Consider the following 112931-nt stretch of genomic DNA (forward strand, 5'->3'; position numbering starts at 1 on the left):
GATGGGGGGGCGGCGGGAGGGGGGGGGACATCGCCCCCCCCTCCGCCCCTCCCCCCCTCCGCTCATTCCTCCCCCCGGGTTTCGGGGAGGGTGGACGGGCAAGTGAGCGGTGTCGGTTGTTGGACTTTCGAGAATGTGTGTGTATGTGTGTGTGTATAGGGAATCCCAACAAGACCTACATCTCTGCTTTATTGACCTGGTCAAGGCCTATGATACCATCAGTAGGCCCTGGGCTCTGGGTTATTCTTCGTGCTTTCGGAGTCCCCTGACCCTCTGCTCACGATCATTAAGGACCTTCATGATGGTGAGCGGGCCCGGGTAAAACTACGTGGCCGGGAGTCGGAGCCATTCCCTGTACACCTTGGGGTGCGACAGGGATGTCCTCTGGCTCCAACATTATTTGACATCTATTTCGACCGTGTAGTTCGTGAAGCCTTCAGTAGCTGTACCGGGGGAATTTCCATCTGGTACAGATACAATGGGAGGCTGATCGATGCCCGGGTGCGGACAAGGGATGGCTCCCCATTGGTCAACCACGTAATGTATGCTGATGATCTTGTAATTGCAGCTCACTCAGAGGAGGAGTTGGAGGCGCTGCTGCTGAAACTGGAGTGTGCCACTAAGAGGTGGGGCCTTATCATCAGCCCCACCAAAACGAATCACCTGCCTGGGTATTTTGTACCATCGGACACTCCACCGCCAGAGAGAGTGGAGAGTTTCCCATACCTGGGATCTGGTTTAAGAGCAGAGGTCTCACTCTGAATTAGTCGAGCGGCAATATCTTTTCATCGGTTGCGTAACGCTCTGTGGAAGCTACCTGGTCTGTTGCTCCGCACTAAGCTTCAGGTCTTCTCGGCCACGGTCATTCCCTCCCTTCTCTACGCTAGCGAAACGTGGACCCCCCTAATGGAACATCTTCGCCGGTTAGAAACATTTAGGCTGGCCTGCCTACGATCAATCCTGGGTTTAACCAGGCTGGATTGTGTGAGGAGCTCACAAATCCTTGAACGATCTGGGCAGGGTCCCATCGGTGAGCTCCTCCGGCAGGGAAGGCTGCGTTGGCTGGGCCATGTAGCCCGCATGCCCAGCCACCGCATGCAGAATTAGCTTTTGTTCGGCTGGATAGAAGGGGCTAAACGGGCGCGGCACGGACTAGAGAAGAGATGGAGTGATGTGGTACAGGAGGCACGGGGCTAGTGAAGAGATGGAGTGATGTGGTACAGGAGGCACGGGGCTAGTGAAGAGATGGAGTGATGTGGTACAGGAGGCACGGGGCTAGAGAAGAGATGGAGTGATGTGGTACAGGAGGCACGGGGCTAGATAAGAGATGGAGTGATGTGGTACAGGAGGCACGGGGCTAGATAAGAGATGGAGTGATGTGGTACAGGAGGACGTGGAGCTGAGTGGACTTGCCGATGACCGGTACCAGCGGTGTCAAGATCGGCCTCTGTGGAGGAGGCTCGTGAAAGACGCTACTGGGCAGTCGGAGGCAGTCGCCCTCCAACAACAACGGAGGGCGGAGGAGCGTCGCTCACAACAACGAGCAGAGCGCCGGGTGGCTAAAGCACAGCAGGTTGCCACAGTAGGGGGCACAGGTGGTGCATCAGCCAGTCATCTCAGTCATCTCAGTCAGTCGACCCGTTGCACCTGGGTCTGCCCCGTGACCTCCTGCCAGCAGGCGTTCAACAATTCACGTAGTCTCAAAGTGCACCTAGCCTGGCACAGACGCCGTGGTGATGTCACCGTCACTTAGTGGCGAATGGCGGGTATTGATATTGGTGATAGTGGTGCTGATGCTGATGGGTGATGATGCTGATGATTGATGGTGGTGATGATGATGATGGTGGTGGTAGCGGTGATGGTGCTGCTGGTGGTGGTGCTGGTGGTGATGTTGATGGTGGTGAGAGTGATGGTGGTCGTGGTGATGCTGGTGATGATAATGATGGTGATAATAATGATGATGACCGTGGTGATGGTGATGATGGTGACGTTACTGCAGAAACACAAACCGCGCATTCCTGCAATTCCCGCTCACCCAAAACCTGCTGCATTCCCCCAGCACCCATACAATTCGAAGTATTTCCCCGCCGGCAGTTTGGCCCCTGCGGAGTGTGGGTGCGATAAGTGACGAAGACGCAAATCTAAAACAACAGCAGCAGCAACAGTAGCAACAGCAGCAGCAACAGCAGCAACATCAGAGCTGTGGTAAAGCCATGGTAAGACCTATGGTCATGGTAAGAGCTATGGTCATGGTAAGAGCTATGGTCATGGTAAGAGCTATGGTAAGAGCTATGGTCATGGTAAGAGCTATGGTCATGGTTAAGAGCTATGGTAAGAGCTATGGTCATGGTAAGAGCTATGGTAAGAGCTATGGTCATGGTAAGAGCTATGGTCATGGTAAGAGCTATGGTAAGAGCTATGGTCATGGTAAGAGCTATGGTAAGAGCTATGGTCATGGTAAGAGCTATGGTCATGGTAAGAGCTATGGTCATGGTAAGAGCTATGGTAAGAGCTATGGTCATGGTAAGAGCTATGGTCATGGTAAGAGCTATGGTAAGAGCTATGGTCATGGTAAGAGCTATGGTCATGGTTAAGAGCTATGGTAAGAGCTATGGTCATGGTAAGAGCTATGGTAACAGCTATGGTCATGGTAAGAGCTATGGTAAGAGCTATGGTCATGGTAATAGCTATGGTCATGGTAAGAGCTATGGTAAGAGCTATGGTCATGGTAAGAGCTATCGTCATGGTAAGAGCTATGGTCATGGTAAGAGCTATAGTCATGGTAAAAGCTATGGTCATGGTAAGAGCTATGGTCATGGTAAGAGCTATGGTCATGGTAAGAGCTATGGTCATGGTAAGAGCTATGGTAAGAGCTATGGTCATGGTAAGAGCTATGGTAAGAGCTATGGTCATGGTAAGAGCGATGGTCATGGTAAGAGCTATGGTCATGGTAAGAGCTATGGTAACAGCCATGGTAAGAGCCATGGTAAGAGCTATGGTCATGGTAAGAGCTATGGCCATAGTTCAAGCTATGGTCATGGTTAAGAGCTATGGTAAGAGCTATGGTCATGGTAAGAGCTATGGTAAGAGCTATGGTCATGGTAAGAGCTATGGTAAGAGCTATGGTCATGGTAAGAGCTATGGTAAGAGCTATGGTCATGGTAAGAGCTATGGTCATGGTAAGAGCTATGGTAAGAGCTATGGTCATGGTAAGAGCTATGGTCATGGTAAGAGCTATGGTAAGAGCTATGGTCATGGTTAAGAGCTATGGTAAGAGCTATGGTCATGGTAAGAGCTATGGTAAGAGCTATGGTCATGGTAAGAGCTATGGTCATGGTTAAGAGCTATGGTAAGAGCTATGGTCATGGTAAGAGCCATGGTAAGAGCTATGGTCATGGTAAGAGCTACAGTGAGGGAAAAAAAGTATTTGATGCCCTGCTGATTTTGTACGTTTGCCCACTGACAAAGAAATGATCAGTCTTTAATTTTAATGGTAAGTTTATTTGAACAGTGAGAGACAGAATCACAACAAACAAATCCAGAAAAAAGAATGTCAAAAATGTTATAAATTGATTTGCATTTTTATGAGGGAAATAAGTTATTGACCCCCTCTCAATCAGAAAGATTTCTGGCTCCCAGGTGTCTTTTATACAGGTAACGAGCTGAGATTAGGAGCACACTCTTAAAGGGAGTGCTCCTAATCTCAGCTTGTTCCATGTATAAAAGACACCTGTCCACAGAAGCAATCAATCAATCAGATTCCAAACTCTCCACCATGGCCAAGACCAAAGAGCTCTCCAAGGATGTCATGGACAAGATTGTAGACCTACACAAGGCTGGAATTGGCTACAAGACCATTGCCAAGCAGCTTAGTGAGAAGATGACAACAGTTGGTGCGATCATTCGCAAATGGAAGAAACACAAAATAACTGTCAATATCCCTCAGCCTGGGGCTCCATGCAAGATCTCACCTCGTGGAGTTGCAATGATCATGAGAACGGGGAGGAATCAGCCCAGAACTACACGGGAGGATCTTGTCAATTGTCCCAAGGCAGCTGGGATCATAGTCACCAAGAAAACAATTGGTAACACACTACGCCGTGAAGGACTGAAATCCTGCAGCGCCCGCAAGGTCCCCCTGCTCAAGAAATCACGTATACATGCCCGTCTGAAGTTTGCCAATGAACATATGAATGATTCAGAGGACAATTTGGTGAAAGTGTTGTGGTCAGATGAGACCAAAATGGAGCTCTTTGGCATCAACTCAACTCGCCGTGTTTGGAGGAGGAGGAATGCTGCCTATGACCCCAAGAACACCATCCCCACCGTCAAACATGGAGGTGGAAACAAAACACACGGCCAAGGCAACAAAGGAGTGGCTCAAGAAGAAGCACATTAAGGTCCTGGAGTGGCCTAGCCAGTCCCCTGACCTTAATCCCATAGAAAATCTGTGGAGGGAGCTGAAGGTTCGAGTTGCCAAACGTCAGCCTCGAAACCTTAATGACTTGGAGAAGATCTGCAAAGAGGAGTGGGACAAAATCCCTCCTGAGATGTGTGCAAACCTGGTGGCCGACTACTAGAAACGTCTGACCTCTGTGATTGCCAACAAGGGTTTTGCCACCAAGTACTAAGTCATGTTTTACAGAGGGGTCGAATACTTATTTCCCTCCTTAAAATGCAAATCAATTTATAATATTTTTGACATGCGTTTTTCTGGATTTTTTTGTTGTTATTCTGTCTCTCACTATTCAAATAAACCTACCATTAAAATTATAGACTGATAATTTCTTTGTCAGTGGGCAAACGTACAAAATCAGCAGGGGATCAAATACTTTTTTCCCTCACTGTATGGCTATGGTAAGAGCTATGGTCATGGTAAGAGCTATGGTCATGGTAAGAGCTATGGCCATAGTAAAAGCTATGGTCATGGTTAAGAGCTATGGTAAGAGCTATGGTCATGGTAAGAGCTATGGTAAGAGCTATGGTCACGGTAAGAGCTATGGTCATGGTAAGAGCTATTGTCATGGTAATAGCCATGGTAAGAGCTATTGTCATGGTAAGAGCTATGGTAATAGCTATGGTCATGGTAAGAGCTATGGTAACATCCATGGTAAGAGCTATGGTCATGGTAATAACTATGGTAAGAGCTATGGTCATGGTAATAGCCATGGTAAGAGCTATGGTCATGGTAAGAGCTATGGTAAGAGCTATGGTCATGGTAATAGCCATGGTAAGAGCTATGGTCATGGTAAGAGCTATGGTAATAGCTATGGTCATGGTAATAGCCATGGTAAGAGCTATGGTCATGGTAAGAGCTATGGTAAGAGCTATGGTCATGGTAAGAGCCATGGTAAGAGTTATGGTCATGGTAAGAGCTATGGTAATAGCTATGGTCATGGTAATAGCCATGGTAAGAGCTATGGTCATGGTAAGAGCTATGGTAATAGCTATGGTCATGGTAATAGCCATGGTAAGAGCTATGGTCATGGTAAGAGCCATGGTAAGAGCTATGGTCATGGCAAGAGCTATGGTCATGGTAAGAGCTATGGTAAGAGCTATGACCATGGTAAGAGCTATGGTAAGAGCTATGGTCATGGTAAGAGCTATGGTCATGGTAATAGCTATGGTCACGGTAATAGCTATGGTCATGGTAATAGCCATGGTAAGAGCTATGGCCATGGTAAGAGCTATGGTCATGGTAAGAGCTATGGTAATAGCTATGGTCATGGTAATAGCCATGGTAAGAGCTATGGCCATGGTAAGAGCTATGGTCATGGTAAGAGCTATGGTCATGGTAAGAGCTATGGTCATGGTAAGAGCTATGGTAATAGCTATGGTCATGGTAATAGCCATGGTAAGAGCTATGGTCATGGTAAGAGCCATGGTAAGAGCTATGGTCATGGTAAGAGCTATGGTAATAGCTATGGTCATGGTAATAGCCATGGTAAGAGCTTTGGCCATGGTAAGATCTATGGTCATGGTAATAGCCATGGTAAGAGCTATGGTCATGCTAATAGCCATGGTATGAGCTATGGTCATGGTAATAGCCATGGTAAGAGCTTTGGCCATGGTAAGATCTATGGTCATGGTAATAGCCATGGTAAGAGCTATGGCCATGGTAATAGCTATGGTCATGGTAAGAGCTATGGTAATAGCTATGGTCATGGTAAGAGCTATGGTCATGCTAATAGCCATGGTAAGAGCTATGGTCATGGTAAGAGCTATGGTCATGGTAAAAGCTATGGTCATGGTAAGAGCTATGGTCATGGTAAGAGCTATGGTAAGAGCTATGGTCATGGTAATAGCCATGGTAAGAGCTATGGTCATGGTAAGAGCTATGGTCATGCTAATAGCTATGGTAAGAGCTATGGTCATGGTAATAGCCATGGCAAGAGCTATGGTCATGGTAATAGCCATGGTAAGAGCTATGGCCATGGTAATAGCCATGGTAAGAGCTATGGCCATGGTAAGAGCTATGGTTAGAGCTATGGCCATGGTAATAGCCATGGTAAGAGCTATGGTCATGGTAATAGCCATGGCAAGAGCTATGCTCATGGTAATAGCTATGGTAAGAGCTATGGTCATGGTAAGAGCTATGGCCATGGTAATAGCCATGGTAAGAGCCATGGTAAGAGCTATGGTAAGAGCTATGGTCATGGTAAGAGCTATGGCCATGGTAAGAGCCATGGTAAGAGCTATGGTAAGAGCTATGGTCATGGTAAGAGCTATGGTAAGAGCTATGGTCATGGTAATAGCCATGGTAAGAGCTATGGCCATGCTAATAGCCATGGTAAGAGCTATGGTCATGGTAAGAGTCAGCTGTCGGCGTAGAAGAGCGATGGCTGGAGGCAAGTTCACCCCTTAGCCCCCGGGGTGACCGTGGAACAGCGATGGCGTTCACGTCGAGATCCGCGCGCTGATACCTCTCGGCTCGAAGCCCCGAGGTTATGGGAAGGGAGTGGGTGGGTGGGTGGGGGGAGGTGGGGGGAGGTGGGGGGAGATGGGGGGGGAGTAAAATTTACCGAGACAGAGAAATGCACCCGGGGGGTGGGTGGGGGGTTGGGGTTAGGGCACGGGTTGACCTCACGGAGGTCACCGCCAGCATCAGCGATAACGTGCAAAGTGGCCACTGGCCGGGGGTCGGTGGGCGAGTGGGTGGATGAGTGGGTGGGTGAGTGAGTGGGTGGGTGAGTGGGTGGTGGGCGAGTGGGTGAGCGAGTGGGTGGGTGAGCGAGTTGATGGGTAGGCGAGTGGGTGGATGATTGGGTGGGTGGGTGAGTGGGTGAGCGAGTGGGTGGGTGAGCGAGTGGATGGGTGGGTGGGCAAGTGGGTGGATGAGTGGGTGAGCGAGTGGGTGGGTGGGCGAGTGGGTGGACGAGTGGGTGGGTGGGTGAGTGGGTGAGTGGGTGGATGAGTGGGTGGGTGAGTGGGTAGATGAGTGGGTGGGTGAGTGGGTGGATGAGTGGGTGGGTGAGCGAGTGGGTGGGCGGGTGAGTGGGTGGATGAGTGGGTGGGTGAGTGGGTGCATGAGTGGGTGGGTGAGTGGGTGGGTGAGCGAGTGGATGGGTGGGCGAGTGGGTGGATGAGTGGGTGGGTGGGTGAGCGAGTGGGTGGGTGAGCGAGTGGATGGGTGGGCAAGTGGGTGGATGAGTGGGTGAGCGAGTGGGTGGGTGAGCGAGTGAGTTAGTGAGCGGGTGGGTTGGTGAGCGAGTGGGTGGGTGAGCGAGTGGGTTGGTGAGCGAGTGGGTTGGTGAGCGAGTGGGTTAGTGAGTGGGTGGGTTGGTGAGCGAGTGGGTTAGTGAGCGAGTGGGTTGGTGAGCGGGTGGATTGGTGAGCGGGTGGGTTGGTGAGCGAGTGGGTTGGTGAGCGGGTGGGTTGGTGAGCGAGTGGGTGAGTGAGCGAGTGGGTTAGTGAGCGGGTGGGTTGGTGAGCGAGTGGGTGGGTGAGCGAGTGGGTTAGTGAGCGGGTGGGTTGGTGAGCGAGTGGGTTGGTGAGCGAGTGGGTGAGTGAGCGAGTGGGTTAGTGAGCGGGTGGGTTGGTGAGCGAGTGGGTGGGTGAGCGAGTGGGTTGGTGAGCGAGTGGGTTAGTGAGCGGGTGGGTTAGTGAGCGAGTGGGTTGGTGAGCGAGTGGGTTGGTGAGCGGGTGGGTTGGTGAGCGAGTGGGTTGGTGAGCGAGTGGGTTAGTGAGCGGGTGGGTTGGTGAGCGAGTGGGTTAGTGAGCGAGTGGGTTAGTGAGTGGGTGGGTTGGTGAGCGAGTGGGTTGGTGAGCGAGTGGGTTAGTGAGCGGGTGGGTTGGTGAGCGGGTGGGTTGGTGAGCGGGTGGGTTGGTGAGCGGGTGAGTTGGTGAGCGAGTGGGTTAGTGAGCGAGTGGGTGGGTTAGTGAGCGAATGGGTTAATGAGCGAGTGGGTGGGTGAGCGAGTCGGTGAGCGAGTGGGTTGGTGAGCGAGTGGGTGCGTGAGCGAGTGGGTTGGTGAGCGAGTGGGTTGGTGAGCGGGTGGGTTGGTGAGCGAGTGGGTTGGTGAGCGGGTGGGTTGGTGAGCGAGTGGGTTGGTGAGCGGGTGGGTTGGTGAGCGAGTGGGTTGGTGAGCGGGTGGGTTGGTGAGCGAGTGGGTTGGTGAGCGAGTGGGTTGGTGAGCGAGTGGGTTAGTGAGCGTGTGGGTTAGTCAGTGAGTGGGTTAGTGAGCGAGTGGGTTTTTGAGTGAGTGGGTTGGTGAGCAAGTGGGTTTGTGAGCGAGTGGGTTGGTGAGCGAGTGGGTTGGTGAGCGAGTGGGTGGGTGAGCGGGTGGGTTAGTGAGCGGGTGGGTTGGTGAGCGAGTGGGTTGGTGAGTGGGTGGGTTCGTGAGCGGGTGGGTTGGTGAGCAGGTGGGTTGGTGAGCGAGTGGGTTAGTGAGCGGGTGGGTTAGTGAGCGAGTCGGTGGGTGGATGAGTGGGTGGGTTAGTGAGCGAGTGGGTGGGTGAGCGGGTGGGTTAGTGAGCGGGTGGGTTAGTGAGCGAGTCGGTGGGTGGATGAGTGGGTGGGTTAGTGAGCGGGTGGGTTAGTGAGCGCTTGGGTTAGTGAGTGAGTAGGTTAGTGAGCGGGTGGGTTGGTGAGCGTGTGGGTTAGTGAGCGGGTGGGTTAGTGAGCGAGTGGGTTAGTGAGCGAGTGGGTGGGTGGATGAGTGGGTGGGTTAGTGAGCGCTTGGGTTAGTGAGCGAGTAGCTTAGTGAGCGGGTGGGTTGGTGAGCGTGTGGGTTAGTGAGCGGGTGGGTTAGTGAGCGAGTGGGTTAGTGAGCGATTGTGTGGGTGGATGAGTGGGTCGGTTAGTGAGCGGGTGGGTTAGTGAGCGAGTAGGTTAGTGAGCGGGTGGGTTAGTGAGCGGGTGGGTTAGTGAGCGAGTGAGTGGGTGGATGAGTGGGTGGGTGAGTGGGTCGGTCAGTGAGCGGCTGGGTTAGTGAGCGAGTGGGTTAGTGAGTGAGTGGGTGGGTGGATGAATGGGTGGGCTAGTGAGTGGGTGGATGGGCTAGTGAGTAGGAGGGTGAGCGAGTGGAAGGGTGAGTGGGTGGGTGGGCGAGTGAGTGCGTGGGCTAGTGAGTTGGTGGGTGGGTGAGTGAGTGGATGTGTGAGTGGGTGGGTGGATGAGTGGGTGGGTGGATGACTGGGTGGGTGGATGAGTGAGTGGGTTCGTGAGTGGGTAGGTGGGTGAGTGGGCGAGTTAGTGGGTGGATGAGTGAGTGGGTGAGTGGGTGGATGAGTGAGTGGGTGAGTGAGTGGATGAGTGAGTGGGTGAGTGAGTGGGTTAGTGAGTGGGTGGGTTAGTGAGTGAGTGGGTGGGTTAGTGAGTGGGTTAGTGAGCGAGTGGGTGGATGAGTTAGTGGGTGGATGAGTGGGTTAGTGATTGGGTGGGTGGGTTAGTGAGTGGATGTGTGTGTGTGGGTTAGTGAGCGAGTGGGTGGATGAGTTAGTGGGTGGATGAGTGAGTTAGTGAGTGAGTGGGTGGGTTAGTGAGTGGCTCTGTGTTTGTTGAACTTCTTTCGCACAGTACGTAGCCAACCGTTGCTAAGCGGAGGTGCGGGGGAGGGACAAACTCAACTCCACAACAATAAACAGTTCTAGAGCACGTGATCAATGTATGGTAGTGTACTGGTGTGTATAGTGTAGTCTAGCGTGATAGTGTAGCGTACTGGTGCGTAGTTCATAGCAGTGTTGTGTGTAGTGTGTGATGTAGTGTGTAGTGTATAGTGTGTGGTGTAGTGTATAGTGTATAAAGTAGTGTATAGTGTGTGGTGTAGTGTAGTGTATAGTGTATAAAGTAGTGTGTAGTGTATAGTGTGTGGTGTAGTGTGTGATGCAGTGTATAGTGTGTGGTGTAGTGTAGGATGTAGTGTATAGTGTGTGGGGTAGTGTAGGATGTAGTGTATAGTGTATAATGTAGTGTGTGATGTAGTGTATAGTGTGGTGTCGTGTTATGTGTAGTGTATAGTGTGTGATGTAGTGTATAGTGTGTGGTGTAGTGTGTAGTGTAGTGTATAATGTGTGGTGTAGTGTAGTGTATAATGTGTGGTGTAGTGTAGTGTATGATGTAGCGTATAGTGTGTGATGTAGTGTAGTGTGTGATGTAGTGTGTGATGTAGTGTGTGATGTAGTGTATAGTGTAGTGTGTGATGTAGTGTTGTGTGTAGTGTGTGATGTAGTGTGTGATGTAGTGTATAGTGTGTGGTGTAGTGTGTAGTGTAGTGTATAATGTGTGGTGTAGTGTAGTGTATGATGTAGCGTATAGTGTAGTGTATAGTGTGTGATGTAGTGTAATGTGTGATGTAATGTATAGTATAGTGTGTGATGTAGTGTAGTGTGTGATGTAGTGTATAGTGTAGTGTGTGATGTAGTGTGTAGTCTAGTATGTGTATAGTGTGTAGTGTATAGCGTGTGATGTAGTGTGTAGTGTATAGCGTGTGATGTAGTGTGTGGTGTATAGTGTGTGATGTAGTGTATAGTGTGTGATGTAATGTGTAGTGTAGTGTATAGCGTGTGATGTAGTGTGTAGTGTATAGTGTGTGATGTAGTGTGTGGTGTATAGTGTGTGATGTAGTGTATAGTGTATGGTGTAGTGTGTATAGTGTGTAGTGTATAGTGTGTGATGTAGTGTATAGTGTGTGATGTACTGTGTAGTGTAGTGTGTGATGTAGTGTGTAGTGTATAGTGTGTGATGTAGTGTATAGTGTGTGATGTAGTGTGTAGTGTATAGTGTGTGATGTAGTGTATAGTGCGTGATGTAGTGTGTAGTGTATAGCGTGTGATGTAGTGTGTAGTGTATAGCGTCTGATGTAGTGTGTGGTGTATAGTGTGTGATGTAGTGTATAGTGTGTGATGTAGTGTGTAGTGTATAGTGTGTGATGTAGTGTGTGGTGTATAGTGTGTGATGTAGTGTATAGTGTATGGTGTAGTGTGTATAGTGTGTAGTGTATAGTGTGTGATGTAGTGTATAGTGTGTGATGTACTGTGTAGTGTAGTGTGTGATGTAGTGTGTAGTGTATAGTGTGTGATGTAGTGTGTAGTGTATAGCATGTGATGTAGTGTGTGGTGTATAGTGTGTGATGTAGTGAATAGTGTATAGTGTGTGATGTAGTGTATAGTGTGTGATGTAGTGTGTAGTGTATAGTGTGTGATGTAGTGTATAGTGTGTGATGTAGTGTGTAGTGTATAGCGTGTGATGTAGTGTGTAGTGTATAGCGTCTGATGTAGTGTGTGGTGTATAGTGTGTGATGTAGTGTATAGTGTGTGATGTAGTGTGTAGTGTATAGTGTGTGATGTAGTGTGTGGTGTATAGTGTGTGATGTAGTGTATAGTGTATGGTGTAGTGTGTATAGTGTGTAGTGTATAGTGTGTGATGTAGTGTATAGTGTGTGATGTACTGTGTAGTGTAGTGTGTGATGTAGTGTGTAGTGTATAGTGTGTGATGTAGTGTGTAGTGTATAGCATGTGATGTAGTGTGTGGTGTATAGTGTGTGATGTAGTGAATAGTGTATAGTGTGTGATGTAGTGTATAGTGTATAGCATGTGATGTAGTGTGTAGTATATAGCGTCTGATGTAGTGTGTGGTGTATATTGTGTGATGTAGTGTATAGTGTAGTGTGTGTCGGGTTTAACGGCACATTCATATATTTACGTGGTCTAACCCACCACCACAGCCCACGTGTTGAACTTGTCGCACCGTACGTAGCCAGCCGTGTTAAATCATTACTTTAGAACTAAAAAAAACATCACTTCTAAAAAAGTAAATTAGTTTTAAATCTATAGACGATTCATTTTTCCACCCCCCGCCCCCCCATTCTAGATGATGATGATGTAAAAAAAGTCCCGCGTTGCTCCCCTATGGCTACCCAACAGCATAAAGGAAGAGCGTTCCAGACGGCCACAGCAGCAGCAGCAGCATCTGAAAGCTCCACGCCATGACGACGACGATGATGATGCGGGCGACCGGCGTCTTCGTAAAAGTGGGCTGGGTAGGCGGGTGGGTTAGTGAGTGGTTGAGCGAGTGATTGGGTGGTTGAGCTAGTGGGTAGGTGGGTGGGTTAGCGAGTGGTTGAGCGAGCGATTTTGTGGTTGAGCTAGTGGGTAGGCGGGTGGGTTAGTGAGTGGTTGAGCGAGTTGGGTAGGCGGGTGGGTTAGTGGGTGGTTGAGCGAGTGAACAATTTGGTGGTTGAGCGAGTGGGTAAGCGGGTGGGTTTTGGTTGAGCGAGTGATTGGGTAGTTGAGCGAGTGAACGATTTGGTGGTTGAGCGAGTTGGGTAGGCGGGTGGGTTAGCGAGTGGTTGAGCGAGCGATTGGGTGGTTGAGCGAGTGAACGATTTGGTGGTTGAGCGAGTGGGTAGGCGAGTGGGTTAGTGAGTGGTTGGGCGAGCGATTGGGTGAACGAGCGATTTGGTGGTTGAGCGAGTGGGTAAGCGGGTGGTTGAGCGAGTGATTGGGTAGTTGAGCGAGTGAACGATTTGGTGGTTGAGCGAGTGGGTAGGCGGGTGGATTAGCGAGTGGTTGAGCGAGTGAACGATTTGGTGGTTGAGCGAGCGGGTTGGTTGAGTGGGCGAGTGATTGAGCGAGTGAACGATTGGGTGGTTGAGCGAGTGGGCGAGTGATTGAGCAAGTGAACTATTTGGTGGTTGAGCGAGTGGGTAGGCGAGTAGGCGAGTGATTGAGCAAGTGAACTATTTGGTGGTTTAGCGAGTGGGCGAGTGGTTGAGCGAGCAAACGATTGGGTAGTTGAGTGAGTTGGTGAGTGGTTGAGCGAGCAAACGATTGGGTAGTTGAGTGAGTTGGTGAGTGGTTGAGCGGTTGAGCGAGCGATTGGGTGGTTGAGCGAGTGGGCGAGTGGTTGCGGTTGAGCAAGTGAACGATTTGGTGGTTGAGCGAGTGGGAGTAGTCGAGTGGATTCAATTGCTCACCCACTCGGTAACGTGTGTACACACACGTTGACACACACACACGTTGACACACACACACGTTCACACACACGTTCACACACACGTTCACACACACCTTCACACACACGTTCACACACACACACGTTCACACACACACACGTTCACACACACGTTCACACACACACACCTTCACACACACACACACACGTTCACACACACACACGCGCGCGTGAAAGGAACGCGACAGACAAACATTGTAAACTTGTAAAGGTGTAATTTATAGCCGGTCCATTAAACACCCGGCTACACCCAGATAAGGGACGAACCCAACACGGCCACCGCCACACCCACCGCCACGCCAACCTTGGCACGAACAGCAATACCAAGGCGGTCATCAACAAAACACCCACGGGCAATTGTTGCAAAAAGTCGTCGCCTTTACCACCTAGTCAGTTGGCAGTGCCACGGGGGTACGGGGCGCGTCCATAAATGACGTCACGCGATTTTTGACTATTTTTTTAACCCCACCCCCCTTATCCCCAACATCGTCACAAAAAGTCAGACCCCCCCCCACCCACCACCCTCAAATATGACGTCACAAAGTTCTGCCCCCCACCCCCCACAACAAATAAAAACACGCTTCAAAATGGCTTTAAACTATTGTCATTGTAAAGTTGCGCATATTAATGTGGCGCCCCGCTATGATGTTGTAGGAGAAAAACATTTATGGGAAAGTCTTTTTAATTAAGTAGAAACGCGTTGCCCGTATTTATTTATAAAGTTGCGCATTTGGATGTGACGTCACATTTCTCCACCCACGGGGTAGAAGGGAGCGAGATGGAACAGATGGAGATTAGTCCACTCACAGCTAGAAGGGAGCGAGATGGAACAGATGGAGATTAGTCCACGCACGTGGTAGAAGGGAGCGAGATGGAACAGATGGAGATTAGTCCACACACGGGGTAGAAGGGAGTGAGATGGAACAGATGGAGATTAGTCCACACACTGTGTAGAAGGGAGCGAGATGGAACAGATGGAGATTAGTCCACTCACAGCTAGAAGGGAGCGAGATGGAACAGATGGATATTAGTCCACACACGGGGTAGAAGGGAGCGAGATGGAACAGATAGAGATTAGTCCACACACAGGGTAGAAGGGAGCGAGATGGAACAGATGGAGATTAGTCCACCCACGTGGTAGAAGGGAGCGAGATGGAACAGATGGAGATTAGTCCACACACGGGGTAGAAGGTGGAGTGAGATGGAACAGATGGAGATTAGTCCACTCACAGCTAAAAGGGAGCGAGATGGAACAGATGGAGATTAGTCCACGCACGTGGTAGAAGGAAGCGAGATGGAACAGATGGAGATTAGTCCACACACGGGGTAGAAGGGAGCGAGATGGAACAGATGGAGATTAGTCCACCCACGGGGTAGAAGGGAGCGAGATGGAACAGATGGAGATTAGTCCACCCACGGGGTAGAAGGGAGTGAGATGGAACAGATGGAGATCAGTCCACCCACGTGGTAGAAGGGAGCGAGATGGAACAGATGGAGATTAGTCCACACACTGTGTAGAAGGGGAGTGAGATGGAACAGATGGAGATTAGTCCACTCACAGCTAAAAGGGAGCGAGATGGAACAGATGGAGATTAGTCCACTCACAGCTAGAAGGGGAGCGAGATGGAACAGATGGAGATTAGTCCACCCGCTGTGTAGAAGGCAGTGAGATGGAATAGATGGAGATTAGTCCACTCACGGGGTAGAAGGGAGCGAGATGGAACAGATGGAGATTAGTCCACTCACTGTGTAGAAGGCAGTGAGATGGAACAGATGGAGATTAGTCCACACACGGTGTAGAAGGGGAGCGAGATGGAACAGATGGAGATCAGTCCACACACTGTGTAGAAGGGAGCGAGATGGAACAGATGGAGATTAGTCCACACACTGTGTAGAAGGGAGCGAGATGGAACAGATGGAGATTAGTCCACTCACAGCCAGAAGGGAGCGAGATGGAACAGATGGAGATTAGTCCACACACGGGGTAGAAGGGAGCGAGATGGAACAGATGGAGATTAGTCCACACACGGGGTAGAAGGGGAGCGAGATGGAACAGATGGAGATTAGTCCACTCACCGTGTAGAAGGCAGTGAGATGTAACAGATGGAGATTAGTCCACACACGGTGTTAGCAGGGCAGTGAGATGGAACAGATGGAGATTAGTCCACTCACTGTGTAGAAAGGGAGTGAGATGGAACAGATGGAGATTAGTCCACACACTGTGTAGAAAGGGAGTGAGATGGAACAGATGGAGATTAGTCCACTCACTGTGTAGAAAGGGAGCGAGATGGAACAGATGGAGATTAGTCCACACACTGTGTAGAAAGGGAGTGAGATGGAACAGATGGAGATTAGTCCACTCACAGCTAGAAGGGAGCGAGATGTAACAGATGGAGATTAGTCCACACACTGTGAAGAAGGCAGTGAGATGTAACAGATGGAGATTAGTCCACACACGGTGTAGAAGGGGAGCGAGATGGAACAGATGGAGATTAGTCCACACACTGTGTAGAAAGGGAGTGAGATGGAACAGATGGAGATTAGTCCACACACGGGGTAGAAAGGGAGTGAGATGGAACAGATGGAGATTAGTCCACACATGGTGTAGAAGGGAGCGAGATGGAACAGATGGAGATTAGTCCACACACGGGGTAGAAAGGGAGCGAGATGTAACAGATGGAGATTAGTCCACTCACCGTGTAGAAGGCAGTGAGATGGAACAGATGGAGATTAGTCCACTCACAGCTAGAAGGGAGTGAGATGTAACAGATGGAGATTAGTCCACTCACCGTGTAGAAGGGAGTGAGATGGAACAGATGGAGATTAGTCCACTCACAGCTAGAAGGGAGTGAGATGTAACAGATGGAGATTAGTCCACACACGGTGTTAGCAGGGCAGTGAGATGGAACAGATGGAGATTAGTCCACACACGGTGTAGAAGGGGAGCGAGATGGAACAGATGGAGATTAGTCCACACACGGTGTTAGCAGGGCAGTGAGATGGAACAGATGGAGATTAGTCCACTCACTGTGTAGAAAGGGAGCGAGATGGAACAGATGGAGATTAGTCCACTCACTGTGTAGAAAGGGAGTGAGATGGAACAGATGGAGATTAGTCCACTTTGCTGCTGTGCCACTCACCGACGGGTGAGAGAGAGAGGGGGGAGGGTTCTGGCTGGGTCTGTCCCGTGACATCATCCTCCTCCTCGTGCACCTAGCCTGGCGCGAGCGCCGTGGACACATCACCTCCGCCCTGCGGCGAATGGCGGCCGCCGTGGTTGTTGTTGTTGTTGTTGTGGTTGTTGCGGCGTCAGTATTGGCCGGGCCGGCGGCGGCGGCGGCGTCGTCGTTCCGTGCCGCCCCCTCCGTCAGGCCCTCACCACGGCCTTGCCCACGTTGTCTCCGCGCAGGAGGCCCATGAAGGCGTCGGGCATGGCGGAGAAACCCTCGGTGACGGTCTCGCGGTACTGCAGCTTGCCCTGTCACAGGCGAGGGTACAGGCGAGGGTACAGGTGAGTGGGTGTACAGGTGAGTGTACAGGTGAGTGGGTGTACAGGCGAGTGTACAGGTGAGTGGGTGTACAGGTGAGTGGGTGTACAGGTGAGTGGGGGCACAGGTGAGGGTACAGGTGAGTGTACAGGTGAGTGGGTGTACAGGTGAGTGGGTGTACAGGTGAGTGGGTGTACAGGTGAGTGTACAGGCGAGTGTACAGGTGAGTGGGTGTACAGGTGAGGGTACAGGTGAGTGGGTGTACAGGTGAGTGGGTGTACAGGTGAGGGTACAGGTGAGTGGGTGTACAGGTGAGTGGGGGCACAGGTGAGTGGGGGCACAGGTGAGTGGGTGTACAGGTGAGCAAGTGTACAGGTGAGTGTACAGGCGAGTGTACAGGTGAGTGGGTGTACAGGTGAGTGGGTGTACAGGCGAGGGTACAGGTGAGTGGGTGTACAGGCGAGGGTACAGGTGAGTGGGTGTACAGGCGAGTGTACAGGTGAGTGGGTGTACAGGTGAGTGGGTATACAGGCGAGGGTACAGGTGAGTGGGTGTACAGGTGAGCAAGTGTACAGGTGTGTGTACAGGCGAGTGTACATGTGAGTGGGTGTACAGGTGAGCAAGTGAGTGTACAGGTGAGGAAGTGTACAGGTGAGCAAGCGAGTGTACAGGTGAGCAAGCGTACAGGTGAGTGGGGGCACAGGTGAGTGTGTTTACAGGTGAGTGTACAGGCGAGTGTACAGGTGAGTGGGTGTACAGGTGAGTGGGGGCACAGGTGAACAAGTGTGTGTACAGGTGAGCGAGTGAGTGTACAGGTGAGCAAGTGTGAGTACAGGTGAGTGGGTGTACAGGTGAGTGTGTGTACAGGTGAACAAGTGTGTGTACAGGTGAGTGGGTGTACAGGTGAGTGTGTGTACAGGTGAACAAATGTGTGTACAGGTAAGTGTGTGTACAGGTAAGTGTGTGTACAGGTGAGTGGGTGTATAGGTGAGCAAGCGAGTGTACAGGTGAGTGGGTGTACAGGTGAGCAAGTGAGTGTACAGGTGAGTGGGTGTACAGGTGAGCAAGTGTGTGTACAGGTGAGCAAGTGTGTGTACAGGTGAGTGGGGGCACAGGTGAGCAAGTGTGTACAGGTGAGCAAGTGTACAGGTGAGCGTGTGTACAGGTGAGCAAGCGAGTGTACAGGTGAGTGTGTGTACAGGTGAGCAAGCGAGTGTACAGGTGAGTGTACAGGTGAGTAAGCGAGTGTGTGTACAGGTGAGTGTACAGGCGAGTAAGCGAGTGAGTGGAGGCACAGGTGAGCGAGTGCGTGTACAGGCGAGCGAGCGGGTGTACAGGCGAGCGAGCGGGTGTACAGGCGAGTGGGGGCACAGGTGAGCAAGTGTGTGTACAGGTGAGCGAGTGTGTGTACAGGCGAGCGAGCGAGCGTGTGTACAGGCGAGTAAATGTGCGTACAGGTGAGCGTGTGTACAGGTGAGCAAGAGAGTGTACAGGCGAGTGTCTCAATCTATTAGATATCCGTGTAGATCCCTGGGCCTCCGTGCTAGTCTACTGCTCTCTCTGCACGCTGCCCGGAGAGAGAGAGAAAAATGGGATACTTTTTTTTCTGTGGACAGTATCAGAGCGTGGGAAATATAATAAATAGGGGTTTTACCACCTTACTGGCAGTCAAAAAAAGGAGTTGGGTTAGGAGTTCCAAACCTTTTTCTAGGAACCAAGTTACTGCGTTGAACATGCAACAAAGATCCCCCGTGTAGCCTCAACAGACTGTAGGGGCAAGTGCTGTTAGCGAGCAGGACCTGTGAAGGCCGGAACGGTACACGAGAGGGTGGGTGGCCAGCACCACGCCCGACCGCCTTTGTCTCCCCAGCGGCGATGTTTACACACCGCACCAGGTACTCATTTGAGGCTGCGTCGACCATGAAAACGCACACACACACACACGCGGCTCTGCTGATTTACGGCATTTGTATCACCAGTTTCAGTCGACCAGTATGATGATATATTGTTGCCTATGTATGCATTGTCAATAATGTAATTAGCTTAAAGCTTTCGTGACTGCAGCGATTCATATTCTTGGTTATTTCGGTAAAGTCACCACGTAGAAGGGAGACAATAAAATATATATAAAACAATAAAATTCTCACGACGTTTCGACTGCAGCACAAGCAGCAATCATCATCAGGTGTGAAAACCAACGGCAAGAAACATTTTAAAGGAGCGGCGGTTTGTATTTATTTATTTTTAAACGGTGTTTATATTTATTTATTAAAACGTCAGCGCCACGGAGAGCGATTTGACAATTTGTTTAGATGGACGAGTCCATCTATGTTCGGAAAAGAGGAGGGGGGGAGACGAAAAATAATAAAATTCTCACGACGTTTCGACTGCAACACAAGCAGCCATTTGAAAGAAGTGGTGGTTTGTATTTATTTTGTATTTATTTCTTTATTTTTAAAAACGGTGTTTGTATTTTTCTCTTCTTTGGTTCTTTCGGTAAAGTCACGTAGAATGAGAATAAAATAATAAATTGATAAAATAAAATAACACAATAATATTCTCACGACGTTTTTAACGTTAGCACCACGGACAGCGATTTGACAGTTTGTTTAGATGGACGAGTCCATCTATGTTCGGACAGCATATATTAATTTCTCGTCTCCCCCCTTCCTCTTTTCCGAACGTAGATGGACTCGTCCATCTAAACAAACTGTCAAATCGCTCTCCGTGGTGCTGACGTTTTAAAAAATAAATAAATACAAACCGCCGTTTTAAAAATAAATAAATACAAACCGCCGTTTTAAAAATAAATAAATACAAACCGCCACTTCTTTCAAATGTTTCTTGCCGTTGGTTTTTCACACCTGATGATGGCTGCTTGTGCTGCAGTCGAAACGTCGTGAGAATTTTATTATTTTTCGTCTCCCCCCTCCTCTTTTCCGAACATAGATGGACTCGTCCATCTAAACAAAATGTCAAATCGCTCTCCGTGGTGCTGACGTTTAAAAAATAAAATAAATGCAAACCGCCGTTTTAAAAATAAATAAATACAAACCGCCACTTCTTTCAAATGTTTCTTGCCGTTGGTTTTTCACACCTGATGATGGCTGCTTGTGCTGCAGTCGAAACGTCGTGAGAATTTTATTATTTTTCGTCTCCCCCCCTCCTCTTTTCCGAACATAGATGGACTCGTCCATCTAAACAAACTGTCAAATCGCTCTCCGTGGTGCTGACGTTTTAAAAAATAAATAAATACAAACCGCCACTTCTTTCAAATGTTTCTTCCCGTTGGTTTTTCACACCTGATGATGGCTGCTTGTGTTGCAGTCGAAACGTCGTGAGAATTTTGTTTTATTATTACTTTATTGTTTCCCTTCTACGTGGTGGTGACTTTACCGAGAGAACCAAGAATAATAATTTTATTGTTTTATATTTATTTTATTGTTTCCCTTCTACGTGGTGGTGACTTTACCGAGAGAACCAAGAATAATAATTTTATTGTTTTATATTTATTTTATTGTTTCCCTTCTACGTGGTGGTGACTTTACCGAGAGAACCGAGAATACGAATCACTGCAGTCACGAGAAAGCTTTAAGTCAAATAGAATGGACTCGTCCATCTAAACAAACTGTCAAATCGCTCTCCGTGGTGCTGACGTTTTAAAAAATAAATAAATATAAAACACCGTTTTAAAAATAAACAAATACAAACCGCCACTTCTTTCAAATGTTTCTTGCCGTTGGGTTTCACACCTGATGATGGCTGCTTGTGCTGCAGTCGAAACGTCGTGAGAATTTTATTATTTTTCGTCTCCCCCCCTCCTCTTTTCCGAACGTAGATGGACTCGTCCATCTAAACAAACTGTCAAATCGCTCTCCGTGGTGCTGACGTTTAAAAAATAAATAAATACATACAAACACCGTTTTAAAAATAAATAAATACAAACCGCCACTTCTTTCAAATGTTTCTTGCCGTTGGTTTTTCACACCTGATGATGGCTGCTTGTGCTGCAGTCGAAACGTCGTGAGAATCCTATTGTGTCTACGTACATTTTCATTATTTTATCATTTTCCCTTCAACGTGGCGACTTTACCGAAAAGAACCAAGAGAATTTCATGTCATCGGTGTCATCCGAATCGTCTGGCGGGAAACCCCCTTGGGTTCCCGCCCAACAAAAAAAAAATCACGTCAATAATAATAATAATTATAATCATATATTTTTATATTTTTCAGTCCGCCCCACCACGTGATCCACCGACGGCGACGCGCCGCCCGCACCAGACCTGGCACCGGCACCGCCGCCCTCCGGGTCAGCCGTCGGTCCTCGGCCTCTTTGCCTAGGCGAGCCCCCCGCGAGCCCCCCGCGAGCCCCCCGCGAGCCCCCCGCGAGCCCCCCGCCGCAGCGAATTTAACGCGCCCGTGTAATAAACTTCGTACGAAACTTGAGTGTCACCCGAGTAGCTCTCGACGAGGTTTTTTTTTTTAAAATCGACCGAGGCTGGTTATTGTTGCCGGCAAGGCGACGGGGTTTGTGTCGCTACGCCTGTTGTTCCCACACCGGGGCAGCGATGGGGGGCGGACTTAGTGTGTGTGTGTGTTTGTATTTCACATCGGTTTATTGTACGATGGCTGGGGTAGTTGCAGCCCTTTAGCGTCCATATACTAAATGCCTCTGGCCACGGAAGTAGCTGTGTTAAAGTCAAAGTTTACATATCAACAGAGGCATTTAGTATATGGATGCTAAAGGACTGCAACTGCCCAACCATCATACAATAAAGCGATGTGAAAAACCTAAGTATAAACTACATCAATATAATAAATGTACTCAATATATTCTTCAATAAGTTGAGCTATTAACATAAAGTAACTGGGTATACACTACACTACATAATGAATACCATATAGCAAACTAATAAAAAACTAAAATATAAACGACATCAATGTTATCAATGAACTCTATATACTCTCCAATCAGCTGAGCGCTTCAATGAACGCTGCTAAGATTCGCAGCGTCTTTAAGGCTTGGTGGGAGAGGCAAAGTGCCTTGACAAAGGAGTTCACATATCAAACAGGAGAATTTAACATTGAAGTAGCTGTGTTAAAGCGTTGGATCACCAGCAGGGTGCTAAAGTCAGAAATTAGCATGTAACTGGGAGATTAGCATGATGTTAATTCGAGGGATTAGCATGTGACTGGTCACGGAAATAGCTGTGTTAAAGTCAAAGTTTACATATCAACAGAGGCATTTAGTATATGGACGCTAAAGGACTGCAACTACCCGAATATCATACAATAAACCGATGTGAAACTTATATTGATGTATAAACTACATCAATATAATAAATGTACTCAATAAATTCTTCAATAAGTTGAGCTATTAACATAAAGTAACTGGGTATACACTACACTATATAATGAATACCATATAGTAAACTAATAAAAAACTAAAATATAAACGACATGAATGTTATCAATGAACTCTATATACTCTCCAATCAGCTGAGCGCTTCAATGAACGCTGCTAAGATTCGCAGCGTCTTTAAGGCTAGGTGGGAGAGGCAAAGTGCCTTGACAAAGGAGTTCACATATCAAACAGGAGAATTTAGCATTGAAGTAGCTGTGTTAAAGTGTTGGATCACCAGCAGGGTGCTAAAGTCAGAAATTAGCATGTAACTGGGAGATTAGCATGATGTTAATGTGAGGGATTAGCATGTGACTGGTCACGGAAGTAGCTGTGTTAAAGTCAAAGTTTACATATCAACAGAGGCATTTAGTATATGGACGCTAAAGGACTGCAACTACCCGAATATCATACAATAAACCGATATGAAACTTATATTGATGTATAAACTACATCAATATAATAAATGTACTCAATAAATTCTTCAATAAGTTGAGCTATTAACATAAAGTAACTGGGTATACACTACACTATATAATGAATACCATATAGTAAACTAATAAAAAACTAAAATATAAACGACATGAATGTTATCAATGAACTCTATATACTCTCCAATCAGCTGAGCGCTTCAATGAACGCTGCTAAGATTCGCAGCATCTTTAAGGCTAGGTGGGAGAGGCAAAGTGCCTTGACAAAGGAGTTCACATATCAAACAGGAGAATTTAGCATTGAAGTAGCTGTGTTAAAGTGTTGGATCACCAGCAGGGTGCTAAAGTCAGAAATTAGCATGTAACTTGGAGATTAGCATGATGTTAATTAGAGGGATTAGCATGTGACTGGTCACGGAAATAACTATGTTAAAGTCAAAGTTCACATATCAAGATTATATTTTAACCCTTTCTTGTCCAAATCAATTCGGTGTTAGGCCAATCAGCCTTAAAGACAATGCATCGTCACATATTGTCAGAGCATGTTTCGTTTGCATGTTCACAAGTGCCGCACGCGGGGGAAATTCATTCAATGGCAAAAGTTTTGTATCCGTTTGATGCGTCAACGTCTTAACACAAATTCCTGCCGTTTTATTGCTAGAAAAGGGCTGAAATATATTCTTATGTTTTCGTGCCCCGATGGAGTTTGTATTATTTCTCACGTGTGCACCACCACCACCATCCACCACCACCATCCACCACCACCACTGCGTACGAGGCTTGATCCAGGGTTCGTAGACCAAGAAGCTTCAGGGCGGAATACGGAAGCCATTTTAACTTCTGTTGCACTCTGGCGCCATCTGTGGGTCAGTGTCGAGTCCGTGGGGCAGTGTCGAGTCTGACTCTGTGGGTCAGTGTAGAGTCCGTGGGTCAGTGCCAAGTCCGTGGGGCAGTGTCGAGTCCGTGGGGCAGTGTCGAGTCTGACTCTGTGGGTCAGTGTCCAGTCTGACTCTGTGGGTCAGTGTCAAGTCTGACTCTGTGGGTCAGTGTAGAGTCCGTGGGTCAGTGCCAAGTCCGTGGGGCAGTGTCGAGTCCGTGGGGAAGTGTCAAGTCTGACTCTGTGGGGCAGTGTCAAGTCCGTGGGCAGTGTCGAGTCTGTGGGTCAGTGTCAAGTCTGACTCTGTGGGTCAGTGTCAAGTCCGTGGGTCAGTGTCGATTCTGACTCTGTGGGTCAGTGTCAAGTCTGACTCTGTGGGTCAGTGTCAAGTCCGTGGGTCAGTGTCGATTCTGACTCTGTGGGTCAGTGTCGAGTCCATTGGGCTTGCCCCAGCAGTCTGTTCAAGGCTACACCGGGCACCTTTGTCTTTGTTAACTACCTCGCCTGGTCGTGGGTTCAATCCCAGACCCTGACGATGCCTGCTGCTGTACATCTGTAGTCTGCGTCTCTGTCTCTCACCATCATCATCATCATCACGGTGGCTGGGAGATGTTAACTACCTCGCCCGGTATGCAGGAGGCCGTGGGTCCAATCCCAGACCCTGACGATGCCTGCTGCTGTATATTTGGAGCCTGCGTCTCTGTCTCTCACCATCATCATCATCACGGTGGCTGGGAGATGTTAACCACCTCGCCCGATATGCAGAAGGCCGTGGGTTCGATCCAGACCCTGACGATGCCTGCTGCTGCTGTATATTTGGAGTCTGCGTCTCTGTCTCTCATCATCATCATCACGGTGGCTGGGAGATGTTAACTACCTCGCCCGGTATGCAGGAGGCCGTGGGTTCAATCCCAGACCCTGACGCATGCTGCTGCTGCTGTATATTTGGAGTCTGCGTCTCTCTCTCCGTGGTAGTCACCTCGTGGATCATTTTTCTTTCGTTTCGTGTGGATCACTGGCAGGGTGGGGGTGGGGGGGTGGGGGGGTGGGGGTGGGGGTCTCTCACCTCCTTCACCCAGGCGGCGAGCGCCGCGATGCCCTCGTCACGCCGGTGCTGCCACCTCGTCACCATGAAGCCCTCCACCTTCAGCTCCTTGAAGATGAGCGTCAGCTGCGGGAAGGTCACTGGGGCCGAAAAGGGCGACACAGAAGGCCGGGCCTCCACCGTGTGATCGCAGTCGCCCCTTGCCCCGGGGGGCACGGGGGGCACGCGGGGGGGGGGGTGTCGCCTTCGCAAAATGGGCGCGCGTGTAAGTGGTGACGTCACCGCCACTTAGTGGCGAATGGCGGTGGTCGTTGTTGTCATTGTCGTTGTTGTTGTCGTTGTTGTTGTTGCTGCAAGTGTACGAGCGGCAGCGTAGCGGTTAGCGCTACGAACCCGGCGACCGGAGTTCGATTCCCACCTCGTGCCCACCGGTGGCGACTATCCGCACCGGTCCTGGGCCTCCTCTAGGTCGACTCGGCCTCGAGGCGGGTACCTGGCGCGGTGTGTGTGTGTGTAGTAATCAATCGCCGCTGGGGAGACAAAGGCGACCGGGCGCGGTGCTTGCTGGCCACCCACCACCCTTCGTGTACCACAGCGCCGGCCTTCACGGGTGCTGCTCGCTAACAGCGCTTGCCCCAACAGCCTGCTGAGGCTACACGGGGAGACGCTCACAACAACGAGCGGAGCGCCGGGTGGCTAAAGCACAGCGGGTTGGCGCAGTAGGGGGGGCGCACAGCTGGTGCATCGGCCACTCGTCTCAGTCAGTCGACCCGTGGCACCTGCTGGGTCTGCCCCGTGACCTCCTGCCAGCGGGCGTTCGACGCTCAAACGCGACAGCCTCAACAGCGCACCTAGCCTGGCACAAGCGTCGTGGTGACGTCGCCGGCACTTAAGAGGCGAATCGCGCGACGTTGTTGTTGGTGTTGTTGTTGTGTGTACGTACACTCGTTAGCGAGTGGGTGAATGAGTGGTTTTAGAACTTGAATCCACCCGCCTACCCCACCCTCGCTCAACCACCCCCAATCGTTCGCTCAAATTACTCAAGGGGTGGGGGTTGGTGGTGTGTGGCAAGCGCCACGCCCACCTGCCCGACCGCCTTTGTCTCCCCCTTACAAAAAGGGGACAGAGATTCCCCCGTATAGCCTTAGAAGGAATTGGTCGGGGCAAGTGCCGGCAAAACTGTGGCACACGAGGTGGTGAGGGTGGCGAGGCCGACACCACGCCAGCCCGACCGCCTTTGTCTCCCCTAGGTGGCGATGTTTACTACACACCACCGCTACACCGGGGACTCATTGGAGGCCGAGTCGACCGATTGGTCCACACGAGGGACCGCCCCGCGCCCGGTCACAGCGGTACCGATTTCCGATTGGTCCACACGAGGGACCGCCCCGCGCCCGGCCACAGCGGTACCGTTTTCCGATTGGTCCACACGAGTGACCGCCCCGCGCCCGGTCACAGCGGTACCGATTTCCGATTGGTCCACGCGAGGGACCGCCCCGCGCCCGGTCACAGCGGTACCGATTTCCGATTGGTCCACGCGAGGGACCGCCCCGCGCCCGGCCACAGCGGTACCCTATTCCGATTGGTCCACGCGAGGGACCGTCCCCGAAACCCGGTGGAACCGACAGGTTGGCGCCGATTTCCGATTGGCCGGGGGCGGCCGTGCACTCACGCTTCTGCGACGTGACGTCGTTGTACATGGAGATCCCTCCGCAGACGGAGACGCGGCCTCTGTGCTTCATGTGGGGCAGCGCCGCGCAGAGGAAATCCCCTCCAACCTTGGACCACAACAGCAGCAGCAGCAGCAGCAGCCACAGCAGCAGCAGCAGCAGCAGCCACAACAACAGTTCGTCAGCAACAGTCGTCAGCAAAACACAGCCTCGGCCACGACCTTGACGACGGACGGCCTTCAAAATAACAAAAAGATGACGACGAAAAAACGATAAATAATAACGACAACGCCGCGGCTGGAGACGGCGTCAGCATCAACAGCGGAGATGTAGGGAGACACGGGGGGGGGGAGATGAACGGGGGGAGATGCACAGAGACACGGGGGGAGATGTAGAGAGACACGGTGGGGAGATGTACGGAGACACGGGGGGAGATGAACGGAGACACGGGGGGAGATGTAGGGAGACACGGGGGGGAGATGTACGGAGACACGGGGGGGAGATGTACGGAGACACGGGGGGGGATGCACGGAGACACGGGGGGGAGATGTAGGGAGACACGGGGGGGAGATGTACGGAGACACGGGGGGGAGATGTAGGGAGACACGGGGGGAGACGCACGGAGACACGGGGGGGAGATGTACGGAGACACGGGGGGAGATGTACGGAGACACGGGGGGGAGACACCAGGAGACACGGGGGGAGATGTACAGAGACACGGGGGGAGATGTAGGGAGACACGGGGGGGGGAGATGCACGGAGACACGGGGGGAGATGTAGAGAGACACGGGGGGAGATGTACGGAGACACGGGGGGAGATGAACGGAGACATGGGGGGAGATGCACTGTGGGAGATGTGGAGACACGGAGAGTCACTGTGGGAGATGTGGAGACACGGAGAGTCACTGTGGGAGATGTGGAGACACGGAGAGTCACTGTGGGAGATGTGGAGACACGGAGAGTCACTGTGGGAGACACGCAGAGAGAGACACACACACAGAGACACACACAGAGAGACACACACACAGAGAGAGACACACACAGAGAGAGAGACACACACAGAGAGACACAGAGAGAGAGAGAGACACACACAGAGAGAGAGACACACAGAGAGAGACAGACACACACAGAGAGAGAGAGACACACAGAGAGAGACACACACACAGAGAGAGACACACACACAGAGAGACACAAAGATAAAAGATCCCCCATATAGCCTTAACAGACTGTAGGGGCAAGTGCTGTTAGCGAGCACCTATGAAGGCCGGAACGGTACACGAAGGGGTGGGTGGCGAACACCACGCCCGACCGCCTTTGTCTCCCTAGTGACAATGTTTACACACCGCACCAGGTACTCATTTGAGGCTGAGTCGACCTAGGGGAGGCCCGGAACCGGTTCAGATAATCGTCACTGGTGTTGGCCGTGAGCGGGAATCGAACCTGGGTCGCCAGGTTCATAGCGCAGCGCGCTAACCGCTACACTATCGCTCCCCACAAAGAGAGACACACACACACAGAGACAACAACAACCGCCATTCGCCACTAAGTGGCGGTGACGTCACCACGATGCTTGTGCCAGGCTATGTGCACCCTGAGGCCACGTGAAGTGTCGAACGCCCGCTGGCAGGAGGTCACGGGGCAGACCCAGGTGCCACGGGTCGGCTGACTGAGATGACTGGCTGATGCACCACCTGTGCCCCCTACTGTGCCAACCTGCTGTGCTTTAGCCACCCGGCGCTCCGCTCGTTGTTCTGAGCGTCGCTCCTCCGCCCTCCGTTGTTGTTGGAGGGCGACTACCTCCAACTGCCCAGTAGCATCCTTCACGAGCCTCCTCCACAGAGGCCGATGTTGACACCGCTGGTACCAGTCATCGGCAAGTTCACTAAGCTCCACGTCCTCCTGTACCACATCACTCCATCTCTTCTCTAGCCCGTGCCGTGCCCGCTTAGCCCCCTCAATCCGGCCGAACAAAAGCTGTTTCGGCATGGGGTGGCTGGGCATGCGGGCTACATGACCCAGCCATCGCAGCCTTGCCCACCGGAGGAGCTCACCGATGGGACCTTGCCCGAATCTTTCAAGGATTTGTGAGCTCCTCACACAATCCAGTCTGGTTAAACCCAGGATGGATCGTAGGCAGGCCAGCCTAAATGTTTCTAACCGGCGAAGATGTTCCATTAGGGGGGTCCACGTTTCGCAAGCGTAGACAAGGGAGGGAATGACCGTGGCCGAGAAGACCTGAAGCTTAGTGCGGAGCGACAGACCAGGTAGCTTCCACACAGCGTTACGCAACCGATGAAAAGATATTGCCGCTCGACTGATTCGGAGTGAGACCTCTGCTGTTAAACTGGAGCCGGTCATAAGCACACTGCCCAGGTATGGGAAACTCTCCATTCTCTCCACAACTGCCCCATCACCGATTGGGAGTTGTGGGGGTGGAGTGTCCGATGGTACAGGCAGGTGCTTAGTTTTGGTGGGGCTGATGGTAAGGCCCCACATCTTAGTGGCACGCTCCAGTCTCAGCAGCAGCGTCTCCAACTCCTCCTCTGACTGAGCAGCTATTACCAAATCATCAGCATACATAACGTGGTTGAGCAATAGGGAGCCATCCCTTGACCGCACCCGGGCATCGATCAGCCTCCCATTATATCTGTACCATATGGAGATTCCCCCAAGTACAGCTATTGAAGGCTTCACGAACTACGTGGTCAAAATAGATGTTAAATAATGTGGGAGCCAGAGGACATCCCTGTCGCACCCCAAGGTGTACAGGGAATGGCTCTGACTCCCGGCCACGTAGTTTACCCGGGCCCGCTCACCATCATGAAGGTCCTTAATGATCGTGAGCAGTGGGTCAGGTACTCCAAAAGCACGAAGAACGACCCAGAGCCCAGGCCTACTGATGGTATCATAGGCCTTGACCAGGTCAATAAAGCAGAGATGTAGGTCTTGTTGGAATTCCCTACACCTCTGCTGTAGCAGACGGGCAGAAAATATGGCATCTGTGCAGGACCGCCCTTTCCTGAAACCACATTGGGGCTCCGCAAGCCTCTCCTCAGCGTGCCTGGCAAGGCGATGCTGAATAATCCTTGCCAGGACCTTTCCCGGCACACTGAGGAGTGAGATGCCCCTGTAGTTGTTACAGTCTGTGCGGTCCCCCTTCTTAAAAAGGGGGACCACCAGGGCATCCTTCCAATCCTGCGGAACCCGTCCAGTGGTCCAGACTGTTGTTATGATGTCATATAGGGCAGTCTGTGCACAAACGCCACCCTCCCTCAGCATTTTGCTTGGGAGATCATCTCTGCCCGCTGCCTTTCCTGGTCTCAGACTCCGGATCGCCTTCAGTACTTCCTCAACAGATGGCACCTCAGCCAGCCACTCAGAGGGGGTGACTTCTTCCAATATTTGAGGCACCGCAGCCTCAGCAGGGTCATCCTCACTTTGTGCCACGATGTTTTCCTGGCTGAGGGATTTTCCCTCCCCCAGGACCTCACAGAAATCCTCAGCAAATCTGCAAACCTGTTCCTCGGGGTCGGAGATTGGATCACCGTTTTTTCCCCTAATGATGGTAATAGGTGTGGCGCTGCAGGTTACTTTTTTGATGAAGTTAAATAGAGATTTGAGATCACGGGCCACTAAGGCAGACTCCATCTCCTCAGCAACCCGCGACCACCACCCATCCTTGCAGCGCCTCACGGCTCTCCGAACCTCCGAGCGAAGGCTGCGGTAAGCCTCCTCATTCTCTGACGTGGGATTCTGTAGCCGATGACAGTGGGCCTGTCGCTTTTACTCAACCATCCTGAACACCTCCTCTGTCAGCCAGGGTCTCTGGGAAGGTCTGGACCGCGTACCTAAAGCAGCCATTGCAGCTGCATGAGTCACAGTCCTAAACCTCGCCCATTTATCCTCGACATCAGGAAGAGTCGGGGACGATGCCAATCCCAGCCACAAGCGATGATTAAATTCTCGCTTGCAACTTTCATCAGATAACTGAGACCAGGCCACTTTAGGTCGGAATGGGGTCCTGGGTGTACACCTACCACCGGAGTGGAAGAATGGCAGGCGCATCTTACAGATGACTAGTCGATGGTCAGAGGGCAGATCAGCTCCACGGTAGGTCCTGGTGTCAAGGACATGGGCTCGCATCCGCTGGTCCGTCACTATGTAGTCCAGCAGATGTTCTTGCTTGGACCCGGCATGCATCCATGATGTTGTGTGGATGCGCCGATGCTGGAACAGCGTGTTGGTAATTACAAGCCCATGGGCTGCACAAAAATCTAGCAGCCTCCTACCGTTGTTATTGAGCTGATCTGGCCCATGCCCTACAATCACTCCAGACCAGGTGCCAGTATCATGACCAACTCGGGCATTGAAGTCACCCAACATGATGACTCTATTCCGAGGGGCCACTTTAGCCAGCACCTGTGACAGGAGGTCATAGAAGGCATCTGACTCATCGGCTTTGCCTGCATCCCTCCACGGATGTTCATCTTCGGTGGGGGCATAAGTAACCACGACCACCATTCCTCGCCTCCGGTTGATGGGAAGGCGAGCCCAAAGTAGCCTGGGGCTTACAGCTTCCCACACCTCACCGCCACGCTCCCAAGCCCCCTTCATTCTTTTGTTCAAAAGAAGAGCCACACCCTGTTGTTTGGCAGTCTGCTGCCCCGAGTAGAGGACTGTCCACCCCTCATGGTGGCAGGAGCCAGAGCCGGTCCACCGGACCTCCTGAATGCTGCATAGATCCAGGCGGTACCGGTCCAGCTCCCGACAGAGGAGTGGCAGCCTCTCCTCCGCAGTGAGCGTTCGAACATTCCACGTGGCCATCCGTAGTGGCTTTTCGTTGTTTCTGGAGTAGCCCCGTGGGTAGGTATTCAATCTCCTGGCTCCGCCAATTGTGGTTTGGCCAGGAGACGTCATAGACGCCTGGCCCCCCGGGGCCTCCGGCACAAGCTTATTAGTTACATATTTCAGTTTAACTCGTGGTTTCGTGGTAATTAATTGAAGGTGGAGGGGTTACCAGCCCCTCGCACCCGTCCAGAGCCCCCATTTAGCCCCTGTGGTGGACACATACGCCATGAGGGGAGGAGCCAATCAAAATTGGATCTCCCCCCACAGCACTGTCCACGACAGAGTTGCCCGTCCGGCACCGCGAGGAGGTAGGGGGTTGTTTTGCCGGAGACACACACGCAGAGAGACACACACACACACACACAGAGACACACACACACAGAGACACACACACACACACAGAGACACACACACAGAGAGACACACACACACAGAGACACACACACACAGACACACACACACAGAGACACATACAGAGACACACACACACAGAGACACACACACACACAGACACACACACACAGACACACACACACAGAGACACACACACACAGAGAGACACACACAGAGACACACACACACACAGAGACACAGACACACAGAGACACAGACACACACACAGAGAGACACACACACAGAGACACACACACACAGAGAGACACACACACACACACAGAGACACAGAGACACACACACACACAGAGACACACATAGACACACACACACAGAGACACACACACACACAGAGACACACACACACACACCTGCACACACACACACACACACAGAGACACACACACACACACATAGACACACACACACACACACAGGTCACCCTCCCCGGTCACCCTCCCCACTCACGTTGTCGAAGAAGCAGTCGTACCCGCCGGGGGCGGCCTGAGCGAGGGCCGCGTCGAGCGACGAGACGGAGCGGTAGTTGAGCGCCGAGTCAAAGCCCAGCTCCTTGAGGAGCTCCACCTTGGGGTCGGAGCCCGCAAAGCCGACCACTCGGCAGCCCTGACGCGGGGGGGGGGGGGACACGTGGGGGGGGGGGGAGGAGACACGGGGGGGGGGGGGGGACACGTGGGGGGGGGGGAGGAGACACGGGGGGCGGGGGGGTTGATGTGTGGACGCAGAGGGAGATGTTAGAGGGACACGGACACGGGGAGACACATGGAGGAGGGAGACGTGGGGGGGTGAGAGACGTGTGGGTGAGAGACGTGGGGGTGAGAGACGTGGGGGGGTGAGAGACGTGTGGGTGAGACGTGGGGGGGTGAGAGACGTGGGGGGGGTGAGAGACGTGTGGGTGAGACGTGGGGGGGTGAGAGACGTGTGGGTGAGACGTGGGGGGTGAGAGACGTGGGGGGGTGAGACGTGGGGGGGTGAGAGACGTGGGGCGGTGTGAGACGTGGGGGGTGAGAGACGTGGGGGGGTGAGACGTGTGGGGGTGAGAGACGTGGGGGGTGAGAGACGTGGGGGGGGTGAGAGACGTGTGGGGGTGAGAGACGTGGGGGGGTGAGGGATGTGGGGGGTGTGAGAGACGTGTGGGTGTGTGAGAGACGTGGGGTGTGTGACAGAGACGTGTGGGTGTGTGAGAGAGACGTGAGGGTGTGTGAGCGACGTGAGGGTGTGGTGAGAGACGTGTGGGTGTGTGTGAGAGACGTGTGGGTGTGTGTGAGCGAGACGTGTGGGTGTGTGGTGACCAACGCGCGCGTGGTGGTGGTGGTGGTGGTGACAGACGAGCGGGATAGTTCGCAGGCTCACCTTGATCTTGCCAATCTGCCCCACCAGCATCCCCACGGCCCCTGCCGCCGCGTTCACAAGTAGCGTCTCGCCACGTGCCGGACCGCAGATCTCGAGCAGGCCGAAGTAGGCAGTCAGCCTGCGAGGGGCCACCAACATCAACAAGACGAAGATCAACTCCATCCATCCATCCACCCACACCCCAAGTCTGTTTAACGCACGCGTAAGCAAGCTTTCGCGACGTAACAAAAGGAACCTCGGGCTTCGATCGCGTTATTTGTGAACGCGCCAGTAGCCCCTCCACCATTGTCTTCTTTGGTTCTTTCGGTAAAGTCACCGCCACCACCACCACCACCACCACGTAGAATGAGAATGAAATAATAAATTGATAAGATAAAATAAAACACGATAATATTCTCGCGACGTTTCGGCCACAACACAAGCGGCCTTCATCAGGTGAAAGGAACGGACCTGTCGGGACGACAGAGCTTCAATGAACGTTTTCTTTGGTTCTTTCGGTAAAGTCACCACCACGTAGAACGAGAATAAAATAATAAATTGATAAAATAAAATAAAACACGATAATATTCTCGCGACGTTTCGGCCACAACACAAGCGGCCTTCATCAGGTGAAGGGGACGAGACTGTCTGGTAGGACAGCGCTGGAGTGAGAATATTATTGTGTTATTTTATTTTATCAATTTATTATTTTATTCTCATTCTACGTGGTGGTGGTGGTGACTTTACCGAAAGAACCAAAGAAGATGAATCCTTGCAGTCACGAAAGCTTTAAGACGACGGAATTGGTTCGCTCTTCGACGCAGCCTTGCGCTTTTTGGTGGTGCAGGTGGCCCGTCGTGTAGCCTCTTTACACGACCAAAAAAACTTCACTCGAAGCTTTCGCCAACGCGGGAATTCGGATTCTTTCAAGGGGCGTTTCGGGCAAAGTCACGTCACCCCCCACCTCCCCACCTCCCCACCATTCACGCGACTTTAGCGAGGAATCGGTGACAGGCAGTTGGGGGACAGCACCACCACCACCACCACGCCTAGCCGCCTTTGTCTCTCCAGTGGCGATGTTCACTACAACGTAAGCTTCCGTTTGGAACCTCTTGACCAGGGCTATTAATGCAGCGGCGTCTGCACATGGCGTTTGGAGAGCTTACGAATGCCTCTCCCGCGCTACTGCCGGAAAGTGTGAAAGGCTCTTCGTTCGGCAAGCGAGTGAGCTGGCGAGCCAACTAGTGAGTGAGTGAGCTAGTGAGTGAGTGAACCAACTAGTGAGTGAGTGAGCTAGTAAGTGAGTGAGTGAGCTAGTGAGTGAGTGAGCCAACTAGTGAGTGAGCCAGTGAGCAAACCAACTAGCGAGTGAGTGAGCTAGTGAGTGAGCCAACTAGTGAGCAAGTGAGCCAACTAGTGAGTGAGCTAGTGAGCTAGTGAGCGAACCAACTAGTGAGCGAACCAACTCGTGAGTGAGCCAGTGAGTGAGCTAGTGAGTGAGTGAGCTAGTGAGTGAGTGAGCTAGTGAGTGAGTGAGCTAGTGAGTAAGTGAGCTAGTGAGCGAACCAACTCGTGAGCGAGTGAGCCTGCAAACGACTGAGCGAGCGAGCGAGCTAGCGATCAAGCGAACTAGTGAGTCAGTGAGCAACCGAACGAGTCAGTGAGCGAGCGAGTGACAGAACGAGTCAGTGAGCGACCGAACGAGTCAGTGAGTGACCGAACGAGTCAGTGAGCGACCGAACGAGTCAGTGAGCGACAGAACGAGTCAGTGAGCGACCGAACGAGTCAGTGAGCGAGCGAGCGACCGACCGAACGAGTCAGTGAGCGACCGAACGAGTCAGTGAGCGACCGAACGAGTCAGTGAGCGAGCGAACGAGTTAGTGAGCGACCGAACGAGTCAGTGAGCGACCGAACGAGTCAGTGAGCGAGCGAGCGACCGACAGAACGAGTCAGTGAGTGACCGAACGAGTCAGTGAGCGAGCGAGCGAGCGACCGACCGAACGAGTCAGTGAGCGACCGAACGAGTCAGTGAGCAACCGAACGAGTCAGCGAGCGACCGAACGAGTCAGTGAGTGACCGAACGAGTCAGCGAGCGAGCGAGCGACCGACCGAACGAGTCAGCGAGCGAGCGACCGAACGACTGAGCGAGCGAGCGAGCGAGCGGGCGGGCGTTTGACGCCGGTTACCCGGGCATGCCGAGCACCCCGAGGGCGAGTGAGCGAGGCAGCTCGGTGGGCCACGTGGACGGGAGGGCCTGCAGGCTGTCCCCCGTGGAGATGGAGTGGCTCCGCCAGCCCGCGTGGCTCACCACGAATGAGCCGACGTGGAACTCCGCCACCTTGCTCTCTACCACCCTGCACCACGTGGTGGGGTGGGGGGCAGAGGTCAGCCAGGCAGCCTCTCTATGTAGTGGTATAGTAGTGTATAGTGTAGTGTATAGTGTAGTGTATAGTGTATAGTGTAGATTTAGAGTGTAGTGTATAGTGTAGATTTAGAGTGTAGTCTATAGTGTAGATTTATAGTGTATAGTATAGATTTAGAGTGTAGTGTATAGTGTAGATTTAGAGTGTAGTGTATAGAGTAGATTTAGAGTGTAGTGTATAATGTAGATTTAGAGTGTAGTGTATAGTGTAGTGTATAGTGTAGATTTAGAGTGTAGTGTATAGTGTAGATTTAGAGTGTAGTGTATAGTGTAGATTTAGAGTGTAGTGTATAGTGTATAGTGTAGATTTAGAGTGTAGTATATAGTGTAGATTTAGAGTGTAGTGTATAGTGTAGATTTAGAGTGTAGTCTATAGTGTATAGTGTAGATTTAGAGTGTAGTGTATAGTGTAGATTTAGTGTAGTGTATAGTGTAGATTTAGAGTGTAGTGTATAGTGTAGTGTATAGTGTATAGTGTAGATTTAGAGTGTAGAGTATAGTGTAGTGTATAGTGTAGATTTAGAGTGTAGTGTATAGTGTAGATTTAGAGTGTAGTGTATAGTGTAGATTTAGAGTGTAGTGTATAGTGTAGATTTAGAGTGTAGTCTATAGTGTAGATTTAGAGTGTAGTGTATAGTGTAGTGTATAGTGTAGTGTATAGTGTAGTGTATAGTGTAGTGTATAGTGTAGATTTAGAGTGTAGTGTATAGTGTAGATGTAGAGTGTAGTGTATAGTGTAGATTTATAGTGTAGTGTGTAGTGTATAGTGTAGATTTAGAGTGTAGTGTATAGTGTAGATTTATAGTGTAGTGTATAGTGTAGATTTAGAGTGTAGTGTATAGTGTAGATTTAGAGTGTAGTGTATAGTGTAGATTTAGAGTGTAGTGTATAGTGTAGATGTAGAGTGTAGTGTATAGTGTAGATTTATAGTGTAGTGTATAGTGTAGATTTAGAGTGTAGTGTATAGTGTAGATTTAGAGTGTAGTGTATAGTGTAGATTTAGAGTGTAGAGTATAGTGTAGATTTAGAGTGTAGTCTATAGTGTAGTGTATAGTGTAGTGTATAGTGTAGATTTAGAGTGTAGTGTATAGTGTAGATTTAGAGTGTAGTGTATAGTGTATAGTGTAGATTTAGAGTGTAGTCTATAGTGTAGATTTATAGTGTATAGTGTAGATTTAGAGTGTAGTGTATAGTGTAGATTTAGTGTGTAGTGTATAGTGTAGATTTAGAGTGTAGTGTATAGTGTAGATTTAGAGTGTAGTGTATAGTGTAGATTTAGAGTGTAGTCTAGTGTATAGTGTAGATTTAGAGTGTAGTGTATAGTGTAGATTTAGAGTGTAGTGTATAGTGTAGATTTAGAGTGTAGTGTATAGTGTATAGTGTAGATTTATAGTGTAGTCTAGTGTATAGTGTAGTGTATAGTGTAGTCTAGTGTATAGTGTAGATTTAGAGTGTAGTCTATAGTGTAGATTTAGAGTGTAGAGTATAGTGTAGATTTAGAGTGTAGTGTATAGTGTAGATTTATAGTGTAGTCTATAGTGTAGATTTAGAGTGTAGTCTATAGTGTAGATTTATAGTGCAAACGTTGAGATTTATAGGGGGGGGCACGGGGTGACCCAATAAGGTCGGAATTCGACCGCAATAAGGTAGGCATTGATAAGGCGCTGACAGATATGTGAGTGTGGTGTATAGGGGCGGTGTACAATGCGAACGTTGAGATTTATCAAAAGGGGCGAGGGGGGAGCCCCAACAAGGGTCCGAATTGGCCTGGAAAGGCAGTGACTTCGTAAGGGGTCGGCGGGTAAAGTGACGTTGTTGTTGTTGTCGATGTTGTTGACGATGTTGTTGTTGTTGTTGATGAGAGCGCTGGTACGGTACTTGGCGACTTGCGAGCCGATCATCACGTCCCCCTCCTTCATATTCATCACGCTGTAGGGTCTGCACAAAAAAGGACACAGAGGTCCCTCCGTGTAGGCTTGACAGCGGACCCTCGCTAGCGAATGGCCCTCGCCGATGGAGGGGCGGTCGCAACGTGAATCGTGGGCTTCAGTAGAAACGTACGTAGCCAACCGTGCAGCAAAATTATAAAAAAAATTTTTTTTAAAAAAAATCGGAGGTGCGTTGTTGAGTCACGATAAAGGTTTTTTTTTTTTTCGGGGGAATGGGGGGCGCGCGGGGGGGGGGGGTTTAAATCGCGTTATTTACGAATGTGTTGCGACCCTCCAATCACCCGACACGGCCAAATCAGTAGCAGCAGCAGCAGCAGCAGCAGCAGCAAAAGAGTTCACTACTTTAACCCACCGGTGTGCTGAACAGCGGATCCGCAACATTTACAATTTGACTGCCGGTGACGTTTCGCTGGCAAACGGCATCTAGCAGCTTCGGGGCGAATTTCCCCACGAGAGCGAAAGTCATCCACCTGCTTGCGGTCTTAAAAGGGTGCAGCACGGGATGTCATCGTTGTTGGGACACCATCAGGGTTCGAGATCAGAGGCGGGGGGATGGGGTGGGTTGGGTTGGGTCAAGGTGTATGCAATTATGCAATAGCTTCAAATCAAGATTTAATTATGTAAGAGTTCAGTAATCCGCCACTTGGCATGCGACTCACCTGCAAGTCATTGCAATGTACGTTTGTGTACTGCTTAATAATCCGCTTCCAGGCTGCACCGAGTCCGTAGCTATCGAAGCGACTGCAATCATTTGAATTCCTCTCAATTTCAAATCGATTCTCTAAACTAATCTTGGCCGGTGATAATTCGTTCTGCGTAACACTTCAACGGTATCAACATCAATTGAATGCCCCTTGTTGGCAAGCATGTTCTGCCACTGCTGACAGCTGCGTTTGGGATAATTCAATGTTCCTTTGGTGTTCTTTTAGTCTTACGCTTATGCGACGTCCCATCCGCCCAGTATAAAAACCACTTGCTGCATAAGCAATTGATCCGATATGCACCTTCTGTGTGACAAGTCTGTGGGTATCTTCCACGACGAGTCTGTGGGTCTCTGTGTGGTGAGTCTGTGGGTCTCTGTGTGACGAGTCTGTGGGTCTCTGTGTGACGAGTCTGTGGGTCTCTGTGTGGTGAGTCTGTGGGTCTCTGTGTGGCGAGTCTGTGGGTCTCTGTGTGGTGAGTCTGTGGGTCTCTGTGTGACGAGTCTGTGGGCCTCTGTGTGACGAGTCTGTGGGCCTCTGTGTGACGAGTCTGTGGGTCTCTGTGTGGTGAGTCTGTGGGTCTCTCTGTGACGAGTCTGTGGGTCTCTATGTGATGAGTCTGTGGGTCTCTGTGTGATGAGTCTGTGGGTCTCTGTGTGACGAGTCTGTGGGTCTCTGTGTGGCGAGTCTGTGGGTCTCTGTGTAATGAGTCTGTGGGTCTCTGCATGATGAGTCTGTGGGTCTCTGTGTGGTGAGTCTGTGGGTCTCTATGTGATGAGTCTGTGGGTCTCTGTGTGACAAGTTTGTGGGTCTGTCTGTGACGAGTCTGTGGGTCTCTATGTGATGAGTCTGTGGGTCTCTGTGTGATGAGTCTGTGGGTCTCTGCGTGATGAGTCTGTGGGTCTCTGTGTGACGAGTTTGTGGGTCTGTCTGTGACGAGTCTGTGGGTTTCTATGTGATGAGTCTGTGGGTCTCTGTGTGATGAGTCTGTGGGTCTCTGCGTGATGAGTCTGTGGGTCTCTGTGTGATGAGTTTGTGGGTGTCTGTGTGATGAGTCTGTGGGTCTCTATGTGGTGAGTCTGTGGGTCTGTGTGTGATGAGTCTGTGGGTATCTGTGTGATGAGTCTGTGGGTCTCTGTGTGATGAGTCTGTGGGTCTGTCTGACGAGTCTGTGGGTTTCTATGTGATGAGTCTGTGGGTCTCTGTGTGATGAGTCTGTGGGTCTCTGCGTGATGAGTCTGTGGGTCTCTGTGTGATGAGTTTGTGGGTGTCTGTGTGATGAGTCTGTGGGTCTCTATGTGGTGAGTCTGTGGGTCTCTGTGTGATGAGTCTGTGGGTATCTGTGTGATGAGTCTGTGGGTCTCTGTGTGATGAGTCTGTGGGTCTCTATGTGATGAGTCTGTGGGTCTCTGTGTGACGAGTCTATGGGTCTCTGTGTGATGAGTCTGTGTGTCTCTATGTGATGAGTTTGTGGGTCTCTGTGTGGTGAGTCTGTGGGTCTCTGTGTGGTGAGTCTGTGGGTCTCTGTGTGGTGAGTCTGTGGGTCTCTGTGTGGTGAGTCTGTGGGTCTCTGTGTGGCGAGTCGGTGGGTCTCTGTGTGACGAGTCTGTGTGTCTCTGTGTGACGAGTCTGTGTGTCTCTGTGTGATGAGTCTGTGGGTCTCTGTGTGATGAGTCTGTGGGTCTCTGTGTGATGAGTCTGTGGGTCTCTGTGTGGTGAGTCTGTGTGTCTCTATGTGGTGAGTCTGTGGGTCTCTATGTGATGAGTCTGTGGGTCTCTGTGATGAGTCTGTGGGTCTCTATGTGGTGAGTCTGTGGGTCTCTACGAGTCTGTGGGTCTCTATGTGATGAGTCTGTGGGTCTCTGTGTGACGAGTCTGTGGGTCTCTGTGTGGCGAGTCTGTGGGTCTCTGTGTAATGAGTCTGTGGGTCTCTGCGTGATGAGTCTGTGGGTCTCTGTGTGGTGAGTCTGTGGGTCTCTATGTGATGAGTCTGTGGGTCTCTGTGTGACAAGTTTGTGGGTCTGTCTGTGACGAGTCTGTGGGTCTCTATGTGATGAGTCTGTGGGTCTCTGTGTGATGAGTCTGTGGGTCTCTGCGTGATGAGTCTGTGGGTCTCTGTGTGACGAGTTTGTGGGTCTGTCTGTGACGAGTCTGTGGGTTTCTATGTGATGAGTCTGTGGGTCTCTGTGTGATGAGTCTGTGGGTCTCTGCGTGATGAGTCTGTGGGTCTCTGTGTGGTGAGTCTGTGGGTCTCTATGTGATGAGTCTGTGGGTCTCTGTGTGACAAGTTTGTGGGTCTGTCTGTGACGAGTCTGTGGGTCTCTATGTGATGAGTCTGTGGGTCTCTGTGTGATGAGTCTGTGGGTCTCTGCGTGATGAGTCTGTGGGTCTCTGTGTGATGAGTCTGTGGGTCTGTCTGTGACGAGTCTGTGGGTTTCTATGTGATGAGTCTGTGGGTCTCTGTGTGATGAGTCTGTGGGTCTCTGCGTGATGAGTCTGTGGGTCTCTGTGTGATGAGTTTGTGGGTGTCTGTGTGATGAGTCTGTGGGTCTCTATGTGGTGAGTCTGTGGGTCTCTGTGTGATGAGTCTGTGGGTATCTGTGTGATGAGTCTGTGGGTCTCTGTGTGATGAGTCTGTGGGTCTCTATGTGATGAGTCTGTGGGTCTCTGTGTGACGAGTCTATGGGTCTCTGTGTGATGAGTCTGTGTGTCTCTATGTGATGAGTTTGTGGGTCTCTGTGTGGTGAGTCTGTGGGTCTCTGTGTGGTGAGTCTGTGGGTCTCTGTGTGGTGAGTCTGTGGGTCTCTGTGTGGTGAGTCTGTGGGTCTCTGTGTGGCGAGTCGGTGGGTCTCTGTGTGACGAGTCTGTGTGTCTCTGTGTGACGAGTCTGTGTGTCTCTGTGTGATGAGTCTGTGGGTCTCTGTGTGATGAGTCTGTGGGTCTCTGTGTGATGAGTCTGTGGGTCTCTGTGTGGTGAGTCTGTGTGTCTCTATGTGGTGAGTCTGTGGGTCTCTATGTGATGAGTCTGTGGGTCTCTGTGATGAGTCTGTGGGTCTCTATGTGGTGAGTCTGTGGGTCTCTACGAGTCTGTGGGTCTCTATGTGATGAGTCTGTGGGTCTCTGTGTGACGAGTCTGTGGGTCTCTGTGTGGCGAGTCTGTGGGTCTCTGTGTAATGAGTCTGTGGGTCTCTGCGTGATGAGTCTGTGGGTCTCTGTGTGGTGAGTCTGTGGGTCTCTATGTGATGAGTCTGTGGGTCTCTGTGTGACAAGTTTGTGGGTCTGTCTGTGACGAGTCTGTGGGTCTCTATGTGATGAGTCTGTGGGTCTCTGTGTGATGAGTCTGTGGGTCTCTGCGTGATGAGTCTGTGGGTCTCTGTGTGACGAGTTTGTGGGTCTGTCTGTGACGAGTCTGTGGGTTTCTATGTGATGAGTCTGTGGGTCTCTGTGTGATGAGTCTGTGGGTCTCTGCGTGATGAGTCTGTGGGTCTCTGTGTGATGAGTTTGTGGGTGTCTGTGTGATGAGTCTGTGGGTCTCTATGTGGTGAGTCTGTGGGTCTCTGTGTGATGAGTCTGTGGGTATCTGTGTGATGAGTCTGTGGGTCTCTGTGTGATGAGTCTGTGGGTCTCTATGTGATGAGTCTGTGGGTCTCTGTGTGACGAGTCTATGGGTCTCTGTGTGATGAGTCTGTGTGTCTCTATGTGATGAGTTTGTGGGTCTCTGTGTGGTGAGTCTGTGGGTCTCTGTGTGGTGAGTCTGTGGGTCTCTGTGTGGTGAGTCTGTGGGTCTCTGTGTGGCGAGTCTGTGGGTCTCTGTGTGACGAGTCTGTGTGTCTCTGTGTGACGAGTCTGTGTGTCTCTGTGTGATGAGTCTGTGGGTCTCTGTGTGATGAGTCTGTGGGTCTCTGTGTGATGAGTCTGTGGGTCTCTGTGTGGTGAGTCTGTGTGTCTCTATGTGGTGAGTCTGTGGGTCTCTATGTGATGAGTCTGTGGGTCTCTGTGATGAGTCTGTGGGTCTCTATGTGGTGAGTCTGTGGGTCTCTACGAGTCTGTGGGTCTCTATGTGATGAGTCTGTGGGTCTCTATGTGATGAGTCTGTGGGTCTCTGTGTGGTGAGTCTGTGGGTCTCTCTGTGGATCTCTGCGTGATGAGTCTGTGGGTCTCTGTGTGATGAGTCTGTGGGTCTCTGTGTCTGGCGAGTCTGTGGGTCTCTGTGTGGCGAGTCTGTGGGTCTCTGTGTGGCGAGTCTGTGGGTCTCTGTGTCTGGCGAGTCTGTTGAGGCCTCAAAGTGCACACAGTCTGGCACAAGCACCGTCGTTGGTGCGTCTGCGGGTCTCGAGATCGCTAAACAAGTCAACAGCAATTCACAGCACTTTCTCAATCCACTGCTGGATGGTCCAACCTGTGTGGTAGGGCAGCTGAAATCGCTCAGACTTCTGAACCGCGCAACTTCAGCCACACGCAGGAGTGAGGGGGTGGTGGTGGTGGGGGTGAAGACACTAACCTCATGTACGGATCCACGCTTAGAAACTCCGCCTCCAGCAGCAATTCTGCGGAACACCAAGACAAAGGAAAAACGCGGCCAATTCAGAGTATTTTTCGATTTAAAGCTTTCGTGACCGCAACGATTCATCTTCTTTGGTTCTCTCGGCAAAGTCACCACCGCGTAGGATGAGAACAAAATAATAAAATGGAACACGATAAAATTCTCACGACGTTTCGGCCACAACGCAAGCGGCCTTCTTCAGCGGAGAAAGGAACAAACCTCTTGTCGGGACGACAGAGCTTCGATGAACGCCGCCAAGATTCGCAACGTCTCTCTCTCGACCAGCTCAAAAGACGCTGCGAATCTTGGCGGCGTTCATTGAAGCTCTGTCGTCCCGACAGGAGGTTTTGTGCCTTTCCCCCTTGAAGAAGGCCGCTTGTGTCTTGGCCGAAACGTCGTGCGAATGTTATCGTTTTACCTTATTGTTTTATTCTCATTCTACGTGGTGGTGACTTTGCCGAGAGAACCAGAGAAGGTATTTTAGTATTTATTCATTTATTGAGGCCATGCAAGTCGAATGCTGCACTTTGCCGTTCGCTGGCAGAGCCAGGGGGTGGAACAGATGGAGATTAGTCCACACACGGGGTAGAAGGGAGCGAGATGGAACAGATGGAGATTAGTCCACACACTGTGTAGAAGGGAGCGAGATGGAACAGATGGAGATTAGTCAACACACGTGGTAGAAGGGAGCGAGATGGAACAGATGGAGATTAGTCCACACACGGGGTAGAAGGGAATGAGATGGAACAGATGGAGATTAGTCAACTCACAGCTAGAAGGGAGCGAGATGGAACAGATGGAGATTAGTCAACACATGGGGTAGAAGGGAGCGAGATGGAACAGATGGAGATTAGTCCACACACGGGGTAGAAGGGAGCGAGATGGAACAGATGGAGATTAGTCCACACACGGGGTAGAAGGGAGCGAGATGGAACAGATGGAGATTAGTCCACTCACAGCTAGAAGGGAGCGAGATGGAACAGATGGAGATTAGTCCACCCACAGGTTGAAGGGAGCGAGATGGAACAGATGGAGATTAGTCCACCCACAGGTTGAAGGGAGCGAGATGGAACAGATGGAGATTAGTCCACCCACGGGGTAGAAGGGAGTGAGATAGAACAGATGGAAATTAGTCCACACACGGCTAGAAGGGAGTGAGATGGAACAGATGGAGATTAGTCCACACACGGCTAGAAGGGAGTGAGATGGAACAGATGGAGATTAGTCCACTCACGGCTAGAAGGGAGCGAGATGGAACAGATGGAGATTAGTCCACTCGCGGGGTAGAAGGGAGCGAGATGGAACAGATGGAGATTAGTCCACACACGGGGTAGAAGGGAGCGAGATGGAACAGATGGAGATTAGTCCACACACTGTGTAGAAGGGAGTGAGATGGAACAGATGGAGATTAGTCCACACACGGGGTAGAAGGGAGTGAGATGGAACAGATGGAGATTAGTCCACCCACGGGGTAGAAGGGAGCGAGATGGAACAGATGGAGATTAGTCCACCCACGGGGTAAGAAGGGAGCGAGATGAAACAGATGGAGATTAGTCCACACACGGGGTAGAAGGGAGCGAGATGGAACAGATGGAGATTAGTCCACCCACAGGTAGAAGGGAGCGAGATGGAACAGATGGAGATTAGTCCACCCACAGGTAGAAGGGAGCGAGATGGAACAGATGGAGATTAGTCCACCCACAGCTAGAAGGGAGCGAGATAGAACAGATGGAGATTAGTCCACTCATGGCTAGAAGGGAGCGAGATGGAACAGATGGAGATTAGTCCACACACGGCTAGAAGGGAGTGAGATGGAACAGATGGAGATTAGTCCACACACGGCTAGAAGGGAGTGAGATGGAACAGATGGAGATTAGTCCACACACAGGGTAGAAGAGAGCGAGATGGAACAGATGGAGATTAGTCCACACACGGGGTAGAAGGGAGTGAGATGGAACAGATGGAGATTAGTCCACCCACAGGTAGAAGGGAGCGAGATGGAACAGATGGAGATTAGTCCACCCACAGCTAGAAGGGAGCGAGATAGAACAGATGGAGATTAGTCCACCCACGGGGTAGAAGGGAGTGAGATGGAACAGATGGAGATTAGGCCACCCACGGGGTAGAAGGGAGTGAGATGGAACAGATGGAGATTAGGCCACCCACGGGGTAGAAGGGAGTGAGATGGAACAGATGGAGATTAGTCCACCCACAGGTAGAAGGGAGCGAGATGGAACAGATGGAGATTAGTCCACCCACGGGGTGGAAGGGAGTGAGATGGAACAGATGGAGATTAGTTCACGCACAGCTAGAAGGGAGCGAGATGGAACAGATGGAAATTAGTCCACACACGGCTAGAAGGGAGTGAGATGGAACAGATGGAGATTAGTCCACACACGGGGTGGAAGGGAGCGAGATGGAACAGATGGAAATTAGTCCACACACGGCTAGAAGGGAGTGAGATGGAACAGATGGAGATTAGTCCACACACGGCTAGAAGGGAGTGAGATGGAACAGATGGAGATTAGTCCACACACGGCTATAAGGGAGTGAGATGGAACAGATGGAGATTAGTCCATACACGGCTAGAAGGGAGTGAGATGGAACAGATGGAGATTAGTCCACACACGGCTATAAGGGAGTGAGATGGAACAGATGGAGATTAGTCCACCCACGCGGTAGAAGGGAGCGAGATGGAACAGATGGAGATTAGTCCACACACTGTGTAGAAGGGAGCGAGATGGAACAGATGGAGATTAGTCCACTCACAGCTAGAAGGGAGCGAGAGAGAACAGATGGAGATTAGTCCACACACAGGGTAGAAGGGAGCGAGATGGAACAGATAGAGATTAGTCCACACACAGGGTAGAAGGCAGCGAGATGGAACAGATGGAGATTAGTCCACCCACGGGGTAGAAGGGAGTGAGATGGAACAGATGGAGATTAGTCCACCCACAGGTAGAAGGGAGCGAGATGGAACAGATGGAGATTAGTCCACCCACGGGGTAGAAGGGAGTGAGATGGAACAGATGGAGATTAGTCCACCCACAGGTAGAAGGGAGCGAGATGGAACAGATGGAGATTAGTCCACCCACAGGTAGAAGGGAGCGAGATGGAACAGATGGAGATTAGTTCACACACAGCTAGAAGGGAGCGAGATGGAACAGATGGAAATTAGTCCACACGCGGCTAGAAGGGAGTGAGATGGAACAGATGGAGATTAGTCCACACACGGCTAGAAGGGAGTGAGATGGAACAGATGGAGATTAGTCCACTCATGGCTAGAAGGGAGCGAGATGGAACAGATGGAGATTAGTCCACACACGGCTAGAAGGGAGTCAGATGGAACAGATGGAGATTAGTCCACACACGGCTAGAAGGGAGTGAGCTAGAACAGATGGAGATTAGTCCACCCACAGCTAGAAGGGAGCGAGATAGAACAGATGGATATTAGTCCACCCACAGGTAGAAGGGAGCGAGATGGAACAGATGGAGATTAGTCCACACACGGTGTAGAAGGGAGTGAGATGGAACAGATGGAGATTAGTCCACCCACAGCTAGAAGGGAGCGAGATGGAACAGATGGAAATTAGTCCACACACGGCTAGAAGGGAGTGAGATGGAACAGATGGAGATTAGTCCACACACGGGGTGGAAGGGAGTGAGATGGAACAGATGGAGATTAGTCCACGCACGGCTAGAAGGGAGTGAGCTGGAACAGATGGAGATTAGTCCACACACGGCTAGAAGGGAGTGAGCTGGAACAGATGGAGGTTAGTCCACCCACGGCTAGAAGGGAGCGAGATGGAACAGATGGAGGTTAGTCCACGCACGGCTAGAAGGCAGCGAGATGGAACAGATGGAGATTAGTCCACGCTCTGCTGCTGTACCACCTTCTAGCGCCGGGGGTACGGCTCCCACCCACGGAGTAGAAGGGAGACTCGGCACCGATCCGGCAAGATCAGGGGGTCAATGTCACCTTTGACGAAGGGGCATGGAGTTTGCACATCAGAGAGAGAGAGAGAGCGTGATAGATAGAGATCTAGAGATACAGGGTCGTCTCCGACTTACGATGTAGATGCGTTCCGACGACCCCCATCCTTAGTCGAAAATATCGTAAGACGAAAATGGCCTAGCCCTACCCAGGAGTCTTAGAGAATGGTGATAATTTAGCAAAACAGAGCCATTCACGGCACCGTACTGTATGTATTAATCAATTACAATACTGTATTGCAGAGTCAAATTTAAAGTAAAAAAAACAAGGTAAATTCTTAGCCTACCTATACGAACTGCAATTTCATAGAAAGCTTTTTCAGGAAACAATCCTATATCCGCTATATATATAAAAAAAAAACTTTTAACATGCATTGAACGTACGAATCGTACCGTGGCAACCCTAAAATCAAATCGCTAAAGCTACGCATCACACGGGCGTTGAACGTATCTTAACGTATCACAGTTCTGCTGTTGCTCGCCAAGATTCTGTCCGTCGTCTGCATAACTTGAACGATGTGTAGGTTGTCGATGGCCACGTTAAAACTTAGCTGTCGGAAGGGGAGGATGGCGATGACAAAGTTACGGCAATCTTACATCGTGGTACGCTGATGCGTTTGCCTGCCGCCGCGAAATTAAAAAAAATGCTTAACAATTTTGTCGCATCGCTATCGCCATCGTACCAACGAAATATCGTAAGTCGGGGACTACCTGTGTATATACATATTTAGAGAAAGAGACAGAGAGGATTTTTGGCAAGAGAGAGAGAAAGATATACATTTGGGGAGAGAGAGAGAGAGATTTGAACCCCACCTCCATCCTTGATGGCGGGGAGTTCCTCCTCCTCCAGCAGGAAGTCGCTGGACTTTGGGAACCCCACAAAGTGACTCTTCAGTTTCCACACCTTGGCCAGAACCATCTTGGACGGGGCAGCTTGTGGGCAGAGCGTGGGGAGCGAAAACCGGAGGCACTCCGCCTCTCTCTGGTATGGAGATAACGATGATCACGGAATCAGAAAGGGTTTCATCCGACATTAAAGTTCACAGGGACACGGAACTTACTTTGGCAGGATGGCACACGCATTGAACATATTATAAAATCTAAAATCTTAAATAAGTGGTAAACAAGTCTTACTATTTTGATTTAAAGCTTTCGTGACTGCAGTAATTCATATTCTTAGTTTTTTCGGTAAAGTCACGTTGAAGAGAAACAACAAAATAATAAAATTGTTTTTTTTATATATTTTATTATTTTGTTGTTTCTCTTCAACGTGACTTTACCGAAAAAAACTAAGAATAAGTCTTACTATAATAAAGGGTTCAAAGTCTAACCAACACCAAAGGGGCTAAAGTACATGAAACTGAACAAACATCGAACACATAAAATAGCTATAAAATACAATATTAAAATAAATAAATAAAAATACACACACACAGAGGGCCAGAGAGAGAGAGAGACAGAGTGAGAGAGACTTTGACTCTTAAACCACTTTTACTGCCGCCAGCAGCAACAACACTCCAAGGCAATTTCGAAACGGACCAAAGTCTCCAGCCACACAAAAACGCAATAATTAAAAAAATGCACGCCACACGCAACACCACACGAACAATGGTCACGTGGTGGTGGTGGTGGTAGTTGTTGTCGCGCTCGCCATGCCGACGACCGAGCACGCGAGGAGGTGAAAAGGACGGTGCCGTTCACGTCGGTATGGAGAGCGTTCGAAGAAGACACGTGCTGCTAGTTCACCGGCGTGCGAGTGACGTGTGAGTGACGCGTGAGTGACGTGTGAGTGACGCGTGAGCGACGTGTGAGTGACGCGTGAGCGACGCGCGTGAGTGACGTGTGAGTGACGTGTGAGTGGTACGTGAGTGACGTGTGAATGACGTGTGAGTGACGTGCGAGTGGTACGCGTGAGTGGTACGTGAGTGACGTGTGAGTGACGTGCGAGTGGTACGTGAGTGACGTGTGAGTGACGTGTGAGTGACGCGCGTGAGTGACGCGCGTGAGCGACGCGTGAGTGACGTGTGAGTGACGTGTGAGTGGTACGCGTGAGTGACGTGTGAGTGGTACGCGTGAGTGGTACGCGTGAGTGGTACGCGTGAGTGACGTGTGAGTGACACACGTGAGTGGTACGCGTGAGTGGTACGCGAGCGACACGCGTGAGTGACACGCGTGAGTGGTACGCGAGCGACACGCGTGAGTGGTACGTGAGTGACGTGTGAGTGACACACGTGAGTGGTACGCGTGAGTGGTACGCGTGAGTGACACGCGTGAGTGGTACGCGTGAGTGACACACGTGAGTGGTACGTGAGTGGTACGTGAGTGGTACGCGTGAGTGGTACGCGTGAGTGGTACGTGAGTGACGTGTGAGTGACGTGTGAGTGACACGCGTGAGTGACACGCATGAGTGGTACGCGAGCGACACGCGTGAGTGGTACACGTGAGTGGTACGCGTGAGTGGTACACGTGAGTGGTACGCGTGAGTGGTACACGTGAGTGGTACATGTGAGTGGTACGCGTGAGTGGTACGTGAGTGACACGCGTGAGTGACACGCGTGAGTGGTACGCGTGAGTGGTACGCGTGAGTGGTACGTGAGTGACACGCGTGAGTGACACGCGTGAGTGACACGCGTGAGTGACACGCGTGAGTGGTACACGTGAGTGGTACGCGTGAGTGGTACACGTGAGTGGTACGTGAGTGGTACACGTGAGTGGTACGCGTGAGTGGTACACGTGAGTGGTACACGTGAGTAGTACGTGTGAGTGGTACGCGTGAGTGACACGCGTGAGTGGTACGCGTGAGTGACACGCGTGAGTGGTACGTGAGTGGTACGTGAGTGACGCGTGAGTGACGTGTGAGTGGTACACGTGAGTGGTACGTGAGTGATGTGTGAGTGGTACGCGTGAGTGGTACGTGAGTGGTACGTGAGTGACGCGTGAGTGACGTGTGAGTGGTACGCGTGAGTGGTACACGTGAGTGGTACGCGTGAGTGGTACGCGTGAGTGACACGCGTGAGTGGTACACGTGAGTGGTACGCGTGAGTGGTACGTGAGTGGTACACGTGAGTGACGTGTGAGTGGTACGTGAGTGACGTGTGAGTGACGTGCGAGTGGTACGCGTGAGTGGTACGTGAGTGACGTGTGAGTGACGTGTGAGTGGTACGTGAGTGACGTGTGAGTGACGTGCGAGTGGTACGCGTGAGTGGTACGTGAGTGACGTGTGAGTGACGTGTGAGTGGTACGTGAGTGACGTGTGAGTGACGTGTGAGTGACGTGTGAGTGGTACGTGAGTGACGTGTGAGTGACGTGTGAGTGGTACGTGAGTGACGTGTGAGTGACGTGTGAGTGACGCGCGTGAGTGACGCGTGAGTGACGTGTGAGTGGTACGCGTGAGTGACGTGTGAGTGGTACGCGTGAGTGACGCGTGAGTGACGTGTGAGTGGTACGTGAGTGACGTGCGAGTGACGTGTGAGTGACACGCGTGAGTGGTACGCGTGAGTGGTACGTGAGTGACACGCGTGAGTGGTACACGTGAGTGGTACACGTGAGTGGTACACGTGAGTGGTACACGTGAGTGACGTGTGAGTGGTACGTGAGTGGTACACGTGAGTGGTACGTGAGTGACACGCGTGAGTGGTACGCGTGAGTGACGTGTGAGTGGTACGCGTGAGTGACACACGTGAGTGGTACGCGTGAGTGGTACGTGAGTGACGTGCGAGTGACGTGTGAGTGACACGCGTGAGTGGTACGCGTGAGTGGTACGTGAGTGACACGCGTGAGTGGTACACGTGAGTGGTACACGTGAGTGGTACACGTGAGTGGTACACGTGAGTGACGTGTGAGTGGTACACGTGAGTGGTACGTGAGTGACGCGCGAGCGGGACGCGGCGAGCTCCAGCCGGGGCCGCGCCTTGAGCAGGCCCCTGAACGCCGGCAGCACCGCGGAGCGGGCCGTCGGCGCCGCCTCGCAGCGTCTTTGTTCCTCGTCCTGTACACCGGCCCACCCTGGCTCAGGCACCGGCGGAGTCGGCGACTTCGTGGCGCTCGTTGGCCAGGCGAGGCACCGCCCCACACGCACGAAGCTGCCATTGTAGAAGGGCGCCCTCCCCCCCCCGCCCCCCCCCCCCCGCCCCCCCAGTTCCCCGAAGACGGTCCCCAACAGTCGGAACGTTGGGGTTCAGCCGCTGGGGGCGCAAGTGCCCCCCCAGATCCTCCCCGGCACCGCAGAAAGTGCACAAGTCTGGAACCCCCCGAGCGAGATTACCGGCCGAGCCACAGGGCGGCTGATGGCAACGTCCGGCGTGCCAATCTCCACCGAAGGTCACCGCAGCATTCGGCTATGGGGGTGGGGGGTGGGGGGGGGGGGGGTGGGGGGTGGGGGGAGGCTGCCACAATGCGGGGAGAGAAATGATCTCTCAATTTTTTGTGCCCGGTAGGTCGGCCAGGTCCCGGGTCGTGCAGCGCCTTGGACGCAGCCACAGGAGATGCACAACTCCGGAAGGGAGGAAGGAGGAGAGAAGGGGGGGGGGAGGAGGGGGGGTGGTGGTGGTGGTGGTGCCACCATCCCCCGGCATCGCCAGCTGCTTCGGACGTCCCCGCAGGCAGATTCTCCCCGGCGAGCGCGGAGCGGAGTCCCCCAAGCGGTGCCGGCGATCTCAGCTTGCGGTCTTCCACTTGCTCCGGTGGGGGGCCCGCACGAGGCGGAAGACCGCCCCGCCCCACAGCAGCCCTGCCGAGGTGTGGCGTAGGGCCGGGGGGGGGGGTCCTCTCTCCTCCGATCCCCTGAAGAGGCCGTTGCAGAACAGGGGGCTCTCGTTCAGGAAAATGCGCGAGGTCGTAGCGCGCACTCGAAGCTCCGCCACGCGTCCAAGAGGCTCCGGTGATAACCCGGCAGCCTCGTGCAGTCGATCAGGCTCAGGTCCAACAGGAAGAACTCATTTCCTTACACCCCCCCCCCCCCTACGACGTCTGCGTAGGTCAAGATCCTGACGACCGCGTTCTCAGGTCCCGGGGCCTCGAGGCCGGACAGATTTTCGTCCGAGGTGGCGTAGCAGTGGCTCAATGGGCAGGGTGCAACAGCAGTTCCAAGAGGGGCCGCACAGCTGACCGACTCCCACTCCCCCCCCCCCACCCCCCGTCACGGGGAAAGGGGCGCCGGGCCGCTGGTTTGTCTTCACGAGGCCGGACGTGCCCCCCCCTCTCCCCCCCCCCCGCCGTGTACAGGAGCCTAACGTGCGAGATGAAGGCCCTGGCCGAAGCCGAGCGACGTTAGGAGCTTGTCCACGGCGCTCGTGGCTCGCCCTGTCGAAGGCCTTCTACCGATGCAAGAAGAGGAGGCCCCGAGTCCACGTCGCGAGATTAATGCCTCCGAACGAACCGATGTTGTCGTAGATGCACCGGGCCGGGGATGCAAATACGACTGTTCCGGCAGGACCAGCTGACCCAGCGCCGTCTTGAGGAGGTTTGTCATAAACCCCGGAGAAGATTTTGCAGTCGGCGCACAAAGAGGGAGACGCGGGTCGCCAATTCTCGATGAGGCGCACATTCCCATCTTCTTGAGGAGTAGGGAGACCGTCGCTCTGCTGCAGTTCTGTGGGAGTTCACCCCTTCCGCAGGCCTCTCCGTCAACAATTCCAAGTAGGCCTGTTGGCGTCTTCTGGTCCAACACCAGTGGAGACTAAGGGCTCTAAGAAAAGCCGTCACGGGTGTGGACCAATCAAATTCAAGGACAGTGCCAATATCATTATCAGAGTTGTCTCTTTTTTGCTTGCATTTTGACTACACGTGTTGTGGCTTTTGCAAACATGATCCCTTGTATGAAAGGTGTCAGTTTTTTGCGTCAGGCAAAAAAGGGTAAAAACCTATTACTGCTACCAATCCCAGTAGGCTCGGGCCGAGCTCGTCCCAAAAGACCGCGTGAAACCCGGCCGGTAGGCCGGCAAATCCCTAGGGCTTGACAGGCTGCGGGCCCCTTTCACAGCGGCGTGGAGCTCCTGCTGCTGAAGGGTGACGGGGGCTGCCCGGACGATCCTGTCCAGTAGCTCCTGGACAGACTCCCTCGCCCTCTTGCATTGTTGGTCTACGTGGAGGTGTTGCAAGGTCGGTCTACGTGGAGGTGTTCCAAGGTCGGTCCACGTGGAGGTGTTGCAAGGTCGGTCTACGTGGAGGTGTTGCACGGTCGGTCTACGTGGAGGTGTTGCAAGGTTGGTCTACGTGGAGGTGTTGCAAGGTCGGTCTACGTGGAGGTGTTGCAAGGTCGGTCTACGTGGAGGTGTTGCACGGTCGGTCTACGTGGAGGTGTTGCAAGGTCGGTCTACGTGGAGGTGTTGCACGGTCGGTCTACGTGGAGGTGTTGCAAGGTCGGTCTACGTGGAGGTGTTGCAAGGTTGGTCTATGTGGAGGTGTTGCAAGGTCGGTCTACGTGGAGGTGTTGCAAGGTCACTCTTGTCACACGAAGGACTTTGACCGGGGTTCGTAGCAAAGCGCAGCTCGGCCCTAACCACTGAGCCACCGTGCGTGCGTGTGTGTGCGTGTACGTACGCGGTGTGTGGGGAGCGGTAAGATTAGTGGTTAGCGCCATGAACCTGGCGACCCGGGTTCGACTCCCACTCAGGGCCACCACCAGTGATGATTATCTGAACCGGTCCTGGGTCTCCCCTGGGTCGACTCGGCCCGCAATGAGTTACCTGGTGTAGTGAACATCGCCACTAGGGAGACAAAGGCGGCCGGGCGTGGTGGTGCTGGCCACCCACCCCCTCGTGTGCCATAGCGCCGGCCTTCATTAGGTGCTGCTGCTACTCGCTACTAACAGCACTTGCCCCTACAGCCCTGCTAAAGGCTACACGGGGGAGCTTTGTCTGTGTATAGGTGCTGCTGCTACTCGCTACTAACAGCACTTGCCCCTACAGCCCTGTCAGAGGCTACACGGGGGATCTTTGTCTGTGTATAAGTGCTGCTGCTACTCGCTACTAACAGCACTTGCCCCTACAGCCCTGCTAGAGGCTACACGGGGGATCTATGTCTGTGTATAGGTGCTGCTGCTACTCGCTACTAACAGCACTTGCCCCTACAGCCCTGTTAGAGGCTACACGGGGGATCTTTGTCTGTGTATAGGTGCTGCTGCTGCTACTCGCTACTAACAGCACTTGCCCCTACAGCCCTGCTAGAGGCTACACGGGGGAGCTTTGTCTGTGTGTAGGTGCTGCTGCTACTCGCTACTAACAGCCCTTGCCCCTACAGTCTCTTGAGGCTACACGGGGGATCTTTGTCTGTGTATAGGTGCTGCTGCTACTCGCTACTAACAGCACTTGCCCCTACAGCCCTGCTAGAGGCTACACGGGGGAGCTTTGTCTGTGTGTAGGTGCTGCTGTTATTCGCTACTAACAGCCTTTGCCCCTACAGTCTGTTGAGGCTACACGGGGGATCTTTGTCTGTGTGAGCGAAGTCCACTGTTTGAGTTAATCCAGATCTTCCCATTGCACAACGCACATACATAACAAAGACAAAGATCTCCCGTGTAGCCTCAAGAGACTGTAGGGGCAAGGGCTGTTAGTAGCGAGTAGCAGCAGCACCTATACACAGACAAAGATCCCCCGTGTAGCCTCTAGCAGGGCTGTAGGGGCAAGTGCTGTTAGTAGCGAGTAGCAGCAGCACCTATACACAGACAAAGATCCCCCGTGTAGCCTCTAACAGGGCTGTAGGGGCAAGTGCTGTTAGTAGCGAGTAGCAGCAGCACCTACACACAGACAAAGATCCCCCGTGTAGCCTCTAGCAGGGCTGTAGGGGCAAGTGCTGTTAGTAGCGAGTAGCAGCAGCACCTATACACAGACAAAGATCCCCCGTGTAGCCTCTAACAGGGCGGTAGGGGCAAGTGCTGTTAGTAGCGAGTAGCAGCAGCAGCGCCTATACACAGACAAAGATCCCCCAGGTAGCCTCTAACAGGGCTGTAGGGGCAAGTGCTGTTAGTAGCGAGTAGCAGCAGCACCTAATGAAGGCCGGCGCTGTGGCACACGAGGGGGTGGGTGGCCAGCACCACCACGCCCGGCCGCCTTTGTCTCCCCTGCCCAGAGCTCAGGGCTGTCGGAGTTCGCAGCATAGCGCGAACCACTCCACCACCGCTCCGCTCACCTCACCCTCACCTCACCTCACCCTCACCTCACCCGCTCACCTCACCTCACCTCACCCGCTCGCTCACCTCACCTCGCCCGCTCACCTCACCTCACCCGCTCGCTCACCTCACCTCAGCTCACCTCACCCGCTCGCTCACCTCACCCTCACCTCGCCCGCTCACCTCACCCTCACCTCGCCCGCTCACCTCACCCTCACCTCGCCCGCTCACCTCACCTCACCTCACCCGCCCGTTCACCTCACCTCGCCCGCTCACCTCACCTCACCCCGCCCGCTCACCTCACCTCACCCCGCTCGCTCACCTCACCTCACCCGCTCGCTCACCTCACCCGCCCGCTCACCTCACCTCACCCGCTCGCTCACCTCACCTCACCCGCTCGCTCACCTCACCTCAGCTCACCTCACCTCACCCCGCCCGCTCACCTCACCTCACCCGCTCGCTCACCTCACCTCGCCCGCTCACCTCACCTCACCTCGCCCGCTCACCTCACCTCACCCGCCCACTCACCTCACCTCACCTCACCCGCTCACCTCACCTCGCCCGCTCACCTCACCTCACCCGCCCGCTCACCTCACCTCACCCGCTCACCTCACCTCACCCGCCCGCTCACCTCACCTCACCCGCCCGCTCACCTCACCTCACCCGCTCACCTCACCTCACCCGCTCACCTCACCTCACCTCACCCGCCCGCTCACCTCACCTCACCCGCTCGCTCACCTCACCCGCTCGCTCACCTCACCTCGCCCGCTCACCTCACCTCACCTCACCCGCCCGCTCACCTCACCTCACCCGCCCGCTCACCTCACCTCACCCGCTCACCTCACCCGCCCGCTCACCTCACCTCACCCGCTCACCTCACCCGCTCACCTCACCTCGCCCGCTCACCTCACCTCACCCGCTCGCTCACCTCACCCGCTCGCTCACCTCACCCGCTCACCTCACCTCACCTCACCCGCTCACCTCACCTCACCTCACCCGCTCACCTCACCCGCTCGCTAACCTCACCCGCTCGCTCACCTCACCCGCTCACCTCACCTCACCTCACCCGCTCACCTCACCTCACCCGCCCGCTAACCTCACCTCGCCCGCTCACACGCCCAGCTCACACATCACCCACTCACCGCCACACACACGCGCTAGCACAAAGACAAAGATCCCCCGGATAGCCTTAATGGACTGTTGGGGAAAGTGCACGCACAATCTCTCACACACACTCACACACAACAACAACCGCCGTTCGCCACTAAGTGGCGGTGACGTCACCACGACGCTTGTGCCAGGCTATGTGCACCTTGAGGCCACGTGAAGTGTCAAACGCCCGCTGGCAGGAGGTCACGGGGCAGACCCAGCAGGTGCCACGGGTCGACTGACTGAGATGACTGGCTGATGCACCACCTGTGCCCACTACTGTGCCAACCTGCTGCTCTTTAGCCACCCGGCGCTACGCTCGTTGTTGTGAGCGTCGCTCCTCCGCCCTCCGTTGTAGTTGGAGGGCGACTACCTCCAACTGCCCAGGAGCATCCTTCACGAGCCTCCTCCACAGAGGCCGATCTTGACACCGCTGGTACCGGTCATCGGCAAGTCCACTCAGCTCCACGTCCTCCTGTACCACATCACTCCATCTCTTCTCTAGCCACGTGCCTCCTGTACCACATCACTCCATCTCTTCTCTAGCCACGTGCCTCCTGTACCACGTCACTCCATCTCTTCTCTAGCCCATGCCTCCTGTACCACATCACTCCATCTCTTCACTAGCCCCGTGCCTCCCGTACCATATCACTCCATCTCTTGACTAGCCCCGTGCCTCCTGTACCACGTCACTCCATCTCTTCTCTAGCCCCGTGCCTCCTGTACCACATCACTCCATCTCTTCTCTAGCCCCGTGCCGCGCCCGTTTAGCCCTCTCGATCCGGCCGAACAAAAGCTGTTTCGGCATGCGGTGGCTGGGCATGCGGGCTACATGACCCAGCCAACGCAGCCTTGCCTGCCGGAGGAGCTCACCGATGGGACCTTGCCCAGATCTTTCAAGGATTTGTGAGCTCCTCACACAATCCAGCCTGCTGGTTAAACCCAGGATGGATCGTAGGCAGGTCAGCCTAAATGTTTCTAATCGGCGAAGATGCTCCATTAGGGGGGTCACACACACGCACAATCTCTCACACACACACACGCGCAATCTCCCACACACACAATCTCAATCTCACACACACACAATCTCTCACACACACACAATCTCTCACACACACACAATCTCTCACACACACACAATCTCACACACACAATCTCACACACACAATCTCACACAATCTCACACACACACACAATATCTCACACACAAACACACACAATCTCACACACAGGCACACAATCTCACACACAAAATCTCACAATCTCACACACAATCTCACGCACAATCTCACACGCACAATATCTCACGCACAATATCTCACACGCAATCTCCCACAATCTCGCACACACACACACACACAATCTCACACACAACTTCACGCACAACCTCACGCACAACCTCACGCACAACCTCACACACAATCTCACTCGCACACAATCACGCACACAATCTCACGCACACACACACAATCTCACGCACAAAATCTCACACACACAAACACACAATCTCACACGCGCACACTCACGCGCACAATCTCAGACACAATCTCAGACACAATCTCAGACACAATCTCAGACAATCTCAGACAATCTCAGACTACGACTCACCAGCTTAGCTCAACAGCGACTGGAATTCGTCCTACACCAGCCCTTCGCCACGTCTTTTATAGCGACAGCGGGCCCCGGACCGTGCATAGAGAGAGGTGGGCGGGAGAGGCCCCGGACCGTGCATAGAGTGGTGGGAGGATGCTCCGGACCGTGCATAGAGAGAGGAGGGGGGGAAGCCCCGGACCGTGCATAGAGAGGTGGGAGGAGGCCCCGGACCGTGCATAGAGAGAGGTGTGTGAGGGGAGGCCCCGGACCGTGCATAGAGAGAGGTTGGGGGGGGCCGGACCGTGCATAGAGAGGGTGGGGGGGAGGCCCCGGACCGTGCATAGAGAGAGGTGGTGGGGAGGCCCCGGACCGTGCATAGAGAGGTGGGGGGAGGCCCCGGACCGTGCATAGAGAGAGGTGTGTGAGGGGAGGCCCCCGACCATGCATAGAGAGAGGTTGGGGGGGAGGCCCCGGACCGTGCATAGAGAGAGGTGGAGGGGGGAGGCCCCGGACCGTGCATAGAGAGAGGTGGGGAAGAGGCCCCGGACCGTGCATAGAGAGAGGTGGTGGGGGGCCCAGACTGTGCATAGAAAGCGGTGGCGGGGGAGAAGATGCCCCGGACCGTGCATAGAGAGAGGTGGTGGGGGGGGAAGGCCCCGGACCGTGCATAGAGAGAGGTGGGGGGAGGCCCCGGACCGTGCATAGAGAGGTGGGGGGGAGGCCCCGGACCGTGCATAGAGAGAGGTGGGTGGGGGGCCTGGACCGTGCATAGAGAGAGGTGAGTGACCACGTGGTAAGGTTCACAGAGCCAGACTAAGACTCCCACAGGGTTCAGTGTTAATCACTGAGACTCACAGAGCCAGACTCAGGCTCCCACAGGGTTCAGTGTTAATCACTGAGACTCACAGAGCCAGACTAAGGCTCCCACAGGGTTCAGTGTTAATCACTGAGACTCACAGAGCCAGACTAAGACTCCCACAGGGTTCAGTGTTAATCACTGAGACTCACAGAGCCAGACTAAGGCTCCCACAGGGTTCAGTGTTAATCACTGAGACTCACAGAGCCAGACTAAGGCTCCCACAGGGTTCAGTGTTAATCACTGAGACTCACAGAGCCAGACTAAGGCTCCCACAGGGTTCAGTGTTAATCACTGAGACTCACAGAGCCAGAATGAGGCTCCCACAGGGTTCAGTGTTAATCACTGAGACTCACAGAGCCAGACTAAGGCTCCCACAGGGTTCAGTGTTAATCACTGAGACTCACAGAGCCAGACTAAGGCTCCCACAGGGTTCAGTGTTAATCACTGAGACTCACAGAGCCAGACTAAGGCTCCCACAGGGTTCAGTGTTAATCACTGAGACTCATAGAGCCAGACTGAGGCTCCCACAGGGTTCAGTGTTAATCACTGAGACTCACAGAGCCAGACTGAGGCTCCCACAGGGTTCAGTGTTAATTACTGAGACTCACAGAGCCAGACTAAGGCTCCCACAGGGTTCAGTGTTAATCACTGAGACTCACAGAGCCAGACTGAGGCTCCCACAGGGTTCAGTGTTAATCAATGCGACTCACAGAGCCAGACTCAGGCTCCCACAGGGTTCAGTGTTAATCACTGTGACTCACAGAGCCAGACTAAGGCTCCCACAGGGTTCAGTGTTAATCACTGAGACTCACAGAGCCAGACTAAGGCTCCCACAGGGTTCAGTGTTAATCACTGAGACTCACAGAGCCAGACTAAGGCTCCCACAGGGTTTAGTGTTAATCACTGAGACTCACAGAGCCAGACTAAGGCTCCCACAGGGTTCAGTGTTAATCACTGAGTCTGTGGGTCTCTATGTATGGGTCTCTATGTATCTATATGGGTCTCTACGTATCTCTATGGGACTGTATGTCTCACTGGGCCTCTATGTATGAGTCTCTATGTATCTATGTGGGTCTGTATGTATCTCTATGGGTCTGTATGTATGGGTCTCTATGTATCTCTATGAGTCTGTATGTATCTCTATCTCTATGGGTCTCTATGTATCTCTATGGGTCTGTATGTATCTCTATGGGTCTGTATGTATTGGTCTCTATGTATCTCTATGGGTCTGTATGTATGGGTCTCTATGTATCTCTATGGGTCTGTATGTATCTCTATGGGTCTCTATGTATCTCACTGGGTCTGTATGTATCTCTATGGATCGGTATGTATGGGTCTCTATGTATCTCTATGGGTCTGTATGTATATCTATCTCTATGGGTCTCTATGTATCTCTATGGGTCTGTATGTATCTCTATGGGTCTGTATGTTTGGGTCTCTATGTATCTCTATGGGTCTCTATGTATGTCTATGGGTCTCTATGTATCTCTATGGGTCTCTATGTATCTCTATGGGCCTCTATGTATCTCTATGGGTCTCTATGTATCTCTATGGGTCTCTATGTATCTCTATGGGTCTCTATGTATCTCTATGGGTCTCTGTGTATCTCTATTGGTCTCTATGTATCTCTATGTATATCTATGGATCTCTATGTATCTCTATGGGTCTGTATGTATAAACGATGGCTCTCTCTTCTTCTCCTGGGCGTTCTGTTGAAAACAAAGAGCTTTACGGCACATCGGATTCCCTCCTGTGCCAAATATAAATATTCCGATATTTTGAGTGTGGGGGGAAAATTCGGATGGATGCGTCACGTGTCGATTCCTTCCTATGGGCAGACACCGAAAGAATCGATGGTTCGATTTCGCAACATTTTTTTTCATACTCTGAGGAATCGATTCGTGCGAGCGGGTGCCATGAGGAGCGCGAAACGCCGTCACGTGGGGGTCGGGGGAGCGGAGGGGGCGGAGGGGGCTGAGGAGGGGGCGGGGCCTCGTCTCGTGCTGGGAGTGGACGTGGGCACGAGTTCCGTGAAGGCGACCGTGCTGGATCCGAGCCGTACCCGAGCCGAGCCGCTCGCGAGCCGCGCTCGCCCGACCCGCGCCGACGTCGCGAGCCGCGAGGCGCCCGGTCACGTGGGTCCACCCCTCCCCCGCTTCCACCCCCCCCGCCCCGACCGGAAGCCCTCCCCCCTACTACCGGAAGCCCCTCCCCCAGCCTACACTGCTCATAGACTAACACTGCCCATAGACTAACACTCACGTAGACTAACACTCACGTAGACTAACACTCACATAGACTAACACTGTCCATAGACTAACACTCACATAGACTAACACTCACATAGACTAACACTCACATAGACTAACAGTCACGTAGACTAACACTGCCCATAGACTAACACTGCACATAGACTAACACTGCCCATAGACTAACACTGCCCATAGACTAACACTGCCCATAGACTAACACTCACATAGACTAACACTGCACATAGACTAACACTGCCCATAGACTAACACTGCCCATAGACTAACACTGCCCATAGACTAACACTCACATAGACTAACACTTACATAGACTAACACTGCCCATAGACTAACACTGCCCATAGACTAACACTCACATAGACTAACACTACCCATAGACTAACACTCACGTAGACTAACACTACACATAGACTAACACTCACGTAGACTAACACTCACGTAGACTAACACTCACATAGACTAACACTCACATAGACTAACACTCACGTAGACTAACACTCACATAGACTAACATTGCACATAGACTAACACTCACGTAGACTAACACTCACATAGACTAACATTGCACATAGACTAACACTGCCCATACACTAACACTCACGTAGACTAGCACTCACGTAGACTAACATTGCACATAGACTAACACTCACATAGACTAACACTGCCCATAGACTAACACTGCCCGTAGACTCAACACTGCCCATAGACTAACACTCACATAGACTAACACTGCACCATAGACTCAACACTGCCCATAGACTTACACTGCACCATAGACTCAACACTGCCCATAGACTAACACTCACATAGACTAACACTGCACCATAGACTCAACACTGCCCATAGACTTACACTGCACCATAGACTCAACACTGCCCATACACTCAACACTGCACCATCAACTAACACTGCCCATAGACTAACACTGCACATAGACTAACACTGCACATAGACTCACATTGCCCATCAACTAACACTGCACATAGACTAACACTGCACCATAGACTAACACTGCACCATAGACTAACACATAGACTCACACTGCACATCAACTAACACTGCCCATAGACTAACACATAGACTCAACACTACCCATAGACTATCACTACCCATAGACTAACACATAGACTCAACACTATCCATAGACTATCACTACCCATAGACTAACACTGCACGATCAACTAACACTGCCCATAGACTAACACATAGACTAACACTGCACCATAGACTAACACTGCACCATAGACTAACACATAGACTAACACATAGTCTAACACTGCACGTAGACTAACACATAGACTAACAAATAGACTAACACATAGTCTAACACTGCACGTAGACTAACACATAGACTAACACTTAGACTAACACTGCACCATAGACTAACACATACACTAACACATAGACTAACACATAGACTAACACTTACACTAACACTGCACCATAGACTAACACATAGACTAACACATAGTCTAACACTGCACGTAGACTAACACATAGACTAACACATAGACTAACACTGCACGTAGACTAACACATAGACTAACACTTAGACTAACACTGCATGTAGACTAACACATAGACTAACACTTAGACTAACACTGCACCATAGACTAACACATAGACTAACACATAGACTAACACATAGACTAACACTGCACGTAGACTAACACATAGACTAACACTTAGTCTAACACTGCACCATAGACTAACACATAGACTAACACATAGTCTAACACTGCATGTAGACTTACACATAGACTAACACATAGACTAACACTGCACGTAGACTAACACATAGACTAACACTTAGACTAACACTGCACCATAGACTAACACATAGACTAACACATAGACTAACACTGCACGTAGACTAACACATAGACTAACACTTAGACTAACACTGCACGTAGACTAACACATAGACTAACACTTAGACTAACACTGCACCATAGACTAACACATAGACTAACACATAGACTAACACATAGTCTAACACTGCACGTAGACTAACACATAGAGTAACACTTAGACTAACACTGCACCATAGACTAACACATAGACTAACACATAGACTAACACATAGACTAACACATAGTCTAACACTGCACGTAGACTAACACATAGTCTAACACTGCACGTAGACTAACACATAGACTAACACTGCCCATAGACTAACACATAGACTAACACATAGACTAACACATAGACTAACACTGCCCATACACTAACACATAGACTAACACTGCTCGTAGACTAACACATAGACTAACACTTAGTCTAACACTGCACCATAGACTAACACATAGACTAACACATAGACTAACACTGCCCATACACTAACACATAGTCTAACACTGCACGTAGACTAACACATAGACTAACACTTAGACTAACACTGCACCATAGACTAACACATAGACTAACACATAGACTAACACTGCACAGACTAATACATAGACTAACACTTAGACTAACACTGCACCATAGACTAACACATAGACTAACACATAGACTAACACTGCCCATACACTAACACATAGTCTAACACTGCACCATAGACTAACACATAGACTAACACTGCACCATAGACTAACACATAGACTAACACATAGACTAACACATAGACTAACACATAGACTAACACATAGTCTAACACTGCACCATAGACTAACACATAGACTAACACATAGACTAACACTGCACGTAGACTAACACATAGACTAACACTGCACCACAGACTAACACATAGACTAACACTGCACCATAGACTAACACATAGACTAACACATAGACTAACACATAGACTAACACATAGTCTAACACTGCACCATAGACTAACACATAGACTAACACATAGACTAACACATAGTCTAACACTGCACGTAGTCTAACACTGTGGCTGAGTGATCTCCTCCTCCTCCTCCTCCGTGCGTCTTTGCTGCGCAGGGCCGTGAGCAAGATGTGGGCCTCATCATGGCGGCGCTGGAGCAGTGCCTGCTGGAGCTGCCGGCGGGGCTGATCAGTCGCGTCGGCCTTGTCGGTGTCTCGGGCCAGATGCACGGCGTGGTACTCTGGCGGTCCGGCCAAGGTTCGCGCCCGCAACGTCGCCGCCGCGGGGGGCCGGGGGCGGGTGGGGCTGCTCCTGCGGCCCTGTTTTTTTTTTTGCTAGTCCGCGGGGGGGTCCCAGATGGGTCAGGTGTGACGTCGTTCCACACGGCTGCGTCTCGCCGGGGACTCGCTGGGACTTGGCTGGGTATCTCTGTGGGTCTCTGTGGGTCCTCTGTGTGTCTCTGTGGGTCCTCTGTGTGTCTCGCTGGGTCTCTGTGTATCTCTGTGGGTCTCTGTGTGTCTCTGTGGGTCCTCTGTGTGTCTCGCTGGGTCTCTGGGTATCTCTGTGTGTCTCTGTGGGTCTCTGTGGGTCCTCTGTGTGTCTCGCTGGGTCTCTGGGTATCTCTGTGGGTCTCTGTGCGTCTCTGTGGGTCTCTGTGGGTCCTCTGTGTGTCTCTATGGGTCTCTGTGTATCTCTGTGGGTCTCTGTGGGTCCTCTGTGTGTCTCTGTGGGTCTCTGTGGGTCCTCTGTGTGTCTCGCTGGGTCTCTGTGTATCTCTGTGGGTCTCTGTTTGTCTCTGTGTGTCTCTGTGGGTCCTCTGTGTGTCTCTATGGGTCTCTGTGTGTCTCTGTGGGTGTCTCTGTGGGTATCTCTGTGTGTCTCTGTGGGTCCTCTGTGTGTCTCGCTGGGTCTCTGTGTATCTCTGTGTGTCTCTGTGGGTCCTCTGTGTGTCTCTGTGGGTCCTCTGTGTGTCTCGCTGGGTCTCTGTGTATCTCTGTGGGTCTCTGTGGGTCCTCTGTGTGTCTCTGTGGGTCTCTGTGGGTCCTCTGTGTGTCTCGCTGGGTCTCTGTGTATCTCTGTGGGTCTCTGTTTGTCTCTGTGTGTCTCTGTGGGTCCTCTGTGTGTCTCTATGGGTCTCTGTGTGTCTCTGTGGGTGTCTCTGTGGGTATCTCTGTGTGTCTCTGTGGGTCCTCTGTGTGTCTCTGTGGGTCCTCTGTGTGTCTCGCTGGGTCTCTGGGTGTCTCTGTGGGTCTCTGTGGGTCCTCTGTGTGTCTCTGTGGGTCCTCTGTGTGTCTCGCTGGGTCTCTGTGTATCTCTGTGGGTCTCTGTGGGTCCTCTGTGTGTCTCTGTGTGTCTCTGTGGGTCCTCTGTGTGTCTCGCTGGGTCTCTGTCGGTCCTCTGTGTGTCTCTGTGTGTCTCTGTGGGTCCTCTGTGTGTCTCGCTGGGTCTCTGTGTATCTCTGTGGGTCTCTATATCTCTGTGGGTCTCTGTGGGTCTCTGTGTGTCTCTGTGGGTTCTCTGTGTGTCTCGCTGGGTCTCTGTGTATCTCTGTGGGTCTCTGTGCGTCTCTGTGGGTCTCTGTGGGTCTCTGTGTGTCTCTATGGGTCTCTGTGTATCTCTGTGGGTCTCTGTGGGTCCTCTGTGTGTCTCTGTGGGTCTCTGTGGGTCCTCTGTGTGTCTCGCTGGGTCTCTGTGTATCTCTGTGGGTCTCTGTTTGTCTCTGTGTGTCTCTGTGTGTCCTCTGTGTGTCTCGCTGTGTCTCTGTGTATCTCTGTGGGTCTCTGTTTGTCTCTGTGTGTCTCTGTGTATCTCTGTGGGTCTCTATGGGTCTCTGTGTGTTTCTGTGGGTCCCTGTGTGTCTCTGTGGGTCTCTGTGTGTCTCTGTGGGTCCTCTGTGTGTCTCGCTGGGTCTCTGGGTATCTCTGTGGGTCTCTGTGGGTCCTCTGTGGGTCTCTGTGGGTCTCTGTGTGTCTCTATGCGTCTCTGTGTGTCTCTGTGGGTGTCTCTGTGTGTCTCTGTGGGTCTCTGTGGGTCTCTGTGTGTCTCTGTGTATCTCTGTGGGTCTCTGTGGGTCCTCTGTGTGTCTCGCTGGGTCTCTGTGTATCTCTGTGGGTCTCTGTGCGTCTCTGTGGGTCTCTGTGTGTCTCTGTAGGTCTCTGTGTGTCTCTGTGTGTCTCTGTGGGTCTCTGTGTGTCTCTGTGTGTCTCTGTGTATCTCTGTGTGTCTCTGTGTATCTCTGTGGGTCTCTGTGTGTCTCTGTGTATCTCTGTGGGTCTCTGTGGGTCCTCTGTGTGTCTCTGTGGGTCTCTGTGGGTCCTCTGTGTGTCTCGCTGGGTCTCTGTGTATCTCTGTGGGTCTCTATTTGTCTCTGTGTGTCTCTGTGTGTCCTCTGTGTGTCTCTCTGGGTCTCTGTGTATCTCTGTGGGTCTCTGTTTGTCTCTGTGTGTCTCTGTGTATCTCTGTGGGTCTCTATGGGTCTCTGTGTGTTTCTGTGGGTCCCTGTGTGTCTCTGTGGGTCTCTGTGTGTCTCTGTGGGTCTCTGTGTGTCTCTGTGTATCTCTGTGTGTCTCTGTGGGTCTCTGTGGGTCTCTGTGGGTCCTCTGTGTGTCTCTGTGGGTCCTCTGTGTGTCTCTGTGGGTCTCTGTGGGTCTCTGTGTATCTCTGTGGGTCTCTGTGTCTCCGTGGGTCTCAATGTGTCTCTGTTGGTCCTCTGTGTGTCTCGCTGGGTTTCTGTGTGTCTCTATGGGTCTCTGTGTGTCTCTGTGGGTCCTCTGTGTGTCTCTGTGGGTCTCTGTGTGTCTCTGTGGGTCTCTGTGTGTCTCTGTGGGTCTCTGTGTATCTCTGTGGGTCTCTGTGTATCTCTGTGGCTCTGAACGTATCTCAATCGATGACTAAGTTGAGCTTGCGCTTGGCGTTTTAACTCAGGTTGGCGCTACCGTCCCTCCAAGCGAGAAGCCGCCGACGCCGACGCCGACGGCGGCTGTGCCGACGCCGCCGCCGGCTGTGCCGACGCCGCCGCCGCCGCCGCCGCCGACGCCGACGGCGGGCAGGGCGGAGCGGGCAGCTGGTTCGACGTGTCTGAGTGCTCGCGGCTCGTCACGTGGGAGGACGCCCGCTGCACCCCCGACTTCCTCTCCGCGCTGCCGGCGCCCCGACCGGGAGCCTGCGCCGTCGCCTCCGGCTACGGCTGCGCCACTCTCGTGTGGCTCGCCCGGCACGCGTGAGAGGGAGTCTCTCTCGCCCCCCACTCCCCACTTGTCGGGACTCCCCTGACTCACCCCTGTCGCTCGTTACCCGGCTCGAAAACCCGTGTCAGGCTGACTGACCTGTGCCGTCCGCCTCTTCGCCATATCCCGGAAGCGTTTGTCTGTTTGCGAACGTCCGAAGCCACGCGTGGAACGTTTGAACACTGGCCGCGGACGTGGGGGGGGGGAGGCTTGCCGCTCCTTTGTCGGGAGCTGAGTGCATTGCCGCCGGGGAACCCTGCGGAAGGCAGGCGGCCCGGTGGACTGGTTCGGGCTCCAGTCACCATGAGGGGTGGGTCAGGCCTCACCGCCGGGCGTTAAAAGCGCCAAACAACAACGAGGTGGCATTGCGTCTGGACCAAACAGTGAGTGCGCTGTGGGATTTTTGTCGGTGAGGCGTGGGAAGATGCGAGCCCCAGACTGTTGTGGGCTCGCCTCCCCGTTCACGGAAGGCGAAGAAGAGTGGTGGTGGTGGTGGCGGCGGTGGAGGCGGCTCACCGCTCCCACAAAAAAAAGTGAAGATAATTGGAGGGATGCATTTCAAGGCCGATGAGTCGGATGCCCTCTGTGACCTCCTGTCTCAGGTGCTGGCTAAGGTGGTCCCTCTGGAATCGGGTCATCCTATTTGGGTGACTTTAATGCCCGAGTGGGTCATGATGCTGGCACCTGGGCTGGCGTGATTGGAAGGCATGGGCCAGGTCAGCTCAACAACAACAACGGCAGGAGGCTGCTAGACTTCTGCGAAGTCCCATTGGGCTTGCAATTTGCCAATTGGGCTGTCCCGGCATCGGCGCATCCACACAACATCGTGGATGCTGGATTACGTAGTGACGGGACAGCAGATACGGGCCTGTGTACTTCACACCGGCTCGTACATTGGAGCTGAAATGCCCACGGACCATCGGCTTGTCATCCGTAAGATGCGCCTGCCATTCTTCCACTGTGATGGCAGGCATCCACCTAGGTCCCCATTCAAGCGTCCAGTGGCCTGGTCTTGGCCAGCTTGTGTAGGCTGCAAGCGGGAATATTATCGCTTGCAGCTGGGGGTTGGCATCGTCCCCCCTCCCTCCACCAATTCTCATTCGAAGGGGAAATGGGCGAGGTTCAAGACTGGGCCATGTGGCTGCTGTGGCTACGATGGGCATGCAGTCGAGACCTCCCCAAAGACCCTGGCCGATGGAGGAGCTGGCCCAGCTGGCTAAGAGAAAGCGACAGGCCCACGCCAACCATCTACAACATCTCACGTCGGAGAATGCGGAGGCTCAGCGGAGCCTTCGCTCGGAGGTTCGGAGCGCCCTGTGGCACTGGAAGGATGAGTGGTGGTCACAGGTTGCTGAGGAGATGGAAAATTCCGTTGTAGCTCACGAACCATTCTCTAATTCCATCAAAAAGATAACGTGCAGGGCCACACCTATTATCATACTGAAGGGAAAGTTGATGATCCGATCTCCAGCCCCCAGGAAAAGGTCTGCAGATTTTCTGAGCATTTCTGTGAGGTCTTGGTGGAGGATAAACACACACTGACACACACACACTGACACACACTGACACGCAACAACAACCGCCATTCACCACTAAGTGGCGGTGACGTCACCACGATGCTTGTGCCAGGCCATGTGCACCCTGAGGCCACGTGAAGTGTCGAACGCCCGGTGGCAGGAGGTCACAGGGCAGACCCAGGTGCCACGGGTCGACTGACTGAGATGACTGGCTGATGCACCACCTGTGCCCCCTACGGTGCCAACCTGCTGTGCTTTAGCCACCCGGCGCTCCGCTCGTTGTTTTGAGCGTCGCTCCTCCGACCTCCGTTGTTGTTGGAGGGCGACTACCTCCAACTGCCCAGTAGCGTCCTTCACGAGCCTCCTCCACAGAGGCCGATCTTGACACCGCTTGTACCAGTCATCGGCAAGTCCACTCAGCTCCACGTCCTCCTGTACCACATCACTCCATCTCTTCTCTAGTCCGTGCCGCGCCCGTTTAGCCCCCTCAATCCGGTCAAACAAAAGCTGTTTCGGCATGCGGTGGCTGGGCATGTGGGCTACATGACCGAGCCATCGCAGCCTTGCCCTCCGGAGGAGCTCACTGATGGGACCTTGCCCAGATCTTTCAAGGATTTGTGAGCTCCTCACACAATCCAGTCTGGTTAAACCCAGGATGGATCGTAGGCAGGCCAGCCTAAATGTTTCTAACCGGCAAAGATGTTCCATTAGGGGGGTCCATGTTTCGCAAGCGTAAAGAAGGGAGGGAATGACCATGGCCGAGAAGACCTGAAGCTTAGTGCAGAGCGACAGACCAGGTAGCTTCCACACAGCGTTACGTAACCGATGAAAAGATATTGCCGCTCGACTGATTCGGAGTGAAACCTCTGCTGTTAAACTGGAGCCGGTCTAACTGACACAAAGACAAATATCCCCCATATAGCCTGTAACAGACTGTAGGGGCAAGTGCTGTTAGCGAGCACCTATGAAGGCCGGAACGGTACACGAGGGGGTGGGTGGCCAGCACCACGCCCGGCCGCCTTTGTCTCCCCGGTGGCGATGTTTACACACCGCACCAGGTACTCATTTGAGGCTGAGTCGACTTAGGGGAGGCCCGGGACCAGTTCAGATAATCGTCACTGGTGTTGGCCGTGAGCGGGAATCGAACCCGGGTCGCCAGGTTCATAGCGTAGCGCGCTAACCGCTACACTATCGCTCCCCACAAACACACACTGACAAACACACTGACACACACACTAACACACACACACACACTGACACAAAGATAAAGACAAATATCCCCTGTATAGCCTTACCAGACTGTTGGGGCGAGTGCTGTTGGCGACACCTATTAAGGCCGGCACGGCACACGAGGTGGTGGGTGGTCAGCACCACGCCGGGCCGCCTTTGTCTCCCCGGTGGCGATGTTTACAAATCGCACCAGGTACTCATTTGAGGCTGAGTCGACCTAGGGGAGGCCCGGGACCGGTTCAGATTTATCGTCGCCGGTGTTGGCCGTGAGCGGGCATCCAACCCGGGTCGTGGTCAGGTTCGTGGCGCGGCGTGGCGCTAACCGTTGCACCGCCGCTCCCCACCCGTCAACGCAACGACCGCCACTAAGTGACGGTGACGTCGCCACGGCGCCAGGCGAGGTGCACCTTGAGGCTATCGCGTGGGGCGCCGAAGGCTCGCCGCCGGCAGGCGGTCACGGGGCAGGACCCAGCCGGGTGCCGTGGGGTCGACTGACCGAGACGACTTCCGGCTCACGCACCGACTGTTCCCCCGCCATCGTGCCAAATTGCGTCGCGAAAAACGCGCCTGGGCCAGGAGTCGAACCCCGGCTGTCGTGACCCCGCAGGCCCGGCGCGCTGCGGGACTACGACTGTGCGGGGACCGTGCAGGACCTGCTGGTGTCCGCGCTCTGCGACCTCCCGAGTCCCGTCATGACCGCTCACAACGCCGCCAGCTGGGGATACTTTGACGCGCAGGCTGGCGCCTGGGACATGGAGGGGTGAGGGCACTGCGCCACGGACTGCACCATTGAGTCAGCACCTCGCGTAGACTCAGCACTGCACCATAGACTCCACCCCACCAGAGACTAAACACTGCCCAAAGACTCAACACTGCACCATAGACTCCACTCCACCATAGACTCAACACTGCACCATAGATTCAGCACTGCACCATAGACTCAGCACTTCACCATTGAGTCAACACCTCCCATAGACTCAACACTGCCCATAGACTCAACACTGCACCATAGACTCAACACTGCACCACGGACTCAACACTGCACCATAGACTCAGCACTGCACCATAGACTCAGCACTGCCCATAGAGTCAACACTGCACCATAGACTCAACACTGCCCATAGACTCAACACTGCACCATAGACTCAACACTGCACCATAGACTCAACACTGCACCATTGACTCAGCACTGCACCGTAGACTCAACACTGCACCATTGAGTCAACACTGCCCATAGACTCAACACTGCACCATTGACTCAGCACTTCACCATAGACTCAACACTGCACCATTGAGTCAACACTGCACCATAGACTCAACACTGCACCATAGACTCAACACTGCACCATAGACTCAACACTGCACCATTGACTCAACACTGCACCATAGACTCAACACTGCACCATAGACTCAACACTGCACCGTAGACTCAACACTGCACCGTAGACTCAGCACTGCACCATAGACTCAGCACTTCACCATTGAGTCAACACCTCCCATAGACTCAACACTGCACCGTAGACTCAACACTGCACCATAGACTCAACACTGCACCACGGACTCAACACTGCACCATAGACTCAGCACTGCACCATAGACTCAACACTGCACCATAGACTCAGCACTGCACCATAGACTCAGCACTGCACCATAGACTCAACACTGCACCATAGACTCAGCACTGCACCATAGACTCAGCACTGCACCATAGACTCAGCACTTCACCATTGAGTCAACACCTCCCATAGACTCAACACTACCCATAGACTCAACACTGCACCACGGACTCAACACTGCCCATAGACTCAGCACTGCACCATAGACTCAGCACTGCACCATAGACTCAGCACTTCACCATTGAGTCAACACCTCCCATAGACTCAACACTGCACCGTAGACTCAACACTGCACCATTGACTCAGCACTTCACCATAGACTCAACACTGCACCATTGAGTCAACACTGCACCATCGACTCAACACTGCACCATAGACTCAACACTGCACCATAGACTCAACACTGTACCATTGACTCAGCACTTCACCATAGACTAAACACTGCACCATAGACTCAACACTGCACCACAGACTCAACACTGCACCATAGACTCAGCACTGCACCATAGACTCAGCACTGCACCATACACTCAGCACTGCACCATAGACTCAACACTGCACCATAGACTCAACACTGCACCATAGACTCAACACTGCACCATTGAGTCAACACTGCCCATAGACTCAACACTGCACCATTGACTCAGCACTTCACCATAGACTCAACACTGCACCACGGACTCAACACTTCACCGTAGACTCAGCACTGCACCGTAGACTCAACACTGCACCATAGACTCAACACTGCACCATAGACTCAACACTGCACCATAGACTCAACACTGCCCATAGAGTCAACACTGCACCATAGACTCAACACTGCACCGTAGACTCAGCACTGCACCGTAGACTCAACACTGCACCATAGCCTCAACACTGCACCATAGACTCAACACTGCACCATAGACTCAACACTGCACCATTGAGTCAACACTACCCATAGACTCAGCACTTCACCGTAGACTCAACCCTTCACCATAGACTCAACACTGCACCATAGACTCAACACTGCACCATAGACTCAACACTGCATCATAGACTCAACAATGCACCATAGACTAAACACTGCACCATAGACTCAACACTGCAACATAGACTCAGCACTGCACCATAGACTCAACACTGCACCATTGACTCAGCACTGCACCATAAACTCAACACTGCACCATAGACTCAACACTGCACCATAGACTCAGCACTGCACCATAGACTCAGCACTTCACCATAGACTCAACACTGCACCATAGACTCAACACTACGCCATTGAGTCAACACTGCCCATAGACTTAACACTTCACCATAGACTCAACATTGCCCATAGACTCAACATTGCACCATAGACTCAACACTACCCATAGACTCAACACTGCACCATAGACTCAACACTGCACCATAGACTCAGCACTGCACCATAGACTTAACACTACGCTATTGAGTCAACACTGTCCATAGACTCAACACTGCACCATAGACTCAGCACTGCACCATAGACTCAACACTGCACCATTGAGTCAAGACTGCCCATAGACTCAGCACTGCACCATAGACTCAATACTGCCCACAGACTCAACACTGCACCATAGACTCAACACTGCACCATAGACTCAACACTGCACCGTAGACTCAGCACTGCACCGTAGACTCAACACTGCACCATAGACTCAACACTGCACCATAGACTCAACACTGCACCATAGACTCAACACTGCCCATAGACTCAACACTGTACCATAGACTCAACACTGCACCATGGACTCAACACTGCACCATAGATTCAACACTGCACCATAGACTCAACACTGCACCATAGACTCAGCACTGCACCATAGACTCAACACTGCACCGTAGACTTAACTCTGCACCATAGACTCAACACTGCACCGTAGACTCAACACTGCACCGTAGACTCAACACTGCACCATAGACTCAACACTACCCATAGACTCAACACTGCACCATAGACTCAACGCTGCACCATAGACTCAACACTACCCATACACTCAACACTGCCACCCATAGACTCAGCACTACCCATAGACTCAACATTGCCACTCATAGACTCAACACTTCACCATAGACTCAACACTACCCATAGACTCAACACTTCACCATAGACTCAACACAACACCACAGACTCAACACTACCCATAGACTCAACACTGCACCATAGAATCAACACTGCACCATAGACTCTACACTGCACCATAGACTCAACACTGCACCATAGACTCAACACTGCACCATAGACTCAATACTGCACCATAGACTCAACACTACCCATAGACTCAATACTGCACCATAGACTCAACACTGCACCATAGACTCAACACTGCACCATAGACTCATCACTGCACCATAGACTCAACACTGCACCATAGACTCAACACAACACCATAGACTCAACACTACCCATAGACTGAACACTACCCACAGACTCAACACTGTACCATAGACTCAACACTACCCACAGACTCAACACTACCCACAGACTCAACAGTGCACCATAGACTCAACACTACACCACAGACTCAACACTACCCACAGACTCAACACTACCCACAGACTCAGCACTGCACCATAACCTCAACACTACCCATAGACTCAACACTTCACCATAGACTCAACACTGCCCATAGACTCAACACTGCACCATAGACTCAACACTACCCACAGACTCAACACAACACCACAGTCTCAACACTGCACCACAGACTCAACACTGCCACCCATAGACTCAGCCCTACCCATAGACTCAACACCAACCCACAGACTCAACACTGCCCACAGACTCAACACTGTACCATAGACTCAACACTACACCATAGACTCAACACTACCCACAGACTCAATACTGCACCATAATCTCAACACTACCCATAGACTCAACACTGCACCATAGACTCAACACTGCACCATAGACTCAACACTGCACCATAGACTAAACACTGCACCATAGACTCAACACTGTACCATAGACTCAACACTGTACCATAATCTCAACACTACCCATAGACTCAACACAACACCACAGTCTCAACACTGCACCATAGACTCAACACTGCACCATAACCTCAACACTGCACCATAGACTGAACACTGCACCATTGAGTCAACACTACCCATAGACTCAACACTGTACCATAGACTCAACAATACCCACAGACTCAACACTACCCACAGACTCAACACTGCACCATAACCTCAACACTACCCACAGACTCAACACAACACCACAGTCTCAACACTACCACCACAGTCTCAACACCAACCCACAGTCTCAACACTACCACCACAGTCTCAACACTACCACCACAGTCTCAACACTACCACCACAGTCTCAACACCAACACCACAGACTCAACACTACCACCACAGTCTCAACACTACCACCACAGTCTCAACACCAACACCACAGACTCAACACTACCACCACAGTCTCAACACTACCACCACAGTCTCAACACCAACCCACAGACTCAACACTACCACCACAGTCTCAACACTACCACCACAGTCTCAACACTACCACCACAGTCTCAACACTACCCATAGACTCAACACCAACCCACAGACTCAACACTACCCACAGTCTCAACACTACCACCACAGTCTCAACACAACACTACCACAGTCTCAACACTACCACCACAGTCTCAACACTACCACCACAGTCACAACACTACCACCACAGTCTCAACACTACCCACAGTCTCAACACTACCACCACAGTCTGAACACAACACCACAGACTCAACACTACCACCATAGTCTCAACACTACCACCACAGTCTCAACACAACACCACAGACTCAACACAACACCACAGACTCAACACTACCACCACAGTCTCAACACCAACCCACAGTCTCAACACTACCACCACAGTCTCAACACCAACACCACAGTCTCAACACTACCACCATAGTCTCAACACTACCACCACAGTCTCAACACAACACCACAGACTCAACACAACACCACAGACTCAACACTACCACCACAGTCTCAACACTACCACCAGAGTCTCAACACTACCACCACAGTCTCAACACAACACCCACAGACTCAACACTACCACCACAGTCTCAACACCAACACCACAGTTTCAACACTACCACCACAGTCTCAACACTGCACTACAGTCTCAACACTACCACCACAGTCTCAACACTACCACCACAGTCTTAACACAACACCACAGACTCAACACTACCACCACAGTCTCAACACTACCACCACAGTCTCAACACTACCACCACAGTCTCAACACTACCACCACAGACTCAACACCAACCCACAGACTCAACACTACCACCACAGACTCAACACTACCACCACAGTCTCAACACTACCACCACAGTCTCAACACAACACCACAGTCTCAACACTACCACCACAGTCTCAACACTACCACCACAGACTCAACACTACCACCACAGTCTCAACACTACCACCACAGTCTGAACACAACACCACAGACTCAACACAACACCACAGTCTCAACACTACCACCACAGTCTCAACACTACCACCACAGTCTCAACACTACCACCACAGTCTCAACACCAACCCACAGTCTCAACACAACACCACAGACTCAACACTACCACCACAGACTCAACACAACACCACAGACTCAACACTACCACCACAGTCTCAACACCAACACCACAGACTCAACACTACCACCACAGTCTCAACACAACACCACAGTCTCAACACCAACCCACAGTCTCAACACAACACCACAGTCTCAACACAACACCCACAGTCTCAACACAACACCACAGTCTCAACACAACACAACAGACTCAACACTACACCACAGTCTCAACACCAACACCACAGACTCAACACTACCACCACAGTCTCAACACTACCACCACAGTCTCAACACTACCACCACAGTCTCAACACTACACCATAGACTCAACACTACACCATAGACTCAACACTACCCATAGACTCAACACTACCCATAGACTCAACACTAACCATGGACTCAACACTGTACCATAGACTCAACACTACACCATAGACTCAACACTACCACCACAGTCTCAACACCAACACCACAGACTCAACACTACCACCACAGTTTCAACACTACCACCACAGTCTCAACACCAACACCACAGACTCAACACTACCACCACAGTCTCAACACCAACACCACAGTCTCAACACTACCACCACAGTCTCAACACAACACCACAGACTCAACACTACCCACAGACTGAACACTGTACCATAGACTCAACACTACACCATAGACTCAACACTACCCACAGGCTCAATACTGCACCATAACCTCAACACTACCACCACAGTCTCAACACAACACCACAGTCTCAACACAACACCACAGACTCAACACCAACCCACAGTCTCAACATTACCACCACAGTCTCAACACAACACCACAGTCTCAACACAACACCCACAGACTCAACACTACCACCACAGTCTCAACACAACACCACAGTCTCAACACTACCACCACAGTCTCAACACTACCACCACAGTCTCAACACTACCACCACAGTTTCAACACTACCACCACAGTCTCAACACTACACCACAGTCTCAACACTACCACCACAGTCTCAACACAACACCAACACCACAGTCTCAACACAACACCACAGTCTCAACACAACACCACAGACTCAACACCAACCCACAGTCTCAACACAACACCACAGTCTCAACACTACCACCACAGTCTCAACACAACACCACAGTCTCAACACTACCACCACAGTCTCAACACAACACCCACAGACTCAACACCAACACCACAGTCTCAACACTACCACCACAGTCTCAACACCAACCCACAGTCTCAACACAACACCACAGACTGAACACTGTACCATAGACTCAACACTACACCATAGACTCAACACTACCCACAGACTCAATACTGCACCATAATCTCAACACTACCACCACAGTCTCAACACTACCACCACAGTCTCAACACTACCACCACAGTCTCAACACAACACCACAGACTCAACACCAACCCACAGTCTCAACACTACCACCACAGTCTCAACACTACCACCACAGTCTCAACACAACACCCACAGACTCAACACCAACCCACAGTCTCAACACAACACCACAGTCTCAACACCAACACCACAGACTCAACACTACCACCACAGTCTCAACACTACCACCACAGTCTCAACACAACACCACAGTCTCAACACAACACTACCCACAGACTCAACACACTACCACCACAGACTCAACACTACCACCACAGTCTCAACACCAACCCACAGACTCAACACTACCCACAGACTGAACACTGTACCATAGACTCAACACTACACCATAGACTCAACACTACCCACAGGCTCAATACTGCACCATAACCTCAACACTACCACCACAGTCTCAACACTACCACCACAGTCTCAACACAACACCACAGACTCAACACCAACCCACAGTCTCAACATTACCACCACAGTCTCAACACAACACCACAGACTCAACACTACCCACAGTCTCAACACAAACCCACAGTCTCAACACTACCACCACAGTCTCAACACTACCCACAGACTGAACACTGTACCATAGACTCAACACAACACCACAGACTGAACACTGTACCATAGACTCAACACTACCCACAGGCTCAATACTGCACCATAACCTCAACACTACCACCACAGTCTCAACACTACCACCCACAGACTCAACACTACCACCCACAGTCTCAACACCAACCCACAGTCTCAACACAACACCACCCACAGTCTCAACACCAACCCACACTTCTGCTGCCCCACTCCGCACCGCGCCAGCCTGCGGCTAGCCCGCTTCCCCTCCCGGCCGCCGCTGCCTTCGCTCGTGCCTGTGGGCAGCGTGGCCGGCCGTACGTGCTCCGACCTCTGCGGCCTGCCCCGGGGTACCGAGGTCGGCGCGGCGCTGGGAGACCTGCAGGCTGCCGTCTACGGCTGCCTGGAGAGGCACACGGATGCCGGTAAGGGGGTCCGGGACTTGTTGGGGTGGGTAGGGTAGGGTGGGTAGGGTAGGGTGGAGGGGTCAGTGAGGGTTGTCACCCATAGAGACACATTGAAACCCATAGAGATACATAGAGACCCATAGAGACACATAGAGACCCATAGAGATACTTGGAGAGTTGTCACCCATAGAGACACATTGAAACCCATAGAGATACATAGAGACGCATAGAGACACATAGAGACCCATAGAGATACTTAGAGACGCATAGAGATACATAGAGACCCATAGACATACATAGATACCCATAGAGATACATAGAGATACACAGGGACCCATAGAGATACATAGAGACCCATAGAGATACATAGAGACCCATAGAGATACATTGAGACCCATAGAGACACATTGAGACCCATAGAGATACATAGAGACCCATAGAGATACATTGAGACCCATAGAGACACATTGAGACCCATAGAGATACATAGAGATCCATAGAGATACACAGAGACCCATAGAGACACATAGAGACCCATTAGAGATACACAGAGACCCATAGAGATACAAAGAGATACATAGAGACCCATAGAGATGCACAAAGACCCATAGAGCTACATAGAGACCCACAGAGATACATAGAGATGCATAGAGACCCATAGAGATACATAGAGACCCATAGAGATACATAGAGACCCATAGAGACACATTGAGACCCATAGAGATACATAGAGACCCATAGAGATGCAGAGACCCATAGAGATACACAGAGACCCATAGAGATACATAGAGACCCATAGAGATGCATAGAGACCCATATAGACACATAGAGATACACAGAGACCCATAGAGGTACACAGAGACCCATAGAGATACATAGAGACACAGAGATACATAGAGACCCATAGAGATACATAGATATACATAGAGACCCACATAGATACAGAGATACCCACAGAGATACATAGATACCCAGCGAGATACACAGAGACCCATAGAGATGCATGGAGACCCATTGAGATGCATAGAGACCCATAGAGATACATAGAGACCCATAGAGATGCATAGAGACCCATAGAGATACACAGAGTCCTATAGAGATACATAGAGACCCATAGAGATGCTTAGAGACCCATATAGACACATAGAGATACACAGAGACCCATAGAGGTACACAGAGACCCATAGAGATACATAGAGACCCATAGAGATACATAGAGATGCACAGAGATATATAGATACCCATTGAGATACGTAGAGGTACACAGAGACCCATAGAGATACATAGAGACCCATAGAGATACATAGAGACCCATAGAGATTCATAGAAATACATAGAGACCCACATAGATACAGAGATACCCACAGAGATACATAGATACCCAGCGAGATATACAGAGACCCATAGAGATGCATGGAGACCCATTGAGATACATAGAGACCCATAGAGATGCATAGAGATCCATAGAGATACATAGAGACCCATAGAGATGCATAGAGACCCATAGAGATACACAGATACCTATAGAGATACATAGAGACCCATAGAGATGCATAGAGACCCATATAGACACATAGAGATACACAGAGACCCATAGAGGTACAAAGAGACCCATAGAGATACATAGAGACCCATAGAGATACATAGAGATGCACAGAGATACATAGAGACCCATTGAGATACGTAGAGGTACACAGAGACCCATAGAGATACATAGAGACCCATAGAGATACATAGAGACCCATAGAGATTCATAGATATACATAGAGACCCACATAGATACATAGAGACCCAGCGAGATACACAGATACCCATAGAGATACATAGATATACATAGAGACCCACGTAGATACAGAGATACCCACAGAGATACATAGATACCCAGCGAGATACACAGAGACCCATAGAGATGCATGGAGACCCATAGATGAACACGACATTTGTTTGTATTGTTAGCAGGTGTAAGCCTCTACTGAGCTATGTGCTAGCTCCCATCCAGACGCGACACTGGGATATCACCAGTGGCAGCAGCTCAGCCTGAACGGCTTATCGGGTGGAACATTGATATCAGCAGCCAAGCACTCAAACCGTGTGACGTCGACTCCAAATGTGGAGGGATGAAACCCGAGGAACCGGGGAAAAATCGACGTCACCACAGGGAGAGAGACGCAGACTCCAAATCTACAGCAGCAGCAGCAGGCATCGTCAGGGTCGGGATCGAACTCCACGACCTCCTGCATACCAGGCGAGGTAGTCAACATCTCCTAGCCACCGTGATGATGATGATGAGAGAGAGAGAGAGACACAGACCTCCTGTACACCAGGCGAGGTAGTCAACATCTCCTAGACCACCGTGATGATGATGATGATGAGAGAGATACACAGACCTCCTGTACACCAGGCGAGGTAGTCAACATCTCCTAGACCACCGTGATGATGATGATGATGAGAGAGATACACAGACCTCCTGTACACCAGGCGATGTAGTCAACATCTCCTAGACCACCGTGGTGATGATGATGATGATGAGAGAGACACAGACCTCCTGTAGACCAGGCGAGGTAGTCAACATCTCCTAGACACCGTGTTGATGATGATGATGATGAGAGAGAGACGCAGACTCCAAATCTACAGCAGCAGCAGCAGGCATCGTCAGGGTCGGGATCGAACCCACGACCTCCTGCACACCAGGCGAGGTAGTCAACATCTCCTAGACACCGTGTTGATGATGATGATGAGAGAGAGAGAGACGCAGACTCCAAATCCACAGCGGCGGCAGCAGCAGGCGTCGTCAGGGTCGGGATCGAACCCACGACCTCCTGCACACCAGGCGAGGTAGTCACCATCTCCTAGACACCGTGTTGATGATGAGGAGAGAGACAGACCTCCTGTAGACCAGGCGAGGTAGTCAACATCTCCTAGACACCGTGTTGATGATGAGGAGAGAGAGAGACGCAGACTCCAAATCTACAGCAGCAGCAGCAGGCTTCGTCAGGGTTGCGATCGAACCCACGACCTCCTATAGACCAGGCGAGGTAGTCAACATCTTTTAGACACCACGATGATGATGATGAGAGAGAGAGACACAGACTCCAAATGTACAGCCGCAGCAGGCGTTTTCAGGGTCGGGATCGAGCCCACGACCTCCAGTATACCAGGCGAGGTAGTCAACATCTCCTAGACCACCGTGATGATGATGATGATGAGAGAGAGAGAGAGAGACACAGACCTCCTGTACACCAGGCGAGGTAGTCAACATCTCCTAGCCACCATGATGATGATGAGAGAGAGAGAGAGACACAGACTCCAAATCTACAGCAGTAGCAGCAGGCATCGTCAGGGTCGGGATCGAACCCACGACCTCCTGTATACCAGGCGAGGTAGTCAACATCTCCTAGACCACCGTGATGATGATGAGAGAGAGAGAGACACAGACTCCAAATCTACAGCAGCAGCAACAGCAGGCGTCATCAGGGTCGGGATCGAACCCACGACCTCCTGCATACCACAATAGGTTTTGCCCTTTCTGGCCATGATAAAACGGTTGGTGTTAAGATGTTAAAACACCAAACTTCTCATCACCTTAACACAGCTTGTTTCATGGTTGGCCAGAAAGGGAGAAACCTCTCCTTACATCTTGATACCGCCATAGTGACTCAATCGGAGAGGCACTGAGAGCTGGAGGCACTCGGCACGCGCCCACGTGACTTTACCCAATAGAACCAAAGAGTATGGATCCTAGCAGTCACGAAAGCTTCAAATCTAGAATGCGCCAGCGGGTTGAAACTTCCACAGAATCCGCCTGTAGTCCACTGTGGTTCCCAGTCAGGACAGCTGACACTCCAAACGACAGCCCCCCAGGGGAGGAGGAGGATGGGGGGGCGGACGGTGGTCCCCTCTTATGCTGCCACGCCCCCCTTCCTAGAACCTACCCGCGGGTTTCCCGGCGTTGCCCCCCTTTCCGTGACCTCACGACCTCCTCTTGATGCCAAGAGCCGGGACGGTCGCGTCTACGCGCAGCTTCCCGGCGGCTGGTTCCAACGGTCCGGAACGCCGTCCTCCTCCCCCCCGTGACATTCGCACAAGCGTCTCCGCGATCTTACTTTGGCTCTCTCGGTAAGGCCCCCACGCAGAACGAGAAATAGAAATAACGGAATCGATGAAATAAGGCGAGGCAATTCTCGCGACGTTTTTGGCCACAGCGCGGGTGGCCCTTCGTCAGGTGAAGGGGGCGAGACTGTCTGGGGCGGACGGCGCTGGAGCGAAATTAAAATGATAATTTGTCGTTTTATGCTCCATTCTACGTGGTTGGCGACTTCACCGAAAGAACCAAAGAAGATGAATCCTTGCAGTCACGAAGGCTTTCAATCGCAGCGTCTCCGCAGTCCGCGAATTTTGCGCGCGTTGTGAGTTTCATCGTTGTTATTGTAACGATCGTATTCTTGGTCCTTTCTGTAAAGTCACAATAAAATAATTAAAATGTTTTAAAAGCGTTAACCCCTTCTGTATATATATCTGTGTATCTCTACGTATCTCCAAGGGTCTCTGTGTATCTGTGTGTTTGTATGTATCTCTATGGGTCTCTGTGTATCTCTATGTATCTCTATGGGTCTCTATGCATCTATATGTATCTCTATGGATCTCTATGCATCTCTATGGGTCTCTGTGTATCTCTATGTATCTCTATGGGTCTCTGTGCATCTCTATGTATATCTATGGGTCTCTATGCATCTCTGTGGGTTTTTATGTATCTCTATGGGTCTCTATGTATCTCTACGTGTCTGTATGGGTCTCTATGCATCTCTGTGGGTTTGTATGTATCTCTATGGGTCTCTGTGTATCTCTACGTGTCTGTATGGGTCTCTATGCATCTCTGTGGGTTTGTATGTATCTCTATGGGTCTCTATGTATATCTACGTGTCTATATGGGTCTCTATGTTTATCTGTGGGTTGGTATGTATCTCTATGGGTCTCTGTGCATCTCTATGTGTCTATATGGGTCTCTATGCATCTCTGTGGGTTTGTATGTATCTCTATGGGTCTCTATGTATCTCTACGTGTCTATATGGGTCTCTATGTTTATCTGTGGGTTTGTATGTATCTCTATGGGTCTCTGTGTATCTCTACGTGTCTATATGGGTCTCTATGCATCTCTGTGGGTTTGTATGTATCTCCATGGGTCTCTATGTATCTCTGTGCATCTCTATGTATCTATATGGGTCTCTGTGCTTCTCTGTGGGTTTGTACATATCTCTATGGGTCTCTGTGTATCTCTATGTACCTCTATGGGTCTCTGTGTATCTCTATGTATCTCTATGGGTCTCTATGCATCTCTATGTATCTCTATGGGTCTCTGTGTATCTCTATGTATCTCTATGGGTCTCTGTGCATCTCTATGTATATCTATGGGTCTCTATGCATCTCTGTGGGTTTTTATGTATCTCTATGGGTCTCTATGTATATCTATGTGTCTATATGGGTCTCTATGTATATCTGTGGGTTTGTATGTATCTCTATGGGTCTCTATGTATCTCTGTGGGTCTCTATGTATCTCTATGGGTCTCTGTGTATCTCCGTGGGTTTTATTATTTCATTGTTTCCCTTCTACGTGGTGGTGACTTTACCGAAAGAACCGAGAATACGAATCCCTGCAGTCACGAACGCTTTAAATCAACAATTACAATTATCTTTAGATCCCCCCCTCTGGTGCATCGACTGGCCCGCTGCCGTCAGGGCTGCTGTAAGCTGCAGGTCCCCTTCCACTCGTCAGCAGCCAGCGTCGTGCTGCTACGTAGCCAATTCTACGTCACTGCAGTGGCAAGGGAGGTCCCATAATTGTAGCTGCTCAGCCCTCCGAGCTCTCAGTGTCCTGATAGTGGCGTTGTCCGTGTGCCGTTCGGCTTTTCGGCGCTGTCCTCTTTGTCCAACGCCGTTTGTCACCGGGCTCTAAAGAAAAGCCGTCCTCTGGTTCCGGACCGATCCGTTTCAAAGACAATGCACCGTCATATACCCCAGCCAGAGCCACGTGTTTTTTTTCTGTTTGTTTGCATGTTCACCACAAGCATACGTGGCGAACGCAGAGACACGATTCCTTGCAAGCGGTTTCAGTTTGGTGTTTTAGCATCTCAACACGGCTGTTTTATTATGGCAAGAAAAAGGGTGAAACCTTTCCTTGCGCAAAGGCAAAGATCCCCGGGTGCAGCCTTTTGAAAGGAATTTAAATGAGTACACTTTAAATCCTTTAACGAGGATCCATTTGGGGGGTGGGGGGCAAGTCTGGTGCCAGCGGCCGCGGTGATTCCAGCTCCAATAGCGAATATTGAAGCTGTTGCAGTTAACAAGCTCGTAGTTGGATCTTGGGAAAGGGGGGTATTGCGGTCCGCCGCGAGGTGCGTCACTGCCTGTCCCGGAACCCCCCGCCAACTCTCGGTGCTCCCCGGATGCTCTTGGTTGAGTGTCCTGCGGGGTTCCCGACCGTTTACTCTGAGAAATTTGGAGCGTTCAAAGCAGGCCGCCCGCCTGAATAGCGCAGCGGGGAATGAATGGAATAGGATTGAAAGCTTTCGTGACTGCAAGGATTCATCTTCTTTGGTTCTTTCGGTAAAGTCACCACCACCACCACCACGTAGAATGAGAATAAAATAATAAAATAACACGATAAAATTCTCACGACGTTTCAGGCCACAACGCAAGCGGCCTTCTTCAGGTGAAAGGTACAGACCTGTGAAAGGTACAGACCTGTAACCTTTCACCTGATTGAAGCTCTGTCGTCCCGACAGGTCTGTACCTTTCACCTGAAGACGGCCGCTTGCGTTGTGGCCCGAAACGTCGTGAGAATTTTATCGTGTTATTTTATTGTTTTATTCTCATTCTACGTGGTGGTGACTTTACCGAAAGAACCAAAGAAAATGGAATAGGACCTCGGTTCTATTTAGTTGGCTTTCGGAACAGAGGCCATGATTGAAGAGCGACTTGCCGGGGGCGTTCGTATTGTGCCGTTAGAGGCGTGTGATGGTGTGGGGAGCAGTGACGCGGTGGTTACCTGTACTGCATTTGGCCACGAACCTGGCGACCCGAGTTCGATACCCGCTCGCGTCCCGCCACTAGCGCCGGCTTTGGCAAGTGCCGAAGGCCGGCGCTCTGGCACGCGGGTGAGTTGACCCAGGGGAGGCCCAAGACCGCATGCGCTGTTCCATCACCATGTAGTCCAGCAGATGTTCTTGCTTGGACCCGGCGTGCATCCACGGTGTTGTGTGGATGCGCCGATGCCGGAACAGCGCAATAAGTCTAGCAGCCTCCCACCGTTGTTACTGAGATGATCTGGCCCATGCCCTCCAGTCACTCCTGACCAAGGTGCCAGCATCATGACCAACTCGGGCATTGAAGTCACCCAACAAGATGACTCTATCCCGAGGGGCCACTTTAGCTATCACCTGGGACAGGAGGTCATAGAAGGCATCTGACTCATCGGCCTTGCCTGTGTAACGTCAACTTGACACACTTCTCTTGAGGTGGCACTTTAATGAAGATACGTTGACACTTGACACCAGGCGGAGACCCCCACTGAAACAGCCCCGAGTCTCCCGCGCATCTCCCACTTATATATCAACACGAGGCCACGCCCCCCCTTCTCGATCATTCTCGCTGACTCTGGACGCTCGCTCCACCGGCAGACTCCACCGACCGACCTCTGCCCCGTCACCAGACCACGCTCCCTTCTCGAACATTCCCGTAGCCACCAGTCCCTTCGCACTCACAGCTGACTCCCCTGTCATTACCTCCTGTGGCCACCAGTCCCTTTGCATTCACAACTGACTCCCCTGTCATTACCTCCCGTGGCCACCAGTCCCTTCACTCTCACAACTGACTCCCCTGTTATTACGTCCCATAGCCACCAGTCCCTTCGCACTCATAACTGACTCCCCTGTCATTATTCCCCGTGGCCACCAGTCCCTTCGCACTCACAGCTGACTTCCGTATCATTACCTCCCGTAGCCACCAGTCCCTTCACACTCACAACTGACTCCCCTGTCATTACGTCCCATAGCCACCAGTCCCTTCGCACTCATAACTGACTCCCCTGTCATTACCTCCCGTAGCCACCAGTCCCTTCGCACTCACAACTGACTCCCCTGTCATTACCTCCCGTGGCCACCAGTCCCTTCGCACTCACAACTCACTCCCCTGTCATTACGTCCCGTGACCACTAGTGCATTCGTACTGTAAGCTGACCTCCCTGTCATTACATCCCGTGACCACCAGTCCCTTCACACTCACAGCTGACTCCCCTGTCATTACCTCCCGTGGCCACGAGTCCACTCACACCGCATGCAGGCTCTATTGTATCCCTCCACGGATGTTAATCTTCGGTGGAGGCATAAGCAACCACGACCACCACTCCTCGCCTCTTGTTGATGGGGAGGCGAGCCCACAGCAGCCTGGGGCTTACAGCTTCCCACACCTCACCGCCACGCTCCCACGCCCCCTTAATTATTCCGTTCAGAAGCAATTCCACTCGCTGTTGTTTGGAATTTTCCTGCCCCGAGTAGAGGACTGTCCACTCCTCATGGTGGCAGGAGCCAGAGCCGGTCCACCTGACCTCCCGAATACCCCAGAGATCCACGCGGTACCGGTCCAGCTCCCGACAGAGGAATTGCAGCCTCCCCTCCGCAGAGACATTCTGCGTGGTCTCTCTCACACACACACACACACACGCACCAAGACAAAGGTCCACCGTGTAGCCTTAACTGACTATCGGGGCAAGCGCTGTTAGCAAGCACCTGTGAAGTGGTGATGTTTACTACACACCGCACCAGGTACTCGAGGCTCAGTCGACCCAGGGGAGGCCCAGGACCGGTGCAGATAATCGTCACCGGCGTTGCACGTGGGCAGGAATCGCCACCGGGCCGCCAGGCTCATAGAGCAGTGTGCTAATCGCTGCACCACCGCTCCCCACACAACAACAACAACCGCCATTCGCCACTAAGTGGCGGTGACGTCACCACGGTGCTTGTGCCAGGATAGGTGCACGTTAAGGCCACGTGAAGTGTCGAACGCCCGCTCGCAGGTCACGCGACAGATGCTAGCTGGTGCCGTGGGTTGACCGCTGTGCCAGGCTAGGTGCAGGGGGAGGTCACATGACAGACCCAGCTGGTGCCGTGGGTTGATCGCTGTGCCAGGCTAGGTGCAGGAGGAGGTGATCACGGGACAGACCCAGCAGGTGGCATGGGTTGACTGCTGTGCCAGGCTAGGTGCAGGGGGAGGAGGTCACGGGACAGACCCAGCAGGTGCTGTGGGTTGATTGCTGTGCCAGGCTAGGTGCACTTGGAGGTCACGGGACAGACCCAGCAGGTGCCGTGGGTTGACTGCTGTGCCAGGCTAGGTGCAGGGGGAGGAGGTCACGGGACAGACCCAGCAGGTGCCATGGGTTGACTGCTGTGCCAGGCTAGGTGCATGAGAAGGTCACGGGGACAGACCCAGCAGGTGCCACGGGTTGACTGCTGTGCCAGGCTAGGTGCAGGGGGAGGAGGTCACGGGGACAGACCCAGCAGGTGCCAATCGACCGACTGAGGTGACTACTGGCCGATGCACCACCTGCGCCCCCCCCCCCCATACTGTGCCAGGCTAGGTGCACGCTAAGGCCCCCGCGCGGAGTGACTCGTGCTCCCTCTCTCACACTCGCAGTCCTCAACATCGGCACGTCGGCGCAGCTGGCCTACGTCCTCCCGCCCGGCCTCCATCCTCCTCCTCCTCCTCATCCTCCTCCTCCTCCTCCTCGTCCTCCTCCTCCATCGTCGTCGTCATCGCTGACCGCCGACCGCCCACCTCCACACGCGGCTCCGGACGACTCCAACGCGGGCGGTTCCCCTTGGCCGTGCGGCGGCGGCGGTGGTGGTGGTGGTGGTGGCGGTGGCGGTGGCAGTGGTGGTGGCGGTGGTGGCAGTGGTGGCGGTGGTGTTGGTGATGGCGTGGTGAGGGACGTGCTCCCGTACGTTGGCGACCGGCGTCTGTGCGTCGCAGCGTCCCTCAATGGCGGCAACGTCCTCGCCATGTTCGTCGACACGCTGAGGTCGTGGGTCGCCGACCTCGGTACGCGACGCGCAAGCCAGGAGGACAACGCTGGCTACCGCCACCACTGACAACCACCACCACTGACAACCACCACCACTACTGACAACCACCACCACCGCTGACAACCACCACCACTGACAACCACCACCACTGACAACCACCACCACCACTACTGACAACCACCACCACCACTACTACTGACCACCACCACTGACCACCACTACTGACAACCACCACCACCACCACTGACAACCACCACCACTACTGACCACCACCACCACCACCACTACTAACAGTGACCCATAGACTAACACTGACCCATAGACTAACACTGGACCCATAGACTAACACTGGACCTATAGACCCACACTGAACCCATAGACTAACACTGACCCATAGACTAACACTGGACCCATAGACCCACACTGAACCCATAGACTAACACTGACCCATAGACTAACACTGGACCCATAGACCCACACTGAACCCATAGACTAACACTGAACCCATAGACCAACACTGGACCCATAGACTAACACTGGACCCATAGACTAACAATGGACCCATAGACCCACACTGAACCCATAGACTAACACTGACCCATAGACTAACACTGACCCATAGACTAACACTGAACCTAGATTTGAAGCTTTCGTGACTGCAAGGATCCATACTCTTTGGTTCTATTCGGTAAAGTCACGTAGGTAAAAAATAAAACAACAAAAATCACGACGTTTCGGCCACAACACAAGCTGCCTTCATCAGGTGAAGGGACCAGGCTGTCTCGAGGACAGCGCTGGAGTGAAACACAGCCAAGCTCAGACCGTGACCTTTAAGCTGTGTGAGAGTAATTAAGGTGCCTTGACAAAGGAATTAGCATAAAAAATTGCATTTTAATAGGCGGACTTAGCATGATGAAAGGTAGGGAGGGGGTTGACCTGTGCAGGCTGGCGAGGGGACACGGCAGCGTCCACATGCTGGTGGTGTGAAAAGGGGATTTTAAGAAGCTGCAAAAGTTTGGGGTACCACTACTTGAAAAAATATACTGTACCATTGACAAACTAGGTTAATGTTTGGTTCGATTTAGAACATCTTTCCAATGGTTGCTTAATTTGAAACCATCTTCTCGGTTGAAATTGTGTTTGTGTTTGTAGATCTGAATTGCCTCGTGAACAAATCTCTGATAAAAACCCGTGGGTTTGCAAAGTACCTTGGTATCGGAGAAAATTATATCGTGATCACCCACAGCGTTGTAACAGTGATCAGCTACGGCAGAAGAATTCGTTCTGCCGTGTTTCAAATCTGATTTGTGCTCGCGAATTCGGTCAGAGACATGTCGCTTCGTCTCCCCGATATAGCAATCACCGCAGGTACAACTCAATTTGTAAACCCCGGGGTACTGTAAGTCAGGAATGACATCCTTCACGGATGGGATCAGATCACGAATTTTGCGTGCAGTATTGAACCGGACCTGGATCTTGTGTTTGTTTAGAATTTTGGAAATCTTTTTAGTAACACCTGCTATATATGAGGGTACTTCCATGGGTTCCCCCTTGTCACCAGTGATAGCCAATGTTTTCATGGAGAAATTTGAATCGGACGCCATCCAGACTTCCACCCTCAGACCTTCCCTGTGGAAGAGATATGTGGATGACACTTTCGTCATTTGGCCACATGGCCTCTCAGCTCTGAACCTTTTCCTACACCACATCAATTCCAGACATCCCGCCATCAAATTCACCATGGAAGTGGAGAAATATGGCAGGCTACCATTCTTGGATGTTCTGTTTAAGAGGAGACCTGATGGCTCGTTGGGGCATTCTGTCTACAGGAAACCCACCCACACCGATTCCTACTTGAAGCCTGATTCCCACCACCACCCAGCTCAGAAGAATTCTCTCATCAAAACGGTATACCATAGGGCTCATTGCATTTCGGACCAACACCACCTGACCAGTGAATTAAAACATGTACACCTGGCCCTCAAAAGGAATGGATACTCTGACCGTACCATCCGCCAAGCTGTTTCTCCCTCCATACAGAAACAACCACTTGATACTCCGGTCAAAACCATCACACTACCATATATAGCAGGCGTTACTAAAAAGATTTCCAAAATTCTAAACAAACACAAGATCCAGGTCCGGTTCAATACAGTACACAAAATTTGTGATCTGATCCCATCCGTGAAGGATGTCATTCCTGATTTACAGTACCCCGGGGTTTACAAATTGAGTTGTACCTGCGGTGATTGCTATATCGGGGAGACGAAGCGACATGTCTCTGACCGAATTTGCGAGCAAAAATCAGATTTGAAACACGGCAGAACGAATTCTTCTGCCGTAGCTGATCACTGTTACAACGCTGTGGGTGATCACGATATAATTTTCTCCGATACCAAGGTTCTTTGCAAACCCACGGGTTTTTATCAGAGATTTGTTCACGAGGCAATTCAGATCTACAAACACAGACGCAATTTCAACCGAGAAGATGGTTTCAAATTAAGCAACCATTGGAAAGATGTTCTAAATCGAACCAAACATTAAACTAGTTTGTCAATGGTACAGTATCTTTTTTCAAGTAATGGTACCCCAAATTTTCGCAGATTCTTAAAATCCCCTTTTCACACCACCAGCATGTGGACGCTGCCGTGCCCCCTCGCCAGCCTACACAGGTCAACTCCTCCCCACCTTTCATCATGCTAAGTCCGACCATAAAAATGCAATTTTTTTATGCTAATTCCTTTGTCAAGGCACCTTAATTACTCTCACACAGCTTAAAGGTCGCGGTCTGAGCTTGGCTGTGTTCACTCCAGCGCTGTCCTCGAGACAGTCTGGTCCCTTCACCTGATGAAGGCCGCTTGTGTTGTGGCCGAAACATCGTGATTTTTGTTGTTTTATTTTTTACCTACGTGGTGACTTTACCGAATAGAACCAAAGAGTAACACTGAACCCATAGACCAACACTGGACCCATAGACTAACACTGGACCCATAGACTAACACTGGCCCATAGACTACCACTGGACCCATAGACCAACACTGGACCCATAGACTAACACTGACCCATAGACTAACACTGGACCCATAGACTAACACTGGACCCATAGACTAACACTGACCCATAGACTAACACTGACCCATAGACTAACACTGACCCATAGACTAACACTGGACCCATAGACCAACACTGACCTATAGACCAACACTGAACCCATAGACTAACACTGGACCCATAGACTAACACTGGACCCATAGACCCACACTGAACCCATAGGCTAGCACTGACCCATAGACTAACACTGACCCATAGACTAACACTGACCCATAGACTAACACTGACCCATAGACTAACACTGGACCCATAGACCAACACTGGACCCATAGACTAACACTGACCCATAGACTAACACTGACCCATAGACTCACACTGGACCCATAGACCAACACTGGACCCATAGACTAACACTGACCCACAGACTAACACTGACCCATAGACTAACACTGACCCATAGACTAACACTGGCCCATAGACTAACACTGACCCATAGACTAACACTGGACCCATAGACTCACACTGGACCCATAGACCAACACTGACCCACAGACTAACACTGACCCACAGACTAACACTGGACCCATAGACTCACACTGACCCATAGACTAACACTGACCCATAGACTAACACTGAACCCATAGACTAACACTGACCCACAGACTAACACTGGACCCATAGACTCACACTGGACCCATAGACTAACACTGACCCATAGACCAACACTGGACCCATAGACTCACACTGGACCCATAGACTAACACTGAACCCATAGACTAACACTGGACCCATAGACTCACACTGGACCCATAGACTAACACTGAACCCATAGACCAACACTGGACCCATAGACTAACACTGGACCCATAGACTCACACTGGACCCATAGACCAACACTGGACCCATAGACTAACACTGACCCATAGACTAACACTGGACCCATAGACTAACACTGACCCATAGACCAACACTGGACCCATAGACTAACACTGACCCATAGACTAACACTGACCCATAGACTAACACTGGACCCATAGACTAACACTGGACCCATAGACTAACACTGACCCATAGACCAACACTGAACCCATAGACTAACACTGGACCCATAGACCAACACTGGACCCATAGACTAACACTGACCCATAGACTAACACTGACCCATAGACCAACACTGAACCCATAGACTAACACTGGACCCATAGACCAACACTGACCCATAGACTAACACTGGACCCATAGACCAACACTGGACCCATAGACTAACACTGAACCATAGACTAACACTGACCCATAGACCAACACTGGACCCATAGACCAACACTGACCCACAGACCAACACTGGACCCATAGACTAACACTGAACCCATAGACCAACACTGGACCCATAGACTAACACTGGACCCATAGACTAACACTGGACCCATAGACTAACACTGACCCATAGACTAACACTGACCCATAGACCAACACTGGACCCATAGACTAACACTGACCCATAGACTAACACTGACCCATAGACTAACACTGACCCATAGACTAACACTGACCCATAGACCAACACTGACCCACAGACCAACACTGGACCCATAGACCAACACTGGACCCATAGACTAACACTGGACCCATAGACTCACACTGGACCCATAGACTCACACTGGACCCATAGACTCACACTGGACCCATAGACTCACACTGGACCCATAGACTCACACTGGACCCATAGACCAACACTGGACCCATAGACTAACACTGGACCCATAGACCAACACTGGACCCATAGACTAACACTGACCCACAGACCAACACTGGACCCATAGACTAACACTGGACCCATAGACTAACACTGGACCCATAGACTAACACTGACCCATAGACTAACACTGGACCCACAGACTAACACTGGACCCATAGACTAACACTGACCCATAGACCAACACTGGACCCATAGACTAACACTGACCCATAGACCAACACTGGACCCATAGACTAACACTGACCCATAGACTAACACTGGACCCATAGACTAACACTGACCCATAGACTAACACTGGACCCATAGACCAACACTGGACCCATAGACTAACACTGACCCATAGACTAACACTGACCCATAGACCAACACTGGACCCATAGACTAACACTGACCCATAGACTAACACTGGACCCATAGACTAACACTGGACCCATAGACTCACACTGGACCCATAGACTAACACTGACCCATAGACCAACACTGACCCACAGACTAACACTGGACCCATAGACTCACACTGGACCCATAGACCAACACTGACCCACAGACTAACACTGACCCATAGACTAACACTGGACCCATAGACTAACACTGACCCATAGACTAACACTGGACCCATAGACTCACACTGGACCCATAGACTAACACTGAACCCATAGACCAACACTGGACCCATAGACTCACACTGGACCCATAGACTAACACTGGACCCATAGACTCACACTGGACCCATAGACTAACACTGAACCCATAGACCAACACTGGACCCATAGACTCACACTGGACCCATAGACCAACACTGGACCCATAGACCAACACTGGACCCATAGACCAACACTGGACCCATAGACTAACACTGACCCATAGACCAATACTGGACCCATAGACTAAGAGTGACCCATAGACCAACACTGACCCACAGACTAACACTGGACCCACAGACTCACACTGACCCATAGACTCACACTGGACCCATAGACTCACACTGACCCACAGACCAACGCTGGCACCGCCAGATCCGTGTACGCGAGAGAGACCGTGAATCCTCTCTCTCGGCTACATCGCATCGCCCTCCTTGCCGCGTTGTTTCAGGCCTCGAGCCTCCAGCAGCAGACGACCTCTACGTGACCCTCAACCGTCTGGCCAGCGCCATTGAGGACGAACCGGAGCCTCCTCCGGACCTTCCTCCGGATCTTACGGTCCGCCCCGGCGCTCCACACGGCAAGCAGGAAACTCCGACTCCGGATCCGGATCCCTCGATCCGCCCCGGCGCTCCACACGGCAAGGAGGAAACTCCGGCTCCGGATCCGGATCTTACGGTCCGCCCCGGCGCTCCACACGGCAAGCAGGAAACTCCGGCTCCGGATCCGGATCCCTCGATCTGCCCCGGCGCTCCACCCGGCAAGCAGGAAACTCCGGATCCAGATCCATCGATCCGCCCCGGCGCTCCACCCGGCAAGCAGGAAACTCCGGCTCCAGATCCATCGATCCGCACCGGCGCTCCACCCGGCAGTCAGGAGACTCCGGCTCCAACAACCCGGGCTCCGGCCGGGGCTCCGACTCCTCCGGCTCCGGCTCCGGCTCCCCGCCTCGCGATCCGCCCCACGGTGTTCGGCGAGCGTGGCTCCCCGGCGTGGCCGGGCGGCGTCGTGTCGCTGAGCGGCGTCGCCGTTCCGGGCCCTCGCCTGGGACGCGTCTGGCGCTCGCTCTGCCGCGGCCTCGTCGAGAACCTGGCCGGGACGGGGGTCGGGAGGTGCCGGGGCGGGGGCCTCCCGCCGTTGCCACCGGGGACGGAGCGGGTGCTGGCCGGGGGCTCGGCGCTGCTGAGGAACTCGACGCTGGCGCGGGAGGCGGCGAGGGCCCTGGGGACGCCGGCCGTGGAGGCGACGCCGACGGTCGACTCGGCCGTGGGCAGCGCCAGGCTGCTGTGGGACGTCAGCGGGGCTGGGGGCGGGGCCTGGGGGGCGGAAGCTTCTGATTGGTCGAGACGGTGATTTTTGCGCCTGATTGGTCGAGACGGAGATTTTTGCGCCTGATTGGTCGAGACGGAGATTTTTAAGCCTGATTGGTCGAGACGGTGATTTTTGCGCCTGATTGGTCGAGACGGTGATTTTTCTCCTGATTGGTCGAGACGGTGAGTTTTCACTTGATTGGTCGAGATGGTGATTTTTCACTTGATTGGTCGAGTTGATGATTTTTCACTTGATTGGTCGAGATGGTGATTTTTCACTTGATTGGTCGAGTTGATGATTTTTCTCCTGATTGGTCGAGATGATGATTTTTGCACGTGATTGGTCGAGACGGAGATTTTTGCGCCTGATTGGTCGAGACGGTGATTTTTGCGCCTGATTGGTCGAGACGGTGATTTTTCTCCTGATTGGTCGAGACGGTGAGTTTTCACTTGATTGGTCGAGACGGTGATTTTTGCGCCTGATTGGTCGAGACGGTGATTTTTCACTTGATTGGCCGAGTTGATGATTTTTCTCCTGATTGGTCGAGATGATGATTTTGGTTGAGATGATGATTTTTGCGCCTGATTGGTCGAGTTGATGATTTTTCACTTGATTGGTCGAGACGGTGATTTTTGCGCGTGATTGGTCGAGACGGTGATTTTTCACTTGCTTTGTCGAGTTGATGATTTTTCTCCTGATTGGTCGAGTTGATGATTTTGCTACTGATTGGTCGAGACGATTCTTCTCCTGATTGGTCAAGAAGATGCTGATTGGTCAAGAGGATGAAAGATGATGATGATGATTTTGCGACTGATTGGTCGAGTTGATGAATTTGCGACTGATTGGTCGAGACGGTGATTTTTCGCTTGATTGGTCGAGTTGATGATTTTTCTCCTGATTGGTCGAGATGATGATTTTGGTCGAGATGATGATTTTTGCGCCTGATTGGTCGAGACAGTGATTTCTCAATTGATTGGTCGAGTTGATGATTTTTCACTTGATTGGTCGAGTTGATGATTTTTGCGCCTGATTGGTCGAGATGATGATTTTGCGCGTGATTGGTCGAGACGGTGATTTTTGCGCGTGATTGGTCGAGACGGTGATTTTTCACTTGATTGGTCGAGTTGATGATTTTTCTCCTGATTGGTCGAGATGATGATTTTGCGCGTGATTGGTCGAGACGGTGATTTTTCACTTGATTGGTCGAGTTGATGATTTTGCTGTTGATTGGTAGAGATTATTAATTTGTGACTGATTGGTCGAGACGGTGATTTTTCACTTGATTGGTCGAGTTGATGATTTTTCACTTGATTGGTCGAGTTGATGTTTTTTCTCCTGATTGGTCGAGACGATGATTTTGTGCCTGATTGGTCGAGTTGATGATTTTGCGCCTAATTGGTCGAGATGGTGATTTTGTGCCGGATTGGTCGAGACGATTTTTCTCCTGATTGGTCAAGAGGATGCTGATTGGTCAAGAGGACGGTGATTGGTCAAGAGGATGAAAGATGATGATGATTTTGCTCCTGATTGGTGGAGATGATGAATTTGCGACTGATTGGTCGAGACGGTGATTTTTGCGCGTGATTGGTCGAGACGGTGATTTTTGCACCTGATTGGTCGAGACGATGATTTTTCACTTGATTGGTCGAGTTGATGATTTTTCACTTGATTGCTCCTGATTGGTCGAGATGATGATTTTGCGCGGGATTGGTCGAGATGATGATTTTGCACCTGATTGGTCGAGTTGATTATTTTTCTCCTGATTGATCAAGAGGACGCTGATTGGTCAAGAGGACGCTGATTGGTCAAGAGGATGAAAGATAATGATGATGATTTTGCTCCTTATTGGTTAAAATGATGATATTACTTCTGATTGGACAAAATGATGATGGTTTTTCTCCTGATTGGTCGCGATTAAATGATTTCGCTCCAGTGGCAACGGCCTCTGATTGGTCGAGAGGAGGATGATTTTGGCCTGAGCTTATCTGCTGAGCAGTCGAGCGAGCTGATTGGCTATCCAGGCTGTCAACCGGTTGATCGCGCGAGCGAACGGTCAGATGATGTCCAATTCAGTCGTCCCCCCTCTCTGTCTGTCTCTCCTAGTCACCCTCTCTCTCTGTGTGTCTCTACGAGTCGTCCTTTCTCTGTCTCGCTCTCTGAGTCTCTACGAGTCGTCCTTTCTCTGTATCTCTCTCTGAGTCACCCTCTCTCTCTCTGTCTCTCTGAGTCGTCCTTTCTCTGTTTCGCTCTCTGAGTCTCTACGAGTCGTCCTTTATCTGTTTCTCTCTCTGAGTCACCCTCTTTCTCTCTGTCTCTCTCTCTCTGAGTCGTCCTTTCTCTGTATCTCTCTCTGAGTCACCCTCTCTCTCTCTGTCTCTCTCTCTGAGTCGTCATTTCTCTGTCTCTCTCTCTGAGTCACCCTCTCTCTGTCTCTCTCTCTGAGTCGTCCTTTCTCTGTCTCTCTCTCTGAGTCACCCTCTCTCTCTGTGTCTCTACGAGTCGTCCTTTCTCTGTCTCTCTCCGACTCGTCCTCTCTCTCTGTGTGTCTCTATGAGTCGTCCTTTCTCTGTCTCTCTCTCTGAGTCACCCTCTCTCTCTCTCTGTGTCTCTATGAGTCGTCCTTTGTCTCTCTCTCTGAGTTTCTCTGAGTCGTCCTTTGTCTCTCTCTCTCTGAGTCACCCTCTCTCTCTGTCTCTCTCTCTGAGTCGTCCTTTCTCTGTCTCTCTCTGTCTCTCTCTCTGAGTCACCCTCTCTCTCTCTCTGTCTCTCTCTCTGAGTCACCCTCTCTCTCTGTGTCTTTACGAGTCGTCCTTTCTCTGTCTCTCTCTGAGTCACCCTCTCTCTCTCTGTATCTCTCTCTGAGTCACCCTCTCTCTCTCTGTGTCTCTACGAGTCGTCCTTTCTCTCTCTCTGAGTCGTCCACTCTCTCTGTGTCTCTATGAGTCAACCTTTCTCTGTCTCTCTCTACTAGTCGTCCTTTATCTGTCTCTCTCTGAGTCACCCTCTCTCTCTGTGTCTTCATGAGTCGTCCTTTCTCTGTTTCTCTCTCTCTGAGTCACCCTCTCTCTCTGTCTCTCTCTCTGAGTCACCCTCTCTCTCTCTGTGTCTCTATGAGTCGTCCTTTCTCTGTCTCTCTCTCTGAGTCACCCTCTCTCTCTGTGTCTCTATTAGTCGTCCTTTCTCTGTATCTCTCTCTGAGTCACCCTTTCTCTGTCTCTCTCTCTGAGTCGTCCTTTCTCTGTCTCTCTCTGAGTCACCCTCTCTCTCTGTGTCTTCATGAGTCGTCCTTTCTCTGTCTCTCTCTCTCTCTCTCTCTGAGTCACCCTCTCTCTCTGTCTCTCTCTCTCTGAGTCACCCTCTCTCTCTGTCTCTCTCTCTGAGTCACTCTCTCTCTCTCTGTGTCTCTACGAGTCGTCCTTTCTCTGTCTCGCTCTCTGAGTCTCTACGAGTCGTCCTTTCTCTGTATCTCTCTCTGAGTCACCCTCTCTCTCTCTGTCTCTCTGAGTCGTCCTTTCTCTGTTTCGCTCTCTGAGTCTCTACGAGTCGTCCTTTATCTGTCTCTCTCTCTGAGTCACCCTCTTTCTCTCTGTCTCTCTCTCTCTCTGAGTCGTCCTTTCTCTGTATCTCTCTCTGAGTCACCCTCTCTCTCTCTGTCTCTCTCTCTGAGTCGTCATTTCTCTGTCTCTCTCTCTGAGTCACCCTCTCTCTGTCTCTCTCTCTGAGTCGTCCTTTCTCTGTCTCTCTCTCTGAGTCACCCTCTCTCTCTGTGTCTCTACGAGTCGTCCTTTCTCTGTCTCTCTCCGACTCGTCCTCTCTCTCTGTGTGTCTCTATGAGTCGTCCTTTCTCTGTCTCTCTCTCTGAGTCACCCTCTCTCTCTCTTTGTCTCTACGAGTCGTCCTTTCTCTGTCTCTCTCTGAGTCACCCTCTCTCTCTCTGTGTCTCTATGAGTCGTCCTTTCTCTCTCTCTGAGTTTCTCTGAGTCGTCCTTTGTCTCTCTCTCTGAGTCACCCTCTCTCTCTGTCTCTCTCTCTCTGAGTCGTCCTTTCTCTGTCTCTCTCTGTCTCTCTCTCTGAGTCACCCTCTCTCTCTCTGTCTCTCTCTCTGAGTCACCCTCTCTCTCTGTGTCTTTACGAGTCGTCCTTTCTCTGTCTCTCTCTCTGAGTCACCCTCTCTCTCTGTATCTCTCTCTGAGTCACCCTCTCTCTCTCTGTGTCTCTACGAGTCGTCGTTTCTCTCTCTCTGAGTCGTCCACTCTCTCTGTGTCTCTATGAGTCAACCTTTCTCTGTCTCTCTCTACTAGTCGTCCTTTCTCTGTCTCTCTCTCTGAGTCACCCTCTCTCTCTGTGTCTTCATGAGTCGTCCTTTCTCTGTTTCTCTCTCTCTGAGTCACCCTCTCTCTCTGTCTCTCTCTCTGAGTCACCCTCTCTCTCTCTGTGTCTCTATGAGTCGTCCTTTCTCTGTCTCTCTCTCTGAGTCACCCTCTCTCTCTGTGTCTCTATGAGTCGTCCTTTCTCTGTCTCTCTCTTTGAGTCACCCTTTCTCTGTCTCTCTCTCTGAGTCGTCCTTTCTCTGTCTCTCTCTGAGTCACCCTCTCTCTCTGTGTCTTCATGAGTCGTCCTTTCTCTGTCTCTCTCTCTCTCTCTCTGAGTCACCCTCTCTCTCTGTCTCTCTCTCTCTGAGTCACCCTCTCTCTCTGTCTCTCTCTCTGAGTCACCCTCTCTCTCTCTGTGTCTCTATGAGTCGTCCTTTCTCTGTCTTTCTCTCTGAGTCACCCTCTCTCTCTGTGTCTCTATGAGTCGTCCTTTCTCTGTCTCTCTGAGTCACCCTCTCTCTCTGAGTCTCTACGAGTCGTCCTTTCTCTGCCTCTCTCTCTGAGTCACCCTCTCTCTCTGTGTCTCTACGAGTCGTCCTTTCTCTGTCTCTCTCTCTGAGTCACCCTCTCTCTCTCTCTTTGTCTCTATGAGTCGTCCTTTCTCTGTCCCTCTCTCTGAGTCACCCTCTCTCTCTGTGTCTCTACGAGTCGTCCTTTCTCTGTCTCTCTCCGACTCGTCCTCTCTCTCTGTGTGTCTCTATGAGTCGTCCTTTCTCTGTCTCTCTCTCTGAGTCACCCTCTCTCTCTCTTTGTCTCTACGAGTCGTCCTTTCTCTGTCTCTCTCTGAGTCACCCTCTCTCTCTCTCTGTGTCTCTATGAGTCGTCCTTTGTCTCTCTCTCTGAGTTTCTCTGAGTCGTCCTTTGTCTCTCTCTCTCTGAGTCACCCTCTCTCTCTGTCTCTCTCTCTGAGTCGTCCTTTCTCTGTCTCTCTCTGTCTCTCTCTGAGTCACCCTCTCTCTCTCTGTCTCTCTCTCTGAGTCACCCTCTCTCTCTGTGTCTTTACGAGTCGTCCTTTCTCTGTCTCTCTCTCTCTGAGTCACCCTCTCTCTCTGTATCTCTCTCTGAGTCACCCTCTCTCTCTCTGTGTCTCTACGAGTCGTCGTTTCTCTCTCTCTGAGTCGTCCACTCTCTCTGTGTCTCTATGAGTCAACCTTTCTCTGTCTCTCTCTACTAGTCGTCCTTTCTCTGTCTCTCTCTCTGAGTCACCCTCTCTCTCTGTGTCTTCATGAGTCGTCCTTTCTCTGTTTCTCTCTCTCTGAGTCACCCTCTCTCTCTGTCTCTCTCTCTGAGTCACCCTCTCTCTCTCTGTGTCTCTATGAGTCGTCCTTTCTCTGTCTCTCTCTCTGAGTCACCCTCTCTCTCTGTGTCTCTATGAGTCGTCCTTTCTCTGTCTCTCTCTTTGAGTCACCCTTTCTCTGTCTCTCTCTCTGAGTCGTCCTTTCTCTGTCTCTCTCTCTGAGTCACCCTCTCTCTCTGTGTCTTCATGAGTCGTCCTTTATCTGTCTCTCTCTCTCTGAGTCACCCTCTCTCTCTGTCTCTCTCTCTGAGTCACCCTCTCTCTCTGTCTCTCTCTCTGAGTCACCCTCTCTCTCTCTGTGTCTCTATGAGTCGTCCTTTCTCTGTCTTTCTCTCTGAGTCACCCTCTCTCTCTGTGTCTCTATGAGTCGTCCTTTCTCTGTCTCTCTGAGTCACCCTCTCTCTCTGAGTCTCTACGAGTCGTCCTTTCTCTGCCTCTCTCTCTGAGTCACCCTCTCTCTCTGTGTCTCTACGAGTCGTCCTTTCTCTGTCTCTCTCTCTGAGTCACCCTCTCTCTCTCTCTTTGTCTCTATGAGTCGTCCTTTCTCTGTCCCTCTCTCTGAGTCACCCTCTCTCTCTCTGTGTCTCTATGAGTCATCCTTTCTCTGTCTCTCTCTATGAGTCGTCCTTTCTCTGTCTCTCTCTCTCTCTATGAGTCGTCCTTTCTCTGTCCCTCTCTCCGAGTCACCCTCTCTCTCTGTGTCTTCATGAGTCGTCCTTTCTCTGTCTCTCTGAGTCACCCTCTCTCTCTGTGTCTCTACGAGTCGTCCTTTCTGTCTCTCTCTCTGAGTCACCCTCTCTCTCTGTGTCTCTCTCTCTGAGTCGTACTTTCTCTGTCTGTCTCTCTATGAGTCACCCTCTCTGTGTCGTCCTTTCTCTGTCTCTCTCTCTCTGAGTCACCCTTTCTCTTTGTGTCTCTATGAGTCGTCCTTTCTCTGTATCTCTCTCTGAGTCACCCTCTCTCTCTCTGTGTCTTCATGAGTCGTCCTTTCTCTGTCTCTCTCTCTGCGTCACCCTCTCTCTGTGTCTCTACGAGTCGTCCTTTCTCTGTCTCTCTCTCTCTGAGTCACCCTCTCTCTGTGTCTCTCTCTCTGAGTCGTTCTTTCTCTGTCTCTCTCTCTCTGAGTCGCCCTCTCTTTCTCTGTCTCTTTCTCTACGAGTCGTCCTTTCTCTGTCTCTGTCTCTCTCTGAGTGGCTCTCTCTCTCTGAGTGGCTCTTTCTCTGTCTCTCTCTCTGAGTCACCCTCTCTCTCTCTCTACGAGTCGTCCTTTCTCTGTCTCTCTCTGTCTCTCTCTACGAGTCGTCCTTTCTCTGTCTCTCTCTGTCTCTCTCTACGAGTCGTCATTTCTCTGTCTCTCTCTGAGTCGCCCTCCCTTTCTCTGTCTCGCTCTCTCTCTCTCTCTGAGTCGCCCTCTCTTTCTCTATCTCTCTACGAGTCGTCCTTTCTCTGTCTCTCTCTGAGTGGCCCTCTCTCTCTCTGAGTCGCTCTTTCTCTGTCTCTCTCTCTGAGTCACCCTCTCTCTCTACGAGTCGTCCTTTCTCTGTCTCTCTCTGTCTCTCTCTACGAGTCGTCCTTTCTCTGTCTCTCTCTGTCTCTCTCTACGAGTCGTCCTTTCTCTGTTTCTCTCTGAGTCGCCCTCCCTTTCTCTGTCTCTCTCTCTCTCTCTGAGTCACCCTCTTTCTCTATCTCTCTACGAGTCGTCCTTTCTTTGTCTCTCTCTGAGTGGCCCTCTCTCTCTCTGAGTCGCTCTTTCTCTGTCTCTCTCTCTGAGTCACCCTCTCTCTATCTCTCTCTCTACGAGTCCTTTCTCTGTCTCTCTGTGTCTCTCTCTCTACTAGTCGTCTTTTCTCTGTCTCTCTCTACGAGTCGTCCTTTCTCTGTCTCTCTCTCTGTCTCTCTCTACGAGTCGTCCTTTCTATGTCTCTCTTTCTGTCTCTCTCTCTCTGAATCGCCCTCTCTTTATCTATCTCTCTCTACGAGTCGTCCTTTCTCTGTCTCTCTCTGCGTCTCTCTCCGATTCGCCCTCTCTCTCTCTCTCGGAAAGGGCGCATCACCTCATCGGGCTACACAATTCACTCGAGCGTGAGATCATCTGCATCCCAATAATCCATTCCCTGTCCCCCCCCCCCCCCCCCACTGCGCTCCCGCGGTGAGCCACGAGAGATTCCACGGGACGGCCGGGATGTTGAATTTCGGATGCGTGGCCGAAATAAAAACGCGGTGCCGAGACTGCGAATTGAAATTGTCGGCTTTTTTTGGGGTCACCCAACAAAAAATTTGCCACCCAAAAAAATAAAAATAAAAAGAAAATCCCTCGCTTTTGCTATCGGAGGAGGCCGTTGGCTTCCATCCCGACCCCCGAAGCCTGCTGGTACATTTGGAGTTTGCGTGTGTCCCTCTCTCTCTCGCTCTCTATCTCTCTACCCGTGGTGGCGTGGATTTCGCTGAAGGCCCTCTGCTCTTTGCCCTCCGCATTGAGAATCGGCATAACGCACGTGCCGAGCATTCGGGCCGCGACGCTTTCGCAGGCGACAGGCCACTGTTACCTGGTTGAGCTGCTATCATTCGTGATAGCCAGGCCGTTTAGGGAAAAGAGCTGATACATAGCTCAGTGGTGGTGGTGGGGGGGGGGGGGGGCGGGCTTACCTGGAAACAATAAACATTGGTAGTCTTTGGGAAGTGTTCGTCGATGGGCAATGTTATTGTGTGGGTAATGTTAGTCTACGGGCAATGTTAGTCTATGGGTAATGTTAGTCAATGGGTAATGTTAGTCTACGTGCAATGTTAGTCTACGGGCAATGTTAGTCTACGGGCAATGTTAGTCTACGGGTAATGTTAGTCTAGGGGCAATGTTAGTCTATGGGCAATGTTAGTCTACGGGTAATGTAAGTCTACGGGTAATGTTAGTCTACGGGCAATGTTAGTCTACGGGTAATGTTAGTCTAGGGGCAATGTTAGTCTATGGGCAATGTTAGTCTACGGGTAATGTAAGTCTACGGGTAATGTTAGTCTACGGGCAATGTTAGTCTATGGGCAATGTTAGTCTACGGGCAATGGTAGTCTACGGGCAATGTTAGTCTATGGGCAATGTTAGTCTACAGGCAATGGTAGTCTACGGGGCAATGTTAGTCTACGGGCAATGTTAGTCAATGGGTAATGTTAGTCTACGGGAAATGTTAGTCTACGGGCAATGTTAGTCTACGGGCAATGTTAGTCTACGGGCAATGTTAGTCTACGGGCAATGTTAGTCTACGGGCAATGTTAGTCTACAGGCAATGTTAGTCTATGGGTAATGTTAGTCTACGGGCAATGTTAGTCTATGGGCAATGTTAGTCTACAGGCAATGGTAATCTACGGGAAATGTTAGTCTACGGGCAATGTTAGTCTATGGGTAATGTTAGTCTACGGGCAATGTTAGTCTACGGGCAATGTTAGTCTATGGGTAATGTTAGTCTACGGGCAATGTTAGTCTAGGGGCAATGTTAGTCTATGGGTAATGTTAGTCTACGGGCAATGTTAGTCTACGGGCAATGTTAGTCTATGGGTAATGTTAGTCTACGTGCAATGTTAGTCTACGGGCAATGTTAGTCTATGGGCAATGTTAGTCTACGGGCAATGTTAGTCTAGGGGCAATGTTAGTCTACGGGCAATGTTAGTCAATGGGTAATGTTAGTCAATGGGTAATGTTAGTCTACGTGCAATGTTAGTCTACGGGCAATGTTAGTCAATGGGTAATGTTAGTCTACGTGCAATGTTAGTCTACGGGCAATGTTAGTCTACGGGCAATGTTAGTCTACGGGCAATGTTAGTCTAGGGGCAATGTTAGTCAACGGGCAATGTTAGTCAATGGGTAATGTTAGTCTACGTGCAATGTTAGTCTACGGGCAATGTTAGTCTACGGGCAATGTTAGTCTACGGGCAATGTTAGTCTACGGGCAATGTTAGTCTACAGGCAATGTAAGTCTACGGGCAATGTTAGTCTACGGGCAATGTTAGTCTATGGGCAATGTTAGTCTACGGGCAATGTTAGTCTACAGGCAATGTTAGTCTACGGGCAATGTTAGTCTACAGGCAATGTTAGTCTACGGGCAATGTTAGTCTACGGGCAATGTTAGTCAATGGGTAATGTTAGTCTACGTGCAATGTTAGTCTACGGGCAATGTTAGTCTACGGGCAATGTTAGTCTACGGGCAATGTTAGTCTAGGGGCAATGTTAGTCTACGGGCAATGTTAGTCAATGGGTAATGTTAGTCTACGTGCAATGTTAGTCTACGGGCAATGTTAGTCAATGGGTAATGTTAGTCTACGTGCAATGTTAGTCTTCGGGCAATGTTAGTCTACGGGCAATGTTAGTCTACGGGCAATGTTAGTCTAGGGGCAATGTTAGTCTACGGGCAATGTTAGTCAATGGGTAATGTTAGTCTACGTGCAATGTTAGTCTACGGGCAATGTTAGTCTACGGGCAATGTTAGTCTACGGGCAATGTTAGTATACGGGCAATGTTAGTCTACAGGCAATGTAAGTCTACGGGCAATGTTAGTCTACGGGCAATGTTAGTCTACGGGCAATGTTAGTCTACGGGCAATGTTAGTCTACAGGCAATGTTAGTCTACGGGCAATGTTAGTCTACAGGCAATGTTAGTCTACAGGCAATGTTAGTCTACGGGCAATGTTAGTCTACGGGCAATGTTAGTCTACGGGCAATGTTAGTCTATGGGTAATGTTAGTCTATGGGCAATGTTAGTCTACGGGCAATGTTAGTCTAGGGGCAATGTTAGTCTACGGGCAATGTTAGTCTACCTGTAATGTAAGTCTACGGGCAATGTTAGTCTACGGCAATGCAAGTCTATGTGCAATGTTAGTCAATGGGTAATGTTATGTCTACGGGCAATGTTAGTCTACGGGCAATGTTAGTCTACGGGTAATGTTAGTCTAGGGGCAATGTTAGTCTACGGGCAATGTTAGTCAATGGGTAATGTTAGTCTATGTGCAATGTTAGTCAATGGGTAATGTTAGTCTACGTGCAATGTTAGTCTACGGGCAATGTTAGTCAATGGGTAATGTTAGTCTACGTGCAATGTTAGTCTACGGGCAATGTTAGTCTAAGGGCAATGTTAGTCTACGGGCAATGTTAGTCTAGGGGCAATGTTAGTCTACGGGCATAGTTAGTCAATGGGTAATGTTAGTCTACGTGCAATGTTAGTCTATGGGCAATGTTAGTCTACGGGCAATGTTAGTCTACGGGCAATGTTAGTCTACGGGCAATGTTAGTCTACAGGCAATGTAAGTCTACGGGCAATGTTAGTCTACGGGCAATGTTAGTCTACGGGCAATGTTAGTCTACGGGCAATGTTAGTCTACGGGCAATGTTAGTCTACAGGCAATGTTAGTCTACAGGCAATGTTAGTCTACGGGCAATGTTAGTCTACGGGCAATGTTAGTCTAGGGGCAATGTTAGTCTACGGGCAATGTTAGTCTACCTGTAATGTAAGTCTACGGGCAATGTTAGTCTACGGGCAATGTTAGTCTAGGGGCAATGTTAGTCTACGGGCAATGTTAGTCTACCTGTAATGTAAGTCTACGGACAATGTTAGTCTACGGGCAATGCAAGTCTATGTGCAATGTTAGTCAATGGGTAATGTTAGTCTACGGGCAATGTTAGTCTACGGGCAATGTTAGTCTACGGGCAATGTTAGTCTAGGGGCAATGTTAGTCTACGGGCAATGTTAGTCTACCTGTAATGTAAGTCTACGGGCAATGTTAGTCTACGGGCAATGTTAGTCTAAGGGCAATGTTAGTCTACGGGCAATGTTAGTCTAGGGGCAATGTTAGTCTACGGGCATAGTTAGTCAATGGGTAATGTTAGTCTACGTGCAATGTTAGTCTACGGGCAATGTTAGTCTACGGGCAATGTTAGTCTACGGGCAATGTTAGTCTACGGGCAATGTTAGTCTACAGGCAATGTAAGTCTACGGGCAATGTTAGTCTACGGGCAATGTTAGTCTACGGGCAATGTTAGTCTACAGGCAATGTTAGTCTACGGGCAATGTTAGTCTACAGGCAATGTTAGTCTACAGGCAATGTTAGTCTACGGGCAATGTTAGTCTACGGGCAATGTTAGTCTAGGGGCAATGTTAGTCTACGGGCAATGTTAGTCTACCTGTAATGTAAGTCTACGGGCAATGTTAGTCTACGGGCAATGTTAGTCTAGGGGCAATGTTAGTCTACGGGCAATGTTAGTCTACCTGTAATGTAAGTCTACGGACAATGTTAGTCTACGGGCAATGCAAGTCTATGTGCAATGTTAGTCAATGGGTAATGTTAGTCTACGGGCAATGTTAGTCTACGGGCAATGTTAGTCTACGGGCAATGTTAGTCTAGGGGCAATGTTAGTCTACGGGCAATGTTAGTCTACCTGTAATGTAAGTCTACGGGCAATGTTAGTCTACGGGCAATGCAAGTCTATGTGCAATGTTAGTCAATGGGTAATGTTAGTCTATGGGCAATGTTAGTCTACGGGCAATGTTAGTCTACGGGCAATGTTAGTCTACAGGCAATGTTAGTCTACGGGCAATGTTAGTCTACAGGCAATGTTAGTCTACAGGCAATGTTAGTCTACGGGCAATGTTAGTCTACGGGCAATGTTAGTCTACGGGCAATGTTAGTCTACGGGCAATGTTAGTCTAGGGGCAATGTTAGTCTACGGGCAATGTTAGTCTACCTGTAATGTAAGTCTACGGGCAATGTTAGTCTACGGCAATGCAAGTCTATGTGCAATGTTAGTCAATGGGTAATGTTATGTCTACGGGCAATGTTAGTCTACGGGCAATGTTAGTCTACGGGCAAAGTTAGTCTAGGGGCAATGTTAGTCTACGGGCAATGTTAGTCAATGGGTAATGTTAGTCTATGTGCAATGTTAGTCAATGGGTAATGTTAGTCTACGTGCAATGTTAGTCTACGGGCAATGTTAGTCAATGGGTAATGTTAGTCTACGTGCAATGCTAGTCTACGGGCAATGTTTGTCTAAGGGCAATGTTAGTCTATGGGCAATGTTAGTCTAGGGGCAATGTTAGTCTACGGGCAATGTTAGTCAATGGGTAATGTTAGTCTACGTGCAATGTTAGTCTACGGGCAATGTTAGTCTACGGGCAATGTTAGTCTACGGGCAATGTTAGTCTACGGGCAATGTTAGTCTACAGGCAATGTAAGTCTACGGGCAATGTTAGTCTACGGGCAATGTTAGTCTACGGGCAATGTTAGTCTACGGGCAATGTTAGTCTACAGGCAATGTTAGTCTACGGGCAATGTTAGTCTACAGGCAATGTTAGTCTACAGGCAATGTTAGTCTACGGGCAATGTTAGTCTACGGGCAATGTTAGTCTAGGGGCAATGTTAGTCTACAGGCAATGTTAGTCTACCTGTAATGTAAGTCTACGGGCAATGTTAGTCTACGGGCAATGTTAGTCTAGGGGCAATGTTAGTCTACGGGCAATGTTAGTCTACCTGTAATGTAAGTCTACGGACAATGTTAGTCTACGGGCAATGCAAGTCTATGTGCAATGTTAGTCAATGGGTAATGTTAGTCTACGGGCAATGTTAGTCTACGGGCAATGTTAGTCTACGGGCAATGTTAGTCTAGGGGCAATGTTAGTCTACGGGCAATGTTAGTCTACCTGTAATGTAAGTCTACGGGCAATGTTAGTCTACGGCAATGCAAGTCTATGTGCAATGTTAGTCAATGGGTAATGTTAGTCTACGGGCAATGTTAGTCTACGGGCAATGTTAGTCTACGGGCAATGTTAGTCTAGGGGCAATGTTAGTCTACGGGCAATGTTAGTCAATGGGTAATGTTAGTCTATGTGCAATGTTAGTCAATGGGTAATGTTAGTCTACGTGCAATGTTAGTCTACGGGCAATGTTAGTCAATGGGTAATGTTAGTCTACGTGCAATGTTAGTCTACGGGCAATGTTAGTCTAAGGGCAATGTTAGTCTACGGGCAATGTTAGTCTAGGGGCAATGTTAGTCTACGGGCAATGTTAGTCAATGGGTAATGTTAGTCTACGTGCAATGTTAGTCTACGGGCAATGTTAGTCTACGGGCAATGTTAGTCTACGGGCAATGTTAGTCTACGGGCAATGTTAGTCTACAGGCAATGTAAGTCTACGGGCAATGTTAGTCTACGGGCAATGTTAGTCTACGGGCAATGTTAGTCTACGGGCAATGTTAGTCTACAGGCAATGTTAGTCTACGGGCAATGTTAGTCTACAGGCAATGTTAGTCTACGGGCAATGTTAGTCTACGGGCAATGTTAGTCAATGGGTAATGTTAGTCTACGTGCAATGTTAGTCTACGGGCAATGTTAGTCTACGGGCAATGTTAGTCTACGGGCAATGTTAGTCTAGGGGCAATGTTAGTCTACGGGCAATGTTAGTCAATGGGTAATGTTAGTCTACGTGCAATGTCAGTCTACGGGCAATGTTAGTCAATGGGTAATGTTAGTCTACGTGCAATGTTAGTCTACGGGCAATGTTAGTCTACGGGCAATGTTAGTCTACGGGCAATGTTAGTCTAGGGGCAATGTTAGTCTACGGCCAATGTTAGTCAATGGGTAATGTTAGTCTACGTGCAATGTTAGTCTACGGGCAATGTTAGTCTATGGGCAATGTTAGTCTACGGGCAATGTTAGTCTACGGGCAATGTTAGTCTACAGGCAATATAAGTCTACGGGCAATGTTAGTCTATGGGCAATGTTAGTCTACGGGCAATGTTAGTCTACGGGCAATGTTAGTCTACAGGCAATGTTAGTCTACGGGCAATGTTAGTCTACAGGCAATGTTAGTCTACAGGCAATGTTAGTCTAGCGCAATGTTAGTCTACGGGCAATGTTAGTCTACGGGCAATGTTAGTCTATGGGTAATGTTAGTCTACGGGCAATGTTAGTCTACGGGCAATGTTAGTCTAGGGGCAATGTTAGTCTACGGGCAATGTTAGTCTACCTGTAATGTAAGTCTACGCGCAATGTTAGTGTACGGGCAATGCAAGTCTATGTGCAATGTTAGTCAATGGGTAATGTTAGTCTACGGGCAATGTTAGTCTACGGGCAATGTTAGTCTACGGGCAATGTTAGTCTAGGGGCAATGTTAGTCTACGGGCAATGTTAGTCAATGGGTAATGTTAGTCTATGTGCAATGTTAGTCAATGGGTAATGTTAGTCTATGTGCAATGTTAGTCTACGGGCAATGTTAGTCAATGGGTAATGTTAGTCTACGGGCAATGTTAGTCTACGGGCAATGTTAGTCTACGGGCAATGTTAGTCTACTGGCAATGTTAGTCTCTGTGCAATGGTAGTCTACGGGTAATGTTAGTCTACGGGCAATGTTAGTCTACGGGCAATGTTAGTCTACGGGCAATGTTAGTCTACGGGCAATGTTAGTCTACGGGCAATGTTAGTCTACGGGCAATGTTAGTCTACGGGCAATGGTAGTCTACGGGTAATGTTAGTCTACGGGCAATGTTAGTCTATGAGCAATGTTAGTCTACGGGCAATGTAAGTCTACGGGCAATGTTAGTCTATGGGTAATGTTAGTCTACGGACAATGTTAGTCTATGAGCAATGTTAGTCTACGGGCAATGTAAGTCTACGGGCAATGTTAGTCTATGGGTAATGTTAGTCTACGGGCAATGTTAGTCTACGGGCAATGATAGTCTACGGGCAATGTTAGTCTACGGGTAATGTTAGTCTACGGGCAATGTTAGTCTATGGGTAATGTTAGTCTATGGGCAATGTAAGTCTACGGGCAATGTTAGTCTACAGGCAATGTTAGTCTACGGGCAATGTTAGTCAATGGGCAATGTTAGTCTGCAGGCAATGCAAGTCTATGGGCAATGTTAGTGGGATGCCGTAGACGATGAGAGTGGGCCTGCCGCTTTTTCTCAGTCAGCCTGAACACCTCAGCCAGGGTCTCTGGGGAAGTCTGGACCGCGTACCCAAGGCAGCCATTGCAGCTGCATGAGCCACAGTCCTAAACCTCGCCCATTTCCCCTCGACATCAGGAGGAGTGTGGGACGATGCCAACCCCAGCTTCAAGCAATGATGGTATTCTTGCTTCCAACTTTGATCACCTAGCTGAGACCAGGCCACTGTGGGTTTGAATGGGGTCCTGGGTGTATACCCACCACTGGAGTGGAAGAATGGCAGGCACATCTTACAGATGACAAGCCGATGGTCAGTGGGCAGATCAGCTCCATGGTAGGTCCTGATGTCAAGGACATGGGCCTGCATCTGCTGTTCCATCACTGTATAGTCCAGCAGATGTTCTTGCTTGGACCCGGCATGCATCCATTAAGTTGTGTGGATACGCCGATGCCGAAACAGCGTGTTGGTATTTACAAGCCCATGGGCTGCACAAAAGTCTAGCAGCCTTCTACCGTTGTTATTGAGCTGATCTGGCCCATGCCTTCCAATCACTCCAGACCAGATGCCAGCATCATGACTACCTCGGGCATTGAAGTCACCCAACAGGATGACTATTCCGAGGGGCCACTTTAGCTAGCACCTGTGACAGGAGGTCATAGAAGGCATCGGCCTTGCCTGCATCCCTCCACGGATGTTCATCTTCGGTGGGGGTATAAGTAACCACGATCACCACTCCTCGGCTCTGGTTGATGGGAAGGTGAGCCCAAAGTAGCCTGGGGCTTACAGCTTCCCACACCTCACCGCCACGCTCCCACGCCCCCTTCATTTCTTTGTTCAAAAGAAGAGCCACACCCTGTTGTTTGGTAGTCTCCTGCCCCTAGTAGAGGACTGTCCATCCCTCATGGTGGCAGGAGCCAGAGCCGGTCCACCGGACCTCCTGAATGCCACAGAGATCCAGGTGGTACCGGTCCAGCTCCCGACAGAGGAGTGGCAGCCTCTCCTCCGTAGTGAGCGTTCGAACATTCCACGTGGCCATCCGTAGTGGCTTTTCGTTGTTTCTGGAGGAGCCCCGAGGGTAAAGATTCAATCTCCTGACTCTGCCAAATGGGGTTTGGCCAGGAGACGTCATAGACGCCTGTCCCCCCGGGGCCTCCGGCACAAGCTAATTAATTATATATTTTTGTACGTGGTTTTGTGGTAATTAAATGAAGGTGGAGGGGGTTACCAACCCCTCGCACCCGGCCACAGCCGCCATTTGGCCACTGGTGGATACCAATGCCTTGAGGGGAAAGGCCAATCGGAATTGGCCCTCCCCCCACGGCACTGTCCACGACAGCGTTGCCCGTCTGGCACCACGAGGAGGTACAGTGAAGGAAAAAAAGTATTTGATCCCCTGCTAATTTTGTACGTTTGCCTACTGACAAAGCAATGATCAGTCTATAATTTTAGTGGTAGGTTTATTTGAAAAGTGAGAGACAGAATAACAACAAAATCCAGAAAAACGCATGTCAAAAATGTTATGAATTGATTTGCATTTTAATGAGGGAAATAAGTATTTGACCCCTCTGCAAAACATGACTTAGTACTTGGTGGTAAAACCCTTGTTGGCAATCACAGAGGTCAGTCGTTTCTTGTAGTTGGCCACCAGGTTTGCACACATCTCAGGAGGGATTTTGTCCCACTCCTCTTTGCAGATCTTTTCCAAGTCACTAAGGTTTCGAGGCTGACGTTTGGCAACTCGAACCTTCAGCTCCCTCCACAGATTTTCTATGGGATTAAGGTCTGGAGACTGGCTAGGCCACTCCAGGACCTTAATGTGCTTCTTCTTGAGCCACTCCTTTGTTGCCTTGGCCGTGTGTTTTGGGTCATTGTCATGCTGGAATACCCATCCACGACCCATTTTCAATGCCCTGGCTGAGGGAAGGAGGTTCTCACCCAAGATTTGACGGTACATGGCCCCGTACATCGTCCCTTTGATGCGGTGAAGTTGTCCTGTCCCCTTAGCAGAAAACACATCTCCCCAAGCATAATGTTTCCACCTCCATGTTTGACGGTGGGGATGGTGTAGGGGGTTGTTTTTTGTCGGACATATACACATACACGTCAACACACACACATACATACACAAACAACAATCGCCATTCGCCACTAAGTGGCGGTGATGTCACCACGGCGCTTGTGCCAGGCTATGTGCACGTTGAGGCCACGTGAAGTGTCGAACGCCCGCTGGCAGGAGGTCACGGGGCAGACCCAGCAGGTGCCACGGTTGAGATGACTGAGATGACTGGCTGATGCACCTCACGTGCCCCCCGACGCACATACACAACCCGAAACGGCCAGTATGAACCTGACACAGCCGTCATTATCCATTAATCTGACACGGCCATTATGAATCTGAATTTGCGAATATGAACCCGACACGGTCATTATGAATCTGACACGGCCATCATGAATCTGACACGGCCACCATGAATCTGACACGGCCACCATGAATCTGACACGGCCATTATGAATCTGAATTTGCGAATATGAACCCGACACGGCCGTCATGAATCTGAC

At 51.3% G+C, this 112931-nt stretch overlaps 2 protein-coding genes across 2 annotated transcripts; one reads left to right on the forward strand and one right to left on the reverse strand.

Moving 5' to 3' along the window:
- Window positions 1-13648: 13648 nt before the first annotated feature.
- Window positions 13649-57541, reverse strand: PTGR1 (prostaglandin reductase 1). The gene is made up of 10 exons (XM_032981382.2): window positions 57429-57541; window positions 47378-47546; window positions 42530-42575; window positions 37257-37316; window positions 35143-35310; window positions 32978-33095; window positions 32075-32230; window positions 26368-26473; window positions 24717-24835; window positions 13649-16931 (listed from the first exon to the last, which is right to left on the reverse strand). Exons 2-10 carry the CDS (start codon window positions 47481-47483, stop codon window positions 16821-16823), a joined length of 990 nt encoding a protein of 329 aa, XP_032837273.1. The 5' UTR covers window positions 47484-47546; window positions 57429-57541; the 3' UTR covers window positions 13649-16820.
- Window positions 57542-60188: 2647 nt separating this feature from the next.
- SHPK (sedoheptulokinase) lies at window positions 60189-102691 on the forward strand. The gene is made up of 7 exons (XM_032981392.2): window positions 60189-60407; window positions 63492-63633; window positions 66301-66595; window positions 69957-70109; window positions 77793-77971; window positions 87638-88042; window positions 93926-102691. The coding sequence occupies exons 1-7, from the start codon at window positions 60189-60191 to the stop codon at window positions 94825-94827; spliced, it is 2295 nt and encodes a 764-aa protein (XP_032837283.1). The 3' UTR covers window positions 94828-102691.
- The last annotated feature ends 10240 nt before the right edge of the window (window positions 102692-112931 follow it).

Source organism: Petromyzon marinus, chromosome 80 (genome assembly GCF_048934315.1).
Source record: "Petromyzon marinus isolate PM22_M1 ecotype Great Lakes invasive population chromosome 80, UKy_Petmar_22M1.pri1.0, whole genome shotgun sequence".
Taxonomy (NCBI): Eukaryota; Metazoa; Chordata; class Hyperoartia; order Petromyzontiformes; family Petromyzontidae; genus Petromyzon; species Petromyzon marinus.

What these genes read in the sequence shown, in the direction of transcription:
- SHPK (XM_032981392.2), top strand. Translation starts at nt 60,189, where the DNA reads ATGAGGAGCGCGAAACGCCGTCACGTGGGGGTCGGGGGAGCGGAGGGG. An exon ending in GCCGCGAGGCGCCCGGTCAC is followed by an intron (nt 60,408 to 63,491) that starts GTGGGTCCACCC and finishes TTTGCTGCGCAG; the next exon opens with GGCCGTGAGCAAGATGTGGG. An exon ending in GGAGAGGCACACGGATGCCG is followed by an intron (nt 77,972 to 87,637) that starts GTAAGGGGGTCC and finishes TCACACTCGCAG; the next exon opens with TCCTCAACATCGGCACGTCG.
- PTGR1 (XM_032981382.2), bottom strand. Translation starts at nt 47,483, where the DNA reads ATGGTTCTGGCCAAGGTGTGGAAACTGAAGAGTCACTTTGTGGGGTTC. An exon ending in GGCAGATTGGCAAGATCAAG is followed by an intron (nt 32,231 to 32,977) that starts GTGAGCCTGCGA and finishes CCCCCGCGTCAG; the next exon opens with GGCTGCCGAGTGGTCGGCTT. An exon ending in TCGCCGCCTGGGTGAAGGAG is followed by an intron (nt 16,932 to 24,716) that starts GTGAGAGACCCC and finishes CGCCTGTGACAG; the next exon opens with GGCAAGCTGCAGTACCGCGA.